General features: G+C 45.7%; 11 protein-coding genes across 12 annotated transcripts in view; 5 read left to right on the forward strand and 6 right to left on the reverse strand.

Moving 5' to 3' along the window:
• Nucleotides 1-1,414, reverse strand: part of LOC311325677 (profilin-2-like) — a 5,493-nt gene extending 4,079 nt beyond the window's left edge. Inside the window, exon 1 of the mRNA XM_084458407.1 lies at nucleotides 1,102-1,414. Within this exon, the coding sequence (XP_084314533.1) occupies nucleotides 1,102-1,230 (129 nt within the window). The 5' untranslated portion in view covers nucleotides 1,231-1,414. The remainder of the gene's footprint in view (nucleotides 1-1,101) is intronic.
• Nucleotides 1,415-3,306: 1,892 nt separating this feature from the next.
• Nucleotides 3,307-20,562, forward strand: LOC311325553 (TSC22 domain family protein 2-like). Its single transcript, XM_084458270.1, has 4 exons — nucleotides 3,307-5,170; nucleotides 11,259-11,333; nucleotides 18,290-18,341; nucleotides 18,510-20,562. Exons 1-4 carry the CDS (start codon nucleotides 3,390-3,392, stop codon nucleotides 19,251-19,253), a joined length of 2,652 nt encoding a protein of 883 aa, XP_084314396.1. The 5' UTR covers nucleotides 3,307-3,389; the 3' UTR covers nucleotides 19,254-20,562.
• Nucleotides 20,563-21,605: 1,043 nt separating this feature from the next.
• Nucleotides 21,606-25,133, reverse strand: LOC311325104 (UAP56-interacting factor-like). Of its 2 annotated transcripts, none has more exons than XM_084457760.1 (9): nucleotides 24,954-25,133; nucleotides 24,281-24,415; nucleotides 23,964-24,136; nucleotides 23,558-23,691; nucleotides 23,356-23,428; nucleotides 23,166-23,233; nucleotides 22,964-23,038; nucleotides 22,528-22,657; nucleotides 21,606-22,207 (listed from the first exon to the last, which is right to left on the reverse strand). In XM_084457760.1, exons 1-9 carry the CDS (start codon nucleotides 25,012-25,014, stop codon nucleotides 22,106-22,108), a joined length of 951 nt encoding a protein of 316 aa, XP_084313886.1. In that variant the 5' UTR covers nucleotides 25,015-25,133; the 3' UTR covers nucleotides 21,606-22,105. The 2 variants fall into 2 exon arrangements, with proteins under 2 accessions (XP_084313886.1, XP_084313885.1); XM_084457759.1 differs by having other exon boundaries at nucleotides 21,606-22,210.
• Nucleotides 25,134-25,947: 814 nt separating this feature from the next.
• On the forward strand, nucleotides 25,948-29,196 carry cpdp (CPD photolyase; the record flags this gene model as incomplete). The annotated part of the gene is made up of 9 exons (XM_084458271.1): nucleotides 25,948-26,200; nucleotides 26,298-26,446; nucleotides 26,842-27,024; nucleotides 27,240-27,398; nucleotides 27,525-27,723; nucleotides 27,987-28,139; nucleotides 28,260-28,381; nucleotides 28,664-28,823; nucleotides 29,048-29,196. 9 exons carry the CDS (start codon nucleotides 25,948-25,950, stop codon nucleotides 29,194-29,196), a joined length of 1,527 nt encoding a protein of 508 aa, XP_084314397.1.
• A 6,931-nt stretch (nucleotides 29,197-36,127) lies between these two features.
• On the reverse strand, nucleotides 36,128-37,705 carry LOC311325555 (neuromedin-U receptor 1-like; the record flags this gene model as incomplete). Its single annotated transcript, XM_084458272.1, has 2 exons — nucleotides 36,128-36,570; nucleotides 36,796-37,705. The coding sequence occupies 2 exons, from the start codon at nucleotides 37,703-37,705 to the stop codon at nucleotides 36,128-36,130; spliced, it is 1,353 nt and encodes a 450-aa protein (XP_084314398.1).
• A 13,795-nt stretch (nucleotides 37,706-51,500) lies between these two features.
• On the forward strand, nucleotides 51,501-72,098 carry ephb3a (eph receptor B3a; the record flags this gene model as incomplete). The annotated part of the gene is made up of 15 exons (XM_084457869.1): nucleotides 51,501-51,564; nucleotides 55,357-55,421; nucleotides 56,929-57,601; nucleotides 59,514-59,669; nucleotides 60,988-61,323; nucleotides 63,144-63,268; nucleotides 63,829-63,985; nucleotides 64,369-64,477; nucleotides 64,632-64,684; nucleotides 65,031-65,153; nucleotides 66,064-66,311; nucleotides 68,140-68,355; nucleotides 68,851-69,000; nucleotides 70,287-70,480; nucleotides 71,990-72,098. The coding sequence occupies 15 exons, from the start codon at nucleotides 51,501-51,503 to the stop codon at nucleotides 72,096-72,098; spliced, it is 2,778 nt and encodes a 925-aa protein (XP_084313995.1).
• An 18,252-nt stretch (nucleotides 72,099-90,350) lies between these two features.
• On the reverse strand, nucleotides 90,351-96,407 carry mfsd8l2 (major facilitator superfamily domain containing 8-like 2; the record flags this gene model as incomplete). The annotated part of the gene is made up of 11 exons (XM_084458273.1): nucleotides 90,351-90,431; nucleotides 90,659-90,789; nucleotides 91,066-91,188; nucleotides 91,947-92,160; nucleotides 92,548-92,621; nucleotides 93,666-93,981; nucleotides 94,489-94,568; nucleotides 94,675-94,794; nucleotides 94,890-94,952; nucleotides 95,932-96,117; nucleotides 96,332-96,407. The coding sequence occupies 11 exons, from the start codon at nucleotides 96,405-96,407 to the stop codon at nucleotides 90,351-90,353; spliced, it is 1,464 nt and encodes a 487-aa protein (XP_084314399.1).
• Nucleotides 96,408-99,947: 3,540 nt separating this feature from the next.
• Nucleotides 99,948-101,764, forward strand: kcnmb3 (potassium calcium-activated channel subfamily M regulatory beta subunit 3; the record flags this gene model as incomplete). The annotated part of the gene is made up of 4 exons (XM_084458274.1): nucleotides 99,948-100,033; nucleotides 100,502-100,690; nucleotides 100,792-100,966; nucleotides 101,366-101,764. The coding sequence occupies 4 exons, from the start codon at nucleotides 99,948-99,950 to the stop codon at nucleotides 101,762-101,764; spliced, it is 849 nt and encodes a 282-aa protein (XP_084314400.1).
• Nucleotides 101,765-104,807: 3,043 nt separating this feature from the next.
• On the reverse strand, nucleotides 104,808-116,924 carry LOC311325168 (phosphatidylinositol 4,5-bisphosphate 3-kinase catalytic subunit alpha isoform). The gene is made up of 21 exons (XM_084457834.1): nucleotides 116,822-116,924; nucleotides 115,366-115,768; nucleotides 114,887-115,096; nucleotides 114,482-114,732; nucleotides 113,700-113,945; nucleotides 113,433-113,518; nucleotides 113,193-113,298; nucleotides 112,408-112,560; nucleotides 111,935-112,069; nucleotides 111,639-111,763; nucleotides 111,396-111,477; nucleotides 111,041-111,205; nucleotides 110,778-110,881; nucleotides 109,660-109,831; nucleotides 107,944-108,050; nucleotides 107,502-107,623; nucleotides 106,698-106,776; nucleotides 106,212-106,382; nucleotides 105,921-106,038; nucleotides 105,669-105,820; nucleotides 104,808-105,505 (listed from the first exon to the last, which is right to left on the reverse strand). Exons 2-21 carry the CDS (start codon nucleotides 115,715-115,717, stop codon nucleotides 105,235-105,237), a joined length of 3,207 nt encoding a protein of 1,068 aa, XP_084313960.1. The 5' UTR covers nucleotides 115,718-115,768; nucleotides 116,822-116,924; the 3' UTR covers nucleotides 104,808-105,234.
• A 1,909-nt stretch (nucleotides 116,925-118,833) lies between these two features.
• Nucleotides 118,834-120,181, reverse strand: kcnmb2a (potassium large conductance calcium-activated channel, subfamily M, beta member 2a; the record flags this gene model as incomplete). Its single annotated transcript, XM_084458180.1, has 4 exons — nucleotides 118,834-119,118; nucleotides 119,379-119,574; nucleotides 119,750-119,920; nucleotides 120,129-120,181. The coding sequence occupies 4 exons, from the start codon at nucleotides 120,179-120,181 to the stop codon at nucleotides 118,834-118,836; spliced, it is 705 nt and encodes a 234-aa protein (XP_084314306.1).
• An 8,463-nt stretch (nucleotides 120,182-128,644) lies between these two features.
• The window catches only part of tbl1xr1b (TBL1X/Y related 1b), a 20,492-nt gene continuing 6,640 nt past the window's right edge, over nucleotides 128,645-142,496 (forward strand). Inside the window, exons 1-14 of the mRNA XM_084458043.1 lie at nucleotides 128,645-128,798; nucleotides 130,473-130,531; nucleotides 135,540-135,643; nucleotides 135,891-136,036; nucleotides 136,558-136,774; nucleotides 136,997-137,129; nucleotides 138,677-138,818; nucleotides 139,193-139,256; nucleotides 139,354-139,451; nucleotides 140,349-140,409; nucleotides 140,744-140,865; nucleotides 140,995-141,069; nucleotides 141,365-141,492; nucleotides 142,467-142,496. The exon at nucleotides 142,467-142,496 is cut by the window's right edge and continues 136 nt beyond it. Coding sequence (XP_084314169.1) covers nucleotides 135,586-135,643; nucleotides 135,891-136,036; nucleotides 136,558-136,774; nucleotides 136,997-137,129; nucleotides 138,677-138,818; nucleotides 139,193-139,256; nucleotides 139,354-139,451; nucleotides 140,349-140,409; nucleotides 140,744-140,865; nucleotides 140,995-141,069; nucleotides 141,365-141,492; nucleotides 142,467-142,496 — 1,274 coding nt within the window. The 5' untranslated portion in view covers nucleotides 128,645-128,798; nucleotides 130,473-130,531; nucleotides 135,540-135,585. The remainder of the gene's footprint in view (nucleotides 128,799-130,472; nucleotides 130,532-135,539; nucleotides 135,644-135,890; nucleotides 136,037-136,557; nucleotides 136,775-136,996; nucleotides 137,130-138,676; nucleotides 138,819-139,192; nucleotides 139,257-139,353; nucleotides 139,452-140,348; nucleotides 140,410-140,743; nucleotides 140,866-140,994; nucleotides 141,070-141,364; nucleotides 141,493-142,466) is intronic.

Consider the following 142,496-nt stretch of genomic DNA (forward strand, 5'->3'; position numbering starts at 1 on the left):
TTTATTCCACAACTTGTAATGGATAGCTGAGACATGCATAAACCCAGGGCAAAGTTCCATCCACTAAGTTACACCCTATAATATACTCATGTATAGCTTCCAGTCAGAGACATTGAAGAACCAAGTACGTATGTTCCTAACATTAGATAACTTAGGTTGTAGATTATGGGCGTTAGGGTTATTTGGGGTATTTTGATAAGTATACCTGATGATAAGATTAACACAAAATTAAGACAGGCACCGCAATCTTCAGAAGCAACAAGTCAACCTTTACTTTCTATAGACGCAGCTAGTTACCTGGCGATAGTCTAGACACGTTATCTGTGTCTGCTTCTTCAGTCGTGCCTAGCTAACGTTACTCCCTTGCTCACACTAACCAGCTCGCTATCATCCAAGTTTTCTGGGGACGATTTAGATGGATCACCATTAGCTAGTTCCTACTAAAAGACTTAAGCCAATAGAACCTTTAGTTAGATTAATACTTAGTTAACACTAGTGAGGTTACAAGCTGGCAGCTAGCCTAACAAGTAACTTTTAGCTAGTTAGCTTAGACAAGCTAACCTACATTAGCTAGCGAGCACAACGGAAGACAGGGCCGTGGTAGAGTATTAGCTAGCAAACGTTATGTGGATAACGTAAAGCACAATGACTTCTATTCAGTGACACCGCCAAGTTAGCTGGCTATATAAGCTGACTCCGCTAACTGGTCACGGCTCATTAGCTAGCTGCTATTAATGACAAGACGGAGACAGCACATGCGATAACGTGCTGACAAGCCGATCTTTGCACCCTTAACGGCACCTAGGAAAATTGTCGTGCACAAAGCGTGGGGTGGGTGGATGGGGCAACACGTTAGCTAGCTAGCTTGTAGCGGGCACACTGGTAAGTTGGCGAGCTAGTGCCGCTAGCTAGCAAGCTAAGCTAACGTTATGTCTTGGTCCCAAGTAAGGGGTACGCTAGCTAGCGGTAGCACGCTAATGGATTTAGCACGTTAGCTGCCCCGTTCAGCCCAACTCGTGTTCCAAATAATAGTTGCACTAGAGTGAAATTGTTTCAGTATCTTACAAAACTGAGTTTCTCAAATTCTTTATGATTTCTTACCGTTATATTGTGAAAAGTACCACCGGCATGTGCTGCCCAAACGTATTTGGCGTCCGTATACCCAACAATGGCGGAATCTTGACAGCTGCCATCGGCCATCAGGTTATCCACGTAGCTTTGCCAAGACATATTAGAGTATTTGATGGACAATAAAGCTCCCTATGAACTGAGAAATGTAGGTTCAGTGATTAGCCAGGAACAGCCAATGTTAAATTGCTGACAGGTCAATTTAGTGTCTCCAATTTTACCCACACTTCGACGTTCGCTAACGTCTAGTCTCGGGCAGTAAAGAAAGCCAATGCAAGGCAAGCAGGCAGAGCCTGGGTGTAGTCCGTATCAGATCACTCCGCACAATGGGCTCTCTGGCGCCTTATGGAAGGAGAGGGCGGAGGAATAAAAGAAGGGACTTTTCGCGCACTGTAGTTGTGTCTGTCTAGTTATGGTTTATCTGACATAAATCGGTGCCCACGAAAGACATCTTTGTTGAATGGATTTGTTATTATCAGTTATTTGCGAGTAGGCCTTTCAGTCAGACAATTATCAGACACACCACACAATTATTTTAGTCTACGCAGACTTCTACAGCATGAGGGATTTAGCATAATGACAATGACAAATGTTATTGGGGAACGCAAACCATAAAGTCACCTATAGGCAGCTACTATCCTACTTCAAATAATCTATTTGTATGCGCCAGCACTCACCCCCTTACCGTATGGAGAAATGAACCTGAGGTTTGGTGGGTGGTGTTGGGACACTACCTACCAACTGACCGAAACACTTGTTTGATACTGGAAACTTGAATTTTGTATCTAGAATCTTGCACACCTTTGTTTGCACAAACTAGGAATCCCAAAGATCCACACCTCGACCGACCTCTCATCGGGATATTAGACCTAGTAATACTATAGATAGCCTACATTTTCATGTGATTTAATTTCAACCTCAAGAAATTCCCTTTCGTATACCTTGCACACTGGCTTCTTGTTTCTATCAGAGCAAAAATATCTGTTAATACCGGCTTAATTTTTCTGTTCACTCACGGAGTCGCATCCTAGACTCAATTGAACTGTCTGATTTGCATACGTCGGGTGCAAATTTGACATTGGTATAAAGACGGTTAGGGGTTCAGGGAGTGGATCCACTTGTTGCATGCAGAACTGGACTCACCAATACTATCGGTCACCCATCCCTTGACAGAATAGAGGTGAGTACAGAGGGGTGCAGACAAAAAGTTTCATTGGAAATACGATTTACTGAATAATATTATTTAATACTATGCAGAGAAATTTGCTGTATTCATAACAGTTTAAGCATTTGAAACAAAATGCACAAAGCACTACTCATTTGTTCAATAAGTACAACATAATATATATATTATATATATAATATATATATTGATAAATGTATAGGCTATAATATGCTATAATATATATATATATATTATACTTATATACTTATTGAACAATTTATAGGCTATAATAGGCTATAATGTGTGTGTGTGAGAGAGAAAGAGAGAGAGTGAGAGAGAAAGAGAGAGAGCGAAAGAGAGAGAGAAAGAGAGAGAGAGAGAGAGCGAAACAGAGTGGGCGGTATTCTCAATCATCTTTACGTAATTATTGTTGCGCACCATACCCACGATGCAGCGCGGTTACATTATAGCTAGCCATCTTGTCAAGAATGAGGGCGGTAGGAGCTGTTTAGAATTTCTGTTCCATGTAGTGAATAATTGAGACTATTTGCATCTGAAATTAGATCACATTTGTCTTTAAACCATATTCTGGAATTGAATAATTGCTAGCACGAGTAGAGTGGAAAGAGAAGACTTGTTTCGCAGGATGTCTAGCAGACTTGTCCCAACGTACGGGGAGTGTGGAAGCTAGAGCTAGTCGGCTTGGCTAGGTAAGCTATAGTGGAGGGGTACGGGCCCGCCTCAGCCTAAAGTAGCTACTGCTGCTGGGGAGCAGTGTCTTCCACAGCGGACGTTTGATAACTACGGAGCAGGGACATACTTTTGATGGACAGGCCAGTCCGGATTAATTATAACTTTGGAACTATTACCAAAAAGGTATGTAAACTGGCACAAGCCGCATTGCTGGGCATCAGAGGAGCGATCTTCGTCGTGGTCTCGTAAAATGCAACAGGAGACAAGAGGAAGAGGGATGACGCAAATTCATCTCGAGAATAGTTAGAAAAACTGAAATGGAAGAAAGTTTGCTGTTTTAGACTGCTAGCCAATAAACAGCTCACTCGTTTAAACCGGGGTATTCAGACGGGAGGCATCCAAAATGTCTAAAATGCCGGCCAAAAAGAAGAGCTGTTTTCAGATCACAAGTGTGACACAGGCTCAGGTGGCAGCCAGCAGTGTTGCCGACGACACTGAGAGTCTGGACGACCCAGACGAATCACGGACTGAAGACGTCTCGTCGGACATATTCGACGTGACCCGGGCCGATTACGAGACGGTATGTGACAGAAGTTCGTCAGAGGAAACCTTAAACAACGTAGGAGAGCAGGAGGCACCTGGCATTATGGCACCATCGCATATACCTCAAGCTGGCCAGTCCTCTGCTATGTCTGGACCACCGAATGTAGGTTTCCGAAAGGTAGGAGTGGCGGGTTCGACTAACGTTAGCCAGCAAGCCACGGGAACAAGTGCTGTAATCACTCTGCCTCTTATCACTCAGTCTGGCGTCGTGCAACAACAGCCTGTACCACCAGCGAGTGGGGGGGCTAACAACATGTCAGTTAGCACTTCCCAGCCAGCGGTGACTAGTTCAACGCCTTCTACTACAACCTCTGCAACAAGCTGCAGTTCACGCTTCAGGGTCATCAAACTTGATCATGGTACTGGCGAGCCCTTTAGAAGGGGCAGGTGGACATGTATGGAGTTCTACGAGAAAGACTCTGAGGGTACCACGGTGAGCAGGACTGTTGATAGCGTTAGACACGGCAACGCCCCAGACCCCGGCGCCGACAGGGACAGCGGGCTGGGTTTTACCGGTGGTTCGGCGGCGGCCGCACCAGCGACCCAATCGAGCCAGGGCTCCGTGGCAGACGCTTCACTCCCAGCCTCTCACACTCACTCAGCAGACATGGTGCAACAGCAGCTGCAGCCGCTCCACCATCAGAACTACAATGTCGGCAGTGGCATGGCCACGCAGAGCACGTTTAGCAGCAACAACAAGCCTGCGACAGCGCCAGCTGGGCAGCCAGCGGCGGGAAGTGTCGCCCCCCAGAACCTCCTTCCCGTAGGGCACAACGGGCCGTCGCAAGCTGGCATGCACTTACAGATATCTCCCGGCATGCTGCCCCCTGCTGGCCAGGCCCCTCCGCTGCCCTACACACCGCAGCAGCCCGTTCTACAGCAACTTCCACTGGGACACCCCTTGGCCAACCCGTCCTCAGGCGTTCCCCAGCACCCGGCGGACTTCTACCAGCCTGCAGTCATGCAGCCAATGGCCTCATCTATCCAGACCCTGCCTGTAGCCAGCCTCTCTGGGGGCCAGCCTGCGGGACAGGGGCCCTCGCCGGTCATGGCCCCCGCAGTGGTAGGGGCTTCCGTGCTCGGGCAGGTAGGCGAGATGATTGGAGCAGGAGGGGGCTCTCTACCCGTCAGCCAGCCGGCTCCAACCCTCTTGCAGCAGACGGTCGGAGGACTGGGAGGCGTCGGTGGCTCCGTGCCGGGAGTTGGGTCTTTTCTGCAGCAGCAGCCAATGGGTCAGTACGCTCCCGCGGGGCGTCCCCAGCCCCTCGGCACCCAGAACGTGCCCGCTGTGTCGGTGAGCTCCGGCGCGCCAGCCGCCACCGTGCCAAACCTGACCTTGTCGTCGTCCTCCGATTCGCCTCCCGGCGGCCAGCGGGCCCAGACGCCGCCCGACGCGGCCGCGGGATTCGGACATTCGGAGGGGAGCGGGAGGAAGGCGGAGGGGGGTCTAGTCGTCCAGCCTCCCACCATCTCAGGGAAAGACCCCGTGAAGCCGCTGATCCCTGAAAGCCTCCAGCTGACCAGCCCGTCTGTGAACAGCCTGTTTGGAATAGCCATACACATGGACGGAGATGATGACAGGTAAACCCACCTGCCAACGGGCTCACTCTTCACACGGTAGTAAGGGATAGCCTGACCCAGTCACAGTGGTACAGTATCTGTACAGATAGCCTACACACTTGCCTGGCTAGCTCAGTCATCAGGGTCATAGGTTAGAGCCCCACATTGGGGGATAAGTTCATTGAACATGGTACAGTATTACATCCAACAGTACAGTATTACATGCAAAAGTTATTTGTTAATTTGCATGCCACATACTAGATCTGTTTACTCACAGACTAGTCACATACTGTCAAACCCGTTAAAGGGCATTGACCAGTCATCTTTATTTCATATTCAGTCATCTCTAGAGAAGGAGAGAAGGAGTGGGTTCATTCTGTGTGTGAACTCAAAACTTGTCTCTGTCACAATGAAATCTCATATATGTTTTGTTTTTGTTAGTGCACGTCTGACCAGACCCACAGGGTTTTCCCCTCGCTAGCTGCAGTAGGCCTGTACATGGAGGGGAAGTGGGATCGTGGGAGGGAGGGAAGGAGGGAGGGTGGGTTAGGGCAGGGAGCTGGGGCACACAGGAAGGAAATATAATGTTTGGTGTTTCTCATTAGGGCTTGAAAAAATGCTGGAGCGTAGCCCACTTCAGGAAAACACCCATGACCACCTCAGCTTAAAAACAACAGGGTTTTAACTCCTGACGTGCTGTACAGTAGACCTGTGCGGTATATCTTTTTGGGTTTATATTGTGTGTGTGCATGTAGGGTTGGACGCGGGGGGGATGGGGGTAGTCACCAGTAGGCCATCTTTTAGGTTCAATGGAGATGGTTGCTTTTTATTATTCAACTGGTCAACATATTGCTGCCAAGTCCATCTTATCTCCAGCTTTCCTCCCTCTGTAGCTCTCGCATGTCCAGACAGTCCCTGAGGCGATAGCCTTAGTAAAAACAACACATCTATACTAGGCTAGCCTGTACTAAGACGCTAAGAAAAACATTTCTTGTGTGTCCTACATTTTTGCTTGACCATTTCATAAGTTAGCCCAGAGATCCTGTCTCGAAAAGGCTTTCTTCTTTATTGTGGAATCGGTTGTTTTGCTATTTTATGACCATTTCATCATCATTTTCAGTAGGCCATGGCCTTCACCGTATGGCAATGTTTGTGTGTGAATATCAACCCCCCTGGTTGAACAAGACACTAGTCTGATCAGATGAAACCTCAGATCCAGCCTGGGTGAATTATAGTCACTAGAGAAAACGGCCTTGCAGTGTGTGCCAGCCTGATATTATGCAGTTTTTCATTTATCTCATGAGTATCACATCGCCTAGTTAATAATACTGTCATGTTCAGTTGAAAGGTGTTACTTCACTCTCTCTTCCTTTTCAAACATCTGACAGTTTTCAGTTCCTGAGCTGTGAGCTTGTCAAGGGTTGGCAAGCGCAAGAGGAAATAGTGAAGTGCCTCAAATATCTTGGTGGTTACACATAACAGGCCAACATGATATAGAGCGCAGGCTGTATGCATGCAGCCACAACAGTCTCCAGGCATATGTTCACATATGCAGGGTTTTTCCTGCATAGAGGATTTTTTGGCGCCCCCCCCCAAAAGAGATTTTAGCCAGAGCCAAAGGAAAATCACCAGTGCCAAAATGCAAAAAAATTGAGAATAAAAACAGTAATTCAAATTCACTCCAAATGTGTTTGATAGCTGGTTTCAAGTGCAGCCCATCCCTCTTTCTTGCATTGTCCATGGTTTGGACCACTAGTAATCAAGATCATTAATAGACAGGTCATCAGTATCTTAAACATTTTGTCTTCATATCCATTTTGTGTCATGTCGGGAGATTTCCCGCGATATTGAAAAGTGAGCTCAGTCAGAACGACAGCAAAGAATAAAGTCCTATACTGTATATGCTGGTAGGCTACTCGGCATAAAACAGAGGTTTCCCCCCCCCAAATTGTCTGCTCATCACCCCCCAACGACCCTTTCTGAGCCAGGAAAAATCCTGCATATGGCTCAGCTACCTGGTTTAACCTTTAAGCTAATTTATGAGCCTGGCCTGCCTTGCAGGCTTTTTCTTTGTAGCCAATTATTTTTCTGGATTTGCAGCTAGCCAGTGTGACTTTATTTTGTAGCTGATATATAACTCCACCTTTAGTGTGTTAAATAGGCTTTGTCCTATACCCCAGTTAGAGCATGTCATTCCAAAGCCGGTGATGATGTTCACTTTTTAGTTCTTGTTTTTGTAGTAATCAGAACTTGGTAGATATGTGATTCGGTGACTGGGTCCCCTGTTTTAGCTGCCAGTTAAAGGAACTACAGAAGTTTCTCTGGCTAGAGTTGAGAGAGAACCCTCTCCCAAGCTGATAACAGCAGGTCTGTATGACGCCTCGTCATATCAGACTGTCAGCAGTACTCTTTCCACTGTCACACAACTCTTCAGATAAGGACCTGTCTGAGGGGTGTGTCTACCACTGTCCTTGATGTCACGTTCCTCTGTTGTGCTCACCCCCCCCCACCCACCCACCCACCCCTTAACCTCACCCAAACGGGTAGTCAATGCGCCCCCCTCCAAGTCGGGAGGCCGGGTTTGTGGAACCGCACCACACGGATGTCTGGCTGACGGGTTCTGACGTGCTGCGGTCGGCCGCAGGGCACCGGTACGCTCCGCACTACCCCGAGGCCGAGGCGTGCCAGCAGGGGGGGGACTTCCTTGGATGAGACTGGAGCCAGGGCCCTGCCCTCACTGACCGGCAAGACCAAGCAGTTGTTCGTGTAAGAAAGAAGTGTTAAATGACATCCCTGTTGAGTGGTTGATGGGGTGTTCCCAGAACTATAGGAAGTGAAATGGTGTCACTCAGCCCTCTCTGTCACTCTCAGCCCTGGGTGTCAATAAGAGGAGGTATGGGTTATCTTTGAGAGATGTTGTGAACAGCCAGTGTGCTTGGGGACAGTAACCAAAACTCTCAGAGCACATGGTTGTCCTAAGGGGAAGGATGTGTATTGTGTGTGTATTATTGTGTGTGTATTGTGTGTGTGTATTGTGTGTGTGTGTGTGTGTGTGTGTGTGTGTGACTTTGCCTCTGACCTCAGGGTGTCCTGCTGTATCCTGTTTTGCTGGTCAGCGAGGGAGAGAGAAAGACCGTCTGCAGGGTGATCATCACTTACTGCCGAAATCGCTGCTATTCGTTGACTTGGCAGCGCGTTATACCCAGGGCTGGCCCTTACTTATCATTTCCTGAACTTTCTACAGGGTGAACTGACTTGCCGCTTATCTACTGCGGCTTTGAACTCTTAACTGCTTGTGTGTGTGTGTACAGTATAAGTTCATCGTCCCTTAGACTTTAAAGAATGCTGCTTTAAAGAATGGCCTTATTGTTCTCCAAGGACCGACTCAGCCGCTCTCGTCCTCAGTCATCACCCCTGCCTCAGGTACAGAAGCCCTCTTTTGTTCCTGCCAAATGGCCTGTCACTCAGTCCGACTCATAACAAGAGTGTTTAAACAGCGCCATGCTGGGGATATACTGTCCCGTGTCTCACCCAGACTTGAGCCCAGGTTAAGCTACATGCCTCGAGTTGTGTTATGTGTGGTATGGAGACAGACCTGTGAAGAATTGAAGCATTTTGGCAGGGGGGGGGGGGGGCTAGTTTGTTTTCCTGGTAGATCGAAGGCTAGATACCTCTCACCTTGTTTTCACCAAGACCTCCGCTTTCCGCAGGAGAGGGTTGAAGAACCAGGATGTCGGCCCACGAAAGTCCAATCCCTGCAGTTCGTCTTTGCCCCTTTGGCTTGGTTTGGCCCCTACCCTACCACCTGCAGTCTACGGGGTATTCGGGTCTGCCAGTATGACCAGGATGTTATGAGATATTGTAGTGTTGTTGGGCTTAAGTGCCTCGCTTTAGAGCACAATGGCAGGCCGCCCTCCAGGCACCAGTTAAGTGGCCCTGCCCAGTCTTGAACTGGCTACCGTTCGGTTACTGGTCTGATGCTGCGCCACCTACCGCCCAAATTCCACAGTTCCCCAAGGGCAGCCATCTTGGAGTTATTACAGTGGCTTTGGGGCCCCCTGCTCCACACACTCTCCCCCCAACGAACCTCTGCCATAGGGGAAATACCCCCCAGGCTGCCGCCCATGGTGTTGGAATCTTAGAGTCCTGACCTACTTCTGCTCGGAGTCAGTCTGATAGATGGGCCAGAGGACTGAAGGGCCCAGACCATCTCTCTCTCTCTCTCTCTCTCTCTCTCTCTCTCTCTCTCTCTCTCTCCCTCTCCCAGACCATCTCTCTCTCTCTCCTCTCTCCCTCTCTCTCCCAGACCATCTCTCTCTCTCTCTCTCTCTCTCTCTCTCCTCTCTCTCTCACCCCTTCCTGCGTTTCACGTGCTCAGTGAGTGAGCCAGGTTGCTTGGAGGACCAACAGCCTGCAATCAACCAACCGACCTCTGGCTCAGCCAGTGCTCCTTATTCGCAGCTCTGGTGAAGGAAGCCAGTCTGTCAGGCCTTAGACAAATGGGTGACTTCACCGAGAAAGAATGCGTCTTTAGGCGTTATTCCTATCCGCCACCGAGGTCATCCATAAAGCTTTGAGGAGGCATTGGCTTAGCCGTTCGCAAACATCAGTCACGCTGGAGCAGAAGTTCGAGTGTGAGAGAGGGAGATTCAGAAAGAAGAAAGACTGAGGCTAACTAGTTCTGATAAACTTCACAAAGAGCTCCTTTCAGAGATGGATGTTGACTTCTTGAAAACAGGGCAGGATGACTCCTCCACTTCTGACCTCATTCAAAATCAAGTATAGTCATAGTCATCTGAGGCAACTTGTGTGTGCGCGCGTGTGTGCGCGTGTGTGTGTGATGAATTTTTATGCTTGGTAGTCAGGGAGGGGAAGGTTTTGCAGGGAGAAGGAGGAGCTTTATAAAAGTGTTTGGTCATGAGGTAATGTGACAAGGCGAGTTTGTGCCAGAGATGTCTAGGAAAAGAGCTGTGGCTTGGAGTTAAGAAATTCACACACATGTAGTTAATCAACTCTTTGCTCCCCCGTGTCATGTGTCTGTGTGTGCGTCTGTGTGTGCGTGTGTGTGTGCGTGCGCACGCTTGCGCATGCATGTTAGTGCGTATGTGTGTGCGCATGTTAGTACGTGTGTGTGCGTGTGCGTGTATGCATGTGTGTGTGTGTGTGCGTGTATGCATGCGTGTGTGTGTCTGTGTGTCTGTGTGTGTAAAGCAGTTAGCTTTAATGAATTGAAGGGGGGCCTTTCCCTCCCCCTCACATATACCTTACCATAGGACATAGTGTACTTCACGGCCTCAAAGGCCCCATAGTGGGGGAATTCTAACTGTCTGAGCCAGCCCTGCTTTCCACACAGCGGCCATCAAAAGACCACTTTTCCTACTCCACAGACCTCAACGCCTGCCTGCCTGCCGCGCAGCCTGAGTTGCTTTCGAAACATTTCGGATTCTGGCGTTGGAGAAGGTCGCGCCTGGCCGCGTTCCTCGGGAGCGGATTCTACCTACAGGCGTTTCTTTGAAAACGCAGGCTAGCGACCTCTGGGAAGGGAAGTCGTTTCAGTGTTGCCGTATTATGTTCATGTTGCTACCTTGAACTTGTGACAACTCCTTAGGCTACAGTGAAACACCCACACGCACGTCCGCTCTCCAGTAACACCAGATCCACATTCCTCTGATTAGGATGCTACCCCAAATGAGCCAGGCCTGCTCTCTCTCCTGCCTCCTATCTGTCTTTCCTGACTGATTCATCCCCCCACCTCTCTCCCTCCCTCCCTCTCTCTCCCTCGCTTCTCCCCCCACCTCCCTCTCTCTCTCTCTCCCTCCCTCCCTCTCTCTCTCTCCCTCCCTTCTCCCCCCACCTCCCTCTCTCTCTCTCTCCCTCCCTCCCTCTCTCTCTCTCTCTCCCTCCCTTCTCTCTCTCCCTCCCCCCCCCTCTCCTCTCTCCCTTCCCCACCTCTCTCTCTCCCTCCCCCTCCCTCCCTGTCCCCCCCACCTCTCTCCCTCCCTCCCTCCCTCTTTCCTCCCACCTCTCTCTCTTTCTACCCCCCCCCCCACACCTCTCTCTCCCTCCCTCCTTCCCTATGTTCTTTTTCTCTTTTTTTTGGTTGGCACAGGAACCCCTCCATGGCTTTCTACCAAGCCTTCCAGTCTGGCAGCAGGCTGCAGGACTCTAAGGCCCACAGTGATAGGTACTGTACTGGACCCAACAGACCTGCCTGTGTGTGTGTGTGTATGTGCGCGTGTGTGCACGTGTGTGTTGGTTTCCGTATGCGTGCGGGCAGGCGCGTGTAAGTGTGTGTGTGCAGTGCTCTGTAGCAGTAGCGAGCTATGTGCATGTATGGGAACAGCATGGCACCCTCCCCCATAGCCGGAATAGTGCCTACGCCGAGTGGCGCAGGATATTTTTGAGACGCCTATAGAAAAATGAAAAAGGAAGCGCGCAAAACCATATCCGAGGGCAGAGAACACCCAACGGGAAATGAGACTGATGCCGGAGGAGAAACTGTCGAGCTGTCAGGCCGCCGCCACGGCGGAGGAACTGCGCACAAAGTAGTAATTTCACACCCCGCTGCCTCTCTCGCCTCCGCCGCCCCTAAACGCTCTCCTACCGAGCCCGCCGACCAAAACATCCACCGACTTGTCTAGCGCTCCCCGACTGAGAAGCTGCAGGAACAAGTGTGCCCGTCTCTCACTGTTTGACAGGGATTTTCCTGGCTCAGAATGGGGCTTTGGGGGGTGATGCGCACTGAATTTTTTGGGGAAACTTCAGTTTTATGCCGAGTAGCCTACCAGCATATATAGGCCTATATTCTTCGCTGCTGTTCTGACTGAGCTCACTTTTCAATACCGCGGGAAATCTCCCAACATGACACAAAATGGATATGAAGACAAAATGTTTAAGATACTGATGACGTGTCTATTAATTCTCGATTACTAGTGGTCCAAACCATGGACAATGCAAGAAAGAGGGATGGGCTGCACTTGAAACAAGCTATCAAACACATTTGGAGAGGATTTTAATTGCAATTTTTATTCTCAATTTATAGCATTTTGGCACTGGTGATTTTCCTTTGGCTCTGGCTAAAATCTCTTTGGGGGGGCGCCAAAAAATCCTCTATGCAGGAAAAATCCTATTTGAGGAAGATTACAGCCCCGCTTGTCAAGTTCTGTGTGTGTGTGTGTGCGTGTGTCTCTGACAGCATGATTGAATCTCTGACAGGTCTAAGAGATGGCATTACAGGTGACATCATTGTTCTCTAAACACTATTGGATCACTTCCTGTTCCCGAGGCGTCGCAGTGCTCTGTTGGCACACGCTCCCAAAAGGTATACTGTTCTGTTTCACTGGTTTAGGCTACACATTATCACGGTTTTGCTCGTCAATCTCTGAAAGGTAGATCTCAGTGGCGCCCCCTGAGTCCATAGCTGAAAAATTTAATTTCAGATATTCAACCTTTCTTGTAATTGAGGGCTGGTGCAATAATCAGATGGCTGGTGTATGGCACAGGCCTGAGGTTAGTCCTTTACACATTAAGGGCAACATGTTGGAACATGTATGATGACCTCACTACGAGAGCATGTTCCCTAGCTCTGCATGATGCCTGTGAGTGACTGACTGTCCCCTGATGCCTGTGAGTGACTGACTGTCCCCTGACATTCTGGTTTATCTTTAAGCCATGAGAAGAATCCGCTTGTAGGGCCACACAAGTGCGATTGCGCTCATGCGCAGTATCGCTCCCGAGCCAAAAGGGTGTCGTCGAGCCCGACTTGCGCACAGTGAACATGTGGTCTAGCTGGCCTTACTTTTTGAGCTTTTGAGCTTTTTGTGTTTTACTAGGGCTGGGTATCGATTCGAATTTCGAGAATCGATTCGCTTCCGATTCACAAGGTTCAGAATCGATTATCACGATTCGATTAGATATCAATTTGGTTAGTGTTACTAAAACTTTTTTTTTTTTTTGCTGTAACCTTAATTACATGACTGCCAAGTTATGCAACACATCAATACAAGGGCTGGGTATCGATATTGATTTCCAAAAATGAATGAATCATTGAATGAATTAATAAACTATTCATTCCTTCATTTATTCATTCATTCATTAAATAAAAGATCGATTTTGGGATTCATGAATCGATTCTGAATAATTTGATTCAGAATCGATTCATCGTTTTTTTTTTTTTTTTTTAACCCAGCCCTATGTTTTACTGTATCAGACGCCATCCGGCCCCAAGGGGCGAAGATGAGGACCGGACTGGGTTTTTCAATGAGTGTCAGTGAGGCTGCCCTTTCCCAGTTATGATAAGAGGCACCAGAGGGCCAGGGGCGCCTGGCGTGACGACAATCCCTCTTTTCTTTCCTTCTCTTTCGGACGCCCTGCTCTTCGCGGGCGCCTACACACCCTCCAGCCGCTAACACGCCTTTGATTAACACTCTACTCGCACGACCATCTTCATATTCAACATCGGTCCATCAAACCCTCACCGGAGATCTATAAACGTCTCTCTCTCTTGCTATATTGAACAGGGTAAACTTCACAGCTCCGCTGGGTTGCGCAAAGAGAGAGCAGGATAAGGGCTGGTGGCCCCGCCAGTGTGGTGTTTGATCTGGGCCCAGCCCTTAGCCCCGTGGCCTCCTGGACCAACCCAGGCGGTTCCACACTGTTTACTCTCTCCCCAGGTGTAAAGGCTGAGGAGTGGCTTTGCCACGTACCTGTCCTCCACGTGTTGTGGGTCTCCGAACTCTCTCCAGTAGGGTTGTTCGTGGACGAACGACGTTGCACAGGACGTAATGAGTCATTTCAAGCTCTTTTAACTCCATGTTGAGTTGGTATCCTCCTCAGTGTCTTTTGCGGGCCGATTCACAGCTGGTGTGATGATTGATGGAGTGGACACGCTCGCGATCCGTCACCACTCAACAACGTTGGCCCACATACAGTCATCTTCTCTGTGACGTTCCCCTGAAACCAGTAACTGCAGCTGATCTGCGTTGGGATATAGGCCTTGAAAACAGCTGTTATTTAACAGTATAATCATATTTGTGCAAGATTTAAAACTGTTTTAACTGGCACTGTTGTGCATCTGGCACTGGTGAAAGACCAGTGTAAAGGTATTTGGGTTACACCTATAGACTCAGGTCAGACCTATAGAAAAAATACAACGGGCAGGAAACGTGTGCGTGCGTTTGCCACACCAATCTAATGAAACACACATTTTGGCCTCTGCGCTGGATCAAGTCTTGGTTGGAGCCACACTTTCCAGCCTTCTTCTATTCCTTCTTGGAACAACTCAGTGACGAGTTGTTCCAAGGAGTGTTTGTACAGTATGCATGTGCTTTAAGTTTCAGCTACGCTTTCCTGTGTACCATCAGCTCCAGTCACGGACCGGCCAGACTTGCAGAGAGCAGAGATGAAAACACTAGATCTAGATTTAATAATGAGAGTCGGGGAAATTCCACTAAGCCTAGCAGAAAGATAGAGGGAGCTACAGTATAACCAACTTGTGTCTTGGTTTGACATTTAATCATCGGTATGAGAGATCATAACGGATATGTTTCCGTACAAAGAGGAGATATTTCTGTACAAGCGGTTACAAAGGGCTACAGACGGAGCCATGAGGAGGACACTCCCCACCTGGAGGAGCCTCTTGTCCTGCCGATGTTAATCTTCTGGGTGTTTCCGCCCTTCCGACAAGTAAATTGGTGGTCGAGGAAAGACAGGGATGCCTTGTACTCTGCTTGGGGTGTGTGAGACGCAGAGTGCACATGCATGCCAGAGGATTCTGACAGTTAAGACCACAATGACACTAAACTAAATACTAATATTCTTAATAAATATGTAATTCGCCTTGAAACATGACACATTACAGGTTCCACCCATCTACTGGTGTAGAGGACTGGCCTACATAGACTAGGCCTAGATTTATGACGTCAGGTGGGAGGATACATGAGATCCTTCAAAGGAACGCATTTAGCAACATTGCTATATTTTACCCCTCTGATGAGTACCTACATACCCCTCACACACACACAAAACAACAACAACATCATGCAATGACCGTCATCGACTTTGCGAGGTGCTCATTGTGGATCTATTTCATCCGACTACTTTCCATGTGTTGAGACATTTGCACTTAGAAATGCCACTGACTCACCCTGCTCGTAAACCACAATCGCCTGCTTTAAGATCAACAGTATTGCACCGTGACGCACCAAGGCCATGCCGTAGGTTCCTGTGCAGATTGACTGGCACATAATAAGTCGATATTGACAAATCGTCGTATGTCAATGTGCATCTTACCTTGGGCGTCGTAAAGAGCACATGGAGGTGTGGTTATTCACCCCGCCTACTCGTCAGTCCAACCCTAGAATTTGCAGCTCGCGTTTCATTTTTCTAAATGTAGTCCGAGGCTACTTGACCTACTTAAGTGCCTTCGTGAGCGGTGGTATCCTTAGGCTACAGTATGTAGGACTAGGTTGTATAAAGCACACTTTCTGCTGCGGCCGACGAAGGAGCATTACTCCTCTAATCATGCAGTACATGATGTCCTACAACTTAACCTGCTGGTCGGGGCCCCTGTCCAGTCATTCAGATTCACCCATTACTTGCAGGGAACGTCGCAGGTAACTCATTCTTTCAATTTTGTCGTCTGTGTTAGAGGTCCGTAGAAGGCTGTTTCTGTGTTCTTTTAATTTTCTTCAACCATAGTTTGATGTTTGTGATTCCTAAATCAATCTGTGAAGCGAGTATTGCGCACGGATTGAGTTCGATTGAGGGCCTCTCTTGTTCACAATGATAAGAATGCTACTCTAGCTTCTTTAGCGTCAATAGTTGGCACATTTGAGAGTTTAAGAAAGTTTAGTCCGAGGAGCGTTTGTGTGCTTTAAGCTGTGCTCTCCTGTGCATCAGAGGGGAAGGGGAAGCTGGAACCAGGGGTGTAGTGGAGGGTTTTTCGGAGTATACCCACTTCTTTATCCATAGACCCACTCCTTTAAACACCACTAATGTAAAAACGAACATTTCTGCTACAGCACACCCACTTCTTTAGTCACCACTACTGTAACAGACTTGCAGACTTGTCACCTTTAGGTGAAAATAGCCGTTTTTAATCCAAAATAGGTCATTTGTCTGATCAGTGTATGTATGGGTTTGCATGTCTGTCATCTTTTTCACTTGTGATCGGTTTGCACCTCTGGACTTGTGTCTTGGCTTGATATTTAATCGTCTAGTGTGAGAAATCATAGCACATATGTTTCTGTACGAACGGCGACCAAGGGCTACAGACGGAGTTATGAGAAGGACCCCCCCAGAGGAGCCTGCCGGCCCGCCGATGCTAATCTCCTGGCTGTTTCCTTCCCTCCGACAAGTAAATTGGCGGTCGCGGAAAGACAGTCTTGTACTCTGGTTGGTGCGAGACAGAGAGAGGGAGCATGTGCATGCAAGATGATTCTGACAGGACCACAGTGACAAAGAATGATCCTATTTTTATAAGTATGTAATCAGCTGTTATCGAAATATGACACATTAAGAGGTTCCACCCATCTCTGGTGTAGAGTACTGGCCTATAGGCCGCAGGCCGAGATTCATGACATCTGGCAACGTCAGGTGGGAGGATGCATGAGATCCTCAACAGGAACGCATGTAGCAACTTTGCTATATTTTACCCCTCTGTTGAGTACCTATACTGCCACCCCCCCCCCTCTCACACTCTCACACACACACACACGCACACACACACACACACACACACACACACAACATGCAGTGACCCTCACCTACTGTTACGAGCTGCTCATCATGCGGATCTCTTTCATTTCCTAACCCGAGGCATTCACACAGTCTTACTTAGAAATGCCACTGACTCACCCTGCCTGTAAACCGCAATTACCTTCTGATTTAAGATCAACAGTATTACACGATTATCTTACCTTGGGCGTTGTAAAGAGCACATGGATCAGTGGTTATTCACCCCGCCTACTTGTCAATCCTACCTTAGAATTTACAGCTCGCGTTTAATCTTTGAATGATGTAGTCCTACTTGACCTACTTCGGTGCCTTTGTGAGCGGTGGTATCCTTCTTTCTGTCGTAGGCTATGTAGGACTAGGCTGTATAAAGCACACGTTCTGCTGCTGCCGATGAAGGAGCATTACTCCCATAATCATGCAGTGCACGATTTCCCTCAACTTAGATTTAGCATTATAAGCCCTGTTACAAGATTATTTATGATTATACAATGGTCCTTATACATTTTTTGACAGACTTGACTTTTTGATTTTGATATTAGTGCGCATTGCTCATGTCACAGCAAAGTACACAATGCATATCTATGGGCATACAGTATGCCTATAGACATCCATTGTGTACTTAGCTGTGGTCGGGTCCATATTAAGGGTCCACCCATTGCTAATTAGTTGGCTCCATATTAGTGCTCATTCTTTGTGTCACAGCTAAGTACACAATGGATCTCTATGCTCAATATGAATGATCATAAATAACCTTGTAACAGGGTCTATGATGCTAATGATAGGATACCAAACTCCTCCTTTAACCTGCTGTCCCAGGGCCCCCTACAGTTATTTGGATTCACTCATTGCCTAGAGGGAACGTTACTGGTAACCGTGATTCTTTGGCTGCTTTTGGGTCCCATTTTTCTTCAACTAGCTTGTTTGTGATTCATAAATCGATCTGTGAAACGGGTATTGAGGATACGGGTTTAGTTCCATTTTGCTCACAATGATACAGTGAATGCTACACTAGCTTCCTTAGTGTTTATTGGGAGTCTATGAAAGCCAGTCATCACATATTTCTTCCACAATCCATATACTTTCTATGTAGATACTCCTTTCTACAGCAAGGTCGTGTGGTGTAATAGATGATGAGTGAAGGAGTTTTGTTGATAGCCAGTGTTTGCTGCAGTATCAACTATTTGATAGCCAGTTCATGTGAAAACGTGGATGATAATGTGTTAAACTTTTGTCAGTAGAACAGTTTTTCACAGGCTACTGGCCCATGGTATCTCCCAGGCTGTGTTTCCTTTTGTATTATTCATTATTATTTATGTTTAGTTGTTTGGGGATGAATTTACTCAGTGGAGAATTTTATTTACTTATTTATTTGTCTGTGCGTATGTTCTCTTCCTCCTCCTCTAGTGCCTCTGGAGCCAGTGTTGTCGCCATAGATAACAAAATTGAACAGGCAATGGTGAGTAATTGATTTGAAAAACTATTTGTCATTGTTTTAGTTTATTTTAATGGAATGCTCTAGAGTACGTAAAGGTGTATATTGTGTGCAGCTACGTTCTCACAAAAACAATATTGTTAAACGAACGCTTTGTTTGTTTGCTGTTACGGTTTCCTCTCGCCTGTCCAGGACCTGGTGAAGAGCCATCTGATGTACGCGGTGCGCGAGGAGGTGGAGGTCCTCAAGGAGCAGATCAAGGAGCTGTTTGAGAGGAACTCTGTGCTGGAGAGGGAGAACGCCGTGTTGAAATCCCTGGCCAACAGCGACCAGCTGTCTCAGCTCTCCGTCCCGGCAGCCGCCAACTCGAACGGCGCTCCTCCCCAGCAAGGGCTCGCCCAGATGCAGTCTCAGCTACAGGCCCCGGCTCCGCCCCAGGCCCAGCTTCACCTCCAGACCCAGCAGCTCCAGCAGCTCCAGACCCAGCAGCTACAGGCCCAGCAGCTACAGGCCCAGCAGCTCCAGACCCAGCAGCTCCAGCCCCAGCAGCTCCAGACCCAGCAGCTCCAGCAGCTCCAGACCCAGCAGCTCCCACTACAACAGCTCCAGACCCAGACCCAGCAGCTCCAGACCCAGCAGCTCCAGACCCAGCAGCTCCAGACCCAGCAGCTCCAGCCCCAGCAACTCCCGCTACAACAGCTCCAGACCCAGACCCAGCAGCTCCAGACCCAGACCCAGCAGCTCCAGGCCCAGCAGCTCCAGGCCCAACAGCTCCAGGCCCAACAAGCCCAGCAACCCCAGACCCAGCAGCTCCAGACCCAGCAGCTCCAGACCCAGCAGCTCCAGACCCAGCAGCTCCAGACCCAGCAGCTCCAGACCCAGCTTGATACCAGCCACCCCGCACAGCAAACACAGCCCAATGTCACCTCCGCTTGAAGTGCATCCTCTGCCTCTCTGCTACCAAAAGGGAGGGGAAAATAATATAATATTTGAATAAAGTTACAGTTAGAATGTGAAAGCAAAAAAATGTGTACTCTTAGCCACCAGCTTGGCCACAAGCAAGAGCAGAGCTTCTTTGTGTGTGTGAGAGAATGTACTTGTGTGTGTGTGTGTGCGCGATTGTTCGTGCGCTGTACGCCTTCCCAGTGTTAATGCAATCATCGAGAGAGTGACAGAGCGGCATCGGACAGAGGCGGGGAGAGAGGGAGGCCCTCGGGGGGGCGGCGTGGCGCTGGACCTGGGACTGGCCGAGCGCTGGGCCAGAGCCTGGGGACCAGACGCCCCCTGTGGGTGAAGCTCAGACCGGCCGGGGGAGCCACCCGACCTCTGGGGTTAGAGAAGGGGTGCAGCTCACTGAAGGGACGAATGAACATGTCAGAGAGATATTTTTTTAAACCGATATAATCCAGTGGGGGTGAAGGGGGTTTATTTTTTAGCCTTGCTGTTTCATGTTGTAAAGTAAGAAGTGAAAGAGTCTATTTTCAGAGTCATCACCGCTGCCATTAAGTCCAGCCCATGTATCAAAGGTCTACTGTCATGTTTATTTATTACAGGGCTGCTATTTTCAAAACGGAACAATATCATAAAAACCTGATTCAAAATTATGAGCCTTTTTCTCCCCTATTCTCCCCTTCAGTGTTTAAAAATGATTGGCCACTTGTAAACCCCAGCTGGGGTCGGTGAGTTCATGAACCAGCTCTATAGGCAATAATAGAAACTCTGACATCAGTCTAACACTAACTGCAGTTTTGTTTTGGAATTGTTCATTCACGAAAATCAAAATCTAGTTTGAATGTACGTTTTGTGTAAGAGTGTAAAAGTATCAAGAGCATAGCAAGTTTGTACAGGTGAACACCGACTTTTGTGACATGAAATCTTAACCTGAATCAATGGGAGGCAATTTTGATGAAGAGAACGTAAGTTGTTCTGCTAGTTTCTTTCTCTAACTATGGAAGATGTATTGCCATACTCCCCCCGACCTTACATTCATGTTAATCGTGCATTTTGTCTTTGGGTGGGTGGAAAAGCTGTGAAATCGTTCAACCTACTTTGTAACCAAAGATGCAAAGCTGTGTAATTCGATTATTATTTTTTAATGCACACTTATGTATTTTGTTTTGTTACTTTCTCCTTCACAACAAAATATTTTTGTTGCTGTTTAGCATGTTCTGCATGATCTGTAATCTTCAAACCACTTTCTTACCTCATTTTTATTCAGCACTCTTATTGTAAGATAGTAGTCTGTGAACAATGTAAATGGGGAGCGGAGACATGGAGCAAAGAGCTGAAGTTGGTGAAAGAAAAAAACTAGTGTTGTGGACACTAGCTACAGAAAATGAAGTGAGCCATGTTTTTGTTCATCTAAATGGTGTTTGAATTTCATATGCCAATAGTTTTGTTACATGCAAATTTTAATGTATTTAAATAAATGCAATATTCAGATTCCACTTATTGTCATTCTTCCTGCATACTAAGGCACCTTTCCTGTTAACAGTTTGCGGTTCTTGTAAGGTATATATATGCATTTAGTAACCATTATAATTCTAGGTATATTCAAAATCATTTAACCTAATACTTGAATGTGATATCACCATCTGTAATATCACCATCACGACTTGATCACATTTTGGAGGAATGTGGTTTGGATTGTTTGTAGCACTTCATAAAATTGAGATTAGCCTACATATAGTGAGATCAGGTTGACTTGCGGGCTCCTCCACATTATTGCTCCCAGCATTGGCGAGTTACCCATTTGGAGCCACTAGATGGCAGTGTTTGCTCGCACGCCCATCTAATAGACTGCCTGACACCCAGTCCCTTGATACTGTGCCATAACTCACTCATTTGAAATGAATTACCCCACCCTTTCCACAGGAACAAAGGTGTCCTCAACCTGTTCCACTTCCATTCCCCTGATCAAATGGATGTGCAAGTCATGAACAGCTAAGTGGGATGCAGAATGTCCCCACGAGACCTCGGGCTCAGATTAATACATCATTTCGCTTGGATTGAAATGTTAAAGGGATAATTTCTTTTCAAACGTAATACCTAGGTTGTCAGCACAGCACAATCAAAAAGGTCATATGGAGTCTGAGCAGCTCTGGCAATATTTCCCATCCTGCCGAGCACAGCTGCACAGAACGTCTATCTACTCACCCCTAATGTACACCTGTTGTACATCAGCCTGCCAATGAATGTTTTCTTAAAAATGCTATGGCCATTCAAAAAATGGAGGTTGGAGAACCACCAGACCTTTAAAAAGAAAACAAGAGTAGCAACGGAAATAATCAATTGTTTATTTGAAACATTACAAAACAAACAGCTTTTTAAAAATGTTAAAAGTAATTTAACTTACACCATTCTTAATAGGTAACCAAAACCCTCTCCCCGACAACTTCTTACAGAAAAATATTTCTCCAAGTGGCCTTTCTTACAAAGTCTGTAGGCCTACTGTTGTAGTCCCACGTCTTGATTGGAAAAAAACGAAAAACATTGTCCATTTACTCCCGATACAGAGACCCGAGAACACAACACGAACTGTAATAGTGTGAACAATGATATCTTGAATTAAAATAGAAAGGTTGTTCATCTTCTGTTGCATCAGAGTTCTCATGTTTGAGTACTGCACACTACTGTTTCCCACTGCCCCATCTCAAGAGTAGAGTCATTTGGGACCTTTTGTCTGTCCCATTCTGTGGATAGCTGGCAGTCATTGTGTGGGTCCATGAGTGAAAGATAAAAAGCCAGGAAGGGTGCAAGGTTGTCCCTTCTTTTCTTCATGTCGTGTCCTAAACCACGGTGACAAATCTGCTGCCTTTCCTAGTCATGGCTGACGTGGCAATGCGTTGATCTTTGAGAATTCGGAATCGCTCATTCAAAGTCATCTTGGTCTGCTGTGAAAACAGAGGAAGCATGTGAGGGAAAATTCAAGTGACACATGGTTTGCGCCAAGGCAAACCTGGTGTCAAGTATGATCAGTGAAATAAATTCATATCAGCTAATATTCTTGAGGTCAAATGGATTACAGTTTTATTTTATTATTATTATTATTATCATTATTATTATTATTATTATTATTATTATTATCCCGCTACATTAGTGCCCAATCCTAGGTATAATGTTTGCTGAAGCACTTTAATGTCTGGGTGATTTCTCCTGCGTCCGGGTCCAGAACCATGTGGTTTGCTGCCAGCTAGTGTCAGGCTCTCACCGGTTTCCCCACGCTGTTGATATCAAACTGCAGAGGGACTCCCTTGGGTGGCTTCCGTTCCTCAACCACTTCCACCTTAGGTGGGGGGTAAATGGGTGCTGGAGGGTGTAGGGAAAAAGCACTGGGAGGCCTATAGGTAAAATGAGAAATCAAAGAAAACAGATTTTGAGTAGTCTTTCTTCCACCTCGGACTGTTTTGACAGTCATCTGTGGGATCCTCATACAAATCAATTCAAACTTTATTTGTATAGCGCATTTCATACACAGATGCAACACAATGCGCTTTACAGAGAACAATGGGAGGGTGGGCATAGGTCCCACCACTACATATTCCAGAGGGAAGTAAAAAAAAAAACAAAAAAAAAAAACAGTTTCACCAGGGGGCCAGAAAAGTGAGCTTCAGTTACTGTTCATAACAGTAGTGCATGGTACTCACTCAGGCTGAGTCCTGGCTGTGGGGTTGTCGATGGAAACGGTGAGGATCCTGCTGCTATTTGTTGTCGCACGCCACCTGGGGGACAGATAGGTAGAAAAACAAAAAAGAGGGTTTGTCTTCCAAAGAAGGATGGATCTAAATGACATACAGTACATGGGGTGCCATCCACAGGGAGTTTAAAGCAAGCAAGTCAAATACTCACTGGCGAGTTGTGCCTGGATCGGGGGGTGGGGCGAGGGGGGGGGCAGCCTTCTGCACCTGTGTGTGAACCTGGAACGTCAATGAATTCACAGGTGAGGCACTCGCACCCAGGAATCTTCACAGGCCGCTGACTCTACCGTACACTGGCTTCAAGATGTTCATGTAAACTTTTGAGCAAACCGAAGGGATACCTTGAGCCCCCTCCGGACGAGAAACGTGGCCTGGCGGGCTTCTCTCGGTGTCGGATGGACAGGAGGCAAGGGTCTGGTTGGATTGGAGACAGGATCAACATTGCTACATGACAATAGCAATAAAGGTCTATCAATTACATGTACTTTTGAGGGAACTATAACAACCAAAATAACTGTATTGGTGGGGGGGGGGTAGCCTCACCCTCTCCTCAGCTGGACGGGCCTGCGTGCTGCCGTGTTTGGACCTCTCTGCCCGTCAGGTTGCCTGAAGGGCGTCGTCTGGCCTTCCAGCCTTCTGTGCTGGGCGTCTTTGCGTTGGGCGAAAGGCCTCGACTTCTGGTTGGGAGACGTGATGGTAAAAAGTACGAAGTTAACTGCGGTGACGTCTTCTGAAAACCCAGGTTGAGTACAGAAGCTGCCCCTGCCCCACTCCCGCGGGGATCTCTCTTTTAAAACACACGGTGGCGTCTCCCCGACTTCATCCTCCAATGCATTTTGAGAGGAAAGCGAAGAGGAAGGACTCGATGGGACACAAGACTAACCTCAATTCCTCCCATCGGCTGGCTGATACTACCAATGTAAATAAACCAATGTGTTTCAGCAGTTACCTGATTCACAGGGGGTCTGTTGAGTGGATTGAGTCCTTTCTGTAGTGTGGCCGTCTTCCGAGCTGCCAGTCCAGTGATGACCCCTTGACCCCGACGTCGACCAACTAGAGGGGGAATCTTCCTGCCTCGAACACCAAACCTCGCTGCCTTGCCTCCTCTAGTTACACCCCCTCCTGGAAATTTAAACAGTGCCATCAAGCATAACGTTATCTGAGAAATAAGACGATCAATTTGTCACATTGGAACGTTAAGGAAGTTGCTACGGGGCCCAAGGGAGCGATTTATGAATACCAAAAATCCAAAGAAGCAGTGCACACCTCTTTGACTTGGTCCCCCTGTTCTGGAAGCAAGTCCTTTTCCCTGGGGAAGCCAACCCTTAAGTAGGGGCCTGCGATTTCCTGCGCCCTGCTTCCGGGATTTCTGCTCTTTCCTGTTCAAACGGATGATGTCATCTGTGGAGACAGAGCCCAAAATGTAGCTAAAGTTAGCAAGCCAGCTAGGCTAGTACTGTATGTGTGTACCATATACATGGCCAACAAAACAGATCTTGAATTATCCCACAAGCTGGTAACGAACACACGGTGCAGCTAACTCTTTGCAAACATTAATTAATCAATCAATCTCACGTCAGGTTCGAATGCGACACAGTAACGTCAGTCTAAATAACGTAGAGCCCAGCCTTCCTATGCTGTGTTGGCTTGTGAGGTCGTGAGCCTCAAACTACCCTGCTAGCTATGGCCACTCAGGTTGGCTGCAGATAGCTAGCTAAACATTGCATTGTAACTTGCCTAACTAACCATGTTTGCTTTATCCATGGAACCTGCCTTGCTTCATGCATCACACTACAGTCAGAGACAGGAAGAAAGATCGAGCTTTATAGTCAAAACAATGTGGCATGATTTTAGCTAGTAAGTAAGCTAGCTAGCTAAAAAAAAAAAAAAAGCCATACGTTAGCACCTAGCTACTGTACAGCTATCAGTGGGGCCTCACCAAGTGACATGTCGACTTTATCAGGTCCTCCCCGTCCAGACGAAACCCCAGTGTTACTCATACTTCGGAAATCTGGACACCAGTGACAACTTCTACTACAATAAGAGACTCTAACTAGCTAGCTCTCAGCAGTCAGTCGTTAATGCTCACCCTACACTTTCCGTGGTTAGCTAGCTAGTAGTAGTCATGTACCTTTAAGCATGCGCACAGTTGAATGTAACGCAATGCATTTTGGGACGTGTCGTTTTAGCAGTAGACACCAAACGTGTTCCAAAAACAAGCGTGTGTTACGAAACAGAGAATCATATTCGAGTTAATTGAGTGGGTGCTTGATATAAATGCTTAGTTTTGCCGGTTTTTCAAATCGTCTCCTATCTCCACATGCTGAATCACTGGTAAGTGATGTGTCCTGTCTTATGCATTATGTTTGTGTAGGCTTGCAGTACGGACAATAGCCCAAGACAAATCTCCTTCGGGAAAATAAAAGGTTACTTTACTTACTTGGTTTATAGCTAACGAGCCTCATGTGAAATTATTTTGTAAGGCAGTGCAGCAGTGCCATGGTGGTAGTTTAGCTACCAGGCAAACGTGAAAAGTCAAGTCTCTATTCAATCTTATTTTAATTCTTATCTTATATGAGTCCTACCTCTGTGTCTGTTCAATCTACTTTATATAATCCAATCATTAGGGTTATATTGTGGAAAAATCAAGAAAATAGGGTTAGAAGTAATCAATCAATCAACCTCCGACCACATTTAATACTAATTAATACAATTCAGTTTACATACCGGATAAAGTAAGAGATCCAACACAAGGGAAGGTAAAACAATACAAGTATAAGAAATTACTAATAGGCTACCTTGCTTTCTTCCCATCTACCCAGTTTTTGTTACTAATTTCAGCATCAAGACATAGCTCGAGGTTTGTGACTCAGCAGAGGCAGTTATTCTGCAAACTTTCAACTAAACCATCCAGCAGCACCCAAATTAACATCATGCAAGCGGAAAAACGCAAGGCTGCATCTGCCAACATGGCTAAGGCTAAGCAGAAGAAGTTGATTGCCATGAAGGAAGGGGAGAGAGAACGAGCAGAGGGCTGGCTGCAGGGCCAGGTAGTGGAGCAACGGCGGGAGAAAAAGGACTTGAAGTTCAACGAGAAGCGCTTACGTTTTTTATCCCAAACTAAGAAGACGAAGCAAGGCTCAGACGGGGTGCTCTACTGGATGTCCCGAGACCAGAGAGTCCAAGGTGATCTCACACTTTGATTCTCAACCTCATTTGCAAAAGTGGCTTCAGACCTTTTCTGTTATGCATTCTCACCGGTTTGTGTTTGTTTCTCTGCTAGATAACTGGGCATTGATCTATGCTCAGCAGCTGGCTTTGGCTGAGCAGCTTCCCCTGCACATCTGTTTCTGTCTGGAGGTACCAGAGTCAGAAGTGGCCACCATCCGACATTATGGCTTCATGTTGAGGGGACTGGAAGAAGTGGCAAAGGTAGTATAGAGGGCCAAGCTCTGGGATCTGTTTTATGTTCCCCAAACCTTTATCTTTCAAAGCAAATTGTCAAACGCTGTAGCTCAGTTGGTAGAGCGGGTCGTTCAGTGATCGAAGGGTCAGTGGTTCGAATCCCAGCTCCGACTGTCCACATGTCGAAGTGTCCTTGAGCAAGACACTGAACCCCAAATTGCTCCCAATGAGCAGGCTAGCACCTTGCATGGCAGCTACCGCCATTGGTGTGTGAATGTGTGTGTGAAAGGGTGAATGAGAGGCCATTGTAAAGCGCTTTGAGTGCCGCTAAAGTGGAAAAGCGCTATATAAGTGCAGTCCATTTACCATTGAATAGATGAGTTCTATTCACCTGCTTCCGTTTCGGCCCCCTTCTCTGACAGGAGTGCAGCACCCTCGATATCCAGTTCCATCTGCTCCATGGCTCTGCTGGGGAGGTGCTGCCAGGGTTTGTGGCTGACCACAGTCTGGGTGCTGTGGTCACTGACTTCTCCCCTCTTAGGACACCCCTGCAGTGGTTGGATGATGTCACGAAGAGGCTTCCAGATGACATCCCCATCATACAGGTACCAAAACACCTGGGAATGTTTTCAAATGCTATACAGTTTCTTAATCTACTTTGTTTTTTTTAACTAGTGCCTCCGTTTCAAAACATAGTCTCCCGCTGATCTCGGCCCTGTCCGTTGCTGTCTTTATTCAATTTACAGTTCTTTTGTTGTTATTTCAGGCTCCTAGTCTCTGTCTCATGTCCGATATCTCCCACGGTCACTCACTACTACAGGTTGATGCCCATAATGTGGTGCCCTGCTGGGTGGCGTCCAACAAGCTGGAGTACGCCGCCCGAACGATCAGAGGGAAAATAACTAAGCTTCTGCCCGAGTTCCTCACAGAGATTCCTCCAGTGGAACAACACCCTCACGCGGCTGTTAGAAGCGCCAAGGTGAGCTTTATTGCGTACACCCATCTGATCTCCCAGTCCTGTTGACTTTCATATTAGTTTTAGCTTTTTTAATAAGCAGTGTCCTTATCTCTTCTCATGTCCACCACTTTTTTGTTTACCTGCCAGCCAGTGGACTGGGCGGAGACCGTGGCCTCCCTTCAGGTGGACAGAACCGTAGAGGAAGTGGAATGGGCCAAGCCTGGGGCCGCAGCGGGCATGGGCATGCTGGAATCCTTCATCGACCTCCGCCTCAAACACTTTGCCACCCATCGTAACGACCCGAACTGTGACGCCCTCAGCCAGCTCTCCCCCTGGATACGTTTTGGTCAGTGAGGCGGGCACCACCAAGCAGCTTGCTCACTTAACCCTGGTCAACCAGTGTCTCAGTCCAGTCCGTCTTTTTTGTGTGTGTGCTTTTCCCGCTGACTCTCTCGCCCTCCCTCTCTCCCTCCCTCCATCTCTCTTTCTCTTAACCTGCCTCCTCCATATCTCCCTCTCACTTCCTCCTCGCCCCCCGTCCCCCTCTCTCTCTCTCTCTCTCTCTCTCTCTCTCTCCCCTCACCCTTCCTCCCTCCCTCCTGTCTACAGGCCACCTGTCAGCCCAGCGGGTGGCGCTGCAGGTCCAGCGCAGCGGGAGGAACGCTGCTCAGTCTGTCTCCTCCTTCACCGAGGAGCTGGTGGTGCGCAGGGAGCTGACCGACAACTTCTGCTTCTACAACAAGAACTACGACAGCGTTAAGGGTGAGACGGCACCACTTCAACTAGTCGGCACCAGTCAACAATCGACTGGGCTGAAATAGATGTGAGATTAAGCTGCTTGAATGGATCAATTAATTTGTTGATGCTTTTTACATGATCCAGGTGCCAATGAGTGGGCTCAGAAGACCTTGAAAGATCATGCTAAAGATCCCAGGGTGTACCTTTATACCCGGGAGCAGCTGGAGAAAGCCATGACCCACGACAAGCTTTGGAATGCTGCACAGGTAACCAGTTGACCTCCGCCTGACCTCAACTCTTAGACCATGTCGCCTCAAGACTTTACCGTGTCCCAACAAAGCAAAGCCAACAGATATGGAGGGATCTATTCAGCACTATAAGACCATCACGTATATACATATAATGAGCACATATTGCAGAGCATCTGTATCAGATAAGATAGATATGTACTTTAATAATCCCTGTGGGAGGAAATTCGGGCGTTTCAGCAGTTCACTTTATGCTGCAGTGTTAAAGTAGTCGTCCACATCATTCTGACCATTCTCCAGTACCAGGTGGTCACAGAGGGGAAGATGCATGGTTTCATGAGGATGTACTGGGCCAAGAAGATCCTGGAATGGACCTCCTCACCAGAGGAGGCGCTCGCCATCGCTCTTTACCTCAACGACCGCTACGAGTTGGACGGCCAAGACCCCAATGGATTTGTGGGTAAGCAATATGCAATATTTGTGTCTGGGTCTGTCATGGAGTTCAAAAGATCAGTGCCAGTCTCTCAGAAGTTCCAAAGCGTGTGTCAGTCATCAGGTTGTGAATTGAGAGGCTGGTTTTGTGCAGTCCAGAGACGGTCAGTGCTGCTTGGTATTTGACAACGCCAACGGTGCCACTCGACACACGCTAATGCTAGCTTTCCCTGTCATCCTCCCTCTCTGCAGGCTGCATGTGGTCCATATGTGGGACCCATGACCAGGGCTGGAAGGAGAGATCCATATTTGGGAAAATCCGTTACATGAACTACGCCGGCTGCAAACGCAAGTTTGACGTGGAGCAGTTTGAGAGGAGGTACTGTCCCAAGAACCTGTAAGACAGGGAGAAAACCGGAGGGATGAGTATAGGGTGTACTGCTGGAATGTTCACTACAGATACCAGCACACCCAACTGTTTTATCGGTGGTTTCTAAGCTACAGCCATATGCTGCTCTTCTCGATTTGTTCATCTCAGAAATAAGTCTAATGTTATGTGCTGGATCTCATTTGAATGTACATTTGTTTACAGTCAACGCAAAGGTTTTTTATTTTTAAAAAGTGTAACTACTACCTGTAGTATTCTGTTCTTTTGTCAGTGCTCTGTTGTTCCCCTGCAGTTGTATTTAAATACATTTTTCTAAACTCTGATGTGTAATACTGATATAAAAATAGGATGCTAATATTTTTATATTTTTATTTATCAGATTACAATAATGGTATATGCCAGTTTTTCATGGTGTACTCTAATCTCTCCTCAAACCATTCAGGGACAGGAAGAATAATAATTGTGGCTTTATTCCCAAAGCCATGTGTTTTGTATAACAACCACAAATTTGCAATAGCTGCGAACCACATACATGTATGTACAATTTTTGTGGACCAACAGACCAGCTACTGTACGTAACCAACCGTTCATGGATACTATATTGTTTTTATATTCATTAAAAAAAGACAAAGATGTTTTGCTGTTTTTCCATTTGTGTATATGAAATTTCCCCATAGCGATAATTATGTTTACTATGTTGGACACATTTCTTGGGAGATATACTCCATATACTGTAAATCATAATCTGAGACCCCGGAGGACAACACCCCAAGAAGACCGGTTCCTCACCCTTGCTTCACTGAGGAACCGTAGGCTTTCTTCCAGAGATTTACAGGCAAGATTTGCGCAAAGGTCCCACAGACAGATCTCTGATCAGAGGGTGAGGAGCAGACTGCACATGGCCAGTTTTCATGCTTATAAGGCAAGGCCAGGCAAGTTTATTTATATAGCACATTTCAGCCACAGGGCAATTCAAGGTGCTTTACATGAGACATTAAAAGCATTAAAACAAAAAGCAAGACATTATAGACATTTAAAACAAAAGGCAGGACAAATTAAAAGCATTAAAACAAAAAGCAAGTCATTATAGATTATATAAGGCTTCCAGGAAGCCTGCAATGACTGAGTGTCATGAGTGTCTGAGTTACTTCCCAGCCCTCACTTCCCACCCCCCAGCCCAGGTGGATTCCTGTTTTGTCGACAGAGAAGGTTGGTGGCGAGGACCGGGTGAGCGAAGACAATCAAGGGCGCTTATTTCTGCAAACATAAGATAGTATAGATGCACAATATTATGTTTACGCAAGGAATGAGAGGCCAGCTCTAACAACATACAGTCTGTTAAATTCCTTCAACTGAGGTCTAATATGATAAGGCGTTCAACTAAGATCTAATAATACAGAATTCCCATTACAATGGCCAGGGACTTTTCCTCTGCTGCAAAGAAGAGGTGAATCATTGCAAAATTATATTACATATCAGGGGCCTCATTACAGAAAAATATGTTAACTGTTTGTTCTATCTTAACCTAGGTTTCAAAGATAGAAAAAATCATCTCTTCCTGTTACATGAGCAATTCCTAAACTGATGGCTGTATTTTATCCTCAGACCTATCTTATTTTAATTTAGGAAATCCTAACTCTTACTGTAAATTCACTTGTCCTGTCATGCCTGTATGTTTAAAATGTAATACCGTTCCTTGACACAGCCATCAACAGCTCTCACTTCACTAGGATGGCTGGCTATGGATATGCAATGTTTCCTCTATAATTGTAACGAGAACTCCAGCCAGGCCAAAAATAAATATTAGTTTTAATGCCAAAAGCTGTAGGTGAACGGTGAGTTGCCTAATGAAAACAGAGAAGGAGGTTGTCAAGATGAAGGATCAGAGGACCAGAGTCATGCAGGAGACAAAAATAGAACACGGAACATAACAGAAGATGATTTCCATATATGGACGTTAGTTCTGAGGCACTCATGCAGGCAAGCATCTTCTGTTATGTTTAACGTTTCGGTCATAGACCTTCGTCATACAAACAAGACAACAGAACAAGTTTGTCTGACGAAGGTCTATGACCGAAACGTTACCTATCACTTATTAAATCTTTGCAAGTTTAGACAGTGTGGGTTTCCTTTTTTCTACTTTGGATGTGTCCCTCTCCTACGCACCTGCCTTTGAACCAGATGTGCGAAGTATTTCCTTGTTCTGATATAATGAGGTGTTGACAGCATCAGATGAACCACTTCACTATTGCTTAATGAGCAACATGGTGCTCCATAAGTATGGAGAGGGAAATATATAGTGTTGTTGTTGCTGTTAGCTAATCCATGTTTTGTTTTTTTGGCGTGTTACTTTGTGTTGAATAAATTGTCAGGAGTATCGGTTGTTTCTATTGAACATTGGCAGTGGCACTGAGAAGTGTAAACTGTAAAACCTCCGGTCTGGGAACTCCAGTAAGTGCATCATATGTAGTGACAGTTTCTGGCTTTGCCCATGGGCAAAGGTAAACTGAAATAAATCTCTAGCTTTGCTTACTCTTAAGACTAACAAACCACTGCCCATGGAACCAGCCCGACAAAGACAAAGAGAGTGTACGGAATTATTGGAAATAACTTCCTCTGCAGTGGGTGAATTAGTCATTTTAGCACCATGAGCAAAACTTTATGGAAACCAGAATAATGCAATGACAGCATAATTCAGATTTGCCTTAGGGATAAAAAGGGGTCTCTGGGGAATTTAAGTCACTGCTGGGTCTCAAATAAATTGGAATTGATTGGAGGACTATTATCATACCTTGAAACTTGTTCTAAAACAAGCAGGAATATACCTCACACATGTCACTATATGAGAATGTGACATTGGCTTAGTACAGTATGCTATTGACATAGAGATATGTGAAATGAATAGTCCTGACCACACACTGGTTGGTATAGCTTTGTACACTTTCCGATCATCTTCATCATCATCATCATCATCACCACCATAGTCATCATCATCATTATCATCACGTATGGTCCCACTGTGATTATTATCTGTACATATCTGTAATCACTTATCTGTAATGTCCCAGGGTGTTGAAGTCGGGTCACAGAATGGGAGTTAATGGCAGTTATCTACCGTTGTGTCCCTAAGCACACCTAGCTGAGAGAGGGAGGGACTCATTACCCGTTCATTCCACATTCAGAGACTCGTTACAGTGGGGCAGCTGTGGCTCGGGAGGTAGAGCAGGTCGTTCTCCTGTCCGCATGTCCATGTAATTTTATTTTTTATAGCACCATTCATGCAAATCAATGTAGCACATAGTGCTTTACATAAAAGGAGAGGATAAAAACATAAATCATATAAACTTAGTGAGAACAGATTTAAAAGAAACTATACAAGTATTACAATTTAGAAGATAGTGTAAAATAGAATAAAACTATTAAAATAGTGCAAATTAAGAACATTAAGATATTAAAACGTGGTAAAAGAAATGTCTCGCATAAAAATTACCACGGTCTCAGACATTCTCAGGTCCTCTGGAAGGGTATTCCAAAGGCTGGGGACATACAAACTAAAAGTTGCCTCCCCAAGCCTCTTAGCGCTGGCTCTAGGGACCATTAAAAGCTCAGTGCCCAGGGGACCTGAGGGACCTACTGGGTGTATATTTTAAAAGCATATCTGATATGTATTTAGGTGCTTGATTGTGCACAGTAATGACTTATAGACTAATAAAAGAATCTTAAAATCTATTCTAAAACTGACAGATAACCAGTGCAGTGATTTTAAAACTGGTGTGATGTGAGCCTTCCCCTTTGTAAGAACACATGCTGCAGCATTTTGAATCAGTTCAAGTTGACTTATCGCTTTTTTTGGTTGGCCAGACAGACTTTATACAAATAAAGTTTGATTTGATTTGATTCATTCACATTCATGCACCGATAGTCTCTCTCTTTCACCTTTTTCACCAATGACCAATATTTAAATTCTGTCCTGGTTTAACTGGAGGACGTTCTGTGACATCCACACATTTATTTCAGCATTTAAGTTCATTTATCTCTTCATTCCTCCATGGAACTTTTTGCTTGGCTATGACCTTTCAATAAATCATTCAATCAATCAACATGTGAAGGCCCCACTTCCGGGGCCGTTACACTATTTGTATTTATTACTTTAAAATAATCAGCTACTGCAGAGTTAAGAGCACTTCTTAACAGTGTTGACTTAAGTGTTGACTGCCAATTTCAGCTTTGTTTAGCAGCACTGTAAAGAAAATACAGTAATGGTCATTGGTCAGAGAGGTTAAGGTCAGAGGATAGAGGTCTCAAATATAGGATACAACAGTTTTAAGACCATTTGTGATGTGTGATGCGTGGCCTCAGTTGTGAGTAAGTCCAGTAACATGTTGACTAAAGTCCATGGAATTTAGGAATTATAAATGAATATAGTCCCAGTCCTTTGAGTTGTTATTGTCCACATGCAAATTAAAATCACCAGTGATAATAATCTGATCATAGTTTATGTGGATCACAGATGGGAGTTCTGAAAAATCAACTAAAAAGGTAAAGAATTTCTTGGGTGGTCTATAGACGGTTCCTGCTAGAACTGGGGAATGGCACTTTAAAACTACAGCGTGATATTCAAATGAGGTAAAATCATCAAAGGAAATGCTCCTGCAGCTCAGAGCATCAGTTGCTATGGTGGATGTTCCTCCACCCTTTTTCTCAGTTCTGGTGAGGAACTGTAGTTGGGGGAGAGGCTTCAATCAGGGCTGCTGATCCATTTGTATCCAACCAAGTCTAGTTTATGTTCACATATAACATTTATGAGGAACGTCTTGCCAGGACCTGATATTAAGAAGTGACATTGTCATAGAATTTACTTCTGGCCTCAAGACTTCTCAGATCTCAGCTTTTTGTTCTTAAAACCTATTGATCCAGTCCCCTGCCTTTTGCTATTCTAAACACTTTAAACCTTTGTTCTCTCTCTCTCTGCTAATTCCAAACACCTCCTGAACCTCTGTCTTCCCCACTTCTTTGTTAAGACAGACACCCCTGTCATTGTATCCTCACCAGGACAGGAAGGCCTTACACCTCAACCTTCCCGTCCTGGCTCAGGCCTTTGTTCCTTTGTCTATATTCAAAGTGTACCGCGCTTTTCTTTGCATCCCTCGACCACTGTTTGATGTCCGTCACCTTATTATGACGTGTATAGATGGGTCAGCCAACCAAATGTCTGCTAGCGTCACATCCTTTTATTGAGCACATATAAGGCTGCGCCAGACGAGCTTTGGCTCACGTCTTTCTGATGAACCACTCTGTGTTTTATCTTGAGGTCCTTTTGCAATCGTATCGTTTTATTAATAAATCTGACTGAACCTTTTTGTGCGAACCTTGGCAAATCCTTTATTTTTGACTTAAGATCAAAACTTCTTCAACAACATGTTCTCTGGGTGGGGGGACTGGATCAAGCTACACTTTGTAAGAGGCACAGATATCAAATTGTCTGTGGATACTCCATTAGGTCTGTGCCAGGCTCTGTAGGCTCTTGAAAGAGAGAGACGTGTGTTAATAGGCCTACCACTAGAAACATTAGAATCACTCAAAACTGTCAGATTGGAGTTAGTTGCTTTGTTGAAAACACCACCTCCAGATCCATTTGTGTGCAAGTCAATAGGATAGGGACCTATAGGGAGATGGATCAGTAGAATTTTCAGCAAGATGCCAGCGCCTGAGGGAAGAAGCCATGTTCTCAGAGAGCAGCCTGGCCCCCAGACAGTGTGGGTGGAGACCATCACGTAACTGTAGGCTAGGCCTCTCCCAGAACAGGTCGAAGTTGGAGATGAAGGGGACTCCTATGGAAGCGACGTAGTCCAGTTGCCATGAAGCCCGAACAATCTGGACCATCTTTCAGTACCCCTTCGGTAGGGAGGGGCCCAGAGATGAGGACCAGTTTTCCAGTGTCTAGCAGGGAATTTATCAGTGCTGTAAAATCATCTTGGGCAAGACGCTGAACCCCAGATCGCCCCCAAAGAGCAGGCAAGTGCCTTGCATGGCAGCTGCTGCCACGTACATTTGAATGGGTGAATGAGAGGACATTGAAAAGCGCTTTGTCCGGTAAGATTGAAAGGCGCTATATAAGTGAAGTCCAATTTACCATTTTACAATTACCATTTACCCAGCATGCCTCAGGGTTGCCCTCATCGCTGTCACTCAACTGGACAAACTGAATAAAATGATCGCATGCAATATGCTCAAGGGCACAAAGAGAGATGCTTAAACTTGCTTGTATTCAACATTATGATTTCCATTCAACTTGATCAAATGTATTAGTAATTCTCAAGTAATCCTCAGGCTATTTTCTGATTTCGAACTGAAACAACGTGACCCATAATCTGAATTTGAAGTAGCTTGTCTGAGTTATTTTGAATTGACTGTGCTTTAATATTCTCTCAAAACAAACAAACAAATCTTTATTTGTCACATGGTGAGACACACATCACATGGTTTAGGCGTCGAAACACACACACACATTACATACAGTACGACAGTACTAGGCACTGTGCCACCTTGCCACACCTGAGCGATTTTGGGGTTCAGTGTCTTGCTCAAGGACACTATACGCAATAAACGCTTCTTTTAAAATGTTGGAATCAAATCTTTCGAATGTTGGCCAAAAAATGATTAATCGATTGATCGTTCATACCACACACTGATTAATCGACTATGAAAAAATGTGAGTTGTGCACATCCCTAGAGCCTATACATTCATTCAATAGTGTCATGCAGAAATACATTGAGAGATAACAAGCAATATACACATCTTCAGCACTGCTGAAGGTTAATCTACTGTATGTTACAAACTTAAATTACTGTTTTGCTGTTCTAATAGGATAATAATAGCCTGATAACAGCTTGATAGCACACATAGCAACACTTAATCCAATCAAAGCAATCCAATTGAGACTTTACAAGGAGGTCAGAATTGTTCCTCCATCCATCCTCTTTTGCTCCTCACATCCTTGTGTCTGTTTTTGTGCTCCTCTCATCTGAGCCGGGGCAGACTGATGTGGGGGTGTGTCCGGGGCCAGGCTCTGCCTATCGCGCGTCTTCTTGTTCAGGGTGCTGCCCGAGATCACCTGGGTTGACCTAGTATGGATGGTCGTCTGGGTCGTGTGGTGTTTACAGCAACAGGTCACCTGCCTGAACATCTCGCGGAAGCGGGTGGACATCAGGTTGTAGAGGATGGGGTTGACCGCTGAGCTGAGGTAGAAGAACACTCCGGACACGATGTGGACGCTCTCGAAGACCTGGTAGTGCTCCGCGGTCCACGTTTCATCACTGTAGCTCCACATGAGGCGGTCTATGTGGAAAGGAGCCCAGCAGATGCCAAACACAATCACCAAGACACCTATGAGACGGAGAGACAGACAGACAGACAGACAGACAGACAGACCGGCAGGTGAGAAGACAGAAAGACCCAGCGAGAGATTCCTGGTTTGGACATAACACAGGGACAAAGATGAACAGATAAATATGTAGACGGACGATACACAAAAGTCAAAGCGGTTCAGAATTAGTCCAGTCGACTGCGTGGTGTCTGATGTTCTACGTCCTACACCAAGGACTTACTTACCCAGCATCTTGGTCACCTGCCAGTGCTTTGTCCTCTGCTGCTTCAGGAGAGTTCGGCAGTAGCTGCCTAGCTCCAAGCCAGGCCCCATGTGTTCCACCTGCAGGCCCCTGTCCTGGTTCAGTTTGAGGCCGATGAGCAGGTAAAGCAGGCTAATGGTCAGCATGGGCAGCAGGAAGAACAGCAGCGTGGTCACCAGAACGATCAGGTTGTACATCCAGACGGGCTTCACAACAGCACAGATGGCCGACTCTGGGATCGCCCGGCCGAACATGGGGGTCAACAGCGTCACCCCGTGGAGGCTGGTGTTGGGTACGGCGCACAGCATGGACAAAGCCCACAGCGTGAGGATGACTCTCTTGGCGTGGGTCCGCGTTGCCACGTGTTTGACCTTGAGGGGGTGCACCACGGCGACGTAGCGTTCCACGCTAAGCGCCGTCACGTTGAGGATGGAGGCGAAGCACACCGTCTCAAACAGGAAGGTCTTGAAGTAGCAGCCGCCCTCGCCCAACAGGAAGGGGTAGTTCTGCCACATGTCGTAGAGCTCCAGGGGCATACCCATCAGCAGCACCAGCAGGTCCGACACCGCCAGGCTGAACAGGTAGAAGTTGGTGGGCGTCCACATCACCTTGTGGCGCATGATGACGGTGCAGGTCAGGGCGTTGCCCAGCACGCCCACGACAAAGATGACGAGGTAGGCGACGCAGACGGGGAGGAAGATGGAGGATCTCTGGTCTCCTCTATACTTGATCAGGTATTCACTGAGACTCAGACACAAGTCCTCCAGGTCATCTTCACTAGCATTGACCAGAGGCCAGGACACGTTGCTTCCACACAGCACCCCCTCTGGACAACCCAGCTGGCCAGGGAGGGAGTTCCATAGACCCTGAGAAGAACAGTTCAGCTGGTGCATTGCGGCTGATTGGGTGGAATTGGGGTAGGGAAGCTGATGGAAAGAATGGACAGAGAAGATGAGTTTATTGCTGACAGGACAGATAGTTAGGCTACTCACTGAACAGACACCATAGGCGCCAGACACCTACAGTGATAAACCTGACTGATATTTGCATAGAGAGAGCAGATGTGTCAGTGACTCTAAAATGAAGCTGAAACAGCCTGGCCAAATATTGCACCATACAGATATGTTAGAAACGCAAATATTGTCATGTTTACTGTTCTAGGGCTCTGGCCTAGCCTGTTAGGGCTCTAGCCTGAGATAAGAAATCGTATTTGTATTACCAGATATCAAAGAAGTATGATAAGCAATAATCCGTAGAATAGTACACAGCAGAAAATATATATACATTTATAAGGAGCTATGAAAGTTATATGAGTACATTTTTCTCACGTACTGCCCCCCTTTAGCAATTTAGAGACCCACTCAGGCACCAAGTCAGCGCAACAACAAACTACTATTTTATGTCTAGTTTAAAAAACAAACTTTATTTAATTTTTAAGTTATAAAAAAAGTTGACAATAAAGAATAAGAAATGAATAGTTAAAGCATAATGAAATAATGAATAAGGCGAGGGTCCTGTTAGTGCAGTATGCCAGTGCATGCCAACCGGCATAATCGGCATGTTTTGTGCCATCATTCTGGGACCTCAACATTTGGCTCCTTATTTGTCCAACAGGCAGGCATTGTTGGTACAAGCTTTGTTAATGGACGTTTGTTTATAAGTCCATTTGTCTGTAGTTAGACGAACGCATAAACAATAGTCATGAAAATGTACCCAGACTCCTCCCTATTCATTAATGAAAGAAAGCTCACCATCTGCAGTCAGATAAATCCTTTTGGGTATCCTGGTCTTACACAGAGGTCAAAACGGAGGAGAAAATGTTGAAGATAAATATTTTGGTTTTTTGTTTCTCTCCTGTTTTTTCTTTGGTTGTCTTGGTTTTCACCCAGATATACAGGCGGAATGTAGTCTGAGAGTAGTGTTCGAGACTCAGTGTTTTTGAATTGGAAAGCTTTTTCTCTCCCTCTCTCTCCCTCTCCAGCACTCTCTCTTCCTATATCAATCTATCACTCGTTCTCTCCCTCCCACTCTCTCTCTCCAACTCTCTCCAACACATACTCCACCTCAGTGAGTCGCCACCTCACTTTTCTTTCTCTCCACTGCTGTACAAAACAAAACACTTACACACACGCACACATACATACACACACACACACACACACACACACACACACACACACACACACACACACAGTACACACACAAACAGACACATGTACAGCACACAGACAAACACATACACACATAAACATGCGAACTGAAGCACATTGTGTGACCATCTTCACACTGACCATGGATCAATCACAGGTTGATGTTTTACCTTAAAGACCAGGATGACCTGTCTGTCTGTCTGTCTGTCTGTCTGTCTGTCTGTCTGTCTGTCTGTCTGTCTGTCTGTCTGTCTGTCTGTCTATCTATCTATCTATCTATCTATCTATCTATCTATGGCATCTAAAGGACTCTGACCATGAGAAACAAAATTCTCTGGTCTAAGGAAACCAAGATTGAACTCTTTGGCCTGAATGCCAAGCGTCATGTCTGGAGGAAACCAGGCAGCGCTCATCACCTGGCCGATACCATCCCTACAGGAAACCAGGCAGCGCTCATCACCTGGCCGATACCATCCCTACAGGAAACCAGGCAGCGCTCATCACCTGGCCAATACCATCCCTACAGGAAACCAGGCAGCACTCATCACCTGGCCGATACCATCCCTACAGGAAACCAGGCAGCGCTCATCACCTGGCCGATACCATCCCTACAGGAAACCAGGCAGCGCTCATCACCTGGCCGATACCATCCCTACAGGAAACCAGGCAGCGCTCATTACCTGGCCGATACTATCCCTACAGTGAAGCATGGTGGTGGCAGAATCATGTTGTGGGGATGTTTTTCAGTGGAACTGAAATACTGATCAGGATCGAGGGAAAGATGAGTGCAGCAACGTACAGAGATTATTGATGAAAACCTCCAGTGCTCTCTGGACCTCAGACTGGGACGAAGGTTCACCTTTCAACAGGACAACGGCCCTAAGCACACAGCTAAGATGACAAAGAAGAGGCTTCAGGACAAGTCTGTGAATGTCCTTGAGTGGCCCAGCCAGAGCCCAGACTTGAACCTGATTGAACATCTCTGGAGAGATCAGAAAATGGCTGTGCACGATGCTCCCCATCCAACCTGATGGAGCTTGAGACGATCTGCAAAGAAGGATGGGAGAAACTGCCAAAAGTAGGTGTGCAAAACTTGTAGCATCATACTCAAGAAGAGGTTGTAAGGCTGTAATTCCTGCCAAAGATGCTTCAACAAAGTATTATATAAAGGATGTGAATACATATGCACTTGATATTTGAGTGTTTTATTTTTTAATAAATTTTCACTTTGTCATTATGGGGTATTGTGTGCAGAATTTTGAGGGGAAAAAATGCAATAAGGCATAGATACAAAATGTGGAAAAAGTGAAGGGACATGAATATGTTACGGATGCACTGCAGAACTCGTCAATATATTATCTGATGAATACACTGCATGTTGTGATGAAGTCTATGAATTCATGTTGGCTGTTTTGAACCTTGCATACCAAAAGCCTGAGCATTCTGTAGGAGACAAACAGACATATCGCTGAGCTATATTTCCAGTTGATGTCTACAAAGTTCATCTTGTAGTTGAAATAAACTTCCAAAGAAGTTATGAGTTGGATGAGTGATCGTGATATGTCAGTGCCTGGTCCAGAGGTTGTGCTGCGCTAGCCTAATCAAGCCATAATTCCAAGCCGAGCCTCGACTCAATCGTGTAGGTGTAATTCAATCCTGGTTTTCCAGACTACGTCTTCCTGTCTCTCTACGCGGCACTACGGCTCCTGCATCCGACTGACTGGACGTCAGCCTCTCATCCTCCTGCAGCCTGGTCTCAGGGCGTTCTTCCGGTGAGCGTGATTGATGGAGGGAGATTGTTAATTTGTCGGGACACTGATTAACCCCCCGAAAGGTTTAGAGATAGGCATGTTTTATTGTCGTGTTTTTTGTTTGTTTTTGTGTTTTTTTAACTTTTTTTTCCCCATAAGATATTTCTTATTCATAATGCAGCATCACTAGCATCGCATCATAATAGCATTCACAGGGCCCTTTGTGAGTGGACAACCATGGATAAATCATCAATCAGGTGTGTTCTTCTTTTCCCTTCGAACAGGTGTTAAAAGGTCTGTAGCCTTCTTCAACGAGTAGCCTATGGATTAGGATTATCTTAATTTTGCCAAACCGCCATCCAAACTATATGATTCAATTCCACAGATCGCAAAACGTGTTTGTGCGTTGGCTGTAAGCCAGCGCACCTAGAAGAGCCAATGTCGTATAGTATAGCAAAGTATAGGTGTCTCAGTAATTATCCATTATATATTAGGCTATACTTTGCATGTATTTACCAGGTAAATGTTTAGTAATTGGGGGACTATGAAAGGAATGGTTACCAAAAAAATGTTCAGAGTAAGTTAATTTAGCAATAGAAATCCATAAGCCTAAAGCCAATGGGCCTAGGATATAGACAATAAACTACCGGTGGAATGGTGGTGGAGCAATAGCAGGAGCATTTCAGATTACTAGCGGACTGCTCTCCCTGACGCTAATAATCCACCAGAGGTCTGCTTGCCATTCGATGTGCAAATGGCCAGGAACCCGCCAGCGGATTTGGCCGGAGGTCCGCCAGCTCGTCCATCGGGGACCCGCTGTAGGTCCACTAGCCTTGTGTTATCTGGGTTTATCCCTTTCCTTTGTCCAGAAAAAGAAGTTGAACCAACTGCAGCAAATAGCTAACATTACAGGAATAATCAGTGTAACTGCTTTAGCCACTGATTTTCTGCTTCCCTCTGGAATATGTAGGGGTGCGACGTATGCCCACCTCCCTTGTTCTCTGTAAAGCGCATTGTGCTGCCTCTGGGTATGAGATGCACTATACAAATAAAGCTTTGATTGATTTATTGATTGACCGCAACCATTAATATTATGGAAGCTGCTGGTAGTTGTTGTGAGCTCATGAGCTAAATGGCTATCCCTTATTGTGCTGAATTAGAATTGGAAGCATTGGAACTTATGTGTCCAGGCGACAAGACCCATCTTTATTTATCAGACATTATTTCATGTCATTTCAATTCACAGCTATTTCAGTGGCATGACTAGCTTCCGTCCTACCAGTCCTGCACAGAAACAAGCCAGCCTCGCACATAAGCCAGGCTTGACCTGGCCTGGTTTCTTTATAACAGCTTTTAGGCACTGAAATTCAGTAGCGTAACCGTTCAGACAGAGGTGCTCCTCGACAGCTTAAGTGCCTCCTCTGTTTTTTTCTGCAGCAGTAGGTGTTGAGGTTGGCCAATTACCATCTCAGTATTTATATTGAACCTCATACAAATGGAAAAATAGTGTTTGTCATACTAAGTGGTTTAAAATCCAGTGAAATTCAGTGTGTTATTGACACACTATTGCAGAGGCGATAAGAGGACACTGCGTGAGTACTGTCTGTGTGTGTGTGTGTGTGTGTGTGTGTGTGTGTGTGTGTGTGTGTGTGTGTGTGTAATTGAGAGAGAGAGAGAGAGAGAGAGAGAGAGATTGTGCAGCAGAGGCCAGATGTACTCGTTCTGTGGAGGTTCTGCCGTCCTTTGTGCAGTGTCTCGTTCCCCAATGACTCCCAGAATTAAATGGAATTGAACTGAGAGAGAGAGAGAGAGAGAGAGAGAGAGAGAGAGGGAATCAAGATTCAAGATGTCTTTGTTACATGTTTGCTAATGTAGGTCTACAGTCACAGTGAGTCACAGATTCTGCTCAATAACAGAGACTCCAAAACTCGATTTACAAATTACAAATGTACAAGTTTCAAAATTACAAATGACACACACACAGTATAAAATAAAGGTAAGAAAGATAGATCCCCTGGTTATGTTCTTCAGTCAGGGAACGTATTTGTAGTGGGTCTGCAAACGAGCAGTTTAGCAGTCTTTCTATTTCTTTTTATCATTCTAGTTTCACACTTTTTCTTATGGCAGCTCATCAATGTTGAAGATGGCGTTACCTCATGGCATTACCAGGCTGGAGAAACGACATTCGTTGCTAACGGCAGTCGGTATAGGAGGCTGTGAAGAGCCCGATCCTGGAGCCACGAGTCCGGCCACAGCAGTGACATGAGAGGGCAGAGTCTGATGATTTGTATGGTTGCTGTTGTGCCTTTAGTGTCTGCACTGATGTGGCAAGCGACCACATGCACGCACACGCACACACACACACACACACACACACACACACACACACACACACACACACACACACGAAAGTCTATTGATCCAAGTCTTGAAGAATGGCATGGTCTGACCGTTCTTCCAGTCTTGATGTGTGTGTTTGATGGGGAAGGCTGATGGTGTCTAGCCCATCTAAGTGAGATGTGGGAGACATATTTGTATGACATATTTGATAGACAGCTTACTTTTTCATTCTGAGCTCAAACCCTCTCAGCGTCTCAGGCAGACAGAAAGGTTGATATTGGTTCAGTGATTTGTCAGAGTTCTTAATGGAGAGATGTGCTTTAGTCTTTCACAGTAATGTTGGTCTTTCACAGTAATGGTGGTCATCCACAGTACATCTCATTTCTGGGGCAGGACAGTCTTTATGGGATGATGCCTATCTGTGATCTATGAAAGGTGGGTATTTAGAAAAGGTGCTGATTCTTTTTGTTGTCCTCATCTCTCTGCCTTTCTCCCTGTCTCTGTGTGTCTCTTTCTCTCTCTCTCTCTCTCTCTCTCTCTCTCTCTCTCTCACACACACACACACACACACACACACACACACACACACACACACACACACACACACACACACACACCACACACACACACACACACACATACACACACACACACACTCACAGCAAGATGTTTTTCTTATTTTTTATGGAATTTAATTTAATTAAAACATTTAAATGACATTATCCCACTCTGTGTCAGCCAGCTGAACAGTGGGAGGTATTTGTCATCTTTGTAGAAGGCTCATGGTAAGGTTAGTTTGATAAAAGGGCTAAGTGGAGAAAAATGTATTGTCAAAAGGCCATTATTAGATGGTTCTCAATTTATTTTTGGGGGGCTAGTCAACCAGTGAGAGGATGGCTGACGGATCTTGAATTAACTCTAATGACAATGCCAAATACCAGCAGTTTTACAGAAGTAGCCTACAAGATGTCAAAGTATACAAGTGATTGTGTCACATACTGTAGCATCACTCACTGTGATGTATTATCTCTAACATGGAGAACAGCCTCACCTCAGAGCCTGGGAATTGTACACAGAAACTTTTTTTTTTTTTGGTTCAGAAATTTCCTTTTAAATAATCCTCCCAGTCACACGTTTCATACTTTTGTATATTGTATGTCCAATAAAGCTAAGAGAGGAATTTTCCACTCAGACAGGGAAGACCTCTCACCAGTGTTACGCGTATGTTCTCTTTTGACAGCGAGTTCCCTTAGAAATTGTTAATATAAACATCTTTCTCTTTAGGTAAACCATATGTATTAAAAATTGTCTCTAAGGAGATATTAATGATGCTGTAGATCCACTCCCTTATCCTCTCATAACAGAGAAGACATTGACCTGGAATGCCCTGAAAAACAGTAGGCTTTGCACCATTCAGTCAGGGGACTTATATTATTTACACACTACTGTCGATATTTGGACCCTGTGAAAGGCCTTTTGGAACCCAAAATGGTTCCATCTGGTTGGACCTTAAAATCATTCTATCTGGAACTTTTTCAAAGATGGTTCATCAAAAGGAACAAATTGTTCTACATAGCACTATTTTTGTTTGAAAGTGTAGATTTCTCACACCTGCATTGTACCCTTGTCTTATAAAGAATTAAAAGTACAAAGGTTCTACAATAGTAGTAGTAGTAGTAGTAGTAGTAGTAGTAGTAGTAGTAGTAGTGGTAGTAGTAGTAGTAGTAGTAGTAGTAGTAGTGGTGGTAGTAGTCTAGTAGTATTCTAGTAGTAGTAGTAGTAGTAGTAGTAGTAGTAGTAGTGGTGGTAGTAGTCTAGTAGTAGTCTAGTAGTAGTAGTAGGCCTAGTAGTAGTAGGCCTATTATTAAAATTGTTATTAGTATTCGTAGTATTGATTTATTACTTTTATATATTACCATTTCATTTAATTCATCTTTTAATTAGATTGGGTTTTCCACTCAAGATTTATACCATCATTGACCCAGCAATATAGGCTACTGTATATGCTGGGGAAGGGAGTGTTCTGAATGCAGAGTCTCCTAATAGGCACTAGGTGGCGACACCTACCATGTTTGAATGGACGTCGCCGCCAGGATTGATTGATATGACTGAGCAAACTCCATCAGGTTTCAATGTGAGTATACTTACCCATGTCCTCACACACCAGCTAGGATGACTGAGCCCACATTTAAAATTCCCACTGGCATCACAATCCTCTTATCCACCTGCTTCACCTGTTTGGGGAGGAGAAGTTCCAGTTCTGTTTTGTTTTTTTGTTTTTTTTAAATCACAAGCATTGAGCATCAGCACTTCACACACAGAGATGCTGTGTAGCAGACAGGCAGGTCAGGGACACACAGGCTAATTCATTAACACACTTCCTCTTCCCAAGGGAGATGTCCCAGTAGACTAATCCACTCACACCCTGACCTCATAATGAAACAAATTGAGAGACTTTTACTTACAGACACAGATACTCTTTTATTTGATAATGTGACTCTGGACACCACAGGTAAGGTCTGGTGTCTGACTCCACTCTCGTAGGCAACTGTTCTCTCCTCCAACTGTTCTCTCCTCCAACTGTTCTCTCCTCCATTTTTCGCCAGGAAATGCGAGGGCTTGTGCTGAGCACTTTTCTTGTTGTTCCTTACAATGTTACTGAATTAAAGGTAAATAATGTTACTAATGAAACAGTGGTTTGAAAAATACAGTATGTTTGTATTTGTATTTTTAAACGCTACCATCAGGGGGCCCCATGTGGCCACGGGGCCCCACACACAGCGCATGACTTGTGTAAGTAACGCTGTTTCTAAATGATCAGACTTGGCTGGGAGAAAAACTCAAACTAAATCACCCTCCGTACACAATCTCATTTGATATTCTCCTCACACTAGTATCTTACTTGATAGACAGCATTCCCGTCTATTCATTTCCCTCTCCACCACTCTCTTCCTGTGGGAGTTTTGGCTGGCCAGCTAATGTGGAGAGATGTAGTCTCCTGTAAACACACAGGAAACAGCGGAAGCACAGTAAATGGTTACTTGCAATAGGCCACAAGTGAGCTGGGCAAAACTCAGCAGAAAATCATGGTCTGAGTTTATCTAAATTCTGTTACTTCACTCAGTAATGGAAAAACACTCCGAAATGCCATTTCAAAGAGACCCCAGTGTAATCCCGACTGCTGCTATAGACATGAGCATAGAGGAGCAACAGTCTCCAAATGGAGGAGTTCTGAGTCAGCTCACAGGAGATTAAAAAGTAGGAGAATTAATCATGGAAGTGGGAGTGGTGTGGAAATAGCTGAATGTGGGGAATCATCAATAACTACCAGCGTCCAAGGAAAAACGACCACAGAAACATCTCCCCAACACGGGCTTGTTTTTAATTAGCCTGTCTTTTTTTCCAGTGTTCATTAAATGTGCTATAGATTAAATTGTATGTAGACTAATTATAAAAATAAAATAAAAAAACTAACAAGGCTTGTGAGCCAATTGATGAGGACTCCTGATCGCTCCCGTAGTCTGGGGCCTATTGGGGCCAAAACCTATTAGTGTAGTAGTGGCTATGTAATGGCATGTAGGAATGGTGCAGTGAATCTGTGTTTATGTACTACTCATGACACACCAGTAGAGTTGTGTCGCAAAACAGTAGTGTTTCTAGTTGTAATCGAGCAGAGTTTTGCTACTTGGTGTTAATACTGCGCAAACTGTCAAAGCACTACTTCTTTACTACATAGACATTTAAATAGCAATCATGTCGAGGCTACTTGTATAGTGAATACAGTATGTCATCCTAACACTACAGCAAGACTACACATATTTTAAGTAGTGATCAATAGTGTTCTACCACTACTTCTACTACTACTACTACTACTACTACCACTACTACTACTACTACTACCACCACTATTACTACTACTATCACTACTACTACTACTACTACTACTCCTACTATCACTACTACTACTACTACTACCACTACCACTACTACTACTACTACTACTACTACTACTACTACTACCACTACTACTACTACTACTACTACTACTACTACTACTACAACAACTACTACCACTACTACTACCACTACTACTACTACTACTACTACTACTACTACTACTACTACTACTACTACTACTACTACAACAACTACTACTACTACTACTACTACTACTACAGTACTACTACTACTACTACTACTACTACTACTACTACCACTACTACTACTACTACTACTACTACTACTACTACTACTATGACTACTACTATTACTACTACTACTACTACTAATAATAATAATAATAATAATAAATTGTGGAAATAAAGTTTGTGTAAACTCATTCTTGTTTGATAAGAATAATTGATATGCACTTTTATAGCATGATACAGGATAGGCAAATAGTTGTAAATGTAACAGCTTTCAATAGTAATTCAAAAGGGTTTGTGTAAGAAATGAAAAGAAATTCAATAGTGATCAGCAGTGACAACACTACACATACAGAAGAAAGTAATTCAATAGGAATTGTGAAGGCAACAGTAAGTGTGTATTGTGTGAATTCAATAGTAAATGTGAAGGAATGAGTAGTTTGTATGTAGTCATTCCCAAAAACTAAATAGTGTGACAGAAGTAATTAAGTTAAGTATGAAGTATTAAGTATTAAGATGAGTAGTGATTCAGTACTAATGAGGGAAGGCGGAAGGGGCTTTAGACAGGATCTGAATATGATAGTGAATAGAAACCAGGCTCTCCTCCCCCAAGCAGAGCCTGGTGATGCGAGGTCACACTCCCCACACAGAGGTACCGTGAGGTGCCAACGGCGTAATACTATTGGCTCACAAGCCTTGTTAGAGGTGGGAACCAAACCTCCATCTCAGAGATAAACACAACATTCATTTTGGATCCGTCAAAATTTTTAAAATGATACATTCATAATCAATCATTTTTCGGGGTGAAAAGCAAAGTATTATTATTTTTCTTTTTTTAAATGATTGGTCTACATATGTTATCTAGGAGAATCAGGAAACTGCAACAAACTCCTCAATCAAAATGGCTGCAGTAGCCCCCCACCCCCCCCACCCCCCCATCCTGTCGAAAATAATTAAGTATCTGCGGTGTCAATGGGAATGTGCAGGCAGGGTGTACAGACAGGACTCAGGTGAGGTACTGTGGACACTGATAGATAGCATCATGAATAATCTAGATTCAGTATCCATTTCAATGCACATGGACTGGCCAAACACTGATTCATATTTGATCAACTGTGTGGTGCAGTGATGTTGTGAAACTTCAGCCTCCGGGACATCAGGCACCGAGCAGCAAGCAGATTCCTCAGCCTGTGTCATTAGTGTCTGGCAGTCAATAAAGCTCTGCTCCAATATATCACATTTCCTTTCAGAGCTGGAGTGGAGCTTTGACAGTTTTTTGGCCTTGTTAGCCGAGGAATTAACTAGAAAGACAGAATTCCTCTCACAACCGATGTTGTGAGGGAAAGTCACAGATATTTAGTGTGCTTGCTAAAACCAAGAACACTGTTGTTCTTCTGCATAGCTTATTTCTTGTCATTCCACCCAGCTTTATGGCACCTCTTAAACTGTTTAAGGTATTATATCACTGTTGAAACTTTATTCAGTGCAGCTACTTTTTATTTTGATATCACTTTTGACGGTAGGGCAGCTCAAAGAGGCAAAGAAAATTATTGGATGTCTATGGATGAAATACGCTTTTGATGATTACTTGCTCATGATTTAAGGTCGTGAAGGCAGGATAGTGGATACTATAGCTGAGTGGATATACTTCAAGACCTTTCTGCCAGTCCAAACTGCTGTCTCTGTGACCTTCCCACATGGAGATATGGCCATTTAGATGCAATTTAGACTTCTTCTCTTTTTTTAAAAATCTATTTTTGATATACATTATGCCTGTTTTCAGCAAGCACACATTTTCTGAAGAAAATAGGCTACCTTTTCTAGTCAAATATGTTCTCTATCTTGGAGAGTAACTTAATGGGCAAATTTGTCTTCTCATCGTTTATCTAGTGTCTCACCACACAATAGCTTTTACAGATTCAGATCCTGCTTTGGCTTCTCTCCACCTAAACAACTTTCTGTACATTTGGAAGAAAGATCCCAATCTGAAATCAAGACATTACAGTACAGACTTGTATCTATGATGTAGAGCTTCTCTGTTTTATGACCTGGCCCTCGATAAGAAACATCAATGTTCTGGTCCTGGCTCCTTATACTCTCACAAACACAGTAAACCTCAACACTGTGACTCGATTATTGAACAGTGACTTGGAGAAGAGCTGAGCTAAAAGTGTCGCCTTCCCTGTCGGCTCACTTGCTCTGTGTCTCCTGACACTGCTTCACGGCTGATATACTCAAAATGCAATTCTATATTCCAGGCTGTATCCTTGACTCTTGCCTCCTCTCCATGCTCTGTGAAATATGTATTTCTCCTCCTCGTCCCAGGGACTGTATTTCTCCTCCTCGTCCCAGGGACTGGTTTCTCCTCCTCGTCCCAGGGACTGGTGTCTCCTCCTCGTCCCAGGGACTGTATTTCTCCTCCTCGTCCCAGGGACTGGTTTCTCCTCCTCGTCCCAGGGACTGTATTTCTCCTCCTCGTCCCAGGGACTGGTTTCTCCTCCTCGTCCCAGGGACTGGTTTCTCCTCCTCGTCCCAGGGACTGGTTTCTCCTCCTCGTCACAGGGACTGGTTTCTCCTCCTTGTCCCAGGGACTGGTTTCCCATCTGCAATAGGAGGCAGTGGCCCTCTGGAGTCCGGTGCTTAATAAGTATAAAAATGATTAATCTCTTCATGTTTATTGGGTTAGAAATGTTCCTTGTTCCTTGCCTTGCCCCCCCCCCCCCCCCCCTCTCTCCACACACACACACACACGCACACACACACCAAAAAAGCCACATTTGGAAATAGTTTGCATGATGTTTGTATTCTCTGAATCTGGTCTGTGAGCAGACGGCACCAGTTGATTCCAAAATAGTTCTCAGTGTTTCATTCCCAGGGCTGAGATGGCCCCTCTAACAATGGCTTAATTGATTCCATGACGCACGGCAGTCATATTTGTGTTTTTTTTGCTTCAGTGTCATATATAGTGGGCTGGTTAAAGAACTCTGTCCATCACTGCTTCAATAGAGAAGGCTGACCCAAGCCTGCTGGGAACTGAACTGTAGTTAATTAGCGCACAAAGCCAGAGCGACAAAAAGAGTAGCTGGGGGGAGAGGAGGGGGGGGGTTAGGGGGTGCGGGCGTCTTGTTGGGGATGGTGGCGGTGGTGTGTGTGTGTGTGTGGGGGGGGGGGGGGGGGGGGCGGAGATGGAGACGGAGACAGATGAATTAGCAGTGTGAAGGGGAGCCTTGTTTGAACACACCATGGGATTCATGTGAGCCATGGCCGGCCTGCCTGCACACACTACCGGGGCCAGGAGAGGGACAAAAGATAGGGGGTCTGCTGTAATGCGCTTCTAAAGAGAGGAGAGGAGAAGGATGACCACATGGGGGGTTGAAGAGATGATGGGGAGGGAGAGGAGGATGGTGATAATGAAAATAGTTGCTGAATGATGATGATGATGATGATGATTATGACGATGATATGAGGAGAAGCGTAGAGTACTGCGAAGAGTTCTATTTGGGTTCAATAGACCAGATGTAATTAAAATCACAGAATCAGCCCAGAATAAAATAACCCGCGGACGGCGGGAGGCGCTATCCATCCATTCAAGACCAATTCTGGAATTGACGTTCAGCGCCGATTCATCCGCAGTTCATTTGGTGCCCAAGTTGATAGGTTTCGTCTAGCCTATATGAACTGAACCATCGTGGATCTGTTCAAGCGGGTCAGGTCCCTGAATCTCTCTCTCTCTCTCTCTCTCTGCGTCTCAGGGGTGTGACTTGCATGCTCGCGGAGAAGGCAGCTGCTTCAAGCCTGCAGCACCCCCTTCCACCCCGCACCCGTGCGTACGCCCCCCAACAAGCCCCCCTCGGTCTCTCTGTCCCGATCATTCCAACGCACTCATTGAAGAGCAACAGCAACACGGAGTTAGCGAAGTGGATTATCGAGTGTTTTGAGAGGATCGATTACTATATGTTGGGGGCTATATGCGCGGAATCATAGATGCGCCTTTGGAAAATAATCTGTCATCAGTAAAACGCGAGGAAGGCGAGCGAGAAAGGCGCATTGTAATAATCCACGGCATTGGCGTTTCACTCCGTGGAATGGAATCAGTCTTTGAACGAAAAACAAAATGTGTCTGAGGAAATTCGGCGACTCGGTGTAGTGGAATAGGGCGGTCGTATTCCACATTCTAATACAAAGCAGGAGAAAACGAGAGTTTGAAAACCTACATGCACTGATGTGGTTTAGATGTGTGGTTCGTGTCTCCATCTGAAGACTCCAGTCTAAACATTTATTCATGTTGCAAGATCCTGGTTTATGACAATGGATTACTTGCTTTGGGTATGCAGTTTGGTGCTCCCCTTGGTATTGGCAGTTGAAGGTAGGCTAAGTCAAATCTTCTTATTTTTATTTTATTTTATTTAGGCTACTGCACTTTAATAGTGCGTGTCTAAAAATGTGTGAGAATATAAATTAACGACTGGTATGAGATAATTAGGCTATTTGTGGTCAAAAGCAAAACTTAATTTTGCATGCCGTTTCACCCTTTGAAATTCCTTTGTTTGTAATAATGACACAAATAACACGTAGGTACAGTAGGCCTACACTCAATAGGCTAGTATTGCCAAAGCCATGTTATGACACAAAGTTTCAATTTTTGATATGAGTGTAAGGGCCAAATGTGCATGTCATTTTGTGTGCTTTGATAAGAGTGTCAATTATTTTTTGTTGTAAGTGTCAATTATTTTTTGTTGTAAGTGTCACTATCAATACATAGGCTACAAATAGGCTAAACCATCTGGGTGGCTTGGTAGCACACAACGATGCCCCGATGCATTTCTCACCCATGTGCCAACAGTGTAGGCTGGTCCATGTATGTGTTATCCTCGCAGCTAGGCACCCAAAGTCTATTGTCCAGTCTGTTTTTTCTCTGTTGTCACACCCCGCAAGCTTTCAAACTGAGGATGTTTACCAGCCCCACCTTGGATAATCGAGACCCTCAAACCATTCAGTCGGTTGCTAGGTTCTAATCACACACCCATGTTTGGAAAACAGCGTTTTTCAAATGAAAGTCATGTTCATTTCGCTGCTTCTGAAGTAGAGGCAGTCGCATGATAGGGAAAAAATGAGCATGTGAAAAAAAAAAACACTAAACAGTAGGCAATTATAGGGACAAACTAGCTGAGGCCACACTCACAAGAACAAGCCAATCAATACCTTTCAATAGAGTACCAGAGGAAAGTGTGGGGCGTGGTAAATGACACGTGCGTGGTGAAGGTCAGCAGGTTGGTGATAGGCCCTCCACACTGTTTCCCGGATCCCACCCGCACCATGGCGACTTCATTCATCCCCTCTGAAGGCTACTGTAGCCACATTTCTCTCCCAGCCGGTCCCTCCCTCTCTGTCCTCTCTCTCCCTACAACCTGGTTCCGCTGGATGCGGGCCAGCCTGATCCCTCATCAATTCTGGTGTCAGCAACTAAATCAATGCAGCAGCAGCAGTCTCCCGGGTCCCCCTGGCCCTGATGATCGGCCAGTTTCCCGAGCAACAACTTCGGTTACTCCCGGAGGTTAACTAATGTTTGTCCCTTGAGGATAGGATATCTGTGTTGAGTTCATGACTTCTCTGATCAATCTGATCTCAGTCGATGTGTCTCGATTTCCCTGTTCACTCAGAGCAACAGATGATTTGAATCTGATACAATGCACTGAAAATGTTTTTTTAATGGTTGTTCTGTCATATGTTATCCATTTTCTCTATGTTGGTTAAGTTAGAATGGAACGGATCCCAACTCCTTGTGCTCGACTGAATCCTTGGGTGTGTCTGTTTACAGATACTCTCCAACAACAGGTTTCAGACATGGAGCCTCTGCCGTGCTCTGCGTGACCTCACTCACAGTAATCCTCTACACTAAAACTGACTGCATCTTCTCGTCAGTCATTCAATCACTGAGGGCATTGATGCTATAGCCCAGAATGAATCACTCAGGAAACCAATTAGATCATCTTAAGAAATAGCTTGTAAGCATGACTGACGAGGACGAGAGCATTTGGATATCAAAATATTTTCTGCACATGCATGTTTGATTATAGCGGAGGATTTTCATTTCAATGGGTGCTCTTCCGTAGGGCATTGGAATGTAAATATGAATAATTCTCAACTGAGGCGTACGAGCAGATGCAAACAGCCTCCGGGACTGCATGGTCCAGCCTGAGCTGTTACAGCTGCTCATCAGGCGTCCGAGTGCCACGTTAGCCTGCGATCGTGAACGGGAGGTGTCGAGAGAGATGCACTCGGCTACTCACAAACTGGCTCCACGGATTTGGTGACACATCGCTAGGCCGCGCTCTCCGAGTGGACCGTTTACAGACAGAATGCTTGTTTTGTGCCCATCAAAGTGATCCAAAATGCCAATTTGTGGCTGTCTATTAATAGATGCGTGCGCTCCTCCTGATCATGCACCAATCAGTTGGGATGATGTCGGGCTTTTAATTCCCTATGTTTGCTTGTTGGCTGTGCGTGTCAAATTAAAGAGGAGAGAGCCTCCTTTCATGGCGTAGCCGCTGACAAAGTGAATAAAACATAAGCATGTGTTCTGTGCTCTCCCATAGCAGCGAAATGACAGAGTTGCGGCACTTTTACTCCAGTGATCAAAAACAAATTCCTCGGGTGATGATGCTCTAAGGACACCTAAATCCCACACCTAAATGACGCCTGGTGTTAGAGCAGCAAAATAGACTTTCAATCAGTACCGACGAGAAAGACATGGAGTAAAGAGTTTGTTTTACAGTTTTATCCACTCTATTCAGTCAAAACCCATACTTTCCTCATCGGCAGCGTGGAAGGATTAATATTCCTTCTGTTCAGTTATTGTGAACTGTGGCTAAGCCTGGATACGCAACATCTAGTCCAATGTGATGTGTGCCTCCAACTCCTCTCAAGCAAACCCTTTTTGAGAAAGCAGACCACGGGCAGTTGAGAAGAAGCCCTCTGAGCACGAGGGATGAGCTGACATCCAAGAAACAACCTGGATTCAGCAATCCCCTGCCTCAGCTTGTGGTCTGTTGGATGTGAAGACAGCTATTCAATGTTCACCGCCTCAAGAGTGATGAATGAACATTGGCATTTATCTCAATAACCATCGTGTTCAGACTCTCACAGCCAGTCTTCTGCATCTGTGGCTACCTGAGCCTCTCCAGCATTTGGTATTATGACTCTGCTACAGTAGCCTGCATCCTTTTTCTCAGGAAGGATGAAAGATACTCCAGAATGGGCGACACACTTCCATATGCTCCTTACCTCAGCCAGTCAACACATTAACCATAATGATCATAGCTGCCACCAGTGTGCTTATGCTTTCACTGTCATTATTCACATTCTCAGCCTGGTTTTGTGCTTGTATTTCACAGCAATATGTTTTACGTGAAGACAATTGGTGCTTACTGATACAAAGAATACATGTTGAAACGGTACACTATAGCATTTGTCCAAATGAAACCAATTCACAATTGTTGGGTAATTATTCGGCCATTGTTGGTTTCTAAAGGAGGTGTATTGGAGCACAGTTTTAGCTCTACTCAAGAGGTTTATCCTCACAGGACCTATTCAGGTTTTAATGAAGTCTCACACAGATGGCACCAGATTGACAGAAGACAACGCTCGTCACTCCTCCTCATTTATTCTCTTCTCATCCTGTGTTTGTTTGTTGACTCGCACCTCGCTGGGGTGTCGTAAGCAGAGAGGTGAGGAAGATACACCAGGATCACCTGTTGTCAGGAACTCACTGATTTGATTGTCTTTCATGTTGGAGAGCCGTGTGATTGGCTTCAGTATTGCATAGAAATGTGAAATTCCATTGAGCTTATTTCTCATTTAATGGACATTTTCTCCTGGCACTGTCAATGAGGTTGTCAGGAAATTTCTACCACAAAGGAATGTAGAAAACCCCTCTTTTCTTTCAACATTACCATCATTTGAAAGAGCGTGAATTAGCAGGGATCATAGACTTGATAGATTGTCAGTTTTTTTGAGTGTGTGCGTGTGTGAGAGGGAGTGCTCAGAGATAGCTACTCACTGTGTGGTCTTACTGATTGTCAGGTGGTTCAGTTTTACTAGTAGTCATTGTTTGTTAGAATAGCCTGTTGGCTCAAACCCTCCTGTTTTTGATTTACAGAGACGCTAATGGACAGCAAGTGGGCAACTACAGAACTGGCCTGGACCACGTTTCCGGAGAGTGGGGTGAGTGTGTGTGTGTGTGTGTGTTATTACCCAGCGTCTTGACTTGTGTTCCCATTTTACAACAGCATTTGTTCCATTTGCTCATTAATAGAGCTCCCCCTTGACTTAAATGGCTCGACTCCCAGCTGTTTTATATCTTTGTTTACGCAGTCTATGTTTGTTTTCTTGGATACTAAAAACAAATGAGAACCATATGGTTTGACAACATGTAGGCCTACCAGTTTCCATTAAAGAATGAGCTAAAACCCCCAAAACTGCAGGGAATTCCAACCTAAAGCAGATTTCTGGTGGGTAGCATCTTCCCCACAAACACTAGAGATTTCACCAGCATATCACACAGGCCCATAGGCAAATTTCTGTCATGTATTAAGATTTCAGTTGATATTCCCCCATAGGAAGGCTGAGAAAATAAAACAACATGAGTGTGACCTGAGGCTAACAGCTCGACAGACCTCCCCCACTCCCGGCTAGTGTAATTTGTCTTTGCTACGTGAGTGCAGAGTCAGTCAATGGAAACCGTTGAGTTGCCATGGAAACAATCTCGGGCAGTCCAGCTCTGCCCAGGCTCGTGCCGAACGTCTTTGCACCCAAGAATCCATACGTCACACGGGGCAAGGCCCTCTCCTCCTAATGCTTGACAAGCCCATACATTTGGTCCCAGGAATTATCATATGTTGCTAGGTATTCCAGCAACATGTTGTCAGTTGATTTATGGTACGTGATACTGACTCCTGGACTCATCGTTTGGGAATACATTATGCAGGAGTGTTACAGAATGTTGAGTTATGCATTATTTTCATACGGTTGAAAAAGAATCAATTTCTGGAGCACTCATTTGTTATGGAAATGAATAATTCAATCAGACAGAATTATAAGATCAATTTTTAGCAAGGTTATTCCTCACTCAGGATGACAAAGACAATGAGGTTATACGTACACTGATACTGATAGGTCATAGAAATAGCTTTCTATAAATCCCAGACCACTGCAATAGAAAGTTATATATAGAAAGACCACCTACCTACAGTATAATGTCATACCTATTATAATGAGACTAAGCTTCGGTGCAGAGATCTTTGTTATATTAGCATAGAGCACATGTTTTTTTGCTGACGGCAGGTGGCCCGACCACCATTAGGCTGGCCTTGTTGAAGCTGATGCTGTGTAAGGACTGGTTTCTTACCTATCAAACGCTGACTAAATCCCCTCCTTACTTGAAGTACCTCAGAATACAACTGTGATGCAATCAGAGAGATGGCGGTGGATTGAAATTGCTCCTTTAATAAGTAATGCACCGTTTGCATTATAGAAGGAGGTGTCAGATATGTTGTGATTTAAAATGCCCCCTATAATCTCTCTCACGACCAACAGTCTACAGTGATATTCGGAAAGTGGATTTCCTGGGGGAAGGCCGTTCTGATTGCTGCCTTTTCTGTGCAATCATGGTTCGAGTGCACGCCGGAGCATGATCGTTTGTTTACAACGCTTGCCGCGCTTCCCTCCGCAGTGGGAGGAGGTGAGCGGCTACGACGACTCCATGAGCCCGATCAGGACGTACCAGGTGTGCAACGTGCGCCAGCCCAACCAGAACAACTGGCTGCGGACAGACTTCATCCCCAGGAAGGGCGTGCTGCGCGTCTACGTGGAGATCAAGTTCTCGGTGCGCGACTGCGCCAGCATCCCCAACATCCCCGGCTCCTGCAAGGAGACCTTCAACCTGTTCTACCACGAGGCGGACGGCGACACGGCCACCGAGACCAGCCCCCTGTGGCGGGAGAACCCCTACGTCAAGGTGGACACCATCGCGCCCGACGAGAGCTTCTCTCTGCTGGAGGCCGGCAGGATCAACACCAAAGTGCGCAGCTTCGGCCCGCTCTCCAAGACGGGCTTCTACCTGGCCTTCCAGGACCTGGGCGCCTGCATGTCGCTCATATCCGTCAGGGTTTTCTTCAAGAAGTGCTCCACCACCATCGCCAACTTCGCCGTGTTCCCCGAAACGGCCACGGGGGCCGAAGCCACCTCCCTGGTCATCGCCCCGGGGGCCTGCGTGTCCAACTCGCAGGAGGCGTCCGTCCCTTTGAAGCTGTACTGCAACGGAGATGGAGAGTGGATGGTTCCCGTGGGCTCCTGTCAATGCATGGCGGGGTTCGAGCCGGCCATGGGGGACACACAGTGCCAGGGTAAGCGTTTAGAGACTTTTATTCCACTAAAGCTCTTTTATATGCCTGGTGCAAGTCACGCCGTCTGTGCCCCCACCCCTGTAGGTATTGTGTGGTGCTTGAATGGGGTGAAGGAGAGTGGAGGGGAGTGTGAATTAATGAGCTGTTGCAGTGAGGAGCGGCATACAGATATTGTGGGAGGAGACCGAGAGTGAGGAAGAGAGAATGGAACCGGGGAGACGGGGAGAGAGCCAATAGATTTGTTGGCAAGAAAATGAGATACGTGAGAGGAAGAGATTATAAGAGAGAAAAATATTGTTGTCAGAAGAAAAATAGAGATAAGCGGGGGGTGGGGGGTGGGGGGTGGGGGGGTTGAATTGCCAGGGTGGAGAGTGGCGACCAAAAAAAAAAAAAGCAGGAAGTGTGCTCCCACCCGGGTCTGAGTAATGGCGTGGAAGGAACGCGCGCCGGGGAGCTCATTCGTTGCCATTTGGCGGCTCAAGGTTAAAAGCCTGCCGCGGACGCCTGATGAAAGGTCCTCTGGAGCCGGTGCCGATGGTTGGGCCGGTGCCGGGGAAGTATGATTCCCTCCACGGCCTCTTGCTAGTTCCTGTTAGCGAGTCTAAAGGCGGCCGCTCTCATTAACGCCCCTCTGACCACCGCAAGCCACCGCCTCCACGCGGACATTAATCACACAGACGTTTTGTTTCTCTCCTCCATCGCCAGAGGCCAGAGAGTGAGAGAGAGAGAGAGAGGGAGGGAGGGGGGGGAGAGAGAGAGAGTCCGGTGGGAGGGAAGAGGAGGAGGAACAGTGGGAAGGGGAGAGAGAGAGAGAGAGAGAGAGAGAGAGAACTTTGCTGTATCACAGAAAGACTAATCTTCACATTTTCTAAAGAGGTTCATGAGCTTGAAGAGAGAGAGAGTGAGGTGATTCAGCACTCCTCCCCCGGATGAAGAAATCACAAGTAACAAAAGAAAATAACGATGCAGGGTTTCACAGACAAACATAAATCAGATCAGAGCCCTCAGGCACTGTGAGGGCTTTGTGAATTACCACCAGTTTTCATGTAATCATCCTTGGCTACATACTGGAAATTTAAGAGCTAGAATGGGACATTTACTGCGCTAATTTTCCTGAAGGAGGCATTCCAGTGGAATTAGGATGTAGCTCAAGAAGACTACTTAGTCTAACCAGTTAATCACACCCTCTTGCTGGCTGACTTGTTATGAGCCCTCACGCTGACAGGACAGATGTTAGCCAGAACCACCATTTTTACACCACAGGACAGGAATGTGAGAGACTATAAAGATCTGGAGGCTGATCCACAAAACCCTTCTAGAACAAATCCACTCTGTCTGGATCCCACAGTGTTTGTTAGTTTATCAGTTTTGTTGGCTTATCTTCTCAGATTTAAACGACGGTCTCCCGGTTCTAATTTATTTGACGATCAAGCTGTTTGGCGTGCGTTACGGGGTAATGTTTATATTCAGTGTCGTGTCTCTCGCTGCCTCGCACAGAGACAGACTGATGGATTCTTGAATATCATTACTCTGACTCATCTCAGCCCGTTTGTTTCACAAGAGCAAACTACTGTCAGCCGTCCGTCATCATCAGTCTTCTCTTCTCCTCTTGTTGTCGTTGCTCCTCTTCCTGCACCCTGTCACCATGTCACCCTGTCACCCTGGCTCTCTCACAAGGAGATGAATGACAGCTGTTAGACAGGATGAGAAGGAGCTGGTATGAGAATGCGTTCAATGAGGGGTTTATACCAGTTTTTCATTTCACACATCTGCCTCTCAATAAATACGAATCCCGGGGTTCAGCCAACCCAGGCCGGACTGATTTCCTGCGCGGAGGACCGCGGTTTTGTGCCCTATTGGCGTCGACGGCGGCGTTCTCACTGTCCCTTTTCGTCTGCCTTTTCCCGTCTAGCCTGCGGTCCGGGGACCTTCAAGTCCAAGCGGGGGGAGGGCTCCTGTTTCCCCTGCCCCCCCAACAGCCGTGCCAGCTCCAGAGGGTCCAGCGTCTGCCCGTGCCAGAACGGCTTCCACCGCGCCGACAGCGACCCTTTAGACTCTGGCTGCACCAGTAAGTGAAGCCCTTGAGACAGCTTTCATTACGTTCATGACAACAGCAACAACCTTGGACTGGAAGCAGGGTGTCAAAATACCTATGGCGGATGTAAGATGAGCCGAGTATAGCTAGGTTAGTTCACGACAGATGCAAGCAAAATGTAAGCTACGCTGTTTTATCCTCAAAACAAAGCCCTGCTGCTAAGTGCCCATGTATTTAAAGTTATAGGTGAAATTATACAGTACATATACAATTTTTGGGAATCAGGGTTAAATAGTGTAGTTGATCTATACTTTAGATCTATAGTTGATCTATACTTTGGACAAAATATTCCTTTAACCAGGGTGCTATAGGCTGTGTCCACTGACAGCTCTGTCATAGAGAAACTCCACTGGGGGTGTGGATGGAGACAAACTCACCCCCCAACCCCCCCCCACCCAGGGTCTTTTCACTGTGATATGACATACGCAGGCTGTGACCTCCCGACCCCTCCCCTCCTCCCCGCCGCTACGGACCCAAACCGTGTCACTTTCCGTCACGCGCGGCCCTCCCCTCCCTGTCTGCCCCCCCCTGCCTGGAGTCACTCAGCTCATGTTTAGCGAGGGTGTCGTGGTGGAAAAGGCCCTGCGCAACGCCAGCTCAAACCGTCTCTGTGTGTTTCACTTTCCCAATTAGCGAGGGCCGAGTTCCAAGCGGCGTGGGGCTAATTAGACGGGACAGAGTGGGCAGGCTGGGCTCGGGGGCAGACAGGCAGGCGCGGAGCAGCTGACAGGCCGAGCTGCTCGTAAAGGGACGTACGACGGGAGACATCAATGAGTGTCTCCCTGAGCGTGCCGCAGTTTGTGCTGGGTTAGATGTCCAGCCTGCAATGAGATGAAAGCAACTGTCCTCTACATCTGAAGTAACCTTTGTTGGGCCCCACACTGCAGATATCACGGTTTCATCCAGGTTTCAAACACTCCTCAGTCCTCAGTGCGCCATATTGAGCAGTAATGGCCCCCAAGGTGTGAAAATCTGTACCACCTCTGCCATATGGGTATGGAAGGTTCTAAGAACAGTGTTATGTACAATATATCATGCACGGACCTGGGCTTATACAGAATATAATAAAGACTATTTATTCTGCAATGTACTGCAGACCATATCTGTGCTCAGGAACATTGCTATTTCACGGCTGAGGGTTTCTTTATGAATAGCGATGGATTGCTATTGCATGAAATGAACAAGCGATCTCTTGAATATTTCCTCTAGTTTGCGTAGTGGGCGCGGCCTCTGCGGCCCCCGAGGTCGCTGGGCAGGAACTGAGGCGTCTGTTTGTTCTGTCCGTCCGCAGCCGTCCCCACACCCCCCCAGAACGTCATCTCCAGCGTGAACGAGACCTCGCTGTCCCTGGAGTGGGAGGAGCCGGCGGACGACGGCGGCCGCGGCGACGTCATCTACAACGTGGTGTGCAAGAAGTGCCTGCGCGAGCGCGGCCCGTGCACGCGCTGCGACGACAACGTGGACATGTCGCCGCGGCGCCTGGGCCTGACGGAGCGGAAGGTGGTGGTGAGGAACCTGCAGGCGCACACCCGCTACAGCTTCGAGGTCCAGGCCGTCAACGGGGTGTCCGGGAAGAGCCTGGCCGCGCCGCGCTACGCCACCGTCAACATCACCACCAACCAAGCAGGTCGGGGGAATGCCGCGATCCGTAGAAGTCACACAGGATCAATAATCAAGCAGAAGCAGAAATCAATGTCAGCAGCAGCACTCAACATCACCACCACCTCATAAAGCACTAAATCACCACCAATTTACAGTAGAAGTTAGCAACTTTCAAAGGCAATTATGTCGCCCCCTCGTATTCCACGCCGTATGCTTTGCTGGAGTTTATGATCTCACGACAATGAAATGGCAATTTAGAGCAACACAAATCTATACTGCAAGCTGTGGAGAAGATGAAACAATGTGAGGTCAATTTAGCCTGTTCTGGGGCCTACACTACGAAGCAGGGGTACGGGGTTAGTGCAATAACTTCAGGTTTAACTCAGGTTGTCAGTGTCACGGCGGTGGTTCACTTTTCACTGTGCTATATCACCATGGTAACTTATGCTGCTGAGCTAACCTACTGACAACATTTCGAATATTAATTGGATTTTCCCTATAATACTAGAAAGCGCAGTTTCTCAGCTTTCAGCAAGTGTTGGAGTGAGGAATTTTTTATATTTGTGAGATATTTGTTTTAATATTATTAAATATTTGTTAGATATTTTTTAAATGTTGCCGGTGACGTGGTCGTATTAAAAGGGTTAAACTCCAGATTACGGATCCATGGGATAATTGGGTTGTCAACCAATTAATTCACTCGGAAAATGGCTTGTCCGCTCCGAGAAGATCCCGTAGACGTAGGTGCGCGAATAGTGAGAGGGTCTGTTCGGAGGGCAAGAGTATTTAGACACCACAGTATATGAAACAGATTCTCAGTAGAGGGAAATGGTTTATCGTTGTCAGCTGCCGAGTCATATTTTGCCAGTGAAGTCTTACAGTCCTGTGACTACACTGGCTTGCATTTGTTCCTAGGAACAAAGAGAAGTACATTTTAGTTGAGCTACCCATGCCTGGAAATAAATTACGTTACTGAAATAGGCTACCTTGAGCTTCACTTTTTTTCATCTTGATCTTTTTTTTGTTTCTTTTTTTTGTTGATCTTCTGTGCTCAATGTTCTAAACTCCTGCTCCAACCTGAAACAAATACATTATAGCCTAAAGTTTAAGCGTGGTCCCTCAAGGCTCATGGGGTTGCAGCTGAAAGAATAAGTGTTGGCGTTTCACGCCTTAAGTAAGTATAAATCCTAGCAACATTTATTTCTTGGCATAGCCTAGACAATTGCAATTGTAGTCATCTACTTGTGCATTCATGATAGGGCAGTGATGGGCCTAAATACGCATTCAGCAGGCGACAAAACATTTTGGCAGCTTTCCTTCCTGCCTTTGGCAGCAGCGACTGTGATGCTTTTTTGCCAGGATGAAATGTTCAAATGACTGGTATTTCTCTTTTCTATGATTCTCTGCTCTTCTTGCGTTAAGTAGGCGGCTCTTGTAGACTTCTTCAATCTCCATGTTTGTGATTGGCCACATGGGCAAACACTGCCTCTTCATATGTACACACACTCATAGCTAAATTAGGAAAAACTGGGTAGACTCAACAAGTTCCTAACCACCGTTGTGACACCACTCATGCTTGATTGCGGTTGTTTGATTTAGTCAAGCGAGCTAGCAAAAAGTTATCCTGGATATGTTGAACTTGCTTCGTAGTACAGGCCTCGACTCTAACCCTCTTCGTTGACCCCTCCCCCCCCCCCCCACGCACACACACACACACACACACACACACACATCCTTTTGTTACTTAATACCGTGCTTCATGTTTTATTTTGATTTGCATTACCATAAGGGCCGTAAACATTCTCAAAGTCGTTAAACATTGTCTTTTCTGTCGTCCAATCCCAGCCCCTTCAGCTGTACCCACAGTGCACCTGATGAGGTCCACGTCAGACACACTCAGCCTGTCCTGGCTGCCCCCTGAAAAACCCAACGGCTTCATTCTCGACTACGAGATCAAATACTATGAAAGGGTAAGAGAACCAGCATGGACGCTAGGGAGACCGGAGGTTGCCTTGGCGACGGCTAACGGGGGATGAAAAATACATCCCCCCAGACATTGGCATGACGTGTAAAGTAGGGCTGGGTATCGATTTGAATTTCAAGAATCGATTTGATTCCGATTCACAAGGTTCAGAATCGATTATCACGATTCGATTCGATTCAATATCGATTCGGTTAGTGTTACTAAAGACTTTTTTTTTTCTGTAACCTTAATTATATAACTGCCAAGTTATGCAACACATCAATACTAGGGCTGGGTATCGATACTGATTTCCAAAAATGAATGAATGAATGAATGAATCATTGAATGAATTAATGAACTATTCATTCCTTCATTTATTCATTCATTCATTAAATAAAAGATCGATTTTGGGATTCATGAATCGATTCTGAATCATTTGATTCAGAATCGATTCAGAATCGCTTAATCAATTTTTTTTAACCCAGCCCTAGTGTAAAGCACAAACAACGGCACGCCGTTTCCCGGCTCAGAGCCGTGTTTCTGTCCTCACCCTGTCCTGTCCTCCAGGGTCAGGTCATGTCCCACACGGTGACAGCCCAGCACAGCTCAGCCAAGGTGGAGGGCCTGAAGCCAGCTACAGCCTACGTGGTCCAGGTCAGGGCTCGGACCGTGGCTGGATACGGGCGCTACAGCAACCCCATGGACTTCGGCACCAGCCTGCACAGTACAGAACCCCGCCTCTCTCTCCCTCTCTCTCTCTCTCTCTCTCTCTCCCTCTCTCTCTCTCTCTTTAGTAACCTAGTAGTGGTAGTAGTAGCAGGGACTTTTTGATCTCTGGGGGAAATTGCACTGTCATCAAAAGACAACAAAGCAACACAATCCAGAATATGTAGAAATCTACAATATAAAATATACAGATATATTATATAAATATATAGATACAAATATACAAATCCAAATATACATATTGTATCATTGCCTATACCTAGTGTCTAGCTCAATGTTTCAGACGGATATTGGAAAAACATTTGTTAGAGAAAATGTCATAGCAGCGATTGAGGCTGTAAGGTAGTGAGAAATAATTCACCCCCCCCCCCCTCTCTCCAGGTGACCCCCAGAAGTCTGTGCAGGACCAGCTACCTCTGATCGTGGGCTCTGCGTCAGCTGGCCTTGTGGTCATCGTTGCCATGGTGGTGATTGCAGTGGTCTGCCTCAGGTGAGCGCTTGATTGGATTTCTGTTGCGGGCCCCTCCGAGGTCTCTGAAGTTATTGTTGAACCTCAGAGTCGTGTAAGCCACTGTGAACTCTGCTCCTCGTCTGCTGCCAGGGATCAATCGCTCCACTGAGACTTTGTGTGGTCCCTGTTTCAGGAAGCAGCGCAGCGGCTCCGAGCTGGAGTACACAGAGAAGCTGCAGCAGTATGGTGAGTGTGTGTGTGTGTGTGTGTGTGTGTGTGTGTGGGTGTGGGTGTGGGGGTGGGGGGGGTGTTTGTGTGTCCATTTCTATGTTTTTTTGTGGAAAGGCGGACAGTAAATTACCGAATTCAATTAATTATCTTATCACCTGACTGGGGTAAGAAACATTTGCTCGTTTAAAAGCTAGGCTTCAAAAGATAAAGGGCCCCTGGTGCAGATTCCGTGGCTGCCCAAGAACCAAAGACCTGTGAGATAGATGAGTGTCATGCATATCGCATTAGGAATGTGTACTCATGACTGACAAAATGAATTTGTCAACGACTCTTTCCTTCATTTCATTGTCCCCAACTCAAGTTTCGCCCGGGGTAAAAGTGTACATCGACCCTTTCACTTACGAGGACCCCAACGAGGCCGTCCACGAGTTTGCCAAAGAAATCGACATCTCGTGCGTGAAGATAGAGGAAGTGATCGGTGCAGGTAAATAAATAGCCCGCTGTGGCTCGGTCGGCGCGCAACACAGAATGTCATGGGTTTGTGTAACACTCTTGATGATAGGCAAGGCAAGGCAAGGCAAGTTTATTTGTTTACAAAAAGAGGTTGCGCATATTTGTACAGCACATTTCAACAACAAGGCAATTCAAAGTGCTTTACATGAGACCTTAAAAGCATCAAGACAAAGTGCAACACATGCAAGCTATCGCTGCACTTGAGCTGGACTGGATAAATATACACTTATGGATAAATATCTTCATGTCCAATGTTTTCGGGGCGTGGGGGGGGGGGGGGTCTAGTGAGTGTTGGGAGGGGAGGGGTGTTGGGGGGTGCGGCTGGACAGGAACTTCTCTTTGATGTTGTCGCCCTGGTTTGTTTTTTACTCTCCAAATGCACGCCGCGTCCTAACTTCACCTTGAATGACCGTCTGCTCCCGCTCGCTCACCCCCCTCCTCCCCCTCCCCCTCACCCCCGTGTAAAACGCACTCTCTCTCTCAGGCCCTGAACGCAAAACCCCCAAGCTCCTCGCCCGCCCCCTGTCCCCTCCCACTGCTCCCCGGCCCCCCCCCAGGTCCGCGTCCCCCCCTCTCCCCGGCCTCTGAGCTCCTGCCTCCCCCTCCCGCCTCTCTACTCCTCCTCTCCTCCCTCCACACTTTTTCCCGGTCGAAATCCCTCCCGCCCCCCCCCCCCGCGCTCTCTTTGTCGCGCCCCATCACTCCTGAATCCAGAGTTTCTCCTCTGCGCAAAGCAGTAACGCCTCCTTTCCCTCACCCCCCCTCCCTCCCTCCCTCCCTCCCTCCCTCCCCCCCATCCTCCCTCCTCCACTCCTCTACCCTGGTTCACCCCCACCCCCCCACCCCCATCTCCTCCTTCCCCCTGACGTCTCCGCCCCCAGGCGAGTTCGGGGAGGTGTGCCGCGGGCGGCTGAAGCAGGCGGGGCGCCGCGAGACGGTGGTGGCCATCAAGACCCTGAAGGCGGGCTACACCGAGCGCCAGAGGCGGGACTTCCTGGCGGAGGCCAGCATCATGGGCCAGTTCGACCATCCCAACGTGATTCGCCTGGAGGGCGTGCTGACCAGGAGCTGCCCGGTGCTCATCATCACCGACTTCATGGAGAACGGCGCGCTGGACTCTTTCCTCAGGGTGAGAACGCTCAACCGCGCACACACACACACACACACATCCTTGACTGTGAGGGAGACTTTCTGGTGGAGTATGTTCAACCTACGTACACAGTCATACAGAATCTACTCTGTAGTACATAGTTGATCAAAGAGATGTCCAATATATGCATAGAGCCGTCATTCATTAGATCATGGCTGTGTTTCTGTGAGTCACAGGACGGTAGCGTGGCGCAGAGGACAGGCGTTGCCTAAGAGCCGTCGTTTGGACAGATAATAGAGAGGCTGAGAGTTAGGTGGATGTATTTAAATGTAATTTTAAGTCTTACAGGGACAGTGTACATTGATTTACATTATTGAATGACATCGTTTGACTGTAAATTAGCCAGTCAGCTGGAACTGTACTTCCTGAGAGGCTGAGATTTGAGTCACAACGTGGACATGATGTCCCCGCCAGAGACGAGACGAGGGAAGGGACTATGAAGGATAATCAGTCACAAAATGGTACAGCACAGAGAAGTCCTTCATAGTCCCTTCCCTCATCTCGTCTCTGGCGGGGGACATTGTGTCCACGTTGTGACTCAAATCTCAGCCTCTCAGTCCCTCTCACGCACTCCTCTCTATCATCTGTCCAAACGACGGCTCTTTGGCAACGCCTGTCCCTGCGCCATGCTACCGTCCTGTGACTCACAGAAACACAGCCATGATCTAATGATAGACTCCACAGAACAACGGACTACAGCCTTCCTTCCTTCCTTCCTTCCTTCCTTCCTTCCTTCCTTCCTTCCTTCCTTCCTTCCTTCCTTCCTTCCTTCCTTCCTTCCTTCCTTCCTTCCTTCCTTCCTTCCTTCCTTCCTTCCTTCCTTCCTTCCTTCCTTCCTTCCTTTCCTTCCTTCCTTCCTTCCTTCCTTCCTTCCTTCCTTCCTTCCTTCCTTCCTTCCTTCCTTCCTTCCTTCCTTCCTTCCTTCCTTCCTGCCCGAGATGCTGAGAGCACTAGGGAGGCCCAGCTATCTAGGCCTGCTATGAATCATGCTGTTTACATATCTGTCAAAACCTGTTGTTCTGTCAGTCGCAGTCACGTTTGTACAAGCCACCTTGTTTATGTTTTTGCCCTGTTATGTACACACTTTTCCCCCCTTGTCTTGGATTGAGGAAAGGTGTACCGATTAAGCGTCAACGCTGTTTTAAGGACTTTCAAGTTTCTCAAAGACTTGCTCAGGTTACATACATACATTACTATTATCTTGTACCGTGTTCTTTCAATTCCATCAGCGATTCAGTGATAGGACAACTGACCTGCCCAGGGAGTACAACTCCAGCTGACTGGCTAATACTGGCACATTTACAGTCAAACGACGTCATTCAATAATTTAAATCAATGTACACTGTCCCTGTAAAACTTAAAATAAAATTGAAATACAAAACTTAAAATTTAAAACTTAACTCTCATAATATTGCCCCTTGGCTGCCCCAGAAAGGGCTTCTAGCTCTTGATGCAGTATTGTTTGCTGAAAGATCTCTGTAGAGCCTAGAATTATCCCGCTGATGACATGGAGTAAGACAGCACGGAAAAGTCGGCGTCTGTGATTGACAGAAAACACTCTTGTAGCGTCTTGACAGATGTCCTCTCATGTTCACGTAGGCTTTGTGAGTGACTGATGTACTGGATTCCCCCCCCCCCCCCCCCCTCTCTCTCTCTCTCTGTTCTCCAACCATCTGCCTCTCTCTTTTTCCTTTGATTCCTCTCCTCCATCACATTGTTGCTTTACGTTCTCTTTTTCCGTCCATCTCTCCGCCAACCCCTCCCTGCTGTCCGTCCCCCTCCCTGCTGTCTGTCCCCCTCCCCTCAGCTGAACGACGGCCGTTTCACCGTGACCCAGCTGGTGGGGATGCTGCGGGGCATCGCCGCGGGGATGAAGTACCTGTCTGACATGAACTACGTTCACCGGGACCTCGCCGCCCGCAACATCCTGGTCAACAGCAACCTGGTGTGCAAGGTGTCCGACTTCGGCCTGTCACGCTTCCTGGATGACAACGCCACTGACCCCACCTACACCAGCTCCCTGGTTAGTTCAGCTCACAGTTTTGCTCCCTGCAGCGTGCGGTTGTGTGTGTGTGTGTGTGTGTGTGTGTGTGTGTGTGAATGTCAGTGTATTGTGATGGTTTTCTCGCTTGCTTCTCCACATGCATCTGTGTGTGACAATATCTCTATCTCTGTGTGTACGTCTATGGCGAAGTTTGTGGGATGTGTATACTGTATACAGTATCAGGCCGTGTCTTCCACTGCGTGTGTGTGTCTGTGTGTGCGTGTGTATTGTTTGAGTTTGAGTTTATTAGGACAACTTGCATCACGTTCACACAGGATGAACTTTATATCCTATTACAATTTAAAAATACAATGCAAATAAACAGAAAACACAGTACAGTAATCAACAATGTATGTGTGTGTGTGTTGGGTGGGGGGTCTCGGTATGCATGCCTCTGTGTGTGTGTTTTTAATGACTCCCCAGCTCAGTGTGTGTCAGCGTATCAATAACATCTCCCCCCCGGTGTCTCTGCAGGGAGGTAAGATCCCCATCCGGTGGACGGCCCCGGAGGCCATCGCCTTCAGGAAGTTCACCTCCGCCAGCGACGTGTGGAGCTACGGCATCGTCATGTGGGAGGTGGTGTCCTACGGAGAGAGGCCCTACTGGGACATGAGCAACCAGGATGTGAGTGCCCGGCTCCCGGCAAAAACACCCCGCTCGCACTCGCACGCCCACGCGGTCGGGTTCCCGAGTACCCGGCGGAGCTAGGCGCCTGCGTTTTCGAGCGACGCCCCCGCTCTCGTTATCTTCGCGGCCGCCGAGCGCGGTGGCGTGCGTGCATGCCTGCCTGCGCTGGCGTTCCCTACGACCCCCGCGCAGGCGCCTCCGGCTCCCCCCAGCGGTCCGCTCGCGAAGACGCACGCCCACGAGCGCGCAACGCTCTCTACCGCCGGCTCTATTACCTGTATCTCCTCGTATCTCCTCGGCGCAGACGTTGTGCTACAGCAGTTCCTGCTGTCAAGCCTAGCCCCCCCCCCCCCCGTCCCCCACACCCCCGTCCCAAGCACCTGACGACAGAGTACAGATCCGTGTTGGCTCTCTGCATCTCCACTCCACCGTACGGCTGAGCTGCCACATTGTTCATGCAGTGAGCGAATAATAAGGCGTATCATGACACTGCTGGAGATGGACAAAAAGGCGTAGCACTAGTGTATCACGAGCTCCGAGAAAATAGAGCAGAGGGCGCGTTAACAGAGAAAGACATTCTTTACCTGCTTTGTAGTCGGCAGTCAGATGACACACGAACACCGCAAGATATAAATAGAAACAGTCGAAATACAAACTTGCCGTGGAGAATCAAAGAACAAACTGCAGGAACTGAAGGGAACAGAAGAAATGCCTCAGAATTCCCAAAGGGCTACGAAGCCCGATGCTGAGTGTAGCCAGAATGCGCCCGCCAGCACGCAAGCGGCAACATGTGGACCGTAGTCGTGCGCAAAACACAAACACAGCATGAAACGATCCGACAGAAAGAATTATTCTCTTTCCGCCTTTTCCTTTTTAAGCCTAAACCCCGCTGCTTTTGATTGACGCGCGAGACATCGTAGACACGTACGAAACGCGCGTGCGGAGGCGCGTGACGTCTGGAGATCTGACGGTTCCTGGTTCGATTCCAGCTCCTCCCGCCAGCTGCAGAGGCAGCGCGTCGAAGGGGTCCCCGGGCCAGACGCCGATCCCCAAATTGCTCGCGACGCGCAGGCTGGCGCCTTGTATGGAGCTGCAGCCGACATCGGTGTGCGAATGTGTGTGTGAAGGAGAGGCCATTGTCAAGCGCCTTGGATAAAAGCTCTATATAAGTGTACTTTACAGTACCATATATCATTCACATATACTATGCATACGCATTATAGACCACATGTGTTGGCTACAAGGATGACCCCCTCTGCCCTTTGCCCTCTGCCCTCTCCTAGGTGATGACGGCGGTGGAGCAGGACTACCGGCTGCCCCCGCCCATGGACTGCCCCATGGTGCTGCACCAGCTCATGCTGGAGTGCTGGGTGAAGGAGAGGAACCTGAGACCCAAGTTCTGCCGCATCGTCAGCACCCTGGACAAGCTGCTACGCAACGCCGCCAGCCTCAAGGCGGTCACCAGCACGTACTCCGGGTGAGCGTCCGGTGGCCTCGTTTCTCCGTCTCCTTCGTCTCGTTGGGATTCGCGTCTCTTTTTTTTTGAAGAGGGGAGAGAGACCGGCCCCGGGGTGGCGGGGCGCGTGGCGTCCCCCTAGAGAACGCCGTCGTCAGCTTCAATCGTGGTCTCGGGTGTGATTTTTTTAACGTACGGCTTTTCTTATGTCGACGGTAGCCGGCTGTGCTGCGTGCGCTACACCTACAGTCATGCGATGCGCGCAGAGCACGTGAAGTCAAGCATGCGGCATCAGCCTCGAAATAGTCCCATTTCCCCTCACCTAAACAAAAAAGCAAGATTCATACACTATTCATCGTCTGCCCTCTCTCGGTTCCTTGGCTCGCAGTCTCACCGCTTCACACTCTGCTCCAAGGGTGATCTCTCTGCCAGCTTCCTGGGCTCGGCGGAGCTAATTGCGTGTGGAAAAGCATAATGGCTGACCCAGGTTTAATTCCCCCGCGCTCGGGGCCGGATGGCGAGTGCGGGAGATGGGTCAGGACGGCCAGGCGGACGGCGCCGGGCCGGTGGGAGGGGCTGGAGTGTGCGGCGCGCTAAGGGAGATTGAGGAGAAGCTAAAAGAGAGGAATGTGTTTAATTAGGTCGCTAATGAGGTTTGTGATGCACCGCGGGGGGGGGGAGGGCGCGCCATTAGAGGGGGAGCATCCGCGTGTGTGAGTGAGTGTGTGTGTGTGTGTGTGTGTCATGCTACGTGTCGCTCTGCGCGAATGGCATGCCGATGATTAATTGATGGCCTCCTCCACGTGCGACAGGTAGAGAGTGAAGGGGGGGGGGTGTCATGGTATGATTTAGTGCGTGTCGTCAAACCGCAGACAGCCGAGTTTGCGTGTGCGAGGGCCTGCGTTTCCGCGGTCGCGTGCGCACAAGTGTTGCCTTCACCCGACACGGCGCGCTCGGTGATGTTCGGGGCGGATAGCGGGAGAGAGGGATAGGATATGAGGCGCTGTGGTATCTCCTCCACATCTTGAAAAAAAAAAGAGGGCTTTTTGTAGAGGAGGACGCTGGCGTCTCCACACCAAAGGACGAGGCCGGGCAGATCCTCAGTGAGATGGCCCAGATCTACTTTCATTAAAAACCACGGCATGATAAATTGATTCTTCTCAGAGGTTGAAGTGGATTATTAAGTGTAGGAACTGGCTGCAAAATTGTTTTGTTTTCCCCATGATCGTTATCAACAAATGCTTGTTTTATTATTTTGCCCCACCTAATCTGTATAATCCACGAGGTGCACGGACGGAGCACTAGCATGCATTATTCAAATAATCGACAATCAGCCAACTCATCATTGGTTGACTTATGTCGGCTTCATCCTGGACTTCTACTGAACTCACAATCTAGGACGGATTGGAGGAGAGTGCAGTTAGCTACCATAAACCTGCTTTGAAAATACCGTAAGGATGTTTCAGATGGAATGAGGTGTGTCCCCTCTTGACCTGTGAGTGACCCGCTGTGTTTCCTCTGTGTCGCCAGGGACCTGCTGCGGATTGGAGGGACTCTGCCTGGCCACAGGAAGAGCCTGGACAACAGTCAGGAGATGGTCAGACAGCAGATGAGCCAGACGCTGCCCATCAGGGTGTGAGGCCCAACCCCACCCCCAGAGACACCAGACGCACCAATGAGAAAACAGCTTGCAGCGAAGCTACCGAGGAATTCTACCTGGAGAGCCGAGTGACAGAGAAAAAAAAGGAAACAGACTATTCTGGAATGTCCTACGGTACCTTAAGGACAGGTGTTGTCGAGAATTTAGACAGTTTTTTTTTTCTCTCACGGAGAATCTCCCATTTCTGTGTGTTCGTCTACAGACACTTGTGGATTAGTGACTGTCAAATCTGTTGAACGAAAGCCAAACTGCCCCTCAGGTGGTCTCTGCATGCCTGCATGTGTTTCCTGGGAAGGGTCCCTTCTCCTGCGCTAATCCCAGATCCCACCACCCTTTTTTCGGACATTTATTTACACCTGTGGAGGGTGGGGGGGGGGGATATCGTGGTGAAAATCATGGTGTTAAGTGTTCAAGAAACAAATGTGTCAAGATGCTGTGTTAAGTCTTGTACAATGGACATCGACAAGACCTGACGCCCCGAAAAGAATCCTAACGCCTACGGATCAGAGAAATCTTCCAGACATATTCTAGAACTTTTCAATCTCGTTTCGTTCGCTTCCTCTTCAGTGTCGTCTTCCATGCTGACTGGGAAATGTCGGTCTCATGATGATGGTGTGTACGTGAGAGTCTCTGTGTGTCCCCTTCACCTTCTCTGGTTAGCGGAGTTGTCTGAGAGGGACGTGTTTGAGTGCGCATGCCTAAGTGGAACCCAGGTGGAAGAACACCTGGGATAACAAATCGGTTCCGTCTTGCTGTAACTTTAAAGACATTTTTGCTCTATGGACATTTGCCGTACTTTTTCAATCTTATTTTAAATTTGCATTTTTTGGGGATGCTAAGTTATTACATATTTTTGAGAATAATATTATCTCTACAGTAATTGAGGCATATGTTTTGTTTTTGTTTTGTTACATCAATTGTTTTTATTGACACGTTAACACATTAGACTTAAAGATAGACCGAGCTGAAAATATTCTGCTTCCTCTGTATTGAGTTCAAAAGGGTAAAGGTCTAGTTACAGGAATAGTCATCATTAATAGTCAACATTGCTGACCCATATTATCAACTGGAAAGTCGCCATTCCTATTACTCTGGATCTAGCTCACTGGTACTGTTTCTTTCTTTCTTTCTTTCTTTTCATTGGCTTATGTATGGCAGATCAAAGTGAATTACAAAGGTCACTATCTAGATAATAGCTGTGTGACCTTAATATCGACTTGACCTACAAACGTTAATGTACTGTACTGCAAATCACATGATGGTTAATTACTGACTTGTTTTTTTTTCTTTTTTCTAAGTACACCAGCTGTCAGCGCAGAGCACTGTGAATGTGCTGCAGCTTCCCAAGCCCTTAAACCAATCCACCAAACTCCATCACCATTTGACCCGCCTTTGACCTTTTTATGGCCCTCGGATTATTTGTTGGCAAACAAATGGAAAATTATGTTTTAGGGCCATTAAGAAAAAAATAAATGTGAAAAAAGAAAATAACTCAAACATTTTTTCCTGTATGAGTAAGATGCATTGAATTGTAAATAATAGAGCAAAGCAAGCATTTCTCTTTCAGTATTTTTACGGTAATCATATGCAAATAAATTATTAAAGTGATATCTAGTATTCTCTTTGATTTCTCTGTGGGTAAGTCTGACCATATGTCTTTGTGCAGCCCATCCATGAACAGAGGGAATAGCAAGTACACTTATGTGCACAATACAGTAGGCTACTTCAGAATAATAATATTGAGTTGATATTGAGTATAGCTTGACTCATTCACTTTTAAGACTAGTCAAACACAAAACAGATAGACCCTTCTGTCGTCCTTCCATCCAGAACACAAACTCTGTAACGTTGCATCAGTTTAGTCTTGCCAGTATTGACGGGGGGAGCCGTCACCTGGCAACACGCTGACTGCGGTGGAGAGCATAGCTAGCTCTGTTCTGTTTCTATTGACTGTGCTGAACCTGACCCAGCCTAGAGGGAGGCAGAGCCCTCCTCTTGCCCCGTGAGAATATTTATGCTTTCCTGGCTCTGGATGCTGAGGTGGCAACTGTAGGATTATAATCTCTCAGGGTAGAGATTGATAGTGACACGGTCTTATGCTCCATGTCCTTGGGAGAACGGACACACAGGCTCAACATGGGAAGCACAAAGTACAGAAAGAGATGGTCCACCATACACTAAAGTTGCAGAGAGGGATACAGCTATGACGTATGAGCTACTACAGTACATGACATTAGATGGGCTGTTTGGCCTTCATGGTATACATTCCAATAGGCTATGTGTACATACCTAGCACAGCACCAGACCTGTGTACAGTATAGCAGCGTGCTTATCTGTGAAGCTGGCTTACTGGACAGATTTTCTGTTGAGAATATAGAGAGGTAAACTCGAAAGGGAGATCATACAAGTTGAAAATATTACAGAGCCTTGAACCTTGACTTACTGTGTGGTGGATTTTCATATGGTTCAAATTACTTTTAATTGGTATTAACAGATATAGTCTTGATATTGACTGTCTAAAAAACATTTGACAGAAGTTGGGGTTTTGCTATTTATTTTCAACAATAGAATCCATGTTGTGCTTCTCTGGGGATCCACAGAGATGAGCTGAGGAATCTCTCAACGAGAATGTTTAGACATCTTGGGAAATGACAGCAATCCCGGTGGAAAATACTAGACACCATTACCACAGACTATTAGATAATTAGAAATCAACAGCTCATCTATTGCCTAGATTTTTATTGAGCATGCTTGATGGAGTGAAAATGGAGGCCGCTGCGTCTAGATGACACATAATTTGTGTATTTATTGCTTGCTTGTCCTACACTGATCAATGGCACATGCAGCTCAACATCAAATATCTATATATCTCCTGTGAGATTCCTATGATTGCTGGGACATTACCAAGCACTGTGCTTTTACACTGTACAATCACACACACACACACACACACACACACACACACACACGCATGGCAACGCACAAATACACTCTCGCTGTGAAAACACATGCATGGAAACACATTCGCATGAAAGCACTGGTGAAAGTACACACACACATGCACACACACACACACACACACACACACACACACACACACATACACATCAAATTGAGTGCCAGTGATTTGTCAGGTTTGGTGTGTCTACTTGTGTACTCCTATGAATCCACCAGTGACTATCCGCCTGAGCTCAAACATTCATTTGCCAGCCTGTCCAAAGCGAATTTAATGCCTCCAATTACAGGGGGTCTGCAAGCAGGCAGATTTCGGGCGAAGCTTGGCAGCAGCAGAGTTTGCTACGCATCAAGGCGTTTTAACAGAGTAGTGATTTGCTGCTAGCGGGCCTTGTAGCTGCCAGCGCAGGCTCATCACTGGAAAACTACCCTCTTTATGAAACGCTGCTCAGCCGAAACTGTTGGAAGTGCTGCAAAAATATCTGTCTTTGAAATGTGCTCTCTCACTCTGTCTGAGGAAATGTGTGTCTCTGACAGTGGAGAATGTCTACAGTAACTGTTTTGTGAAAACCCTATGGAAATGTTTCAAAAGGACAAAGACAAATGGGTATTTAGCAAACCGTTCTTATTTGAAATACCGAGTTACTAATCAGTTGAAAAACGGACCATCGGAAATATCCATCTGTGTATTGTGGCACACACGCACACACAAACACACACACACACACACACACACACACACACACACACACACGCCTCACTGTCTTGGTTTAGTTTGGTTTCAGAGCATCTTTGTCATTGATGTCTCGACTTTCCAGTGTTTTTTGGGGGGTGGGGGTTGGGGAGGGGGGGGGTATTAGCATGACAGTGGACTGTGTGTGGTGAGGCGGCCCCCCGGCCCCCAGCCTCGGCCGTGATCTGCTAAAGATCCACCTGAGCCCACCGGTGATTACCGGGGTGTCAGTGCGGGCCTGAGCGACAACAGGGGGTCCGGGGTGCATTACAATGTGGCGTCGTGGCTACATTCACCTCCACTCCTCCCACACGCTGCTGCTGCCCCCGCCCCCGCCTCTGAATACCAGACCAGGATATCGTCATAGAGGGCGGCTGTAGCTCAGGATGTAGAGCGGGTCGTCCGATGATCGTTGGGTCGGCGGTTCGAATTCCGGCTCCTCCTGACAACACGTTGAAGTGTCCTTGGGCGAGACACTGAGCCCCAAATTGCTCCCAATGAGCAGGCTAGCGCCTTGCATTGCAGCTGCCACTATTGGTGTGTGAATGGGTGAATGAGAAGCCTTCATTGTAAAACGCTTTGGATAAAAGCACTATGTACTGTAAGTACAGTCCATTTACCATCATACCTTTAGTGGGGAGGGGAGTTCTGATACTGTACTCTGCTCTGTACAGTGCACGTCACATGGCCGTGTCTCACGAGGACACCTCAGCGCCACGTTCATTACGAACGGGGGTGGCTGTAGCTCAGTTGGTAGAGCGGGTCATTCAGTGATCGAAGGGTCAGTGGTTCGAATCCCAGCTCCAACTGTCTACATGTCGAAGTGTCCTTGAGCAAGACACCTAACCCCAAATTGCTCCCAATGAGCAGGTTAGCACCTTGCATGGCAGCTACCGCCATTGGTGTGTGAATGGGTGAATGAGAGACCATTGTAAAGCGCTTTGAGTGCCGCTAAGGTGGAAAAGCGCTATATAAGTGCAGTCCATTTACCATTACGAGATAGGAATCAGGAAGTCAACCTAATGTGCCCCATAGCTGGAGTCACAGAAGGAGCTCTCAACATCGAGATTCCAGCTGCTCCCCATAAAGTAGATAGATAAAGTTTATTTATGTTATGTTTTTTATGTCAACACACACACATTACAATAGTATCACTAACAATTAACGCATTGATGACCACTCATGTGGAGTTATGAGACACCAAATAAGAATCTATAGGAAAAAGCGTACATAGTACGGTAAAAACATCACAATGTTACAATCAATTACAGTCAATTAAATTAACAATCGATCAATTAAAGTATGTTACTTTGTGCTTACTCGCTCACGATATTTTCTACTTCACAACATGAATTGTAGCTCTGGATGAACCCCCTCCAAGGGGAACGGAGCTGATCCCTTACTTGTTGCTCTAAACAGCCTAAGTGATGGACACTTGCTCTAAAGAGGCCTGCTGGGTGAATTAGCATGCATGTGAAGGGAAGAGGAAGAAAAGGCAGATTATGCATTTGTATGTTTGCTGATGAGATTGAGGGGTTTAGGTCCCACAAACCTCCCATCTGAATGACAAATCCTACCAGGGAGGGGAGAGAGAGAGGACAGAGAATAAAAAGAATAGTTAGTCTTCTCCCCATAGGCCTTTGAGTAAACTTTCTGGGGTGTTTGAAGCAGGGGTCTCGGAGCAGATGTCTGAAATTTGGGAGAGAAAAGAGGGGGAGACCCACGGGGTGCTGGAGCCAGATCTTAAGCCTCTGAGTCCTCCTAAGACCATCTGAGTATCTGTGCAACACAACCATGAAAGGTTTTCTTTGTTATGAGGTTATTTTGAGAGTGTGTTCGTTGTGGCCCACAAGGCGTGTTGACAAAGTTGTGAGTGAACAGACAGGCAGGGCTTTGGGGACCATCTCTAGTACATCTCCACACGTACAGATGTCTGTCTGTTGAGAGGAGGACGGACAGAAGACCCTTTCACTCACAACTTTTCTAGCCATTACTGAGGCTGATGGCTTAAGTGGTTTTATGTAGGGAAAAGTGTGGTAGGAATATTATAAACTTTCTCGTCTGCGTATGTTCTCTAACTCCCTCCCTCTCTCTCTCTCTCTCTCTCTCTCTCTCTCTCTCACACACACACACACACACACACAGACATGCACGTACACACACTGTGACAGATTCTTATAGCCCAAAACTACCTGTGTATCTGAAATAAATGACCTGCCAAACATATGATGGGCAGGCCAGAAATCCCACATGACTACACTGCAGAGACTGCTTTCAAGCAATCATCCCCATGGTAACACCTGACACCATCTATTCATCATCCAGTCTACAAAACTGTCACTCACTCACTCACACACACACACACACACACACACACACACACACACACACACACACACACACACAGCAAGACATACAATTTAACTACTATAACCATTTATGGCCACCACACACAGTACACAGCTTAGCACAATTAAAGCACCACCATCTTGTTAACCTGTCAGCTGAGCAGCATGTGTGAGTCACATAAAGTCTTGTCATTGATGGACATTAATTGTTGTGTATGAATGTGACAGGTGCCCGTGCCTTGAATGTGAATTTATTATGTTGATTTTCAAGCAAAGACCAAGGCTGTTTTTGGTCAAAATCGTCTACCATCTGTCAGTTTTCTAGTCTAGGACAGAGCATTGACAATATATGAAGAAATGTGGTCTTCCTCAACTCCTGAACACCTTCGTTCTCCTCTCTGTCAGTCTACTGAGCTTCCAGTGTGGCAGCCCCCACCCTCTGGAACTCTCCCCCCCCAGAGATTCTTAACGCCCCAATCTTGGACATCTTCAAATCAGTGAGTGAGTGAGTGAGTGAGTGAGTGAGTGAGTGAGTGAGTGAGTGAGTGAGTGAGTGAGTGAGTGAGTGGGATCTGGTCTGTTTCTGTTGTCTGTCTGACTTGTCTCTTTCTGTCACAAAGCATTGTTGGGTCTCTTGAAAGGCGTTATATAAATCGAATCTATTATTATTATTATTATTATTATTATTATTATTAGTCTATTATTAGTGCACAGAGCCTGTGGAGCCGTTGTGGTCTCGATGGATTGATCTAGCCTATCTAAAACTGTCCAAATGAATGGTCGGGTGTAAATTACAGTGGGTTTTGTTAGAACCAATGATGTTCACCACCCAAAATGGACTATATCTGCAAAATGGAATCCAAAATGGACTGCACTTATATACCCAAGGCTGGTAGTCATCCTGCCACAGGGCCGGGAGAGAGACACATCCATCCTCACGTCATCCCTCTCTCGCGGTTCCTCATGTAAACCCATACGTTCCGGCCATGCCCAGGGTGGGGTTCAAACCCGGGTCTCCCACGGGACAGACACAATTTTAACCAGCTCCATCGGCGTGGGTGGATGGTAGGCTATTCATACTGGGGAGTGAGTTTAACCAACAACTCGCTACCTACATAGGACTCACGAGAACCCAGTTACACTTGGCTTCACACCGTGTCCTCATAATGCCTTTGAATACAATAGCCTCCTACGTGTTCTGAGATTAGATTTGCGTTTGTCTTATTTATTTAATTAATGCTATTGTAAATGCTATTAAGAGGAAGGTAAAGTGTCAGACTCCGGAGGGATACCATCATATCCCACTGCAGGAGCCGGGAATAATGAGGTGAAAATCAGTGGCAGCCGGGGTAGACAGCTATTCTGACAAGAATACCTCCACTAGTGTCAGTCAAAGTGTACGCTAGCAGTGGGTCTGTGCGGTAGCCTAGCCTGCTTCCTGGATTCCTCCAGGTTTAATGTATCCATCAAAGGGGATCAGAAGGAGAGGATTTATAACTCAAAACATTGTGCACCGGGAGTGTGGAAGGGAGTCTTCGCTAAACTCCACTGCGCTTCTGATTCCGCCTGCTCCCTGCTGCCGGACCGTATCCATGGCAACGGCGGAGGGGAAGCGCGCGCTGTTAATATGAGTGTGAGCTGGGGAGGGGGGTGTGGGGGGGGTGTGGGGGGGGGAGGTGGAGGGGGGTGTGGGGTGTGGGGGTGGAGGGGGGTGTGGGGGGGGGGGGTGGAGGGGGGTGTGGGGGTGGAGGGGTGTGTGGGGGGGGGGGGGGGAGGGGGGAGAGTTTGGAGAGGTTGACAAATCATTTTGAGAGAGAAGATCGACCCTTCTGCCAGGGACCGCGTCCAGCCGGGTAAATTAATACCAGTCTATATGCAGATAGTGAACAGAGATGGCAGAGGGGGCAATTTAACACGTAGCCTTGGTACCACTAGATAAGAGTGACACATCTGAGGGGATTTTCACAAGTCTATGGTTCTTGGTTTCAAACCTACTTAACTTAACTAACTAACTAACTAACTGTGACTTCGTTTCTCAAAACCTCAAAAAGACTCAAAATTGAAACATTGAAGAGAAAACTGGTTTTGGACTGGATTGTTTGGATTGGACTGGATTGTTTATCTCACTTTCTCTCTTGACTCTACCACGGGGCCTGCGGGCTGCCTCACAGGCAAACAGCCAGATACCAATTATGATTTGACAAACAACATTTGTTTTGCTGCAATAGTACACCAGCATATAACCTACTTAATTACAAAAATGGACACTAATTGAGTCCCATGCTGTATATGTAAAAATATGTGAATCTCCATGGCAAACTGTAACCCAGAGCTCAGTCTCCCCCCTCCCTCCTCTCCCCCCTGAGCGCCTTCAGTTCCTTCACTGAGCCAAGCGCCTACTTAGTGGAGCTCAACAAGCCTACAGTACAAACTTACTGTCAGGGTTTGCTAATATTGTCATACTATACTAGTGTCAGGGTTTACTAATACTATCATAGTATACTAGTTTCAGGGTTTACTAATACTGTCATACTATTGTCAGGGTTTACTAATACTGTCATATTATACTAGTGTCAGGGTTTACTAATACTGTTAAACTGTAGGCCTTCTAGTGTCAGGGTGTACCAATATTGTCATACTATACTAGTATCAGTGTTTCTAATTCTCTCATTTCTAATACTCTCATACTATACTAGTGTCAGGGTTTGCTAATATTGTCATACTGTACTAGTGTCAGAGTTTACTAATACTGTCATACTATACTAGTGTCAGGGTCTACTAATACTCTCATAGTGTCAGGGTTTACTACTACTGTCATACTATACTACTGTCAGGGTTTACTAATACTGTCAAACTATACTAGTGTCAGGGTCTACTAATACTCTCATAGTGTCAGGGTTTACTACTACTGTCATACTATACTACTGTCAGGGTTTACAAATACTGTCAAACTATACTAGTGTCAGGGTTTAATAGTATTGTTATACTATACTAGTGTCAGAGTTGACTAATACTATCATACTATAGTGTCAGGGTTTACTAATACTGTTAAACTGTAGGCCTACTAGTGTCAGCGTTTACTAATACTGTCATACTGTACTAGTGTCAGGGTTTACTAATACTGTCATACTGTACTAGTGTCAGAGTTTACTAATACTCTCATGCTATACTAGTGTCAGGGTCTACTAATACTCTCATAGTGTCAGGGTTTACTAATACTGTCATACTGTACTAGTGTCAGAGTTTACTAATACTCTCATGCTATACAGTCCTACTAGTTCTGATACCCGTTAGAGCAATACATAGCCTAATTGGCCATTTAGTCCATTGTAGGCAGCTAGAATGCTGGGGGCGGGTTCTATTTGGAGCAATATCTCTATTGGCTGGCGGCTCAGATCAGTATTTTATGTTAACATTAGCCAAAACATACAATTATTTTAAAAATCCGTCCCTGTCACGGTCTGCCTGCGACCTCTGCCGATATCCGTGCCAAATATGAATGCTGTCAGGCCGACGGTGTCCGAAGAAGGTCTGGACAGAGGGACAGCAGACAGGCTGAGAGTAGCTCATTAATGTGTTAGATGTGTTAGATCCAGCATCCTGTATGCTACATTGCAACTATGCACAATGAGAAACAAACATGAATATAAAATGAATGAATATAAAAGCCTCATCATTATTGATTTGTTCATGAAGATTTATCAGCATTTAAAAAAAAAAAAATCTGACTACTGCTGCTGCTGATTGCATGTGCTTCTCTGTAATGTCACAGAATAGAGATTGAAAATGACATTTCCACTGAGGTAAACCAGCGAGTGAAATGGGTTCGTGTTGGTTTCTTAGGAGATGACATTTTCTTTGTGGCTCTTGTCATCAAAGCACTGGCGTGTATTCAACACTGTGAATTCCCTTTAATCTGATTTTGGTGGAGGGACCTACAAAGAAACTATTGCTTAAGACCTGGTGTAAACAAAGACAAGACCTTGACAGGGAGAGTGGAGAGAGAGAGAGAGAGAGGGAGAGAGAGGGAGAGAGAAGGGGGTGAGAGGAAAAGGTGTAGAGAGAGAGAGAGTGAGGGAGAGAGCGAGAATGGAGAGAGGGACAAAGAGTGTGTGGGTGGGGGGGGGGCAGATGTCATTCATTATATGCTTTTGACATGATAAGGAATTATTGATAGGTACTGATTAATGTTTAACAAACATACAGTGGTACCAAGGCCCATTCAGACCAGGTGTGGGTTTTTGTGTTGTGGTGGGTTTTGGGCGCATATACACAGTTGTCCTTTGTCACATAATCCTGTGTTTATGTTCCATAAACTAATAGAACATGCAATCATCCTATTAGTGCCGATATACCTAGGAGAGAGGGACCAAGTGTGATCTCTCTGGCTGTGTCGGCAGAGGAGGAGTTCCGCATTGCCGAGGTCATGAACTCTTGAGCGGCTGTCTCATACAGCCATGTTTTCAAAATAAGAGCAGTGTGGTTTACATTAAAGTGGCTAAATAGCTGATGGATACAGTAAGGGCTGGGGCATAATCTAATTCCGGAAGTCTCAGTTCAAGACTTATTTTTTGAGTCTTCGCCAAGTCACGGTACCGCGCTCCACAGCAGGCGCAGGACAAGCTGAGCATTCATTGGCCGATCATACGAAGACATGGAAATTGAGTTAAGGTTAACAGGACACCTGATTTGATTAGGGAAAGGGATCGGGCCCAGCGCTGACCTCTGATTGGTTTGTTTTTGCCTCTGCTCCATCCAACACATTTTCATTGACCTTTGATCCAAATCTCAAACAAAGCCAAGGTAAAGACAATAATACATAGGTGAATTATTTTACAATATTCCAGACCTGCATTACACCCAAGTCTCTGTGCAAGTAGAATAAATAGCAAAAGAAACATAGGAATAACATGAAATACATGATAGCATTGTAACAAGAGATACCATCTCCATGCCATATCACAGAAAATCATAAGGCCAGCTTGAACCGATTTGCACATGGTTCTAAACATGAATTTACGTTTGCAATAAAGATCCCATGAGTTATTCCTGCACACTAAAAGCCCTGGAGGCCAGAAGAAACATAAAAAGAGCATGGTCAGTATTTACTTAGGGGTGATAAAATACAACCATTGCAACAGTTCTGTCTCCAATTACCTCAGAACACTGCTGTCTGTTGGTTCCATTTGCGACACACTGTGTAGGCCTATCTAAAGTCATGTCAGAGTTAATGATTACTGTAGATATTCATATTGGTGAGGTTCGACAACAAAACGATATGAAGTCACAGCAGCAGAAAAACAGTCAAGTTTTAAAATACTTCATCTGAACTTTCTCTCAATGGATTAGAAGTGGCCTGGGTATCTTTCTGCCTCTTCTTGGGTTGTTGGTGTGGCGTTGTTGAAACACATAAATTGCTTCCGCAGCTGCAGGAAAGACCCTCTCTCTCTCAGCTGAACCAGAACGACGCGGAGCAGCTTTGAGACTGGCGGGGCGGGGGGGGGGGGACGGGGGGGGACGGGGGGGGGGGGGGAGGACGGGGGGGATGGGGGGGGGGGGGGGGGACGGGGGGGGGGGGGGGGGGGTGGAGGGTCGTCTGAGTGTGAAACTCAATCCCTCGCTGGTTTCTCTCTTGACCGTTAAGTTCTCCGGTCAACCTGAAGTTTATTGCCTTGCCCTGCCGTTTACAGCCAGGACGGATCCTTCCCTGGCTGACCTCCCCCGGGACTTAATGGAGCTGTAAGAACACTTTTCACATCCCTTAAGATTCACCACGCTGGCAGAGATAAGACACTGATACAAACAGACAGGAGCGATCCCAAATCTTCTCATGGCCCCGGTAGAAAAGAAACCTGGCTGGATCAGTTCCTTTAGAAATACAGTTGTGTGTACCTACTACTGCATAGACACGCCATACACTGTAAGCCTACTGGAAGCATAACACAATGTGTTTGGAATGCTGGGACCAGCAAAGGAGATGTTCCTCTTATACTATGTCGTCTGTGGGAAACATGAGTCTGAGAGCTGGTCTCAGGAAGGCTACCGACCCTCTCGCAAAAGTCCTGTCCCAGTTATCTTTCATGTCTTAATTAGTGACAAATACGCTACCATTAACTTATCCTTAATGTGCAGGGTATCAAATATTGATATTAGACTATATAATAAGGTAGTTACAAAGGGTATAATACCATATGCACTGGCTGCTAAAGAACAGTTCCTCATATTGATGTGAGAAGGAATTTGAAACTATATGACCGTGGCCAACAGGAAAGATGGAGGACCAACATTTGTTTGTTGGGTGAACAAATGGTGACAAACGATGGCAAATTGGAGTGAAGGCCCCCCGCTGAGCTATGGTCTGCCAACTGGGATCACAATGGAATGGAGGTGCTAGGGAGAACACACACACACACACACACACACTCACACACACACACGCACACAAGGGAGGAGGCATTCATACAGACACAAAGATACACGCATAGCTACACACACACACACAGACACCCTCACACACAACAGAGATGCCAGGGAAAACGGCCGTGTCCATCTGAAGAGACGCAGACATACACACACATACACAAAGGCCACGCGGACAATCGAATGCAATGTTTCACATGAAAGAGTTGAGCTCCACCGAGTGCTAAACAGCCTATGACTTAATCCTATAAATCTATAAGATGGGAGACAGATGTAAAGTGAGTTCCCTGTGCCCCCGAGCTGGAGCCCTGGGAAACATCCCCACACCTTTCCCCCCGATTACCACCGTCCAATTCCCACAGCATACCGAGCAGGAACTCCAAACTCACTGAGGCTCAACAATGGCCAGAGTGGAAGAAGCCCCAACACAGTAATAAATAGATGCGGTGAAGCCAGCTTCAGCCATTTTCAAACAGGGGGTTTAATTGGCCAGATACGATGAAGAATTACATTTCCCCCGAGATACGGTTTGCCGAGTTTGTTTATTCACCACAGGGGGCCGCTTTACAAGAAGTGCCAAAGTGTTTGCATCTTTCATCCACTGATGATACTGTACCCTCTCTCTCTCTCTCTCTCTCTCTCTCTCTCTCTCTCTTCTGAAATCACCAGCGCTAACAGTGTCGGGTTAATTAGGATGTTTGAACCAGCGCCAGCTAAAAAGACACTTTCTAGTGTCTGAACCTCTCTTTGTGCACGTGCTAGCACCGCAGGCCTATCAGGGTACACACCGGGGCGCCGAGGACACACAGTTACACCTCTCTCCTCTCTCTCTCTCTCTCTCCTCTCTCTCCTCTCACACACACAGACAGGCCATTGTGTGCGGGCACAGATGAGATTTGCATGCATGTTAGACTGGATTACACAGGCAGGCTCTGGGAAGCGGGACCCCTGGAGTGTGGGCCCTGGCAGGCAGACCTTCCCTTTAGCTCACAACTTCAAACAAACCTACAACTTAATTGGGCCAGAAAAAAATTCTGAGATCTAAAGTTTCAATTCTCTTTTTCTTAGATCTCTGTTCAGCTGTTTCTTCCTTTATGTTTAAAAAAAAAAAAACTGTTCAAACTATCAGCAGCCGTCTCATCTGATAAACATTTATTCAAGACCTACTTGGAGGAATGCCTCAGTAGGAAGTTGAAGAAGAAGAAGAAGAAGAAGAAGAAGAAGAAGAAGAAGAAGAAGAAGAAGAAGAAGAAGAAGAAGGAGTTAATTCTTAGAGTGATATGTATATTAAGTAGTTTAACGCTTGAGCTGAAGACTATATCTGAGGAGGTGGAGATAGGAGACAGGCGAGCGCAGACCTCCTGCTGGTCCAGAGAGACTCCGGCTCTTCTGCCTGTCAGAGAGGCCAAACTGTCCTCTGTCCGATAGTGGGGCAAATGTCTGATGCGGATAATTCCATGAATTCACAAGGAGCGTGTGTTTGTGTGATATCTGTGTGTGTGTGTTTGTGGGATGTTGATCCACGGGAGGAAATTTCACTGTGTGTGTGTGTGTATGTGTGTGTGTGTGGCCTATGTTGTGAGCATGTCTGTGTGATATTCCTGCACATATCTGTCTGTATGTAACATGCATGTACAGCCTACTGTAGAGTACCTGTTTGTTATTCCAAGCTTGTGCACTGCAGCAGCTGAGATAATACCCAAAGCCCCAGACAAAGCACAACAGCATCATTCCAACCATTCAACTGAGTATTTCAGCGAACAGATAAATGCTCCTGTTTAAACAAGCAAAGCTTTGCAATAATTTTCTACCCAGAGCATAACAAACCAAATAGAATTCAATATTGATCATTGGATGACCTCCCATGAAGCTCTCATCATTTTATAAAATGTTCCACGCATACTTAATGAGATCCACCCCGGCTCTCTGCTGGCTTTGCTCCAGATGACCTTAGCGCAGTCAGAAGCATGACCAAGCACTTACAGTGGGGATTGTCTGATACATTTCAATGGAGGTCAATCAGAAGCCGTACGCGGGTGTAGTTTTCTGATGTTTTACGTCTAATAGATTTTCTTTTGCTGGTCTGGGTAAGAGGTTATTGATTTCTGCCGCTTTTGTTTGACTTTTGTCTTCGTGGAGATGGCAACACTGGAAGTCAGAGTGAGGAGAGGAGTAGTCGGAGGAAGGCCTGTCAGAGGCAGGCTGATATCTCCTCAGATAGCCTGTATCTCTCAGAGGGGCAGTGGGAGGTTGGAGCGAGCAGCCTCCATCCAGTACATTATATACCTGGGTAATATGATTTCTAGTTCACTGAAATGCTAGATTCCTTAGCTTTTGTAAAAGTCCTTATTTCACGCAGAAGATATTTAAACTGAATAATGCTCACATCAGGAAAATATTCGCTTCACTTCACCTCCGATTTGTACAGAAGAATGTTGATAGCTGTAGCCTACTTGTTGGACACAAGCCTGTAGTACAGGTCCACAATTACATGTGTATTTAGTCTGCAATAAAATTAAAAAAAAAGTCATGTTTTTAACCTCAGAAGGGCACACAAAATATGCAGAAGGATGATTCCATTACAGGCCTACGAATCATTTAATTCAAAGGTCGGGCAGATTCCAATTGCTTAAATAGCAGGGTTTCTCTCAATGAGGCATGCCTCCAAGCCAGCACTGAAGACTATCTCTTATGGCTTTTCATTTCGCCGAGCCGCTGATATGAGCATGGGGGTGGAAAGCTGGTGTGGGTGGAGGCGATTGATTCAATATATCTGAGGCTACGACGCAGAATACAAAACCATCATGACGGCACTCTGGCTAGGGAAGGGCTAACTAATTCAACCGGCCCTGCTGCCTCCAAAGCCCTCATGCACTGACGTCATAGAGAATAAATTAAATAATGATCTCCTGCCAGCTTCCCCTTGCTTTTGATGTTAAATTCATTTGGCCAACATGCTCTAAGGGGGGTTATGAGGGGAGGCATGTGAAGATGTGGTTTGTATTCATTGTTATTATAAAAAGAGAGGAGCCGCTGCCTCCTTCCACTGGATTCATAACATTACATTTCTACCCGGTTTCCTGTTCCCTTTTGTCTTTTGTTGGTATCTCAACATCACTTAAGGAGCAGAATTTGTGATTTATTTAAACCTAGCAATACAGTACATGATTAATGGTCCAGTCTTTTCAGAATCAGATTAAGTTGACTAAAAAGCATCTGTAGTGAAGAATCTCCATTAACAATGGGTTGTAGGGTAATCTCTACTGGAGTTGATTTATGTCTGCAAACTTAATTTAAGCCAGCACACATGAAAGGCAATGACAATAAATATGTGTAATACACAACAACAGCATCTCATCACAGCAGCTGATTACAAACTCTGAAATCTATTACAATGAACCCTGAGATGAAAATTGCATTCAGCGCAAAATATTCATACAAAATGCAATTGCTTTATAAATGCATCTCAGAAACACAACCTTCCCATCATCTTCCCAGTGTAGCCTGGTCTGAAATGAGTTATGGAATGAATATCTCTGGCAAGGTTTGGACCCCTTCATATTTCTCATCTGACTATAACTCATCCATCATCTGCAGACCATTAACGACCTTCTCCAATACTGCTAATGCAATAAGGGAGAGAAAGCACCTACCTGCCACTGCTGTGCCAAAGACATAATTGTTATATATTAGCTCTGGTCAAATTATATGCTGTTATTCTTGAAACCACTTCACCTTGATCTTTGTCAGACGAGAAAAGTTAATTTTATCCTCAAAGCTGATTGGTTTAAGAAAATTTTTTGACATGCTTAGTCTGGACTGTTTCGCATTACATGATGCATGCAGCTCTAGACACAAAGTAATTTCCATTAAACTGTACATAGGAGTAGAAATATTACTGGGCAACTGATGAATACATTGTGTCTATGTAACTGAGTTGGTTAGACTCACTATTCAGTATAAATACCGCCCACCAGCGCCACCAAATCGCTAGCTTTTACGGTGGCATAGCAAGCTAAAGCAATTGGCAAGTCAGAGGGCCTGAGATCGACCCAGTGTTGGCAAGCGAGGGTAGAAACGATACTGACGAGCGACACAGTGAAACCTGTGACAGTGGTGCCATGACCAGGATACCCAGTTGGGCTCAGCTCGACCAGCTGGGGTCGCTGTGGTGTGTGGAGTTTAGGGGGGTGAGTGTAACTGAGTTGAATTGGTTAGACTCACTCCTCAGTATAAGGAGGAGAATCTTTCGCTTTTCGGTGGCGTAGCTTGCTAAAGCGGTGTTTATGTAAGGTTGTCATGTGCGCTGCAGAATCAGAGGAGATCAAACCCAGCATGGGCATGTGAGGGTGGAAGCTATACTGATGAGCAATGCAGTGAAATGTGTGACAGAGTGTTCTACTATGAGGGACAATATGTATGTGATTTCCATTCAGCAAATACTTCTTTTGTATTCTCTGCGTCTTGTACCAAAATATTCCTCTCAACATTCAGCAACCTCTTCTACTTTCCAAACAAACCTATCACTAGCATCCTGAGCATCAAATGCTGCCTCTGTGTACCTTTAAGATTTCATAACGTGTGAACCTGTGTTTGCTTCAGAGTTTTTCTTTATTTAACATACGAGCACAGGGGAAATGACTTTTCTATTTTAGTCCTATGTTTTTTCATCGGCTGTTACAGACTGTTAAAGAGTCAAAAGTGGAAACAGCCTGGTGGTGGCAGGATACCAGCATTGAACACCTGTATATTAGACCTTCAGACTGAAAAGCAGCTGTCTCTTTCCCTGTTTTTAGAACAAACAAGAACATTTGGGGGGTGAGGGGGAAGGACCTGAATTCATGAATTATTCCAAGGGGTAAAAGCTAAAAATGAGTCTTTTTTTGGGGGGGGGTCATCTCAGTTCCCAGTAAAATGCCCAGGTGACAGCCCTGTGCCCATTCTTTTTAGCTTGACATAGTTTATTGTACTCTTAACTCTCTTTGAATGTCAAGTTCTTTGAATACATTATATGGAGCATGGGCACAGAGGCCTACTGAAATGCTACATGAATCTCCTGACCGAAGCTAAACAGTATGCAAGGCAGGTGTATAACATTGTAAAGGTTACACTCTTATCTGTTGATAGGCATGCACACTAGGAACCCAGGAAATTAATGTGTGGTCATGTGCACGCATGGATGTATTCATGTATGCTGCTCTGGAACAGTCGGCTTCTTCTCAGCATAGCACACAGTGCCCCCTAGTGGATGATGCATGTTAGAGCAGCTGATGGTTAACTAGGTTTACATCACGCAACAACAGCACAACTCACTCTATTTTTGTCTTGTCTAATCAGTGAGTTACTAAGGGAACAAAGGAGATGAGATTTGTAATTTAAATACTTCATAAATTAAAAAAAAAGCATATGTTAACTTCCCATTACAAAGTGGACTATATATAGTAGCACTAGTTCAACTCAAGTGTTATTCAACTTCAATACCATCACTCAGTATATTCCAACTGAGGGAACTGGGGCCCCCTTGTGTACAGTTAGTTTCAGACAAATAAAAATGAATCTATGACAGGGACAGAACAACCACCAGCTACGTCAACAAGAAAACTACAATCCAAAAGGCTGATTATGCTGTTATAGTTACATGAAGTCCATACAAAGGTTTGTTCAGCTGACACACACTTTGCAGGGATGTGCCTGGACCCGTCCGATAGCAGGCTCTCTGTGGTGCCTCTCTTCCCCTCTGACCTCTGCTGGCCGTCAGGGCGGACAGGGCCAGCGCTACCCTCCGCTGTCGGCGCTCTCTGCGTGCTGCACCTCCTTCGGCTCCACCAGGTGGTCATAGGAGCACACCATCATCACCTGGAAACAACACCGCGGCATCACCATGGTCCCTGGGGCGCTATCACAATCATACATCCCATAATGCTCTTTACTTGAGAAGGTGGATGGTTAACGAGGGTGAATCCATGTTCCAGAACCTCACTGTTAACGATTTCCAGCGTCGGATTACAGCGTCAGGTGTGCTCACGCATGGGCAGATACACAGAACGCAACTCGGGAGTGTGTAAAGCAGGCTGTTCACTTACAGTGATCATGATGAGCAGGACCAGCATCATTCCCATCATCAGGTACAGGTTTCCTGTCAGCCCTCCTGCCCACAGAGGCCCCAGGATAGTAGCAAGACCCCCAACAGAGCGCCTCACACCTTGACTGAAGCCTACATACATGTATCACACACACACGCGCGCACACACACACACACACACGCACACACACGTACACGCACACACACACACACACACACGCACACGCACACGCACAAGCACACACACACACAACGCACAGGCACACACACACGCACACACACACACACACACACACACACACCATCAGAATGAAGGAGGTTGAAGGCATATCCACCACGTTCCATTCAAAGAAGCTAAATAGGTCACATGTGTAACAGGGCCGCGCCCAGGCAGGTAAGTCCGCCCACCTTGCGTTTTCTCCGATGTGACTTTAGAGAAGAGAGACACCTGAGACACGGCTACGAACGGGAGGCCGAGCAGCTGGAGGAACACGCCGATGACGAACTCCGTCAGCTCCCAGGTGAAGCCGCCTAGATGGGGGAACAGGCTCGGTCACACTTTCATGTCCAAATGACCCCTTCATTGCCTGTCAGCCCTGAAGAAGGTCCTGTGTTGACCGAAACATGTTGGCTTTTTACATTTTTGAGCAGCCATAATTTAATAAAGGCTTTTTAATATATCCTTTCCCTCGTTTTTTACTATTTGGAGTGCCTGGATTTATCCTCGTCTGTTTGACCCCTGTAAGGCTGTGAATTAAATCTACTTCAAGGACACACATTATATGAAGATGGTAAACACAAAACAAGTGAAGATTGAGATCCACATGCGGAAGATGGTGTGTATACAGTGTGTATGTGTGTGTGTGCGTGTGTGTGTGTGTGTGTGTGTGTGTGTGTGTGTGTGTGTGTGTGTGTGCGCGCGTGTGCATGTGCGTGCATGCACGTATGTAACCAGATCTGCCTCTGCACTTTTTTGGTAGCACTTATTTTTTGTATTGCTATATATACATGATTTAAAAGCTTGGGAACATATACTAGAACATATTTTTTTGCCTCCTTAACCTCAGTGTGGACATTCCCTTTTGTTTCATGTCAGTGTACGAGCATCTTTATTTTTTTGTTATCATATATGTATTTGGCTCACGCACCTAATAAAAATATTTCTTGGACTATTTGAAAAGAGCTCAAACTATTTTTCTGCTTTGTTTGACCAGATCTGGCCCCACAGTGGGGGCGGGGTGCACAGGGCGCAGTAGCGGTTCGCCCCCAGACGGGGGCGGCCTCCTCACCCTGGGGGTTGGCCAGGAAGACGAGGCACCACACGGAGGCGGCGCCGCAGATGAGCAGGCCCACGGCGAGCACGACGCGGTCCTCCACCCGGGAGCTCAGCCAGCGCACGAACAGGAAGCCCAGGATGACCTCCACCCCGCACAGGCCGTACATCAGGCTGTTCCCCAGCTCGCCGAAGCTGAAGTAGCGCTGAGTCAGCGGGGTCACCATGGTCTGGAGGAGGAGGGAGAGGGGAAATGATGTCACAGGTCACCATGGTCTGGAGGAGGAGGGAGAGGGGAAATTATGTCACGGGTTTCCGTGGTCTGGAGGAGGAGGGAGAGGGGAAATGATGTCATGGGTCTCCGTGGTCTGGAGCAGGTGATGCCAGAAATAGCATTTTGTTGACTAATGACACTAATGTGTTTTTTTTTCATGTGCAAGCCAAGACTGTGTGAGGGAGCCTTTTTCATTTCTCATGACTTGCATTTAGCTCCTATGCACCTGTCCACAAGACAACTCGGACGAGGGTAAAAAAAGAATATATATATATATGACTCTACTGCAAACCAAATCTACCTACGGTTACTAATATGGTAAACTGAACTGAACGGATCTCACCTCCAGTGCTGTCTGGTTGAAGAGAGTGATGAACTGAGCTGTGAGGAGAACCACAACCTCCTCCCTCAGAAACTCTACAGAGGGAGAGAGAGAGAGAGAGAGAGAGAGAGAGAGAGAGAGAGAGAGAGACAGAGAGAGAGAGAGAGAGAGAGAGAGAGAGAGAGACAGAGAGAGAGAGAGAGAGAGAGAGAGAGAGACAGAGAGAGAGAAGAGAGATACACAAACAGAATGAAAGAAGTTGTGCTGTGGAATACTAACAGGAATCACACGTCAAAAAAAAAAAGACGCTGCACAGCATGAAAGTGAAACCTCAGCACATCGACAAGGGTACATCTGCCTCCCTCAAAAACATGGAGAACAATAAGACTCCGTGATCGTCTACTACTCACATTCGCATTCTGCACTAGTCAGCTTCCATGTCCCCCAAACACACCAGCAGAACAGAAGATGTTTGCTACATCTGAAATCTCTGTCTCTATTTCATGCCCAAAACTCAACACCAAAGTCAACACAGGCAGAGGGAGGCGAACACATGTTCCCCTGTCACATCCACAGGGAGAGAGCCTGGATCAATGGATGAGATCTGACACACACACACACACACACACACACACTCCACTCGCTTAACAAAGTTAATCAATACCAACCCGCACTCTACAGTTTCATCCCAAATGAACTTTACATGACACTAATCTAGTTAGACACCTGACACAGAAACACACTTAAACACACTAGACACTACACACACGACCAATCAATACCAGGGAAATCAGATCCGACACAACCATGGGCGAGTCGACCCTCATACCCTCTAGAGATCTCTCTCTCTCTCTCTCTCTGTCTGTCTCTCTCTCTCTCTGTATCTCTCTCTCTCTGTCTCTCTCTTTCTCTCTCTCTCTCTGTATCTCTTCTCTCTCTGTGTCTCTCTCTTTCTCTCTCTCTCTCTCTCTCTGTCTCTCTCTCTCTCGTACACACACACACACACACACACACACACACACACACACACAGGTCACCTCTTCCCCGCTAGGCAATTACGCTCAACAAACAGGAAGTGGGGGCATTAACGCACACGCTTCAACGCAATTACCCTCGCGCAGCAGACCAGTCCACTCTACCTCGACTAGCGCTGAACTTGGCGAGCGGCTCGGCGGCCAGCGCAGAGGGCGGGGGGGAGGGAGGCGGCGAGGGGGGGCACCCGGGGCGGTCCTGCGGGGGGCGGATCTCAGAGGACGCGGCGGTCTCCAGCTGGTCGGGATTGACGGAGCCGTAGGTGTCCAGCGGCTCCTCGGACCCGACCAGAGGCTCCTCCTCTTCCTCTTTGGTCCCCAGCGTGGTCAGGCCCACTTCCTCAGTCGGGCTCGTGGGTGGTATGTCCCAGTACAGAGCCAGGACCACGAACTGGAGCAGGATCCACATCAAACACATGAACATCTGCAGGAGGTGGGGGGGGCAGAGCACGTCAACATGCATTTGAACATGCCCTCAAATGTATTCCATATGATTAATAATGCAGTCCTTCAAGCGTTATAGAGGCCAAGTAAATTACAATCTAACACAGGAGTGTTGAACTGGATTGTCAATTCTAATCAAATCAAATCAAATCAGTCTGTATAGCGCATTTCATACACAGAGGCAACACAATGCGCTTTACAGAGAGAAATGGGGGATGGGCATCGATCCCACCCCTACATATTCCAGAGGGAAGCAAAAAAAACAGTTTCAACCAGGGGCCAGAAAAGTGAGCTGTAAAAATTCATCCCTGACCTCTCTCAACGAGACGATAGAGAGAGCTCCTGGAAATTCTACACAGAATTGTCTAGAGATCACTTGTGTATGAGAGTGTGGTGGCAGTTTGGGGTTACGGTAGGTGTCTGTGTATTCAGAAGGGCAAAGGCTGTGTGAGAACCTGCGACAAGTGTCTATCTGGGTGGTGTTTACCCCGGGGGAGGTGTACTTGTTCACCACAAACGGACCCAGCTTGAAGTCACACAGCCGCAGGAAGAGGTTGAAAGCCGGACCTGTGATGACAGAGGGGGAGGGTGAATCTAAATAGTAGAAAATTAGTCTTGGGTGACATCTTCAGGCTTCAGAGAGCTCAGGGACCACCTCGGCCGAATGACCCACCGATGAGGAGCCCGGCCTGGCGGCAAGCCATGATGGCGGCGAAGACGCCGGCACGTTCCTCTGGACGAGTGCTCCGCGTCAGGAAGCCAAAGATGGAGGAGCCTGCTCCTGCACCGACACCTGTGTGACATCAGGAACGTACGTTCGCTTTTATTTCACACCGTCAAAAAATATGGAAAAAATCATGAAAAGCTACCAAGCTCAATGATTGTCACCTGCTACAAGCCGACTGCTCAACAGCAGCCATTTTGAGTATCCCATGAAATACATGAAGTTACCTACAGTAGGAGACAGAAAAAGAGATATAAACTGATGACGGGAAGGCATAACCGCTAAAAATGAATGCCATGAATGAGTGCAGCTGGAGCGATGCACAGCCCTTGACAGGAATGCCTTCCGGAGGGCGGTGAATACAGGGCAGAAGACCATCGGTGTGGAGCTCCCAGCCATCGAGGATCTCTACAACGCTGCTGCAGGAAGGCCATCTCCATCACAATGTTCTGTTTTGACTGAACATCCTCTCAAACCCACTCCCCTGCCCTAGCTGACACCCCCACCTCAACCTCCATTGGCCTACACCCCCCCCCCCCCCCCCCCCCAGACCAATAACTGATCGCTTGACACTTCGAGCACCTTGTACCTAGTCTATTCACTAGACAATAACTGACTCTGCACTATGGTACACTCGATCACTTGAACCAACACCTGACAACAATTGAACATCTTGCCTATTATGATAGACAATAGCAAATGCCTCCTGCCAATACAGTCATCCATGATCAGATGGGATAAGTTGTAAGACAATGATATTGAGACTGCTAGACTACGGAATGTAATGCCAGTAGGCCTATAGGAACCTTTAAATGTCTACCTAGGACTGGAACTAGGAACAGATTAGTACCTAATTCTAGAGGTACTAATTGATATGATAAGACACTGTAGGGACAAGCAATGACAAGAATTCCGATACCGATATCTAAACGATAAGACACTGCAAGGACAAGTGACGACAAGAATTCTGACACTTGTACCTGTTACACGTGGCAAATAAACTTTTCTATTCTAAACTTTTCTATCTTCATAATTTAGGCGAGACACTTTGTTTCTGTATGAAGCACTCTTTATAGGCTATTCATTCTTTATATTCTCTGCCATGCTTTTTCTGCAGGACTTTTGATTCATGTCTCAATCAGAGTCTAAAATCATGTGGTAATTTTAATGTTGTTTGGGACAACGAGTATTTTTTAGCCTACTTACCAACAATCTCAAAGACATTAGAGAAGAGTATGATGGTCTTTGTAGTTCTATACCGGTCTGACCAGAGCCCAAATACTGGGCCAGTGAGCAGTCCACTCAGACTGAAGGCAGACAGACCCAGACCCAGAAAATATGGGGGTGCTTCCAGGATCTGTAGATATCTCCATATTGTGGGGAGAATTACAGCTGGGGGGGAGAGAGAGAGAGAGACAGAGAGAGAGAGAGAGAGAGAGAGAGAGAGAGAGAGAGAGAGAGAGAGAGAGAAACTCATAAACTATCGTCCATTTAAATTTACTTTCTATTTATGATGATGACCGAATGAAGTAAGACTAGGCCAAATCACGATATTTTTCAATTCATCTTTATACGTCGTCTAAACTACAAATGGTTCTAAACTTACCATATTCTATTCCGTTGAGTAGAAATATCAGTCCAATTGTGAGAAAAGTCCAGTTCTTTTTTTGCCGATTATCCATTAGGCCTACGAATGATTCTTCTGCTTATTACGCAAGAACGTTTGCTCATGCTCATATGTTGCTCCAAAATTTTCGATGGGGATTTAGGGATTCTCAAACAAGGGACATGGTGCGTCCAATTACAGAGGCTACTTCGTCCTCAAGTACATTCCTGTCCAATTTGCTTCACTGTATTTTTGGAGTAGCAGATGTGTTCGGTCGTTTCTATAGAGAAAATGCAATAAGGCTATTATTTGCGATATTTTAGGCCTACCTGCCTGCATTCTCATCGCCGCCAGTCGTAGGCTACGTGCGAGAAAGAGGTTAAAACATCCTCAAAACCCATTAGACCTCAGTAATTCCATTAGGCTATGTGAAATTCATTCACACAATTTCTTAAAGCATACATCAAATGGGAAGGAAAAGCCTGTTCGCGTGGACAGTGAGTATAAAGACAGCATTAGTCCAAGTGAGCTTTATCGTTCAAAGCAACGTCTTACGTTACAATGTGAGGTAGACTAAAGCAGGCTCTACACGAGGTTTTATGTATTATTAATGGTGTCAGCTCTGTTTCCACCATGTGGTTGATTCTCACACTAGGCTACTCCAAGCACACATGCTCAGTGAAACCACTTAAGAGAATACAGGCCTCATTTCTCATTCATGGACAATATAAAAAGGGTGGAAGTGAGTTTAATTGGTGTATGCCTATAGTGTGCCTACTGCCACGGGAACTTTATTGGCCTGGCTGTAATGTAGGCCTATATCAAACGTATCTTAATAGGCTATAGAGTATAATGAATTATTAATACATTATATTAAATACATGAATATTAATATTTTGACTAAAGAGACATAACACTACTATCAATGTATTAGGGCATAGAGCAGGCTCATCTTTACAGCTGGCCCATAGGTCTAGGGTCCTACACAATAACCCTTCACACACTCTCCAGCCTGAATAAACAGTCTGTCCCATTAAGGTTATTATAAACACGTTAAAGGGGTAGTGTGCTATTTTGTACATTTAGCCCTATAGGCTATGTGGTCTGTCTACCATGAACCTGAAACATAGAGACCATAATTTAACATAGACAAGTCATGACAAACACCTAACAATATTCGCATCGTGATACATTTCACAGGAGAGCATACTGAGACTGGTCAAATTAAAGTGCGGCTAGCTTGACCGCAGTAGATTACACCCTGTGCTTCCCATCTCGGAAAAGCACATTCATCATAGTTTTTCAACGCATTAACATATGCCCCATTGACTTCCATTGTAGCAAAGTGAGAGCCTGCAGAAAAACTGCAGCTAGCAACTTTGTAGGCTAATTGGTTGTAATGCTAGACTTCATCTCGTTCTCCTTCTCCGGTGGACTTCAGATGAATCAGTCAAGCGGGTTTATACAGCATTTGCCTAGAAGATTTTTAACAGTAAAAAAAAGAGAAGAAGATGAAGTTTATGGTATTTTTGCTTTATTAGATAGGAGAGTGAAAAATTGTAGACAGGAAATGCAGGAGATACAGAGAGAGAGGGGGGGGGGGGGGCGGGTTAGTAGCCTACATGACCCGGGCCGGATTTGAACCCACGCCGCTGCGGCTACTCGCCTTAAAGGTACCCAATGTAGTTTTTGACCACTAGTTTGCGCTCTAGAGCAAATTTGAGAAGGTGGTCCCCGAAAATCGCGTACAATGTCATTGCGTCAATACGCGGAGCACATAATAGTGACGTTTCACACATTTTTGTTGTTTTCAAAACATTAGCTAAATATCATTTTGCGAAGAAATTAAAAGGTAGGAAAGACATTCAAGTGATTCAACATGTTTATTAGACTACAAGGAACCATATAATCGAGGAATTTCGAAAATAAACAAAGAACGGATTGTTTTGATTCACGTTTCGTTGGGTACCTTTAAGGCACCATGGTTTGTCATTGTCTTTCAGCTAAAGACCAACCAACGTGAAGACAATTCAGACATCTCAAGAGAAGGACATCACAGATCGCCAATCTTCTGCTACTCACACCGCCCGGAAACAGCACAGAGAGAGCACGGGAGCGCGTGGGACCATCCATCATCATCAGCTTGTCATCGCCCCTGTCATCACGCCAATTTCCACCCAAACAACAGAAGCACCACCGATAACCTGGTAGGCTACCATAGCTTAGGACTTAGAATATGGTTAGTTAGGTTTAGCTTTAGGACATTTTAGTACAGGCCTACAGGGCTTAGTATACATTAGGTTTATTTTATTTGCTTTATTGAATTATATGATATTATATTATATTATAGCCTATTAATGAATTATTAAGCATTAAGTAGCAGTTAATTAATGACTCTATTAACCATTTACTAATGTTATTTATGTTAACTAAGGTTAACTCACCTAACCCTAACCCTAGCCCTAACCTTAACTAAAGTATTAATTAACATTAGTAACCTAACCTAAGCCTAAATAAGCATTAGTTAACAGTTAACTAATGTTTTTTGTGACCCTTATTGTAAAGTGTGACCCATTAATTACTGTCCACTTTAATTGATAAGGCCATAGTAGGGCAGCCCGGTGGTGGTGGCGGCCAGCCCTTTAGATGAGATTAGTTTAATATAGACATTTAATATTAGTTTAAGTCAATAGGATTCTACAGCCCCCCTAGATGTTTATTTTGTCTTTGTTGCACCATTGACAAGCTGGTGTTGGCTGCCTTGCCTTAGGGGTGTTGGACTAAACAAAAGTAACATTGAGTAAATACTTCCATGTGTTTCCCTATCACATAGTCCACATATCATGAATAATAAAAGCTGTTTTGGTAAAGAAAACTAATGAATAATGGATTTAATAAACTTGCATACCACCCAATATTACAATTGTGTGCTGTGGATGTGGGACAGTTTCACAGTCTATACCACAGCCACAAACAAGTCAGACAACATGAGCAGGTTTGTGTGTGTGTGTGTGTGTGTGTGTGTGTGTGTGTGTGTGTGTGTGCATACATGTGTGTTTGCGCGTGCTGTGCACTCAGGGTATGTTAAAGGGAATCATTTTTACTGTGTCAATTTGCCACTGTAGTTGACTTTCGCCTTCAGTGCTAGAACAACAATGTGCAATGTTACAAACGCAGAGTAAAATGCTAAAATGAAATTATGGAAATTAAAAGGTGCTCCCTAAGCAAGGCACCGATACTAGTATTGCAGTACTCAACTGGATCAGGTGTTTCCACTCTCTCTGACATGATGGGATGGCCTTTGCTGCTGAGGTCCAGTGGGAGGCCATTAGCATCTTACCTGGCTCACCTGTGGCGGTTTCTATAGAAACCTTTGTGCAGAGATTGGATGATGTTTTTCGCCTTACCTTTGAGCCTGGGCAAACAAGCGAATTCCCCGCTGTGTATTCAATTCACCCTGTTCATTCAGTCACAGTGCTTCATTATAGAAGGGCAGATGAGGCAACATACACTACATTGTGGAAGTCAGACTAATAGTAACTCATTTAGGTGTTGGACAGAGTTGGTTGGTGTATAGAAGACAGGCCAGCGACTGAGGGCTGTATCTGATGCTGGGATGTTCTTGAACACCGCCTCCCCACGGAAGTCCTTTAGCGTCCCTGTTAACATTAACCTGCAGGGCGCCCGCAGACGACAGACTCGGTAAGCTACATGGCTTCTCCTGGACTGGATAGCAAAATAGTGAGCAACACTCCAAAAAAAGAATACAAGGTATACGGGTGCCTGGGTCAGGGGAATCAATTGTGAAGCAATTGAGTCCCGGCACTCACGGTTTGAGAAATATGCAACATTTATTTAGGGCGACATTTATTTTAATGCCCTAAATAAATGTTGCATACTTCTCCTGGACTGAAACAGCCTAAAACCACCGTCAGATGCAGATGTGGGTCTATGAACTGTTGTTGTGTAATAAGTACAGGGGGTTGCCAGAGAAGAGCAGAATAAAACTTCCTATTTTGTATTTGTGTGTGTGTGTGTGTGTGTGTGTGTGTGTGTGTGTGTGTGTGTGTGTGTGTGTGTGTGTGAGTGTGTGTGTGTGTGTGTGTGTGTGTGTGTGTGTCTGTGGATAACACTTCCTGTTTTGTGTTTGTGTGTGTGTATGGAGCACAGGGAGATCTTCTACCAAAGGGAAGGGCAGGAGCAGCTGTGGAGAAGGGGAGGGGACAGAGCCAGGGTCCAGATGCCAGTGTCCAGCATCGGGGAGGACAGGACTGTTCTCCTGGCCTATGCCATGATGGCCTTCGCCGTGCTCATGTTCTTCGTGGCGGGGATCGTATATGTCAAACCATACCTTGACAGGTAAGCTCCGAGCTCCGAGCAGTCGAAAGCGAAAATGTCAATGACTTCCAATATCGTTTTTATTTTGTTCACTGAAACTCCCACTTCCTCGTGCTTGCAAGTAACTGGGCTGAAGTGGCCAACTGCTCTCTGGTCCAGTTGGAGGTTCTGGAGGAGTGGGCGGACTGCAGAGGGGTGAGCACTGCCCCCTGTCTGCAGGTCATCGTCAACTTCACCCAGTCTGGACAGAGGGCTCGCCTCCACTACGACGAAGAGTCCGTTCTCCTCAACCCACAGGTACAGCGGGGTACAGGGGGAAGTAGGGCAGTCACGGTAGGGCACCTGTTGCAGTGAACCCTGCTTTTCCTCACATTCTGTTTCTCTTGCAAATCAGTCTGGATACTCTCCATAGAGATCTGTTTGTGCCAGATCAGAAAACGATCTGGCCAATCAGCATTGGTTCTGAGGTATTCGAAATACAAACAGCTACGCTGGGCGGGTTTAAGTATGATAACAGCGAGGAGCGGTGATAGACGGCTCATCCAATCACCTTAAAGTGCCTGCCCTTTTCAAAACAGTTTCCAATGGAGAGTTCCCAGATGGTTATGAGAAGCATCGAAGCATAACCATCTGCGAAAAGTGCCTACTCTTTTCCTGTCTCCCTTGGTAAACTATCTGCTTATCCCCCTTCCTCAGTGTTTCTACATCCCCAAATGTCAACGAGACAGGGGAGAACATGAAGACGAAGTGCAAAACATCAAGAGCTATTTGGAAGGGCTGCGCGACCTGGGGACCTCGATGCCGTGCCTCTCCGACCCCACGAAGCACCCCGAGGATGCCCTCTTGACCAGGAAGTACACCCTGAGGCAGGCCCTGTTGTCTCTGCTGTGGCCCAGCCTCATGCTGGGCGGGGGGAGCCTGCTGGTGGCCCTGGTGAAGTTCACCCAGCACCTGGCCCGCGTCTGCTCCGAAATGCAGGACAGCGAAACGGCCGTCAAGGTCAGGCCGACCTCGACGCGGACCCAGGGAAAGCTCTACCAGTTCCTCAGACGCAGGTCTGGACACTCCCCCATGCAGGAGGACAACACCAAGTGACCCAGCGGACACAGTGGAGGTCGCCGTCACCTTTCACAATCTTCTCCAGGAATATTGGTCCATTCAAAACAGAGAATATAGAGTAGATGAATCCCTTCTGTACTGTACCAGGCAGGCTGAACAGGATATCTTCACTATGTCTGCATACAAAACAACAAAGCCCTCCCAGAATTGTTTTTGCTCTAGCAACTGCCAGCTTTAGACAGTATGCGTCATTAGTCTCATGATCGTAAAGTCATGAGATCAGTTCTCAATTACTGCTAAAATGGAGTGAAACATTAGAACTGCTTTTCAAACTGTCCCACATATACTCAAGAGTACACAGAGAAATGCCTTTATTTTTGCAGTACTATGAGTGAATTCAGGTTCTCTCCAGACATGGTAAAATGAATGAATATGAGTAACAAGAGTATGCTAAAAGGTCAATGATATTTACAAATGGGTAGATAACATGAATTCAGCTTTCAAAAACATGCAGGGTTGCTTCTCATCATTGTGCTTACAGACTTTGTCCACAGGGTGTTAAGACCCTCACTTATAACCCAGCTCAATACCCACTCCGCTACCAAACCTCACACTCTTCCTTCATTCACTGCTAAGTTTGTCATTCATATCATTTCAACAACTGGAAGCTGTCTACTGGGTGTAAAAGGATGTATTATAATGAATAATTCCACTTTTTTTTTGGTTAGCGATTATATACTTGAGTTTGCTTATATTTATAATACAAAAATATATTACCTCTTTAGAGTTATTCAAGGAAAGCATTAGCACATGTAATAGCGGTATCAGTACTGTGTTGCCTTCATCGTGACATTGTTGTACCTCACGCAAGTAACGAGGTCATTTGACATAAAATTCAAGTAAACAACATTAGGTCAAACAAAGAATATTCCAATATTCTCATGCATAATTATGCAGTATGATAAAAGGATGACGACTGAAATTACAAAGTAACAAACAAGACATGATGTAGTTTACAGTCATCGTGTAGTCTAAGGGGGAAGTTGATGTCTATCCTTTTTTATGGGTCCTGCCCAATGGTCTGTAACCTGTACAGAAACACACATATCCCTTTACACCTGGCATTAAAATGCATCTCCTATCCAGATTGTATCTAGATATGTTTTAACATTTTTACATTTTAATTCATGTCTCCAGTATTAATTGTCTCCAATTTAGTAATGTCTCTGTATTCATGTCTCCAGTGTCCACATTGAGATCCGATCACTCTGTCCAGCTCATACAACCGAACATCACATCCTCCTCTTGTTTGCGGGGGTCCGAAAAAAAATAACGCATGATTAAGTATTTCTGCCCACAGTTGTTATAGGTGGATTGACAACGCAAGTGCATTTACACTTGTGTTCAGTGCTCACAATGCATCCCTGACCACCTCCAGAGGTGGTTTGAACGATCGGATCACAATCAGTCCTCAATGCGTCTTGGGCGCATTTACACCTGTACTTTCATGGTGGTCCAGCACTATCCGATTGCAATCCAGTCACCTAAAACACATTTTAATGCGAGGTGTAAAAGGGGTCATAGTGAAACGACGGTTTTCTGGACGCAGATTCGGCCAAGTCCTCCTGGATCTAGACCAAACAGCACCTGGATACTCTTCAGACAAAGACTTGGCTTAATCTGCGTACAGGAACACAGGCCTTTAATGCCTTTTGGTTAAGATGGGCTAGAACTGACCGCCAATGTGTCTCTATGCAATGAACAACCTGCAGAATCCAATCCACACATGAGGACAGAAAGTAGGAGAGCAGAAAGACACTTGATGGTAAAACCACACTCTAACAACACTTTGTTGATTGATATACAATCCTAAATTGTGAAAGATCTACAGTAACAGTATGCAGAAGAGGTCTGTGTACAAACTGTGTCCACTTTAGATCTATGCAGATCAATCTACACACTCAAAACCCAACTGACGACACAAAATAATGCTTCTTAAATGCACCGGCTGGCTAGGTGTTCCACCAATCAAGTCTTTAGCCCTGTGTGCAGCGTTTTAGATCCGTTCCCTAAAGTGAAAGGCAGGGTCAAAAAGGCTTTTTTCACAGTTCTCAGAGTCGTCACCCTGTTTGAAAGAAACTGGCGATACTGTTACAGTGCATAACTGTGCATTTCTCCTCCATGTACTGTCTGTACAAAGTTGAACACCTTTCAAGCCATGTATGCACATGCAGAGATTATCACACCTCATGACTTCTTTGCTCTGACATCAGTTTAACGTGTTTTTGTAGTACAGTACAGAAAGATCACAATTTGCAGTGTAACAGCACAGCATACAATATCAAATCTTACACGCTACCCTCCTGCTTCCCTTGAAGAAAAGAAAAGCGCGCGAATAACAAAGGAAACCGATGCGTTTGGCGTGCCATTCGTCTGGCATCAAGTCCTTCTGCATTGCACCCAACTGAGGGAGATGGACGGCAGCCAATACGTGCCAAAAAGCTTGACACACACACACACACACACAAACAAACACACACACACAAACACACACACAAATAATACTGATGGACAAAGACACATACAAACAGAAATACTGCAGAGATCAGTGCTACGAAGACGAACAGGACTGGAATAGTAGTGACTCTTTTACGATAAGACTGATGAGCAGGATGTAGTGGAGTATTTAGTACTTTGGCTCAGTAGAAAATAATAGAGATTTAAAAGGAATAATATGTGCACAGTATGCATACAAGACTATGATAACCTCTGTACAAAATCTCAAACTCAAAGTCACGCTGGACAACACATGACCGTTCCAATCAAAAGAGGCACACAAAGCATGATTTTTTTGTAATGAATGATCATACTTTGAGATCAAACGTGATGCGCCCAATTAGTTATGCTCCTCTAGAATTGCCACAGCAGACGTTGACAAAGACACCCTGGTGTCTGGAATCGACAGCGTATGACAGGGTTTCGACAGCGCTGGTGGAGAGGTCCTCAGATTGCACGATTGTTCATTTCCATAGACGCACCATCATGATTTTAGGTGACGTGACGTGACATCTCTCACACACACACACACACACACACACACACACACACACACACACACACACACACACACACACACACACACACACACACACACACACACACACGTTGATGCTGTCCTGGCACAGAGTGTTCCCTCTGCTACAGTTCAGATTAGGCCTATGATGCTCTGCCTTTTTGAGGTCCTGACAAGGGGGTGATTAAAAGCGCCCCTCTGCTTTCTCAGTTCAGGGTGGGAGAAATGGCGCCTCTCTGCTCATAGTGAACAGGAACATGAGCTCCTGTCTGTTGACGCTAGCACGGCAGATTCCCTTCAGCCAGCTCCACTCTGCCCTCGTAGTTCATAACAAGCAGGTGGAACAGGAAACAGGTCTGCTGTAATGGTGTCAATGGAGTCCCGTGGTTGAGTCCTTCACCTCTCTCTCTCTCTCTCTCTCTCTCTCTCTCTCTCAGTTCATGGCGTGCTGGCGGATGGTGTGGAAGATCCAGTCCATCTTGGTGGTCCAGCCTCCGTGGTGGGCGTCGTTCATCTGCTTCATGAAGTAGTCCAGCGCCTCCTGCTCCGTCTTGTCCAGCGCCAGCGTCTTGCGGATGTAGGCGATGTCGTCGAAGCTCTGCAGCTCGGGCATGCCGGAGCCCAGCATCATGGAGAACAGGTTGATGAAGAGGTTGGCGTGCTGCCGGATGGCCAGGTAGGCCTTGTAGCACATCTCCTGGAACCTACAGGACGAGGAAGGTGTTTAGGAAACTAAACCTGTTTTTTTTGTCTATAACATGTTCTAAGATGACACTGTTCAAGTTCAAGTTCTTGCTCATTGTGTTTATAAAGGGCATTATAGACTCTACAAAATTCTATCGTTCAGTGCAGTTTGGGATTGCCTACCTCTCAAACTCCCTGGTCTTGGTGCATTCCTGCGTTCCTTTGCTGATCACAATCAAGAAGTCTTGCGTCAGAACGAAGGGCACCCGCTCTCTCTTGTACCCAAACTTCTTCTTCTTGTGATCCAGGAAATGGCCGAAGTCTATGTGGAACAGCTGCAAAGAGACCGGAGAACACAATGATTGCATTATGAAAGCCGCTCATTTCAAACATGGAAAGGCTCCTGAGTGGATCAGTAGATGGGTGCCCTAGTACCTGTCCGTCATCTTTGACCATGATGTTGCTGTTGTGTCTGTCTCCGATGCCCAGGATGAACGTGGCCACGCAGTAGCCCGCACAGGACCGCGTGAACAGGTCAATGGCCTGGTCGTACCTGACAACGGGTTCAGTAACAACAACACGGATTCATGACGAACAGCTGGGTCTTCGGTATCTGAGCAGCCAAATGCTATCCACCACACAGATGATGGAACATCGGAAAGCATTCCTATATCCTCTATCTATACCCACATTCTGCAATACACTCATTCAGGCTCCACAACTCACATCTCTCCCCTGTTCTTGTCCTTGAGCCACTGGTGCAGTGTGTGGCTGTTGAACTGCAGCGCCCCCTTCAGGCCACCTTTACACTGGATCTGCATGATGGTGTGGGAGTTCCTCACTACCTCGATGAGGCCCACGCAGTCTCCAATTGACAGGCAGCCGTACGGCAGCATCCTGACACACACAACCACGCCACGAGGAATCACTTACACTGGAGCACAACGCACAAAGCTGACATTACCCAAACAATGAACGGGTTTAGATACAAAAACACAAAATAGATCTAAAAAACTCAAACTCCAAAAAATTCACACTACCGTTACAGAAGTTTCCTGTTCCGACCCCCCCCCCCCCCCACCGGCAGTGGTTATGTTCTCCATTTGTAATGAATTGAGGAAGTCGCTACCAATCTGGAGTTCTGCTATCAAAGTGAGAAACATAAAGGACCTCATTGACTATTCATGCCATGTGGCCCACAGCGGAGGGTACCTGAGATCAAGCCCCTGGTTCTGCCAGATGTTCTCCATGATCCTAATGATCTGCAGAGTCAGCATGTCCTGTCTCAGATCTGAAAGTGAATATTAGATGATGAGTCACTCTTTGATCACTGCTGGGTGCGTTATGGAACAACACAGCTGCACGCCAAAGTCACTTAGCTGGTTAGCTGGCTACATGGCACATAGATGTACAACAGAAAGTGAATTTAGAGAGCAGACAATAGCCTTATTTCCACTGCCGTGCCGAACCGTTCTGAGCACGCAGGGTAACCGTTCCGACGGTGTTTCCACATGGGACCGGTTGGGCCCAGAACCGTTCGCAGAACCGTTCCCATGGCACGGTTGTCTAACTAGTACTGATTGAAGCAGAACCGTTCTTTAGTAGAAATGTGAAAGTTAGTTCCGCAAACAACATTCCGTGGAACGCAACAGCCCGAGAGTTGGAAACAGACACGGTAACCGTTCCCACGGGTCCGGAGCGGCGCGGTTTGAGCACGGTATCGGTTCGGCACGACAGTGGAAATAAGGCTATAGCTGTTGTCTTCACACAGACTTACAGATCAGGGAGGACACAAGGTGTGCACTGGATGCAGACCTGCGTTCAGATAGCATTTGAAATACTTTCATTTACTTTCTTGTGCATGATTGGTCGTCTGAACCAATGGAACCAATGGGCTGTTCCATAATATGCAAACCCCGCCCACCTGACACTCCAGGCAGACTCAAGCAAAAGCCAAAGGAGCTGAAAGTTTTTCAAATGGTATTTGGACCCGTTTCCGACTGGATGCGGACTCACCGTCTCCGTTCTTGAAGATGATCTCGTTGCTCTGGAAGAGCAGCTCTGACATCATGTCAGGGTTCTCCCAGTTCAACCACAGGGGCCTCTTGGCCGACGACATCATCCTGCACTCCTCGAGTCTGGAGTTGACAACACAATGAAAAAAAAACACAAAAAAACAGCATTAACAATATTCTGTGTAACAAAGATGCACATTTATACAGTAGATTATCAAAATACAGTAGTCGGGTGGACAGGTAACCATTTCTGTATCCTTATACACACTGAGGAAGGGCACTGCCTGAAAGGTCAAACAAAGTAAACTATCGAACTTGAGAGTGCTGCCTATTCTCTTTTTCATGTGACACAAATGGGCAATTTTAGGGTTGCCATGTGTTAAGTGAATGTGGAATAGATGGTGTTAGACTGAGTGAGCGGTAAGGAGGCAGGACGGTCACACCTGAGGTTTCCTAACTGGTGCGCTGGGTTGAGGGGAGAGGTGAAGCTCTGCAACGCGTCCATGTAGTCTGGTCTCCTCATCTGCTCCACCAGGAACTTCATCTGGACCTGAGGACCGGAGACGGAGAGAGGGAGAGAGAGAGGGGGAGAGAGAGAGAGGGAGAGGGAGAGGGAGAGGGAGAGGGAGAGGGAGAGGGAGAGGGAGAGGGAGACGGAGACGGAGAGGAAGAGGGAGAGAGAGAGAGACGGAAAGGGAGAGGGAGAGAGGGAGAGAGGGAGAGAGGGAGAGAGGGAGACGGAGAGACGGAGAGGGAGAGGGAGAGGGAGAGGGAGAGGGAGAGGGAGAGGGAGAGATGTAAACCCAACATTCAGAGCTTCTGCCATGTTTTCTTCCTCTCACAACGATCAACAGGGGGTGGACATGAAGACAGTCAGAGACGGAGAGACAGCTCAGGGCTGAGTTTCCCAGAGAGACAGCCCAGGGCTGAGTTTCCCAGAGGCATCGTAGCGCTACGATGAACGCCGTAGCTTACGATGAACGTAGCGCTACGATGCCTCTGGGAAACTCAGCCCAGAACACTACAGCCCCGTTCCTGTTGGCAGTTTGGGCCGCGCCGGGTCAGGCCGCACTGCACTGATCCAGTTGGGAGTTTCCCACGCCTGCTTGGGCCCGGTCCAGAGTAGAGCCAAAACCCGGCGCGGGCAGCAATGACGTCAGATGGGCTTCATTACATTTGTCTTGTAGCTTCAGCATCCAAATTTAATTGTGTATATAAAAGCCATTGCACAATAGCTGTTCATTTAAGGATTTAATGTGACGATAAATTACGACCCATCTATAAATTTAAATGTGTAGCTGCAGCTTTCACAACGTGCCATTGTCCCAGGCAGGAAAGACTACAGTTTTGTAAGTGAAACAAGACATTTTCAGAAGTTCAAAACTCAGTTCCTATTCTTTCCAGTATCCAAGTGTTTCAATCAACTCAACTGGCCACGCCTCCATGGCTATCATACTTGAAAATAAAAATTCTCAATTCAGTCAATAAAACAAAATGTGGCAGTAGAATTCGTTTCTAAATAATATTTTCAAACAAATTATTCTTCCAAATGAAATGTTTGGTTTGAAAGCACGTCGTAGACTATAGGCCTATTTTGGGTAACATGCAAACATCGCAAAGCGAACCTCAAATTGGATAGTCTACTGCCAACATCCACGGTAATAAACTATGAGAGCATACATAGTAAAATATTCTACAAGTAGCCTAATCATGTATTATATTATTTATATTCGTGATTAGCCTGCATCTAGGTCACTGGATGGTAGTTTATACTGAGACTCGGTAGACAAATAGGGGTGAATCCCAGATGGGTTATTCAACTGCCGTTGAAGTAGTCGCAGATCGTTGTGGTAGGCCTACCTATCATGGTTATGGCAGTCAAATAAATTACAAATAAACAAAATCTCAAATTAGAGCTAAGACCTGTGTGAATTCATCCCATAGTAGGCTGTGTTTTTTTTTTAGTTCCTGTGTACGGTCTAAGATGAGGCGTGTCATCAGTTACAGACACACCTTGGAGCAGGATTGCCTTGTTGTTATGGGAATGCTAATCCCAGCCCTGTTGGGCTGACGCGCCCGATCAGACTGTGCTGGGCCAGCCTGTGTATATGGGAATACAGCTTATGGTTCTGGAAGTGGGCCCAGTCACGCCAGGTTACCTTCTGGGCCTCATCCTTCTTCTCCTGTTTTAGCAGGTCGGTGAGGTTGATGAGCTTCTCCATGGCCTCCACCTGTCTGCTCAGGTGTTTCAGGTACATGCCGCAGGCTCGGCAGTAGGACTCCAGCAGCAGGCCGAACCGCTGACTCACCGTCTTGTTGTGCATCTCTGACCTGAGACAGACAGACGAGGGGGAAGAATTGGAATGCGATCATGATGATAGGACTGGACTTACTTTGCACGCTTTAGGTAGGTATGTAGGTATGTAGTAATCCCCGGGGGGAAATTGCTCAAGCTACACACTTTTACAGCATGTTTAACTTTGTAATGAGCAAAAATAATGAAGATTTATAACATTAATGTACAATCCATGCCATTTAGGGATGCACCGATCTGGATTTTTGGGGCCGATACCGATCACCAATTATTTTCTTCAGGATCAGCCGATACCGATTTATACCAAATATAACCAAAAATAACGTACCCATATTATTGTACCGATGTGATGATAGTGTCTTTGCTTGCATAGATTTAGATAAAGGTTGCTCATTATATATTATATAGCTAGAATAGACTTAAAAGATCGGCTTTTGCGATCGGCCAATTTGACGACCACCGGTCGAGTCATTTGGAGTGAAAATCGGCCAATTTACATCGGTGGCCGATCGATCGGAGCATCCCTAATGCCATTAGTCAAGAGGCTAAGTAGCATACCTAAGCAGATGTACAAGGTTGAACACACACACACACAAATCTCTTCCCTTTTATTCTCCCCTCACACAAACTCTGATCTGCAGGGCGCCCTGGTGGCTCAATGGGTTGGGGAGCTTACCATGTAAAGGCTAGTCCTAGTCCAATCCGGGCCACGCCCTTTGCTGCAAGTCCTCCTCTCTCTCTCACCTTTCCTGTCTTTCCTTACACTGTCTATCCTCATAAAAGCTGAAATGCCCTAAAGATCTGCACAAATACAACAGGTTTCACAGGCGCTTAGAGGAAACTTCATACAGGTAGGGGGCCGAGCAAACAAATATAAATGCAAGCTCAGAAGTCAACTACAGTTACTGTATGCAAAGCCCTTGAGCATCAAAACACTACGGTGTTATTTGGAAATCAACTCACTTTAGATGCCAAAAGAAGAAATGTCCTATTCGCTGATTGGTCAGAGCCTTCTTCAGCAGAAAGCGGGCCAATGGGTTATCAAGATACTGCTCGTACTTCAGAACCTGGAAGCAGACAGGCAGGGGGCAGTTTGAGGACAGAGACCCAGGGGAACATTGTGAAAACCACAACAATAGATTTAACTGAAGCGATTTCACCATCAAAGTGGCAGATAGTCAGTGTGTATACAGTATGAACTCTGAGGACTTGGTGCCGTAGGCTACCTGGACCAGCTGGATGAGGTATTGGGAGAGACGGTCATCTGTTAAGTATTTCTCAAGGCACTTCACAGCGAAATCTCGGATCATTGGGTCTGGGAAGTTGCAGTCCAGCAACTCCATGGCTTGCTCTGGCTTAATGGCTGGCCAGTCTTTCAGAAGGCAATACATCTGGAGAAGAATGGAAATCAGCCTAGCTTTCATCAAAAACATATGTTTTCTTCAAAACACATCAGAAACAAATGCACAATTTAGCTGTCGAATCACATCAATGCAATAAGTTCAATCGGAAAACATTTGGTCTCCATGCAGTACTGTTCCACAAATAAACTGTCAGCAGGAAAAATCAGAGATTGTCTACCTGTGCAACCTCATCTCTGGAGTTCCATTTCACTGCCAGAAGAATCTTGGGTAGTATTTCCGGAATACTGACACAGTAATGTCTAAAACAAGAGGCCTGGTTGAGCATCTTAGGAAACAACTGCTTGAACCGCCATAGAAATAGCAATGTTACTTGCTCTGAACAAGTACTAGCCACAGACACACATGCACAAGCACGCACACACACATGCACAACACACACACACATACACACACACATTACCTGTGCCTCCACAGGAAGTCCTTCTCCTGCTCAGTGATCTCAGAAAGAGGATCTCTGTTGCACACCAGGCGCAGCTGTTCATTGTCACTGTCTGTCAGAGGGTTGTCCCGAGCCAGTCTGTTACTCTGGGGAACGAGGCATGGAGGTCATTAACGCTCAGCATGAGGCTTCAGTAAGTGCGCTGGCGAGGCCAGTACACACACCTTGTCGTGTCCGAGTCGATGCCATGATGGATGATCCAAGAACATGTTAATATTCATTAGGAAGAAATAAAAAAAAACGCTTGTTCTCCTTACCAAACCGGGGTGGCAGTAGTTGAAGCCGAGCTCTCGGGAGATGTTCCAGTTCGCGTGCTCCTCTATGGTGACCATGTCTGGGAACTTCACTGGGCTACTGAAGTGGTCGAACTCCAACTCCAAACAAGGGGTTTCCTGTGTGTTCAGAAACCAGTCAAAGGGTCACTTAATGAGCTTATTTCAACAATGACAGCCTATTTAAAGAGGGTCAGATAAGTGTTTAGATGAGTAATTAATGAGTGTAAAAGCAGCTTAGTTAAATCAAGGCAGCTTATTTCTAGTGCTATGTTAAAGGCAATGACACACCGGTCATTTCTAGAGGCAATGTTGAGCAGAAGTGTTGTTGGAGACATTAGCGGGAAGGGTCTATTTGGAGCCAAATAAACATGGGCAACAAAGCTCCATGCGAAAACAGAATCGCCATCAAAAGATACTGCTCCCAATAACTGCTGGCAAAACCGGCTCCGTCAAACCTTGTTTGGGTTGGAGCCGGTGACACCGATGGCGTTGAGCAGGTCTTCCAGGCCGTGGGGGACAGGCCACAGGTTGAGAGCCATCTTCCCTGCCACCAGCGTGTGGGTGTAGTCAAACAGGTTGATGTTCCCCCAGGCTAGAGGACAGTGCTCCTGGAGGAGAGAGGGGAAAAAGCATGGATATAGATTGTGAGACCCTGCAGAACAGATCCTGGCTACGCTGGGATGAGAACAAAGGGTTTCGTTGCATGTCAGGTGACTGGTTATTGACTGGTTATGTATTGATTACTTAAAGGTGATATAGATAACATTTTTATGCAGAAAAATTAGCTTTTAGAAAGGTGCGAATTAAAAGCATTGCTTCCCCACCGACCCCGACAAAATTTATCATTTACATTTTTTTGACGGGTCCAAAATTAATGTGTTTAAAAGTATTTATCTGTATGAGATGCCTGAGGTTTGGTTCTCACCTCTCGCAAGGCTCGTGAGCCAATAGTATTATGACGTCGGTACCACAAGGTATCTGTCGGGAGTGATCAGGAGTCATAATACTATTGGCTCAAAAGTCAGAGTTGTTATTTTTTTGTAAATTGTAAGTGATTTGTCAACGTAAAATGTTATCCCTAACACCTTTAACGCAGATGCTCATATCATCAATTTCTTTACCTTGATTTGATTCAACCTGGAATACAAAGTGGAGTACAACTGTTTGCTTGTACTAGTACATAGACAGTTTCGCCCACATCAGACAGTGTTAATGGAGAAGTAGTAACTGCTTTCCTCACCTCTTTAGCCCCCTTCCTTCCCTTCACAGAGCAGATGGACAGGCAGAGACGGGCGGCGCGGGGGATGTCTGGAATGTACATGTCGTAGTTCAGCCACTCGTTCCACCTGACACAAAAATACAGTTTACGAATCAAACAAACGCACAATATCCCCGTGATGCTGGACAGATGGCCAGAGCATGAAATATGGTCGTTTGTAGAAGGGCGCAGATTGATGTGATGTCTGGATCGGTGTAGTACCTGGGATTTGAGCACGGCACACGCTGAGTGTTCACGTTGTCACACAGCTGCTCCCCACCATGGTATATCCCCGTACGAACATAGATCTAGATCAGATAGATAGTGACAAATATTCAGTTGTCAAGTGTGGTAAAGACAATAACCTAGCAGGATCTCATCTACAAACACCTATTAGTCACAATCACAGACCAAGAAGCGTCTCCCTACAGTGTGGTCTGATCCGTGTTTATGACAACAGCGTTAAAGCACCAACGGCTAACTAAGTACCTTGTCGATATCCCTGATGTTCACGTTGACGTAGGTGGCACACAGTATTCTTATCCGCAGAGTGCCGTTGATGGTCCACAGGGACTTGGTGGCCGTTTCCCCGTTCATGTATGGCGTCGCCGTGGAGATGCGTCGGGCGTATGACGGCATGGTGAAGGTGTCTATGGGCAGCTGGGAGTACAGACTGTCCTTCGCCATCAGCATGAGGTTGGGCATCCTACCCAGCATGATGCAGCTTCTCACATACTGGGAAGAGAAAGGTAGAATCATGACTTGCATTTTCTGTACTGTAACCAGAGGTGTTACTGTACTACAGACGACCAGTGTAATATCTCTTTATTAGGTCAGAGGTCTGAAACATATGGGCCTTCATGCGTTTCTGGTCATGGATCAAATTAGGGGTATCGCGATATACCGGTTTTGCGATAATCATGGTATTAAAAAAGTGTAAATAGTAATATCATGTAAATAATCCAGCCATGGCATATCGTGTGAAGGAATTTCAATGAGATAAATTACCTTCAAAAACCCTGAAATGTGAACCATTGATTTAATATGCCTATACACAGCAATTTCAGAATTTCAGAGAAAACAAACATTGGAGCAAAATAAAGTTTTGATCAAAGATGCATTTTAAGTGATCACATACATTTTTAATACATTTTTTAATAATTTCTATAGATATTGCAATAATATCGTCAGCGTCGTCATGATAATCATATTGTGAAAATGTGATATTGTGACAGCCTTAATCATCACCATCATCAGGTTGGTGAGCTCACCTTGTACTGGCTGAGGGGGTACTTCTCCAGCAGGTACTCATCACAGCCGCACACCTTGAGGATGTACTTGCCCTGGTACTCCTGGACGCACATCTTCAGCTGCTCGTGGGACAGCAGCATGCTGCGCGTCTTCTTCCTGATGGCCTCGGCGATCACCTGCTCCGGGACGCAGTCGTGGTTGATCTTCAGGGTGTACTTCTGCTTGTCGTTGCTCGGCGATACAATGACCCAGATCACGACTATTATCTGACCTGGGGGAGAGAGAGGGTGGGGGGAGGGGGGCTCAGAAACATTTCAATGACAAGATAAACAAAGTGATTCTCTGTCTCACCCCCTTCCCAGTTTCTCTTATCCCATAGTTTCAGTTCTATCAAGCTACAAGCCACCTGTGCTCTCATCTCCTACCTTTGTCCAGCTTGTTGAAGATGTGCTTGGGGAGTTCTACTGACGACTCTACATTGGGAGGGTAGACGTACAACGCTCTACTGATGGGGCCGTTAGTGTCTCTGAGGTCCACAGACTCCTTGCAGACATTCAGTATGTTCCTTCTGAAGTCCTGCACCTCTGAGTCTTTTACCAGATCAAACTCACATATAGGCATTCCGATGGCAAAACCTGTAGGAAAAGAGAATAATGCTGTACACTCTTGCACTTCTTGCATATTCTATCAATGGTTGGCATGTCATCAACACCCAGATTGCCACTGTACTATACATTACTGCAGAACACATACAGATGTGGCCTCAGTGTTTCTTTGGCCATATCCATATGGTGTGTCAAGCTGCAGGGCAGTCTGAGTGCAATGCAGCTGCTTTGCAGGTGACCTGGAACATCGCCATTATATTGGTGCTCTCGTAAAAAAAGAACACAAATGACATACTTACCAATTTCTCTATTGAGAATTTTCTCCTCCCGGTTGCCTACTGGCTCGATGACTTTGAGGAAGGCCTGAAACAGTCTGAGGTCACACAGTCTCCTCGTCTCGTCGTAGAACTCCTCTCTCTCCGCCTCCTGCGTGACGCTGACGAAGATGTAGGAGGTCTCCTCCTGGAGAAGGTGGTGGAGAGGGTACTTCCTGGCCTCTTTGAACAGTTCATGTTTGACCGTGATGAGTGTGGCCTCGCGCAGGCACTCCAGAGTCAGGATCATACCATTGGGTAGAAGACAGTCAACCAGGATGCTTGGGGGCATCAAGTGCATGCCCCATAGTTCCCCCGAGGATGGCCTGGGAGGCATGGTGGCAGTCTGCTTTACACAATGCTAGTAATTAAGATGAATAGTGTTGACCTACTGGGAAGAGAGAGTGGGATGAAAATGACATAAGAACCACTGACCCGTTTATAATCGTGCATAATGCCTGTGATAAACAAATGAGGACAGGCATACATGAAAAACAAATCTAACATACGATGCAGATCGCATGGGTCTGCTCAGCTTATGCAAGAGAAAGTAACGTTGATAGGTTTACTCTACAATTATTGTTCATATCATTTACCAATTATTTTGGGACAGATGTTGCTCTAATATTTGTTGTCAGTTAGCTAGCTAGCTAATGCTAACTGCTAATTGCAATGCAATTGGAGTTGACAGGTTGAGAATGGAGTAGATATCAGTACATATTCGGGTTGATTAACTATCAAAATTGTCATTTTAACGCGAAAGCTGTCATGTTAGCTAGTTGATATTCATTCTAGTTGTGTCGGTAATAGCTAGACTAACGTTGGCTGGCTGACGGTAGCTAACGTATACATTAGTGCCAGAGTTTGTGCTTTAGCTATTGCTAACATTAAAATGCGTTAGTAAGCGTTAATAACCTGCACATTTGGCTGACAACTGGGTAATAACTAGCTAGTCTAGCTTGACGAGTACGCAAATCACCAGCTAGCTCTATGAAAGGGTCACTTCTTTGTAGCTAAAAACACCGGTGTGTAACGTTAGCAGCACTAGCTACCCTAGGCTAACGTTAGCCATGTTGTTATCTATTGCTGGGAAAATAAGCTATCCTAGCTAATGTTAGCTTTGTTTCACCAGCCTAGCTAGTTAGCTAGTTTTACACACACGGTAACTAGCTAACTGGTGATCTAAAACATATAACACTAATAGTGAACGTGGCTAGCTGCTATAGAAAAACAAACTGTTCACTCACAAAGAATGCCAGAGAGGATGGCTGACTCGAGCGACGGTCATTTTCACTCAAATCAAGCCACTTTCTTTAGCTAGCTAGCTAGTGAGGACCATGATGGAGCTAACGTTACAGCCTGCTAGGCTAGCTAGCTGAGTGCAAACGGTAGGGCGAGCTAGCTAGCTGGTCTCTAGTGTAAATAACACTCGTAACGTTACCGTGCATACGTTGCTAGACCTCTCGCACTCCCCCGGGCCCGTACTAGCTATTCCATCGAAATATCAACACGGCACAGTTTCTCAGGAAAAAACGACTGTTAATTGAAGAAGTCCTTATTGCATCGCATAATTTCCGAAAGCGAATCAACTACATTTGGACAGCTCTCTCTGTCCGAGAGACGCTAGCTGTTACTCGTTTAGTGAGTACGGGGCGCGCCCCGTGGCCCAGATAGCTGATAACATTAGGGCTCTCGATCGATGCCACTTCGAAAGGCTCGGCTCGTCTGTCTGAAAACCAAACTATAGCCAGGCGTGTTTTGACGGATCTATCTCACATTGTTTGAATACAAATTAGCCTGCGCTTTGCTGGTCAATTATACGATGCAAATGACCACCCAACACCGGCTTGGTACGGCAATGTGACGGACCGTCGTTCAGGTGGAATAAAACAACTGAGCCTCAACTAGAGACTGGCCAGCCCAGATCGTTGTCACTGACAGTCCTCTGTCTAATATACAGCAACGCCCACGTCGGCACGGGCTTTGACCTCAAAAAATGATTCCTCTAACGTTCAAAAAATACTTGCAGGTCGTTTATCCTATGTTTAGTTTGTTAAGGGTGGATGTGATTAGGTTGTTTAACACTATGGGCGACAAAAGTTCTGCTGAACTTTAAAGGCTGAGTGTAACACAATGACAACGTAGGCGAGCCTACGTAGTATGTAGGCTATAAGACCTGACCTTGAAATGAAAAGGACATCATTTGAAATTGAGTAGGCCTATTAATTCTACGTAAAGTCGGGATACATGGGGAGTCATGGCCATGTGAGAAATATCCTGCAACAATGTGGGGTTCCTGTTGGCTCATGAAAATCAAATCAAATATGTCCTCTAGCCTAAACGTGGCTACGTCTGCATTAAGGTTCTATTAATTACTGTCCACACGTAGAAGGAGAGGCATGTGGGCTAGGAGGACACATTTTATGACAGACTGAATGAATCTGCAATTAGTATGGCTCTAGGCTACTCCCGTGTTAAACATTTGCTGTATTACTGTCAAATGGAGCTCATTGACAAGGCCACGCATCAAGAGATGACAGACACATGATAACAAAGGACAGCAGTCCATGTCAATGTCAAAGATGCAATGTATGTAGAATATAAAAATGTACAGACAAAGCCAGTCCCATGTAGAGCCAGAAGCAGGATATTTCTCCAGTAGGTAAACGCATACAGTATTTTACTGTGAAGCCTATGTGCCTCGAGAGGGGAATGGAAAGAAAAGCACAACAATTAATATAATAATTTGAAATTTTGTTGGAACATAAAGCATGTATTACAGCATCATGTAGTCTACTACTGGACAGCCTCACCATGGGAAGAATAAGTAGCAGTGACTATCAATTTTCTTGCTTGCTTTGTAACATTTATTGAAAATATTCATCATCTTGTCTCTATGTTCTGTACCTCTGAAAAATCACATACTGGTCTTCATCACTAAAGTAAGCTTTAAGCTTGCTTAACACGTTAGTTGTAGCCTGGTTATCTCCTACAAACAGACATATTTTGGGAAAGAAGGTCTGTCTTATTGCTCTGTCAATAGATTTCACATTTTGCTTGCTATTGTTGTCTATGTAATATAACAAGTGCACACTCACCAATATGGCAAATTTAGAACAATACAAAGAGGGTGCCAAACAAGTGAAGGACATTTGTGAAGAATGGTATTTATAATGCACATGGCAAGTCAGTTAGACTGCTTTTCATGCAACAGTGACAGAGGTGGCACATGAACAAAATATGTTTCTGTTCCGGCCCGGAACATCCAGTTCGCATTTAAAACAGTTCCTTAGAAGAGTGCTGTTCTACAGCTGTTCCTTGTGTCCCAGCGAGTGAGCAGCACTACAAGAGGACACCCCCCGGGGGTCATCTGGTTAAAACAATCCCTTTCATGTCAATGTCTGCCCGGCAGTGACCTTGTGCGTGCCTCTCCGGGCACCTGCCACCCCTGTTTCACCTCTTGATCTTCACGATCTCCTCACACAGAATGGAGAGGTACTGCGTGAGCTTGACCATGAAGATTATGAGGGTGCCCCCGGCCAGCATGCAGGACGGCCAGAAGAGCGTATGGAAGACGGCGCTGCTACTGTACAGCCGCGTCAGGAGGACACACTCCTGTGGCCCCCCGGGGTCGTAGTAGCAGGTGACCTTCTGGTGCTCCTTCAAGCGTTCCGAGATGTTCACAATCATGGAGTGCGTGGAAAAGCTGTCCTTTTGGCACTTGGGCACGTAGAAACACTGTCGAGAAGTAAGAAGATTATAGTAGGCTGACCTACAATAAGACCATTCCAGCACTGTACAGCCCAACAACTGCGTTAGACATTTTTTCATCACACTCTGAATGTTGATACTACATCATTACTTCTACCACTACACTGTTATGACACGTCATTATCCCTGTCTTACCATGCCTTCCCTGTGCCTTTTAGCTTAGCAAGGCTTTATGGAGAGCCAAAAAGGGAGGCTATCACATAAGGAGATTTCCCAGTTATGCTCACCTTAGAGTTGGCGTCCTGGGTCTCTTCGTTGTGGGATAAGAGGCTAATCCGCTCCGTGCTGTTGACACTGACGTAGATCTGCAGGCAGGGGTACTTGGAAGCTCTCCAGCAGTCTGACCCGCAGCTATAGGAACAGTTCACATCTGCGACGATGGTGGAGTTGAGCACAACACAAACACTCTCCTCAGTCCACACACTTTATGCAGAGATGAGAAGAAGGCGAAGAGAAATTGGTTTCAGACTGAGATGGCGGCGGCAGGAGCTGTGTACACCACATCAACATTGCCAAGGATGGTTCGATCAAAACCTTCACAGTGCAAGTCAATATGGAGAAGGTAATTGAAGGGAAACTACATCCATCAACCTGTTACCTGTCTGCATAGGAGCGCAGGATGGTGATCCCCAGGACAAAGTACATCATGACGGAAGAGAGGACCATCCCCAGACCCAGAAAAATGGCCCGATCCTCCCCCGCCCTGAAAGCTGTCACTGTCTTCTTCTTGTCCAGGATATCAACTTCCCTGAACTTCTGGTAGATCGATCTATGGGACGATAGTCAGTAAGTAAGGTTGTTACAGGTCAACGTCGCCATGGATAGGACTACAAAGGAAGAAGGAGAGTAATTTTGCCTCCAGCCCCGGTCTCGGATGATTACTGGAAGTGACAGAAACACAAATTCAAGCCTGCCACATGAGCTATACCCTGTCAGTTTGAGATAGGAATTACAGTGTTTCCAGACAAGAACATTACCTTCGCTCTCCTCCTGATGATCCTGCACTTTTGACTCCTGTCACAAAGAACATCTTCCCAGACGCCCCCCGACTCACAGAGGAGTTACGGAAAGACTGTTGGAAAGACCTGCAAAACATTTAAGACAGCCCTTTACCTATCAAAATCCTATCTATCTACTCAGACAGTCCCCAACAGCTCCAGGCAGCATGACAAATTATACAATACCTTTGGTGCATATTTTTGCGGTGCATTGAAAAGCAGGCAATAAAAACGTATCCACACTATGCCTCTAACAACATGAGTAGCCTAGTGATCCCTCCATAGCCAGAAATGAGGGGTTTTGCTGTGTAAAGACAGTGAAGCCCCCTCAATATACGGGACCTTCGGGTCAACGGCAGCAGGTAAACATTTAACTCTGAACACAAAGAAATTGTCAAGAGGAGAGACAGAATGATCAACTACCACGTTTAAACAGTGTTAAAGTTAATGAAGTTTTCATGAAAGACAAACCTGTTGGAGTGTGAACACGAATGCTGTCAACACAAACTCATTCGGTCCTCTTATTACACAACAAGAGCTAAACCTGGAACCTGGGACCTCTCACTGAACACTTTGTCCAATAAAACATAGCCTTTCACAATCAAAAGAGTTGATCCCCAGGGCATATTTAAATGAACCCCAACTGAGATGTTCTGAGTTATGAGCTCGGGTTGTTTAGGTGTCAGCGTGCAAGGTAAAGGTAGATGTAGCCCCACTTTAGAAATCGCTAGGCTTTTATTGAGAAGGCTAATTTGGAGCCAAGAGATTTACATGGCCATGTTAGAAGTCCTGCATACACAAAGCCTTAATTGTTATGCATGAGCTCATGATTAATCTGACAGGCCTGGGGCATTATTGGACAAATATTACAAATGGCATCTTGAACTGTGGAAAGGATTTAAATAAGAACAGCAATAAATCTCACGTAATTGCAAAATGAAAACACAAGTAGATACTGTATGCTTTGAATAGAGGAAATAACATTCAAGAAATATAATTTGTTTTCCCCCATTGAGTAGCTAAGTATGATGGCTTCTGTAAAGCATCACATCTTGTCTCAATGCCCAGAATAATATAGAGAAATGGCAACAGAAGAAAAGTTCCTGACTGACGAGTAATTTCCTCATTTCTAAACGACTGCTGCATTTTAATAGAGTTGCTGACAAAGCACAAGTCCTGCATAGCACAACCATGCAAAATGCATTTATCACAAAATGTCTCACATTCATCGAAATATGAAGGTTTGTCTTAAATGTCATAGATGTTTTGATAAAGGATTATACAAATATTACATTGTGAAAGTCTCATGCATACCTGTATTGATTTCAGCCAGCCAGAGGGATTTTTGGAATGCCTGCTGAATCCACCTTTACCCAGTGTGGAGCTTGGGGAAGCTTTTAAAAGCTTTTTGCTCCAGCTGATTTGTACCCGTGCTTCACGCATCAGGAAAGCCAAAGTTGCAGAGGCAAGTGAGTTTCTATCCAAAGACGTGAAGAATGGCCACTGACTCTCTACTTAATGAACTATGTACAGTGTCTGACCTTGTAGACTGGACTTCCTTTGCTGATTCTTGTGAAAATGCAACATAAAAAAGTCAATATATATTGTAATGTGTGATATGCTGTACATGTATTACAGCCACCTACATATCAGCAATTACAGTATCATCAAGGGGAAAGTGAAACGGTCTTTGCTAAGACCACATTTTGGAATGGAATAGTATAAGTCTCTTTGGATGAGGGATGAAGTTTCTTTGGATGAGGGATGGACGAGGTGCCATAGTGCACCGGACTGTGGGAAAAAGCTGATCACAGCAGGAACGTGTTGTGTCTGTATTATTATCTATGTGACCTACGATCTGTGTTCTGACTTTCACTGCAGACTCAGCAAAGGGCATGTTAAAGGTGCTATTGATAAATAATGTATGTAGCCTAGGCTACTGTAGACGAATCACCCCGCCCACCCAAAAAAGCTACTGATTACTTTCTCTAAAATGTAATTACTGTAGATTACTACTACGCTCTGAAAAGTAATGAGATTACTAATTACTTTACTTTTGAGCTACAGATCATTTCTTACCCAAATCATAGAAGTGCTGATTTAGGATCAGTTTTGCATCTTAGATCATAATATACGCTAGAAAATCAGTTCCTGCTGCACTCTTAGCACATCTTGATCCTGATGACATAAACAGTCAGTTCAGCCACGACTGCAGAGACCGCATGTGCATATTAACCAAATGAAAGGGAGCAGACACACGCATGAGTAACTCAAAAGTAAGTACAATACTTTTATTCTGCACCTTTCCAAAATGATGATGATGATGATTGCTATGAGTGTTTATCTTTGTTCAATTTGAGTTTACATGTATAATCGTACACTGTAAGACTGATAGCATGTGGTTATGATAGTGTCTCAGGTCAATTGAAAGGGTCTCAAGTCATGCTACAATTTAAACCCTAAAGGCTCAGCTGGCTTTGTTCATTGTCTAAAGGTGGTAGGCCTAACTCTCGCCTTGAATCTGAAAACTTAACCATCGGGCATAGTGGATTTCAAAGCGTATCCTGTTAATAATCTGCTTCAAACAGCCCTGGCTCCTACTGTACCAGAATGTCCCAGGATGTATTTTCAGCCTTGTCCTTCTTGTGATTATTACTGTGTGGCCAGGTGTCCAACAAGTGTTGGTGTCTTTAAAAAGGCAATGCGCAAAAGTCAAATAACCACACTTAACAACCCAAGGTGTAGAAAGAGGAGAATGTGAATTTGATATAGGCTCTGTATGTTTGACATACTGTATGTGAAATATCATATGATATATATATATATATGAAAAATGTACAATGTCTGAACAGCATTGGCTCCTATGTCTCGATGTATTTTCTGCCTTGTCCTTCGTGTGATTGTGTGGCCAGGTGTCAAAGGTTTGGTGTCTTTAAAAAGACACATGCTTCTTTGCAATGCTCCACCTCAGAAGTCAAATAACCACACTTAACAGCCCAAGGTGTAGAAAGAGCAGAATGTGAATCTGATATGGGCTCTGTATGTACTGTATGACGTACTGTGACATATACAGTATACCAAATACATTTGCAAAATGTATAACCACATAAACTAAATCCATTATGTTTTGTTAGTGTTTTTATTCCCAAAGACATTGTACAAAAGACAGACCTTTCTAATCACGTATCAAAGGAATGTACCCAATAAGGACAAAATAACTACCCAAAATATCTAGACTCATCAGTTGTTCTGCTGTGGCAAATGATAATACCATGGCTATGAAGGTAATGAGAAAGTCCCTCTTGTCACCTTCACCATTCCTCTTGTCTTTATCAGTCAGTCTTATCTTTATCAGAGATTCATCAGAGAAGTCATTAAGTGCAGAGAAATCATTATGTGCAGATGTGAACAATTACACTGACACATCTAAATCCCATGCTCTGGCTAATCTCACAAACTCATCAACTCCCCTTCAACAATTATTGGAATGTCTTTTGCAATTACCTTGCACATCTGTGCGCATATTGGTGTCTAATTTGTGAGGTCTTACCTCTTGTTGGAGGGCTGTTAGTTTAATCCAGGCTGGAGGATACAACTGTCAGCAGTGGCTCTCAAACACAGTCTGCTGGGCTCTTAGAGACGCCAGCCTGCTACCTCGTATTTCAACTCCAGCCCCAGTGAACTGGATGTTTGTCATACCTGTGCACGTAATATGAGTTACCAGCACAATGCCCTCAAGCTCAAAACCAATTGGAGCTTCTCACCCAGCAGGAATCTTGACAGGCCCTGTACTGCATGTGTCAATGATTCAGTGATTAGGTTTCTTCCATAGTGATATCTTGAAGCTTGGGAACATAGTGAGGAGCAAATCAGCAAACCTATTTAGATTTGTTAGCAAAACATAGTTCTGGATACAGTTAAAAAGTTTTACACAAGGGTACAGGAGCTATTCTTACTCCCACTGAGCCAAAAAGGCTCATCCCAATTTCAATGTGATTGCTATTATTTCACTATGTAAATACACATGTACACACAATGATGTTACTTTGATATTAAAACTTTATTATAACAGTGATTATGCTGTGATTATGAAAGGAGAAGCATTTGTGAGTTCTAGCGCGTAGTAGTTCACCGACTACATGCAATTATTGTAAGTTGCTGGATAAAAGCATCTGCTAAATGACTGTAATGTAATCAACAGCAGCTTCATGTAAACCCAGGAAGTAATTTCCACGTTCTGCCACAAGATGTCTCTGCTACCACAAGAACATATCAGGAATAATTGTTCTATAATTGTAACAGCTCAGTGATTAACTGAGAATGCAATTAGACTGAATAACTATGGGAAGATCAAGTGATTTATAAAAAGTATTTAATCTTATATCCACTTTTTTCTTTTATCCAGAGCTATGCCTCTTCTCACAGATCAACGCAGACTGCAGGGATTTCCCCTATACAGACCCTTTGGCAGACCCTAATCAGCCATATTGTACATGTGTGCTCATAACTGCTCCCTTGCAAGGCTACATTATATGAATGTCATCCACCACTCTCTGCTTGTTCTACCATCTCTCCATCACGTAGAGTCTGCTCCAAGCTCTCGTCCTCCCCAAGGACTGTCAGCCACAGCCTAGTGAACTACTTACTGCTTAGCCATCTCTGATAGCATTGCTGTTCTATGGGAGAGGTTTACAAGACCCCCCAACCCCCTTCCCAGAGGAGCTTAGAAGCTGCATTGCCTTAGCCTTGCCTGGCATATAAAGACAGTCCCTTTTTACCCTGACCTCAGGAATATAGCGCTGAAAATAACCATGCTCACACAGTGAAGAAACAAGGCAACACATGCCCGATACAGCTGGGAGGGATGATGACACATGTACTGATGGAATGGCATTTGTAAATATGTCTGTAACCTAAACATAGGCACGGATGATTCACAGGCTCTGTCTGTAGGCAAGGTGAAACAACAATGTAGTAATGCAGGATGAAAGCTGATTCTTCTTTGTTTCTCTGGTTCTAAAAATAGCTCTTGCTGTGCAGGCACAAGACCTAAGCATCTTCCCCACTCTCTCACTCTCTCTCTCTCTCTCTCACACACACACACACATACACACACATTCTCTCTCTCTCTCTCTCTCTCTCTCTCTCTCTCTCGCTCTCTCACACACACATTCTCTCTCTCACACACACACACACACACACACACATCTCTCTCTCTCTCTCTCTCTCTCTCTCTCTCTGCTGAGTTTGGTTTGGGTCATGTAGTGCTCTGGGTCCACCAGACGGGTCCTTTAACATGGAAATGATGCATAAACATGTGCACCCCTCTAGGCAGGTAATGCTATGGTAATGACAGGTTACTAATTATCTGTAACAAACTGACAATTGACAGAAACACACGCACACACATTACAGGGTTAGGGTTAGATACACAATATTACTACTGTTGCTTGGGGAGACAAGCAAGCTTTTCACTGGTGTCCAAGCAATATAACACAATGTCATAGGCTACTCCACATAACAGGTGCCACTGTGCTCTTGTCTTTAGCAAAGTCCAACCGCCTCCAGACAACAGGTAGCCTACACATGCAGTATTTATGTCATCTCTGTAATATCTATTCTTTTGATTCCCTCATATGAGAGTACTGTAGCCTATAGTATAATCATCAGGCAGGCACCATCAAATCAAATGTGTTATGTACCTGTAGTTCCAAAGCATTGCCTCACATCATGTCTGTGTTGCATGCAAGGATCAGTGGGATTTATGTAGCAGAGATGTAGAGTCAATTTACAGTTCCCCTCCACTGAATAATTCATAACATAAACCACTCTGCCTTTCATAACAGGCTGCCAAAACACCGCCAAAACGCCTCTATCCTGTGGGAGTGATGGAGCACATATCTCTGTTTGCTTTTTCTTTTCTTTTTTTACGAAAGGAGGGAATGAGGAGAATGTGGGAAAATAGAAAAACCTATCCTCACTATGGGGCCTTGACCTTGATCTAGTAAACATGTGCATTTTACTTTTTTTTTCTCTTCCCAACAATGTACTATCACTCCATTTGCCAACGCAAACTCAATATGCAGGCTACAGTATGTTAGGTGTCACGGAAAAATAAATAAATACATTACTAGTATAAATGAATTGTTCACACAAAACGAATGAGCAATAAAACACATTCATCCATCTTTTTGTGCATGGCTGTAAGCCAGCACCATAGATAGCCTATCGTTTGTTGGGTTTTCACTCCCTCCCTCCCTCCCTCTGGTCAATATTGACCTGCATTTCTCTGTTGGCACCACAAGAGGCAGTAGTCCCAGCACACCAAAATAAAGGGACACCAAAATCAACCTACCGATATCCACTGCACAAGTAGCATAGCGGTGAGAGTAATCTCCACTGCACAAATAGAGTAGCAGTGAAAGTGTTGGACTTCCACCTGGGAGATGCTAATAATCCGCCAGAGGTCCGCTTGCCATTCGATGTGCAAATGGCCAGGAACCCGCCAGCGGATTCGGCCGGAGGTTTATCCCTTATCTTTGCCCGGAAACAGAAGTTGAACCAATTGCAGCAAAATAGCTAACGTTACAAAAATCATCAGTGTAACTGCTTTAGCCACTGACCACTACCATTAATTTTATGGAAGCTGCTGCTAGTTGTTGTGAGCTCATGAGCTAACTGGCTATCCCTCTCTTATTGTGTTGGATTATCGTTGGAAGCATTGGAACTGATGTGTCCAGGCGACAATACCTATCTTAATTTATTAGACATTATTTCATGTCACAGCTATTTCAGTGGCATGACTAGCTTCCATCCTACCAGTCCTGAACAAAAACAAGCCAGCTATGCACACAAGCCAGGCTGGACCTGGCCTGTTTTTTTTTTCTTATTGGAACACAGACTACAGTATGGTGTGTGTGTGTGTGTATGTGTGTGTGTGTGATTTACATACTGGGAGGTCTGATGGATGGGATGCTGGGATGTTGACACTGAGCCAGATGGGTAGGCCTACTGGAATCAATGAGAGGGAGTATCAAAGGGAGCCCAGAGGCTTGAAGGCGATGAGAGAACATCAGCAGGGTAGCAGTGTGCAGTACAATTAATTACACACCAATTAGGCTATTATGGGTCAGCTGTCCTGCAGCACCAATGATAACATATCACGTCACCTGTGTCGACCGTAGTGTGTAAGTGATAGCTTGTAGAGCTTCCTTCTTCCTCTATCGTCAGTTCATGCACCAGCTGAACAGACAAGCAAGCTGCTGTGTGAATACACGTGCTACTGTGATTTCTATAAACGGCACCAGGAAGTGAAGCATATTTTATTTCAGTTTAGCTATTGCCAGCCTGCTATCATTAACTGCTCTCATAATTCTATCATTAAACATTTAAACCCGGTATTTTGTCCCGTGTAGTAGGCTGTGTGAGTGAGAAAATGGTATGTTATGCGTAGGCGCGCACTCCCTGCTGAGACTACACTGCAAAGTGGCGGGAAAAAACATGCAACCAGCCCAGTATGCTGAATTGCACCGGCACACGTTGATCATTTCACTGTATTTCATCATCTCCCACGGAGAAGCCCAGGTGGATTAAACAGACACTTCGAAGCTAGGGAATCACACGAAAATAGAATTGTTCTCTGGTAGCATGAGCTATGAATATTGCACACTCAGCTCATCCAAGGACTTAAATCGCAATATTTCTCAAGAGGGCAGTTAATGCATCGGCATGATTTCTTCCAAGGAATCGTAACGATCTCATCCCAAAATTGTGAGAGGAACGTCGTACCAAAACATGTTCAGCTTTGCCAGACAGCATCAGTCTACTTTAAACCGTGTGCCACAAAGGAAAAATGTAAACTGCAACAAAATAGCAGTGTACACAATTCAATGATGATGTCAGCTTGTTATTGACTTTCCCAGTCTGAATGACTGAACGGAGGATAGGGGGTGGAGTGTAATTAATCTATGGATAGTGATGCCCAGCCAGGCAAAAAATAGCTGTAATGGGGGATGGGCGAGGCACGGTTGTTGTGACTGGTTCCTGACTGCAGGCATCGGCGGGGTTCGGTCTTTCTATTTAACTTGGTGAGGAGATTTTATGCATTGAAACCGAAGGGGCTAGTATGATTCATTTTTGTTTTGGTTGATGAAAACATAAAGCTGCATGAGTAAATTCGTTGTTAAATTGAGTTCGCAACTACATTTTCAAAGCTAGGCTATTTGATGTAAAACATCATCTGGAATATGTTCTGAATAGATTCATATTATTTGAACGACACTCCTAATTTTAGATATATTAGCATAATTATGTTCATAAACAGTTGGCTGTCTTGGGTTGAACTCGGTAGCCTACGTCGTGGTGACTGTGCGTTCTTGACTACTACGGTCAATGACTGACTGCTGTCGGAAATATCTAGTAGGTAGCTACAGTAGGCTACTCTCTGGGCAGCTCATTTTTGTAGGGAAAGTCACGCCACTGTCTGAAGCCGTTGGCTTCGAACTGCCTGGCTCTGTATCTCTGTTAGCTTTAAAATGATCATTAATTTCTTTTGGATATCGATTCTGCAGCCTTTGGAATGACATAACATGCTTTAGTTTGTAAGGCAAGGAATATCGAGGAAATAATCTATAGAACGATTTCAGAGAAGTATGTACCGGATTACGGGGACGTAAACTATCCTTGGCTAGCTAGTTCGTTAGCTAGCTAGCTAGCAGCAGTCGCCCTAGCTAGCTACGCTACCCAACGTTAGCATAACTAGCTAGATACGCTAGATGCTATATAGCAGCTAGCTAGCAAAGCTACCGAGAGCATTATACAGGCGGAAAGTCGCTAACTTCCTAGGGAGACAGATTCAGTTGAAATATATGGACGTTATGCGATGGGTACAGATAACGGTTGCACCTATTTTTATTAAATTAATTGTGGGCTGGATTGAATGTGGAGTACATTTCTAGATTAGCGGACCAGTAGCTACGAAGCATTGTGTACCCGGCATGTGGTAGCTAGCTAGCTGCTGCTAGCTTTCTCGACTGACTCTGCTAAGCTGTTATTTTGGGGACCATCTAATTGCTGGAAATGGTAGCTAGCTAGTGTACGCGCAATGAATGCATGTGATGTCAGTATTCATTTTTCTCGTCTTTCCCCATGGTGTTTGCGACTAACTATTGTTTAGTGAATTACCTTTGCACACACTTGACCTAGCATGGACGAGTTATTTTGGTATTTTCGTCGGGGATTAGCTAGCCAGCCCAAAGCCGCCCTCATACCATCGCCGCATGGGCACGCAAGAAAGGGTCCAGTAGATTCGCTCACGCATTCAGCTTCTAATTTAACGTTACAGCTATTTAGCTATATAGAGCACTTGTACAATTCACGTGAAGCATTTCTGATGTGTAATAGCACATATAAGTTAGCTATTTATAATTCATAATCATGACATTAGCCTTTAATTTGTGAACATGGAACAACTCTGTTCCAGGTAATAGCCTATGCCCAGCTAGCTAGTTGGCTAACGCGTTGCAGTGCGGTTCTGACATGCTGTGGTGGTGTCTTGCCGTTTTAGCGTCCCTCTCCTAACGTTAGCTAGCTAGCTACAACTGTGTGGGGGATGGGCTTTGTGTTTCTGAGGACTTGAGGCAGGCTATGCTGGCGCTAGATTAGCATGGTGACATAAGAGCCGCCTTGTTTAAATGCTATCGAGCTACATTGTGAACAAGAATGGTAGTAGTCTGCTTTTCCAAAACACCCCGTCAGCTAGTCATATAGCTAGCTATCAGACGGAGAAGTGTGACCACCATGAGAGAGAGCTTGCGTTACTACTAGCTTGTTAGTAAAGTATCCAAATGGCTAGTCCTTGACCTCAATTTTCAACACTCGTAATTGGCCATGTCGGAGCCGTATATAATATTTCGACACTGGTTTTCTAACTTTTAGATTGTAAATTAAACATTGTTGTCTAAATGAACCCACTGCCGATTATTTGACATGGATAGATAGAGGATCCTTATGATTTAAGTCTCTGGAAACTTAAACAGCAACATTTCTGACCTAGTTTCTGTCTAGTGACACATCTCTCATAGTTCTGATTCTAGCTCCTCTGCCTGCTTGCTTTCACATTCAGTGATTCGCCTACCTCTTTGTTTTACACATTTAAAGGCCGTGGCCTATTCTGCTTTGAAATGACAACCTTTCTTGTGCTATGTACCTAGGGCTTAAATTATCAAGGTTTCACTAATGTGTCTTCTCAGTGTTGTGAAATGTAATTTACTGGTAAAGATGGCATAATTAAAATGAAAATCCCTTTCCTGTCGTTTCCTTTAGACGGGAGAGTTACCCCTGACTGCGGAGTGATGAGCATCTGAAAGTCGCCCATTCACATGGTGAGTCCAGCAAGATGCACATGGTGTTTCTCTGTGTCACCAAAGTGGGCAATTTGACATGACAATGACATGTTATTCTGCAACCCTTGGAGGCAGCATCATCACCACACCTGTCTCATCTAGTTTGTACTCAAATTTAGTTCTCCTGGTTGAGGAGACTTGTGACTAGACTTGTGTGAGGCATCCGGCATCGCCCCCACAATAGTTTTACCGTTAGAACCTGTGTGGTCCTGTTGACTTGAAGTGGCAGAGTTGTTCTGTAGGGATAGTCCAGGCGCCCCAGGTGAGGTATCAGGACTCTTAAGGCCATGATACAGGGGCAACCTTTTGGGGCAATATTGCCAGCACTATTGCTGACAACGATTGCTGGAATGTTTTCTATTGAAAAGCGGCAATTTTTCATTATCTGAGAAATTAGATTGGTGAGGCGCAGTTGGCAACTTTTTGGGGTCCTCCAATCAGAATACAGATTTCAATCATGTGACTACTTCTCTCGGCTAAAGAAAATTGACAAATATGGCTGCCAATCTAGCATAGTGCAAAGGAAATGGAGAGGCAACCATTTTCATTCTTCTCAGCTAAATTACATTATTAAAACGTGTAGTTCTCATATTATAAATATACATGTTTTGTTAATTGTTTTTCAACAACTGTCATCAAATTAATTCTCAGCTATCTTTATTTTTATTTCTTTTTTTAGCTTAAGTTACTATGAAAGTGTTTGTTTCCATGGTAACGATAGCCTCTGTCAGTCATACATGTATGAGGGGCAGCTGTGGCTCAGGAGGTAGAGCGAGTCGTCCAATGATCGTAGGGTTGGTGGTTCGAATCCTGGCTCCTCCTGTCCACTTGTCGATGTGTCCTTGGGCAAGACACTGAACCCCAAATTGCTCCCAATGAGCAGGCTAGCATCTTGCATGGCAGCTACCGCCATTAGTGTGTGAATGGGTGAATCAGAGGCCATTGTAAAGCGCTTTGGATGAAAGTGCTATATAAGTGTCCATTTACCATGTATGCATAATTTGGATTCAATTAATTATTTGACAGAAATCTGTCAAAGTAACAGAACCTGGGTAATTAACATGACCTAATATTAATAGCTAGCGCATTGAATAAGCATATTATTAACCTAAAAACAATCAATGCTAGTCAATGGCTCCACTGCGGCCATCAGCGTCAACTGTCAGCATCCGTCAAAAATCAAGAATTGAACCTTGATGATTTTCTAACGTTGGACGCAGGCATAGAACACAACGGCTGCAGTGGAGCCACTGTCATTAATTGCAGTGGATTAATTTCCTTAGCGTCTGGTATTTGATGGTTGACGCTGATGCTAACGACCCAGTGGAGCCAAGCCGTAACAGTTAGCAGCTTTGATAAAGCCCAAGATAATATCCCCCAGGTAACACAATATTGTCTCTCCTTTACTAAGTGATCGTAGGACAGAAAACTGGGCGTACGGTCATTTCCACGCTAAGTTTGTCAATTATCCATTTGGACATGAGCGGGGACTGCAAATAAATCTCACGTCAAGTTTCAGCTCTTGTACACAAGTTTGAGAATTGTCATGAGACTGATTCTGACTGGCATCTAAGCGCAGCGCAGCCACATAGGCCTATTCATCTATTCAAAATATGTAGGCTACCCTGTGGCAAAAGTTATTTTGTAAAGGCCTGTTCTATGTGTCATATATCCCGAACATAAATGGGTATTTTCCAATTCTTTGCAGGTAACGGGGTAAATAAATGTTTGGTGTAAGAGTAATTTTGCTTTAATTTTGAGCCTACGTAGACTATATGCAGCCTTACAAGTCTTAAAATGAAAGCAAAATTAATGTTGCACTAATCAATCAAGGTTGACAATGGTGACATAATTACCAGCAAAATTAACAAATGAAACGCAATGGGTAGGCTTCAGTCATGTATTTAAGTAAGAGCTTTGAAAGTCATCCTATCGGTAATGCCATGCTCTGTAGAAGACCTGCGCGCCCTACTATTTAGCTGAGGTGAGAGGATGGGCGTGCGAGGTAGGCTATTAACCTGACGCGCAGCAGTTTCCATAGGCCTGAAATAGGTTATTTTACATTCACACAGGTGTTACCTACCTAATTTGAGATTTTGTTACTTTGTAATTCATTGTCACAATAATACATGTTTCTGTATGGAAAGTAAAATAAAGTTTATTATTATTATTATTATTATTATTATAAATCCTCAAATAGACAGAAATGTGCAGTGGTTTTTGGATAGGCTACACAATTAAACAAGCTGCCCAGCTCACACACTGTCTGATTGTGTGAATTTACATGTGTGAACTACCCCTTAAAATAAAATGCAAGATGGTTTTCCGGAATCTTTACATGGAGCGTGAAGAGTTAGTCACATATAGTTCTGTTTAAAAGAACCAAACAAAGTCCTCTAAAAGTGGACCAAAAAGTGGACCAAGAGAAAGAGAACTCAGTTCTCCTTGCATTCACACTATCCCTTCTCTTGAAAGACTCAGATCTCTTCCTGGTGAACTTCAGATCTGATGGGGCCTCAGTCCTCTTTCTGTTCACACTATATAGTTCCTCTGGAGCTAAGAGCTTTTATTGCTTTGGATTATGGGTAGTTTTCACTTGGGACAAGATGGCTTCTACTATACTTGTGTTATCCATATCCCTGTGCTATTTGCTTAGCCCAGAGAGATAGAAAACCAACGTATTCACATCACACTCGACTGAAGGAGCGACAAAGGAGACATGCATGGAGGAGAATTTTGCAGCGTTTCTGTGGGTTGTAGCTAGTTGTTTAATATGTTCTTCATTCCATATCTGGAGAAGGGCAGTCATTTCTTCCTCGGACCAAAGTACTCCTCGTCCAGCCATGGCATTTTTCGAGTGTCCCACTCACAGTACTTTATCTGTCTACGGCAGGTCTAGAGGGCCAAATTCCGCGACACGGACTTGAAGCGAAAGGGGTCCATTTGGAGTGTTCACATATGCTCAAAAATGCTGACTAATCGATCTGAGTTTGCTTTGAGGGCTGAAAGGGACCATATGTGAAAACACCCTGAATTACCAAACATTATTTGTCAGCTACGTTGCCAGTTGCCACTCCACTGCCACTTGAGTTGCTGGCAATGTTGCCTAAAAAAGTTGCCCGTGTATCATGGCCTTCAGAGACTGGCTGTGTAACAGAGAGAAGGCACACAGAAGCACTGACTCAGATGTGACCTCCATGACCCTGTCTGAGTGTGTTATGACCTGAGGCAGTGTGGGAGCCTCTGGGCAGGAAGACCAACACTTTCCATCCCTCTAAAAAGTGTACACACTTGTCGCCTTTCAGAGAAAATAGCTGTAATTTGTGTGATCCGTGTAAATCTGTTTTTTTAATTTTATTTGTGGTGGTGGTGTCAAGTTGGGACTTGTTAATTAGTTAGCCTGATGAGGTTGAGTTGTTTTAGATTTAGCGAACGCTAGCCATCACATTTTGGATATGATGTTAACGCTACTTCCACAGAGTTTAACGTTAGCCCACATTCCACTTGTGTTACTTGCATTAAGGCTCTGGGACTACTCGTTTAATGCATTTTGCTGACAATTGAAGTTGAGTTCCTCATCCAAAGTGCCATTCTTTATGCTAAAATAAGGCTAATCTGTCATTACCACAACCTAATTAAACAAATTGTTTTTGGATTTGTTTTGGCTGGAAGTTGGAACCTGAGATTAATTCATGAGACAACCATGCAGGGTTTTTCCTGGCTCAGAATACGTCATTGGGGGGTTACTATGTGTTAATTAATTAATGATAATTATTAATGTTACTAGTTATGTTACAGTAGAGAAACAGTTCCCAACAAATACCACGCAAGAGTGAACAGCATGCAGCACCATTGCAGCACATCTGTCTGCCGCCAAGATTTTGACATATGAATGAATGTTTGTGTTGCGATCCTACAAAAAGTAACAACCACTTTTTCAGTCTTCCCTGTGTTGGCTGTGAGCAAGTGTTGGCATGGTTTCCTCCAGTTTAATTAAAGGGCCGTTGCTGTGAGTTAGCATTATAAATTGGTACACTACAGGTTGTGAAGTGCAATGCAGACGATTATAGTACTGTTGGTCAGTTGTTAGCTTGCAACATCAAAGTTTTCCATGCATGTCTATGGCGAGTACTGTGTTGTGTGACATGGCCCAAGTAGTAGTGATTCTGGGTAGGACTTGGCTAGAAGAGCCTAGATCCCAGGCCTCTTGATTTGATTAGTCTTGGCTATCATTTCTGGATGGCGAGTGTTGACTTTTCAGTGGGCTGGCATGATGAAAGCAACGTTCTCAAGTCCCTTGTTTATTTCCTCTGGCTTGTTTAAACAGTGTGGGCTTTTGGTTGAGTAAATAGGTTTTGGGGATGAGAACTATGCGATGAAGCTGAAGCTAAACCCGTTTTCCTCTAGTGGTTTTGGTCCACAAGTACTGGCCCGCCTCTTGAAAAGGCCTAGTAATTATTTCCAGTTGTGGGTTAATGAATGGAAACTGGTGCCCTGCCTAGGGCCAGGAGAAGTCCAGCCACGAAAAGGGAGAGGCATTAAACCCTATGATTGTTCTGCCAAACGGTGATGTCTCTGTCCACTGTTATGAAATTGACAGAAGTATAGGGAAGGCGAGGGACCCTGCTCCCCCCCACCATAAACCTTGCACATAAAGTTACTGAATCATAGAACTGATGTTACATCATCGCCCTGAGAATGGTAGCTCAATTTTCATCCCTCAGTGGCTTGGCATGCAGTGTCTCCATTTGCACTTGCGGGGATATACTAAGTATTCACACAATTCACAAATCATTCACAATATTTGCCAAGACTCCTGGCCAAGTCCAAAGCAAACACAATTCCTTTAGCTGCTGATGTGATGACCTCTCTCTCTCTGTGTGTGTGTGTGTGTGTGTGTGTGTGTGTGTGTGTGTGTGTGTGTGTGTGTGTGTGTGTGTGTGTGTGTGTGTGTGTGTGTGTCTCTCTCTCTCTCTCTCTCCCCTAGGCTCCTATCCTGCGCTGACCCCATGGTTTAACCACCAGGACTAAAAATGAGCATAAGCAGTGATGAGGTCAACTTCCTGGTGTACAGATACCTGCAAGAGTCAGGTAGGGTTCACTGAAGCATCCATTTGTCTGTAACCTGCTCCTGCTCCACAAAATGTTTACCGTCTTTACAATGTTGAGAGTGGAAATAAGTCTACAAAAGAGTTGGCATAACGAGCTGCATCATTTTAGTGATGCAGAATTTGAGGGACTTTTCAGAGTCAAGACGATTGCAGCAGTTTCTCACCCTGTGTCACTCTCTCTCTCTCTCTCTCTCTCTCTCCCTCTCCCTCCCCCTTCCTCCCTCTAGGGTTTTCCCACTCGGCTTTCACCTTTGGCATAGAAAGCCACATCAGCCAGTCCAATATCAATGGAGCCCTGGTGCCCCCTGCTGCCCTGATCTCCATCATCCAGAAGGGCCTGCAGTATGTGGAGGCTGAAGTCAGCATCAACGAGGTGACTGAACCCTGCATCCCTATCTCAGCACTACACGCCTCCACAAAGCTCAAGTTGTAGAATGTTTGAAAGCCGTGTTTTGCGTACTAGATCAGGGTTGCAATTTTAAAGGAATGTCAATAATTGATAACTGTTAACCTCAACAAACAATAGTTGATTAATTGATAAGAACGTCCCACGCTGGACTGCGCTTTGCTCGCTTCATTTTTGTGTCTTCCGTTGTGTCGTTGAAATTTCCCGGCAACCCAATTAGCCTTCACTACATGGCAGGCGTCCTCATGTACATTTCACGCAACGCCCCCCCCCCCCAAAAAAAAAGTTATGTTCCATTAAAGTAAATTCTTATCAGCAATTAATTGATCAATTAACTGTTAACTGTTAACATCCATATACTAGATCCAGGAAGGCCTCCGGCATCGGCTTATCACATGTCGGGGAGCGTCCTTCATTCTGACAGCAGCTCAAATGGCAGCACGCTTCTGACATGAACTGTATGTGTTGTGTACGTCCCGATTGCTCAGGACGGCACCCTGTTCGACGGGCGGCCCATCGAGTCTCTGTCCCTGATCGACGCGGTGATGCCGGACGTGGTCCAGACCAGGCAGCAGGCCTACAGGGACAAGCTGGCCCAGCAGCTGCAGATTGGGGGCGGCGCCGGCACTGCCGGGCCCCAGGGCGGCGCCAAGAACGGAGAGGGCGCCGCCAACGGGGAGGAGAACGGCGCCCACACTTTAGCTAGTAAGGACACGTTCGCCTAATTTGCAAAATGTTAGCCTTTTGACTTGATTACGCCGTGGAACCACTCTTATTCTAAGGAACAAAACATTTTGTATGAAGAGCTGTAGCTGTATCGTTTGGTCATTTGGTAATTGATTTGTGTCTGTTTGCGCCCTGTGTGTGTTTGTGTATAATGTGATGTGACCAGTGTATGACCTGTGTCTCTGTGCACCCCCCCCCCAGACCACCTTGCGGAGATGATGGAAGTGGACAGGGACGTGGAGATCCCCCAGAACAAGGCCATGGTGCTGAGGGGCCATGAGTCGGAGGTCTTTATCTGTGCCTGGAACCCCGTCAATGACCTCCTTGCCTCCGGGTCAGAGCCAGCTCTCAGAGCCTTTTCTCTCTTCCTCACTGACACAACTATACAAACCTTTACTAAAGAAGTATACTGACACAACTATACACACTTTTACTAAAGAAGTTTACTGACACAACTATACACACTTTTACTAAAGAAGTATACTGACACAACTATACAAACCTTTACTAAAGAAGTATACTGACACAACTATACACACTTTTACTAAAGAAGTATACTGACACAACTATACAAACCTTTACTAAAGAAGTATACTGACACAACTATACACACTTTTACTAAAGAAGTTTACTGACACAACTATACACACTTTTACTAAAGAAGTACACTGACACAACTATACACACTTTTACTAAAGAAGTTTACTGACACAACTATACACTTTTACTAAAGAAGTACACTGACACAACTATACAAACCTTTACTAAAGAAGTATACTGACACAACTATACACACTTTTACTAAAGTAGTATACTGACACAACTATACACACTTTTACTAAAGAAGTATACTGACACAACTATACACACTTTTACTAAAGAGGTACACTGACACAACTATACACACTTTTACTAAAGAAGTATACTGACATAACTATACACACTTTTACTAAAGAAGTACACTGACACAACTATACAAACCTTTACTAAATAAGTATACTGACACAACTATACAGACTTTTACTAAAGAAGTACACTGACACAACTATACACACTTTTACTAAAGAAGTACACTGACACAACTATACAAACCTTTACTAAATAAGTATACTGACACAACTATACAGACTTTTACTAAAGAGGTACACTGACATAACTATACACACTTTTACTAAAGAAGTACACTGACACAACTATACAAACCTTTACTAAATAAGTATACTGACACAACTATACACACTTTTACTAAAGAAGTATACTGACACAACTATACAAACCTTTACTAAAGAAGTATACTGACACAACTATACAAACCTTTACTAAAGAAGTACACTGACACAACTATACAAACCTTTACTAAAGAAGTATACTGACACAACTATACAAACCTTTACTAAAGAAGTATACTGACACAACTATACACACTTTTACTAAAGAAGTATACTGACACAACTATACAAACCTTTACTAAAGAAGTATAACACCTGAGAGCGGATATATCAAATGATCCCTAAAATATCCAGGGGAAATAGTTTAGAGTGGATGTGGGTGTTGGGTATGCTGTACCTCAGTGATAGTATTCCATTTTTAAAGTGTCAGTTTTACACACTCTTTAAAACAGTCTGGTTTTGAAATGTTAAATGTTTGCTGAATGTTTGAATTACAGTGCTTACCAGTGTGCTTCATAGATACTTGCTTATAATCATACTAATGTTCATAATGTAGACCTCTTGACATCCCAAGCCATATTTGAGAACTATAAATGGTTTTATTTCATATTTAGATGGGGATCGCAACAATAAATAGCCGGTAAGTGTCTAACCTAACTGGAAAGCATGTAACCGTCACTAACATGGGTGCGTTTGTTTTGAACACTGGCAGGTCTGGGGACTCCACCGCGAGGATCTGGAACTTGAGTGAGAACAGCACAGGCGGCTCCACCCAGCTGGTGCTGCGCCACTGCATACGAGAGGGGGGCCAGGACGTGCCCAGCAACAAAGACGTCACCTCACTGGACTGGAATGTGAGTGCGTGTGTGTGTGTGTGTGTGTGCGTGTGTGTGTGTGTGTCTACCATTGCCAAAGGCATTCCTTGGCACTTCTTCCAAACTGGAAATATGGGACGTACTCCTATGGGGGGAAAAGGGCTTCCTCTGTTACACACTTCCATTTATAGCCTACTACAACCTACTGGAGGAAACACAATCAGTAAACGTTTATGAGCAGAATCCCCACATGACAGATGGTACCTCTCAGAAATGAGGCATTGCTGTAGAGCATGCATTCATGTTCATATGAAACCGACACGCTAGTCAATCTCCTATGTGATTTTTACACTGTGGTACAGCAATCGGAAACAGGCTTGATTTAGAAACTAACCACGTCAAATTCTTTTCAGAGTGAAGGTACACTGCTAGCTACAGGCTCGTACGACGGCTTTGCCAGAATATGGACTAAAGATGGTGAGTCGTCGACGTCTGAACACAGCTGTGCTCGTAGCAGGTCCAGGTGTGTGACTGAGGAGCTGCAGGTAACCTGTCGGCGTCGTGTGTTTGGCAGGTAACCTGGCGAGTACCTTGGGGCAGCACAAAGGCCCCATATTTGCTCTGAAGTGGAACAAGAAGGGAAACTTCATCCTGAGTGCCGGGGTAGACAAGGTGAGCCCCAGTCTCTTCAGCCTTTTCCATTTACGTCATTTAGCAGATACTCTTGAGTAGAGTTAAGTGAACCGACCGTACATCCCAGTCACTGTCAGTGAAACCTTTGGTAAAAACAAGTGCACTAGAGAGGGGAAGAGGACAAGTCCTTTATTTCTGGGGATAGATGGTGGTAGTCGTCGTTTCCCCTACCATTGCCTTGGAGGGGTGGCCGGCCCCTCCAACGGGACCTCCTGCCCCTCCTGAAAGACCCCAAAATAGCAGACTTTTAGATCACTAACATTTTTAGCATAAGTCAATGGAGTTTAACATAGTGAAAACTAGCATCGTGGCTAACGGACATTTTCTGACTGGGAGTGAGAGATGATGAAATGAAAATATATTCTGTTGCTGTTGCCTGCTACATAAGTAATATAACCACAGTTTAGTCTGTCTTCTGATGTTAGTAACCATGTAGGCTAACATTAGCTAGGCTGTGTGTCGTGGCAGGGCATTCAAGTTAGTTCACATTTTTTCAAACGTTAGCTATGCATGCTTTTGCGATTCAGCTGTTCAGCATTCATGTATTTCTTAAGTAATGTTTTTCATGTTGTAAATAAATGTTTTTGTGTTAAATATTAACTATTTATTTACATTTTATAAATATTGTTAATATTTATTTACCTGTTATGTGCGCTTGTTTCATTTCAGTTCAGTGTAGAGAAGCGCACCGATACGTCTTACTGCGCGCGTCTATGACGGCACTGACACCATGTATCCGTGACATGCCCGCCCCGCGACAACACTAGTAGTTTAAGGGGGGGGGGGCGCTACCACCCCCCCCCTGAAAAACATCCTAGGGGAAACACTGAGTAGTTGAACCATCCATCTTTTAATAATGATGATCTCTCAACGCAGACCACCATTATCTGGGACGCTCACACGGGAGAGGCTAAGCAGCAGTTTCCCTTCCACTCAGGTGAGTGACTGGCTCATAGTGGACCTCCGACATGTTTCACACTAAACTGCTGATCCCTTCCCCTCAGAAACTCTTTATTCACTCTTACCTGCTGCTGCTGTGTGATGATATCATACTACATGTACATACTTAAGTAGTCTTGGGAAACCCGGGCCCTGTACGTATCTAGCCAGCTTCTTCATTAGCGTGTAGCGCGAAACGGTGGAGATTTAGATATATTAACAGAAGGGCCTCGAGTCTCCACCTCCTGAGCACAGAAAAGCTTTCAGATTTCTGCGGTCTTTGAGTCCTGCGTAATAACACAAGGCATTTTCCCTCCATAACGCCCCCCCAGCTCCGGCTCTGGATGTGGACTGGCAGAGCAACAACACGTTTGCCTCCTGCAGTACGGACATGTGCATCCATGTGTGTAAACTGGGCCAGGACAGACCTGTCAAAACTTTCCAGGGACACACCGTAAGAACACACTATTCCCTCAGCGTTCTGTTGAAAAATGCCCTTTTTCAATCATATATTCTCTAAATGAAACTTTTTGTCACTTCAGTTAGCTCAAATTATTATTTTTATTTTTTTGCCGTCTTCCAGAATGAAGTGAATGCCATTAAGTGGGACCCCACAGGTAACCTGCTGGCCTCCTGCTCCGACGACATGACACTGAAGGTCAGTGCTGCAGTTGTTAATTTTACACACACGCAAACACAATAATTAAGGTTTGTTTGACAGTCACGATAATTTGTCACATTTACACTCTTATTCGCTAGTGCTTAAAGGATAAGTTCACCATTTTGGACTTTAGGGCCTATTCTTGGTCTTAGAACTTATCCCACCGTCTCACGTGCTGGTCTTCATCATCAGACTGTGTGTGTACTAAAGTCCACGGCTCCGGTATTGGTGATGCCCTCTAATGTACCCTGTCTGTCTGTCTGTCTGCCCCCCCCTTCCCCCCGTGGGCCAGATCTGGAGTATGAAACAGGACGCTTGTGTCCATGACCTGCAGGCCCACAGTAAAGAGATCTACACCATCAAGTGGAGCCCAACAGGGCCCGGGACCAACAACCCCAGCGCCAACCTCATGCTGGCCAGGTAAGTCCACAACCTCACCTAAACACCCCCCCCCCCCTCCCCGGACGCTCGTATCTGCCGGCGTTTTGGGAAAAGAGTAAAGTACCGAAGTACATGTATTACACGCGCCCGCGTGTTTCTCGGAGAGAGGACTGATGTACATTTCATTAGAAACAACGACACGGAGCGTGTTTCACGCAACACGTCCTCGACACACCCAGTATTGTCTAGGATTAATTTATGTTGGACTGTGTATTTGCGATATTACATTGACGCTGTGCTTGACTGGCGTTGCGTGTTCAGGAAGGGGCCGCCAACGTAACGGCTGTCTTTGAATGTGACTGATGCTGAGATCCCTCTTCCTCTCTCCTCCCCTCCCTCTTCCTCTGCTCCTCTCTCCTCCCCCCCCCCTCTCTCTCTATCTGCTCCTCTCCTCTCCCTCTGCTCTTCTCTCCTCCCCCCTCTCTCTCTCTCTCTGCTCCTCTTTCCCGTCCTCTCCCTCTGCTCCTCTCCCTCTGCTCTTCTCTCCTCCCCTCTCTCTCTCTCTCTGCTCCTCTCCCTCTGCTCTTCTCTCCTCCCCTCTCCCTCTGCTCCTCTCTCCTCCCCTCTCTCTCTGCTCCTCTCTCCTCCCCTCTCTCTCTGCTCCTCTCTCCTCCCCTCTCTCTGCTCCTCTCCCCTCTCTCTCCCCCCTCTGCTCCTCTCTCCTCCCCTCTCTCTCTCTCTCTGCTCCTCTCCCTCTGCTCCTCTCTCCTCCCCTCTCTCTCTGCTCCTCCCCTCTCTCTGCTCCTCTCTCTCTGCTCCTCTCCCTCTGCTCCTCTCTCCTCCCCTCTCTCTCTGCTCCTCCCCTCTCTCTGCTCCTCTCTCTCTGCTCCTCTCCCCTCTCTCTCCCCCCTCTGCTCCTCTCTCCTCCCCTCTCTCTCTCTCTCTCTGTCTCTCTCTGCTCTCCCTCTGCTCCTCTCTCCTCCCCTCTCCCCTCTGTCCTGCTCCCCCTCCAGTGCGTCGTTTGACTCGACGGTGCGCCTGTG

The sequence above is a fragment of the Borostomias antarcticus genome, assembly GCF_949987555.1.
Source record: "Borostomias antarcticus genome assembly, chromosome: 24".
Taxonomy (NCBI): Eukaryota; Metazoa; Chordata; class Actinopteri; order Stomiiformes; family Stomiidae; genus Borostomias; species Borostomias antarcticus.

Excerpts from the sequence above, each read along its gene's own strand:
- LOC311325553 (XM_084458270.1), top strand. The coding sequence starts at position 3,390 with ATGTCTAAAATGCCGGCCAAAAAGAAGAGCTGTTTTCAGATCACAAGT. Across the intron at positions 5,171-11,258 it reads ATGGACGGAGATGATGACAG|GAACCCCTCCATGGCTTTCT; the intron begins GTAAACCCACCT and ends TGGTTGGCACAG. Across the intron at positions 11,334-18,289 it reads TCTAAGGCCCACAGTGATAG|TGCCTCTGGAGCCAGTGTTG; the intron begins GTACTGTACTGG and ends CTCCTCCTCTAG.
- LOC311325104 (XM_084457759.1), bottom strand. The coding sequence starts at position 25,014 with ATGAGTAACACTGGGGTTTCGTCTGGACGGGGAGGACCTGATAAAGTC. Across the intron at positions 23,429-23,557 it reads CCCGTCCAGCTGAGGAGAGG|ACCCTTGCCTCCTGTCCATC; the intron begins GTGAGGCTACCC and ends CAATCCAACCAG. Across the intron at positions 23,039-23,165 it reads GATCCAGGCACAACTCGCCA|GTGGCGTGCGACAACAAATA; the intron begins GTGAGTATTTGA and ends TCTGTCCCCCAG.
- LOC311325168 (XM_084457834.1), bottom strand. The coding sequence starts at position 115,717 with ATGCCTCCCAGGCCATCCTCGGGGGAACTATGGGGCATGCACTTGATG. Across the intron at positions 109,832-110,777 it reads TTCTTCTTTTGGCATCTAAA|GTCAGAGATGCACAACAAGA; the intron begins GTGAGTTGATTT and ends TGTCTGTCTCAG. Across the intron at positions 106,383-106,697 it reads AACCAGGGGCTTGATCTCAG|GATGCTGCCGTACGGCTGCC; the intron begins GTACCCTCCGCT and ends TGTGTGTGTCAG.